The sequence below is a fragment of the Sinohyriopsis cumingii genome, chromosome 6 (genome assembly GCF_028554795.1).
Source record: "Sinohyriopsis cumingii isolate HCF-2022 chromosome 6, ASM2855479v2, whole genome shotgun sequence".
Taxonomy (NCBI): Eukaryota; Metazoa; Mollusca; class Bivalvia; order Unionida; family Unionidae; genus Sinohyriopsis; species Sinohyriopsis cumingii.
Genome location: NC_142966.1, coordinates 37,990,661 through 38,134,839, shown reverse-complemented (window position 1 = coordinate 38,134,839; position 144,179 = coordinate 37,990,661). Strand labels below are relative to the sequence as shown.

The 144,179-nt window shown below is 35.7% G+C and overlaps 1 protein-coding gene and 1 long non-coding RNA gene across 2 annotated transcripts; both read left to right on the top strand.

Annotated features, from left to right (window-relative positions):
• Positions 1-10,872: 10,872 nt before the first annotated feature.
• On the top strand, positions 10,873-16,897 carry LOC149796734 (uncharacterized). The gene is made up of 3 exons (XR_016421452.1): positions 10,873-10,936; positions 14,740-16,282; positions 16,785-16,897. It is a non-coding gene; the product is annotated as an uncharacterized LOC149796734 (long non-coding RNA).
• Positions 16,898-30,861: 13,964 nt separating this feature from the next.
• Positions 30,862-108,004, top strand: LOC149796733 (uncharacterized). Its single transcript, XM_089961382.1, has 9 exons — positions 30,862-30,926; positions 43,260-43,306; positions 48,915-48,974; positions 62,670-62,733; positions 67,453-67,499; positions 73,110-73,169; positions 86,877-86,940; positions 97,627-97,691; positions 106,468-108,004. Exons 1-9 carry the CDS (start codon positions 30,887-30,889, stop codon positions 107,077-107,079), a joined length of 1,059 nt encoding a protein of 352 aa, XP_089817508.1. The 5' UTR covers positions 30,862-30,886; the 3' UTR covers positions 107,080-108,004.
• Positions 108,005-144,179: the final 36,175 nt, after the last annotated feature.

The window sequence follows — 144,179 nt, the reverse complement described above, 5'->3', positions numbered from 1 at the left end:
TGCAGTAATAATAATAATAAAAATGAGGACTTTGTATAGCGCCTAATCTTTAGAAGCTCTAAGCGCTTTACAACATTAGACAACACCTATAAGATAAGAAACATAATAATATTATCACAAAAACAAACAACACGAAATTAGAAAAACATTAAAAAATAAAAAACATGCTGAGAATATTTCAGGTAGGAAACATTATTAGGTCTTTAAGTTTGTTCTTGCAGTCGAAATAAGTGAGGTTTAAGCGCCCTCTTGAATGTGATCACTGTGTCTTTGTGTTTAAGTTCAGTGGGCAATTTATTCCACGTTGCTGGGCCCTGGTATGCAAAAGAACGCTGTCCATAATGACTTTGTTTTCATAGTGGGAATAATGAGTATACGATTGTCAGAAGAGGAGCGTAAGTATCTTGCTGGTGTGTACACATGGGTGAGGTCAGATAGGTATGTTGGACTGGAGTCCGACAGTGAAATGTAGCACAGAGAACAAATTGTGTTTGATTCTGGATCGAATGGATAGCCAGTATAGGGTACAGAGCAGGGGGGAGGTGTGCTCTGATCGTGGTACTCTAAGTATGATCCGAGCAGCTGTGTTTTGAACTTTTTGAAGTTTCTGGAGTAGATATTGAGATGAACCAGACAGAATTGAGTTACAATAGTCCAGTCTTGAAAGTACTAATGAACACACAAGTGTTTTAGTGGCATCAACTGAAAGATATTTGCGAATTGAGCTGATGCGTCTCAGCTCAAGATATGCAGCCTTGCATATGTTCATGACATGTTGGTGCAATGTGAGAGTACTGTCCAGAGTAACACCTAGGTTTCGTACTGATTGTGTGAATTTAATGTTGGCGGTGCTGATATTTATTGTTTGAGGTAAAGGATGTGAATGAGAAAGTCTTTATGTTGTGATCAGAATAGCCTCAGTTTTATCGTCATTCATCTGCAGCTTGTTACAAGTCATCCATGATTTCACATCAGAAATGCACCTCTCTACACCTTGGATGGTAGCATCAACTTCAGTTGGGTGGCTAGATTTGCATATTTGGGTGTCATCAGCGTACAATTGGTGAGACACTGGATGATGATCTATGACACTTGAGAGCGACTGAGTGTACAGAATGAAGAGAACAGGTCCAAGAACAGACCCCTGTGGAACACCACAACATAGATCAACTGGGCTGGAGTGTATTCCATTTGCAGATAAAATCTGTGTCCTGTTGACCAAGTAGGACTTGAACCACAGTAAGGCTGTATCATGAATGCCAAATACATGCTGGAGACGGTGAAGTAATTTATCATGGTCTATTGTGTCAAATGCTGCAGACAAATCAAGGATGGTGAGGACTGTAATCTTTCCGCTAGCCAACGCAGAGAGAATGTCATTAACTACTTTTAGAAGAGTAGTTTCAGTACTGTGGTAAGGACGATATGCAGATTGTACATTGCTATAAAGACTGTTTGAATTTAGATGAGATACAAGCTGGGATAGAACAACCTTTTCTAAGATTTTTTAAATGAATGGGAGATTACAAACTGGGCGGTAGTTCTTTAAATCGTTATGGTCTAGTGTTGGTTTCTTCAGCAGAGGATTTGCAATGGCAGGTTTGAAAAATGATGGGAATTCCCCAGATGAGAGAGAGAGGTATTAATAACATCAGTTAGTGAATGCAATACTGGATCTAATCACTCAAGCAGCAGTGATGTTAGAATTGGATCAAGTTCACATGACTTTGGTGCACTCTTCATCACGATTGTACGTACGAAATCCATAGAGACAGGTTCAAATGCTGCTAATGGTTGCCGCCCAAATTCTGTATCCCAACTGCATAGTGACGACGAGTCAATTGAAATTGTGGTGTCAAGCTTATCTCTAATGGTTTGTACTTTGTCACGGAAGAAATTTGCAGACATGTCCGGAAGGTCGACTGGAGAGAAGGTAGTTGGAAGTGGTGTTGATTTGTTCTTTGACATTAGCTTGTTAGTAATCTCGAAGAGCTCTTTGTAGCTGGAACTTTCCATGATCTTAGTAGTGTAGTGGGCTGATTTCGCTGCATGGACTATATTTGTGACATTCTTCTTAGCGGCTTCATAGATTTGCTTATGAATAGTGAGACTGGTGGAAAGCCAGAATCTCTCAGCTTTACGGCGGTCTCTTTTAGCAGTGCGAAGCTGGTCCCTAACACTGCTATACCATGAACATTTTTGAATTCATACTCTGCACTTGGTAGCTGGGGCATGTTTGTCAAGTAATGAACGCAGACAGTTATCGAGTTGTTCTGCGGTAGGAGGTAAGCAGGTTGTTAGGTTAGCTTGGATGTCGTGCATTAGTTTGGTTCTAGTTATCATACGGAGGTTTCTCTTAGCAGCAGATAAAGGTGGAGGGTTAGGGACTGATACGTCAAGATGGCATATAATGCAGAGGTGATCTGATGAAAGGTCATGGGATACCAGGGAGGACCGTAGAATGTTATCATTAGGTCTATGAAGAATCCAGTCTAAAATGTGACCATGTTTATGGGTGGGTTGGTTAACTGACCGTTTGAGGTTGAAAACATTAATGTAATCTATGAGTTTTGATGTATTTGAGTTTCCGGGACAGTAAAAGTGAAATTTGAAATCTCCAAGAATAACCAGGTTGCCACCTATCGAATTTCCATAGTCCAGTAGATTCGGAAACTACTCCAAAAAGAGAGAGTCAGCCAGCCTGTTTTTTCTACTAGGAGGAGGGCGGTATAGGCAGAAAAAATGGACTGACCTTTGCTCCAGTGTGAGTGTGGTTTGGACTAGTTCAAACGATGTGTGGTCGAAATTGAATGTTGTGGTGTAGTTAAGACGTTTTATCATGGAGTTCTTTGTGATGACAGCAATTCCACCTCCGCGAGAATTACGGGGGAACGACTTGATGGAGTAACCAGTGGGTGTAAGATCCGCACACTTGGGCTCATCGCCTGATTTTTTAGCCATGTTTCTGTCAAGAAAAATATGTCAACATTTTGGTCGTTGATAAAATTAACTATTTCTGTGCGCTTTTCCGGTGGTCCTACTGACTGGGCATTGAATAATGCAATGCGCAGAGGTATTTCTTGGATAGTTGACACAAAGGTTGACGAATTTATTGGGATTTGAATTAAGTTATCTAAATTAACGGTCGAAATTATTTTAAATGGTTGTACCGAAATAAGGGAGATAACTGGAATTCTTCTTCCTGTTCTACGACGGCCAGCTTTGAAACAACGTTTCTTTTAAAATTAATAAAAACTATACCATCTATTAATATTTACGTGTTTTTCATACCCGGGACACATAATGCGCCATTTATTTCAGTGTTTTCTCTCGACGAAATTCGTCAAGATATCCTTCCATGGTGGACTCTATCCTCTACAGATAGAATATCAAAGGAGGAGCCATGTCAAAACAGTACAAAGAGGTGCGTAATGGCCCAATAGTAAACCGTAAGATATAATCTTAAGGTATGTGTTCTGCTTTACTTTCTTTATCAAACCGTTAATTTCTCGAAATCGGCTCGACGAATTTCTTCAAAACTTTCCAACTATTAGAACAGGTCGTTAATGTAATACTGTCCAAGAGACTTTGAAATTAAAATCCTCTAAGTTGGAGCACAATCAATACAAACTAGTGATACAGTCTATTAACTTTTGCGTGTATTTCATCTGCTGTACTTACCGTTCGCCCCTTATTTCGTTCCTATCTCCTGACGAATTCGTCAGAACTCCCTTCGTGAATGGACTCTATCCCCAGAGATAAAATATCAAATAAAGGTCCATGTAAAATCTCTTAAGAGGGGACGTAATAACCCAACAATATATGTATGATCTCATCTTCTGACGGCAAGCGTTGTACTCGACCTCCCCTATCTGGCCTAAAAATTCTCAAAATCGGTTTGACGAATTTTCTTCAAAAACTTTTCCTACTGTTGGAACCGGTCCCCGTTTAAATACCGACCAAGATACGTTGAAATCAAAATTATCTAAGTTGGATTACTCTTAGTACAAACTAGTAATACAATCAATTAACATTTGCAGGTATTACATACACGGGACATATAGGGCGCCCCGTATTGAGCTGTTTCCAGGACTTCCGTCGTTGGTGGGCGCTATCCCCTAGCAGTAAATATCAAAACTCTGTGAAAAGGGTACCTAATGGCCCATATGTAAGCGTAAGATATAAGCTTACAGCATGTGTTCTGCTCTACTTCCTTTATCTAGCCGCCAGTTTCTCGAAATTAGCTCTACGAATTTTCTTCAAACCTTGATTACTGTTAGAACCAGTCCCTAATAACATAATGTCTGAGAGACGTTGAAATAAAAATACTCTAAGTTGGAAAACAATCAGTACAAACTAGTGATACAATCTATTAGCATTTGCGTGGTTTTCAAACCCGATATCCATCGGACACACCTTATTTGGTTGTTTCCTCTTGACGAAATTGGTGAGGACCTCCGTCGTGGATGGATCTATCCCCTAGAGATAAAACATCAAAGACTGGTTCATGTCAAAACTCTTAAGATGGGAGGTAATGGCCCAACTGATTAGGTATGATGTCATCTTCTGACGGCATGTGTTGTACTCGACCATTTTTCTCCAATTGCGAAGTTTCTTTACACCTTTCCTACAGTAAGAAAGGGTCCCTATTTAGATACTGTCCAAAAGACGTTGAAATCAAAATCCTCTAAGTCGGAGTACAATCACTACAAACTAGTGATTCAGTCTATTAATATTTGCATGTTTTTCATAGCCTGTACCCATAGGGCGCCCCTTATTTCGTTGTTTCCTTTCGACGAAATTCATCAGGACATCCTTTGTGGGTGGTCTCTATCCACGAGATATAAAATATCAAAGACGTGTCTATGTCAAAGTTCAATGAAAATGTGACGTAGTGTCCCAAAGGTAACGTAAGATATAACCTTACGGCATGTGTTGTACTCTATCTCCACTAGTCGTGAATTTCTCAAATTTATCTCTACCAATATGTATGTATGTTCCTGCTGTTAGAACGGGTCCCTAGCTAGATAATATCCAAGAGGCTTTTAAATCAAAATCATCTAAGTGGAGGTTCCATTAGTACAAACTATTGATACACTCTGTGAATATGTGAGTGTTTTTCACACCCGGTACACATCGTATACCTCTTATTTCGCTCTTACCACACGAAGAAATTCGTCAGGACTTTATTTTTTGGATGCACTCTATTCTCTAGAGATAAAATATTAAAGAAGGGTCTATATCGAAACTCTAAAGAGGGACGTAATAGACCAACTGTACAACGGTAGATGTTGTACTCGACCTCCTTTCTTTATCAGCGAATTTCTCGAAATCGGCATGGCGAATTTTCTTCAAACTTATCCTGCTGTTATAATGGGGCCCTATTTAGATACTTTATGAGAGGCGTTGAAATCAGAATCCTCTAAGAAAGGGGTCAATTAGTACAAATTAGTGATACAATCTATTAACAACTTAGTGTTTTTCATACCCGGTACCCATCTGGCGTCTCTTATTTCCCTGCTTCCTCTAGACGAAATTCGTCATGACTTCTTTCGTGGATGGACTCAATCCTCCAATAGATAAAATGTCAACAAGGGTCTATGTCAAATTATATTTAAAAAAAGGGACTCAGTGGCCCAAATATATACGTAAAATACAATTTTCATACGAAATATGTGTTGTACCCGACCGCCTTTATGTGTTCGCGACTTTCTCGAAATCGACTCAACGTATTTTTAAAATTTTTTTTTTTTTTTAATTTTAGCACGGGTGCCTAACCAGGTACTGTCCAACAGGCGTTGAAATCAAAATCCTCTAATCAGAGGTTAAATTAGTACAAACTCTTGATTCAGTCTATTAATCTATGCGTGTTTTTCATACCTGGAATCCATCGGACGCCCTTTATATCGCGGTTTGCTTTCGACGAAATTCGTCAGGACTTCGTTCGAGAGTTGACTCTATCCCATCGATATGAAATGTCAAAGAAGGTTCCATGTCAAACTGTATAAAGATATAATGTTCTCACGGCATGTGTCTTACTCGACCTTCATCTAGCAATAGATTTCTCGAAATCGCCTCGACGAATTTTAAAAAAAAAACTTTTCTACTGTTAGAATATGTACCTAGTTAGATACTATGCTGGAGACGTTGAAATCAAAATCCTCTTAGCAGGTGTTCAATTAGTACAAACTATCGATACAGTATATTAATATTTGAGTGTTGTTGTTTTTGTTGGGTTTTTTCGGGGGGGGGGGGTAACACCAGGTATCCATAGGGCGTCCCTTATAATCTTGTTTCCTCTCGACGAAATTCGTCAGGACATTTTTTCGTGGCTGGACCTGTATCCCCTAGAGATAAAATGTCAAAGAAGGGTCTATGTTATAATCTTACCGTATGTGTCGTACGAGACCTCCGTCATCCAGCTGATTTCTCGAAATCGGCTCAACGAAATTTCTCAGGACTTCTTTCGCTACTACACTATCCTCTAGAGATAACATCTCAAGAAGGGTCCTTGTCAAATCTCTTTAAAGATGATACTTAACGACCAAACTGTATAAGTAAGATATAATCTTCTTGCGTCATGTGCTTTACCCGCCCTCCACTCCCCTTTATAACCCCAATTTTTGGAAATCGGTTACAAGTATGCTAAGTTCCCCAGCTCCAAGGACTTCAAGAAAATATTCAAGTCAACTGAAGGCTTCTTAAACTCGTAAATGCTCCACATAATAACCCTCTAAGGACATGACGACCACACGAGTGAATCTCCAATTTCACACTTGTGTGTTTTTTGTGATTTCCCTTTTACTTGAGTCATTATTAAGCTTTTCGAACCCGAATATTAATACTTAACGCCATGCATCACAAGACACGACCCAAATGCCTAACATAACCAATTAATCCTATATCAAATTACAAAACACGTATTCCTATCAATATCCTAAACCATTCCTACATATAGTCCGCGATCTGTCTATATTCAGCTTTATATAGCACTCGTATTTCTCCAATCAGGTTAGAATTACACCAATGCATGCCCTAAAAAGCTTTCATCGGCATTAACTAAGTGGTTACTAAGTGGTTACCAATTACACGCTGAATTGGGAATAACGAATAAATTTAAAAAAACTCGATGCGAATAAGGAATAAGTATTCCTATGTATGAGAATATATTTGAATCGGGAATAAGTAACTGGTTACTTATTCCTTATTGAATCGGGAATAAGGAATAAGTAACCAACTTGATTTCGCTGGCCCGAAATTACAATTATCTGCTAACACAGAGATAGCTGTAACAAAACAGTCTATTGTTTCTCCCTGTTCCTGTTTTCTTTGATTAAATTTTTGCCCTTTCAAAAATTACTTTCCTCTTTGGAATGAAATATCGCACGAATCTATTCGTCACGGGCTTCCACTTCTTTTGATCTTCCTCTGTCAGGTTGAACGAAGACAAAATGTCACCAGCCTCACTTCCCATGGAATAAATCAAGGTATTCACTTGAATTTCTTCCTCTTTTTCAGTAAGTCCAGACGCTTGACGAAAGCGATCAAAGCGCTGAAACCACTTATCACAAGTTTTGGGTCTCGAAAAGTCAAATGTGTCCAAATTTGTAAATTGAAATGAAGCCATTTTCAACTCTGATAATTTCAATCCTGTGTTTTTACCGCTGCCACCATGTAATGTTATTTGTTATTTAAGAATAACTGCAGAAGGCGTTCTATACTATTTTTTAGTTATGTTAAATACAAGATATCAATACAGCATGGAAGGTGAATAAAGACTGCCCTGAGAGTATATTTCACATGGAACTTAAACCCTAGTGAATGTATAACATAAACCAGCTGTTGGTGTGTATCAGTTCTAGTCCAGTGTGGAATATCTGATTACTTTTATAGTCCAGTGATATTTCAAAGCTAATTAGATTAAGGCTTACACCACAGATATTAATAATTGTGGTTATGTTTTTCTTCTTCGCGTGCGTGGATAGTAAATTTGTGGTTAGTTATGGCAACTTTCTATGTGTGGATAGTATATTTTGGGTTTGATTTTAGCTTCTTAGCGTGTGTGGATAGCAAATTTGTGTATATTTTTGCTTCTTCGCGTATATGGATAGTAAATCTGTGGTTATGTTTTTCTTCTTCGCGTGTGTGGATAATAGATTTGTGTTTGTTTCTTACCATATGTGGATACTGTATTTATGGTTATGTTTTTCTTCGCGTGTGTGGATAGTAAATTTGTGGTTAGTTATAGCAACGTTCCGTGTGTGGATAGTATATTTTGGGTTTGTTTTTGCTTCTTCGCATGTGTGGATAGTACATTTGTGTTTGTTTTTGCTTCTTCGCGTATGTGGATAGTATATTTGTGGTTATGTTTTTCTTCTTCGCGTGTGTGGATAGTAAATTTGTGGTTAATTATGACAACTTTCTATGTGTGGATAGTATATTTTGGGTTTGTTTTTCACTTCTTCGCGTGTGTAGATAGTATATTTGTGGTTAGCTTTTTGGCTCCTCACCTCTGTGTGGATAGTAGATAATATGTGTAGTGAATGTAACGGATGTTTTCCTTCACGTCCGTGCTTGACCCATATAATGTCAACGCATTCGTCGTTCGCGCCATTCTACGGAATAACCAAAAGAAGATGGCAGTGGTGTCAGATTTGTTCAATAATTTGAGACATAGCTATTTCTGGATGATGGATGGAGAATATGTGATAGAAAGGATAGAGAAGGAATGGAGGTATCAAGTCAAGTAGCAGGTCTAAAATTAGCCAGGGATCTGATACAAGGAATACTAGAAGAGGAAACAGAGAAACTAAGAGGACTGATTAATCCCCACTATGTCAGAGTGGGAACATTGAAAGTGGCACTAGATAATGTAATGAAAGTGAGGTGTTTTATGGAAAAAATAGTGTATTGGACAGAGTGGTCCTATGTGAAGTGGGGTATGGACCAACTAAAAAAAGGCCGAATAACTAAAGAGAAAGATGGTCGAAGTAGAAGTGAAGAAGATCAAAGATAAGTGGAGTAAAGAAAGAAAGGACAAGGAAAACATAACGAAGAAAGAGGCCTTTGACCAACTAAATCAGAATTGGATAAAGATAAAGAAGTTTCGGTCAATGGGTCATCCTGACTGGATGACGGAGGAGAAAAAGAAGAAGAAAGGACTGCTTGAGAAATTGAGGAAATGGCTGAAGATGTGAAGAAAATAAAAGAACCCAATGTCCCTTTTCAAGGTCACTCATATGCCTCGAAAAGAATTGCTTTCTTGCCTCAATTTTTTTAGTATGTTGTATAAGTGTATCTCTGTTGTCTATTGTCTGTGTTATATAAATCTAAGTCCCCTCCTTTGCTCAGTACTGACGTCACCTCACATGGCTGCAACATTATTACCAATCTCCCATACCGTGACGTCAGACGCTATACAGACTCCACTTTCCCTTGTCCATCAACAGTACCAATATTCTCCATGTTAAATTTCCCTTGTCCGTACACAGTCCCAATCCACTGACCCTGTATATTCCTATGTTCACTTTCCAATGTTAAATTCCCCTTGTCCGTAGACAGTCCCAATCCATTGTCCCTGTATAGTCCTATGTTCAATTTCCCATGTTAAATTCCTCTTGTCTGTAAACGTTCCGGGGTGGGTGGTTCCGTAATGTATCCCCCTTCACTACTAATGTTGATGCTAGAATTGTTATGCAGTTTACCTTTTAATTTTACAGTTATTAGTTCATTGGTAGAATCGATTGCATGCGATCTAAATGTTCAGTTGTGCAAGATTTCACAGGGTTATATGAAATAACTTCCTTTGTTAGGACGATACAGATTATAGTGAGTTAACGACACTTACCTGATTATATCTGATTTTGTAATGTTTGAATAATCTTGTAGGTTAAAGATTGCTGTGAGTTACAACTTTTGTGAATGTTATGCAATAGTAATCGAACATATAGTAGCATATGTAAAAGAATACGGTCATATTCGATAGACGCTCGCGTGGTAATTTAAGACCTGCCGCTGGAAGCAAGGTCAATGTCCTACCATACTAAGTCAGAATTTACCCAGTGTGTGGATAGCCAACATGCTCAGAGTAACGTGAGGGAATATTATGTATGTTTAGAGAGTGGGATATACAGAAATTTAAGGGTATTTTTGTCCTTTAAGGAACAGCTTTCTGGGAGAGAAACGGGACAATCTGAAGACAGAAGTCAGAGGAAAAAGAAGGACTAGGTCAGAATAAAAGGACCAGGAAGTCCATGAAGGGGCAAAGCATAGAGCTCGGGAAGTTGATGAACTAGGAGGACGTGGATATACTGTCAATGGAGGAAGATGATGCAAATCAATCGTGGACAATGCGCCTCTCGTTATGATGTAGCTACGATGTCGCAGCCTCAACTTGATTGTGTTGTGGTTGAGGCTACGAACTGATCCCATGTCATGTAATGGAGCAAAAAATTTTATCACTAAAGTCAGAAAAACAAACAGTGTAGAAATCAACTACAATAGTATAATCATGTTGTGAAAGAAGTTTGGCTTATTTTGAATTTATTAAGCCCTTACACGATAAAATAAATTGGCATGGTTACTCTAACCTTATACTGTCCGCCATGACAGATAACGCGAGACTCTCGCCGTGACCCCTTTTCTACTTTAGGCTTGCCAAACCATATTTTGGATATTCAACGCTATATTATTATCAATCAAGTGCGAATAATCGCTTGTTGGTGGGTTTCAAAGTTGCCGATAAACCGTATTTACTTTTAATGCGCAGAATTTCTGACCCAAACGGCGCCAAATTTTTACTACGATTTGTTTACATTTCCAAATAAGGCGTCAATGTCCTTATATGGCACACAAACAAACGAGGCTGAGAACGGAAGTAATCGTTATTTGAAATAATATGGCGGACGATCTAAACGAAAATATCGGCTAAAAAAAGGTAAACGAGACTTTACAACTATTATCTACAATGATTTTCGATACTTCCGGTGTTAGATAAGAGGACTACTCAGTTTATTGGATTATATGCAAGGAATATGTTTAAAGTGTTATTATTAGGCTAAAAGAGCGCCGGATGTGAATCACACCGGCTTGCTCCATTAACACGTATGTGCCCATGTTAGTACCCTGTTCACGAGGTACGAGTAAGGATACTAATATCAGTACTAGTTATGATGATGAAATAAAACCAAATTGGACACTCCTGTTAAATTCTATTGATTTAATCTAAATTGAATTGGAACTGCCGTTATTAATTTGTTCTGATTAAATTTGTTATTTTCTTGTCAAAGGGGGCTCGTATTGCTTTATTTCTTCCCAGTATTCTCGCTCAGTTCTCTGTTGAAATTATATTCTTCTTTCACTCCCGCCGAGCTACAATATCGAGGGAGGTCATCCTCTAGATAACGCCAGCCAAATCCAATTAGCCACCCCTCTTACTAAGATATATATATATATATATATATATATATATATATATATATATATATATATATATATATATACAGTAGTCCCTCTCTTGAAGCTCCCCCCCCCCCTTCCCGACCAGCGGCCACCCGCTTCTTACGTCCAGAATCCCTTGGTACCGACGAGCAGGGCCGGAGCTACCATATAGGCAAACTAGGCAGCCGTCTATGGCGCTGATTTCAGGGGGCGCATCTTTAATTTTTTTTTATTGTTTTTAAATTTTGAAATTGATATTTTCACGGGGGAGGGGGGCAAAATCTAACCTTGCCTAGGGCGCCAGATAGCCTGGCTGGGTCTGGCGCCGGCCCTGCCGACGAGTATGTATTCAAAAGTACCCCTCAAGAACGGCCACCCCTCTAACGCGACCAGCGGCGATCATATTAGTACAAAAATGTAAAATGTTTCCCTCACGAGCTGCCACTTTTTTTTTTCTCCAAATGTATCCTGAACCAATAATTAATTCATATCGTGACAGAAGTTAAGTAGTCCAATTATGTCTATCTTCGATACATGTCTCTCAATGTCAAGTTTCCGTTACTGAGAAAAGTTTTGACTAAAGTACATGTAACACTAAGATTAATATTATATCATTATCTATAAAAGCCGACGTTTACTGGAAATGGGTTCAACAATGTTATGATAATGTTTTGCGCTTCACACATCTGTCGAGTTCTTCTTTTTGATGATTACAACCGGACGTAATTGTCAAAATCATAACAGGGTCAGCATAGGCTGAAAATTGATTTTGTGCATTCACACACACACATGCACACACAGAGAAATTAACCTTGACCTTGAACAAAACAGGGTACCAGACAAAGAAAAATCACTTGACAATACACTTATCGCTTCCTATAAGAATGCATTTCGTCCACTCGACAAAAGTTCGTCTGCACAATTAAATCGCATACAGTTAGCAACATCCGAATAAATCATTACCAAACATTAACATGTCTCCACGTCAACGGAGACGTATTATTTTGGAAGAAAGTCGGTTATTCTACTTGACGACATCAAGCGAGGTGGGGAGAGGGAACTTTCCGAGCAATTTTATGTTGAAAAGACGAATAAACAACGTCGTAACCTACAAGGAGGTTATTCAACAGCAGTGGGAAAATGGAGCAAATGGAAAGTGAATTATATATGTACCAATAATTAAATGACTTTTTTGAATGGTTTTGCAATGTTCATGCCAACAATAATGTTACTTTTAAACGAAGATATCAAATGAAGATCTTAAGTGCTTTGAAGTATGTAGCTTTCTAACTACATACATTACATATACTTCTTAAAACATTTAGTCCCCCTCTGGAACGGCCACCCGTCTTATAAGACCACTTTCCCGGTGCAGAAGGGGTGGCCGTATGAAAGGGGGATAACTCTGTGTGTGTGTGTGTGTGTGTATATATATTGTGTATATATATATATATATTAAATCAATCACAAAATAATCTCACCATTCTCATTAATTGTTCAACACCTTATATTTTTTATCTACTTTCTAATTTGATTTGTACTGCCATCTGTAACTTCCGTGGACTGCCACTTTGTCACATGTACGCAAATAGTTTTTTCGTGCTAAAAAAAAATTGTTGTTTTGAGGACAGTTTTTTGCCTTACAATTATATGTATGTATTTATAGATCTTCCCATCTGCCTTGCACAATTGATTCCCATGCACAGAAGACTGCTTTATCATCATTAAATTTCGAGCAACGACAGTATTATTATTAAATGCAGTGACATGAAGTATAAAGAAAATAATGAATCAGCACTTATTTTCACTTCAATTTAAAAATAAAGAATCAGCACCTTTACATGATTTCCAAATTTTTCAAACTTTAAAACGTCAAGAAAAAATATAATATATTGCTACAGCCCTTAGGGACAACAAATTGTTAATAAAGACAATAACAAGTGGAGGTAAAAATATTTATAATATCGTGCATATGTTATTGTTGTCATCCTTGTTGATATGTATGGCACACTGATGGTCCGTTATTTACTTCACAATGAGTCAGTTTATACTTATTGACCGGGTCTGCCTTTGACTTTATAACTTTTTGGGGATGAATCCAGTAATATTTGTCTCCCATTTGTCATTTCCTTCCAATATAAATACTAAATGCGGAATAATTTGCCATCTGTTTCAACAAGCTAGTACTGTTTGCAATGTTTTCTTGTGGTTTTGGGTATGTTTCATTTGATTTACATAATGTTTGTGGTGGATTTGGTGAATCGTGTGGCCCATGTCTACCGTATTACATCCTAAAAGTAAGATCCATGCGATGTACTGGACATGCACTATTACATAATTATAATTGCGGTTACTTTTCAACTGGGACAATAAAACTTAATCTACCCACATTTAGTAACAACGAAGACAATAATGGGCAGTATATGGACATTAATGGATTAATTTCCACTGTGGAAATGTGGGTTTGTTTTTAAAATCTGCAATGTGTGCACTGTATGAAGATTAACATGTTTCAGAAGAGATACAATTCCATTCATATTTTACCTTTTTATTAGGAAAATATTCCAGTTACATGTTCACAAAATTATGTGTACCACTTCTCGGAGGTGTTCATTTAACAATATAATACATTGTTTTATGTGTAGTCTTTTAAAATGAAGGAAATATAGGTTGAAAATACACAAATGTTATATCATGCAGTGACATCACAGATTTTTAAAAAATGATAAAAACTTGATTTAAAAAAAGTACGAAGATCAAAATTGCAGTACTGAAAAGGTCAGTGATAGCAGCAATGTGTTTGCTGAATTTAGTTGAAAATATAGACAATGCTGTGGAAAATTGACGTTCGTGGCAGTTGGAATCACTGTCTTTACTTCATCTAAATAAACAAAGTTGATGATGATTATTTGAAAATTTGATTTCAGACAAGAATTTTAACATGCAGAAATCAAATGGGTGGACCGCACTGATGCAGCAAGTGATGGCAATGGGGAAAATTGACATTTTAGGCAGTTCAGAATGTGATCTTAATTTCAAAGAAATGAACAGAGATGATGATAACTGGTTAATAGAAAATCTGATTTAAAAATTGAATTTTAAAGTGGAGATCACATTTGTTGATAATACTGAAGAGGCAAGTGATGGCAGTAATGGTGATGAGAATTTTAGTGAAAATATAGATAATTTGAGGAGCGACACACTTGGGTGTTTTGCCTTCCTTGGGAGGGGCCACCTAGGGATGTTATCTTCACAGCAATGATAACATCATAATGAACGTTTGTGATACTTTGACTTTAGGTGATGGCCAAACCAGAGAGGTCAGCAACAAGATCCAGACCCCACCTGGGAATCAAGAGGATTGTCAAATAAAGATTAGGAGGAAGAAGGAAATTCCATCTGCTCATTATATATACTGCAGCTTTGAGCAAAGTCCCACACATCTTCTGTTTTCTGGTGAACTCTTGCCCCAGGGAAATCTTTTATGGTAGCTCCTGGACTATTGTAGATTGATACTCCCTAACCACAGACATGGCTCACTCTCTGGTGTTTTTCGTCCCAAGAAGGGGCTTGGAATATATCCCTCATTGGCTCTGACAACATTGGATTGAGTGTCATGGACCCTCGGCATTGTAAGATCTCCAAACCAAGGTGGCATCAAAACATTCTTGACCTACTAGGGCATTATTCTTCCCAAAATGGGGAATGCAAAGATGGCATTTATTTTTTTACTAGTGATATAACACATGCAACACAAACACTGTCAAGGAAAAAAAGGATGACAGTATTCGGTACTTGGACTGTGACTCAGGAGTGAGATAGGGATCTGGTTCATTCGATTTCTAAAACCTTCCAATGCTATAGTACTTAAATGTATATTTAATTTGCGATGTTTGTTTGTTAGTGTTTTTTTTAAAAAAATTATGCTTCGTTATATGCTGTTGATAATGTAACATTGTATGTTGGGACTTAACCTCATGTCCAAAATCAAGATCATTTTCTACTTGATCTGAATTGTTGATTTTTCTTATAAATTCTGTAAACAACTAATACATAGCTAAATATTTTCTCTATGTGTATGGGTTAACTATTAGAATTATTATCTTTGCTGGAGTCAAGGACATTGTGTTTATCGTATTTTATATTCTAATTATAACCGAGATTTTGTCTAGTAAACATTAGTAATCTTTTAGAAGGTTATTTTTCATTGGTAATAGTTTTTTTTATTATTATAGAAAATGCTGATTGTGATCTGATGTCAAGAAGTGGACTATATAATCTTTTTTTTTCTCGAAATTATTCATCCATGCTTTAAGATCTTAGCAGAATCAATTGTATTATTGTTATGCCCAGAAATTTCATTTGACAGAAATTTCCCAGGAAAGACAGAGTGCTCATCAAAAATAACATTCTTGGAAATAGGGACTTGAATTTATAGTGAAATTTCAAATAATGATTTAATTCTTGGATTGTATAATTGTGATCCAACAAAAGATTGTTGGGGTACATCACCACAACTTGGGCCACCACAGATACATTAACAATTCCAGTAATAGATTTAATTTATATTTCGACTAAAGTTTCATCATAACTTTAATCATTAGGACTTGTGTCTGTAATTCCAGGATTATCTAGAATTTAATTGGCAATAGTTTAAGTTCATTTTTTTAAATTTTCACGTTGTATTCTAGGGAAATAAATTATTTGTTGAATTTTACAAAGTTTGTTGCTTCTCCCTCTTTTCTATTACTTATTTTAAGACCATGAAGTTGTAATAGTACAAAGTGGAGGAGTGAATAATGTATTTTGGACAGAGCTATGCATTCCAGAATTGGAAAGAGTGGTAAGTTATGTCTTACTGTTATTAAAACTGCAACATGATTTTGGAAGAAAAGATGTAGATATATGGCATCAGCCACTTCAGTTTTGAAATGTTTTGACAAACAATGATGATTTGAATTGTATGAAAGATTTCACTCTATTTAAATATAAACATGATGCAGAAAATTAACTACTGAAACCAGAAATGTTCTCATGTTATAATCAGACCAAATATATAGCTGTATAACTGATCTAGGAATTTTGCTCCTCAAAATCACAATATAAAAGAACTGTAATTGGAATTAATTTTGTGAAGAATCAATTAAACCTAACACTACTGACTGCCAGTCTCGAAGAAAACCAGATACTCATTTGGACAGTGAACCATTCTAAACCTGTCATTTATGCTATTGTTGTTGAGGTATGATAATTGAAACAAAATTATTAGTTTCATGTGCATTCGTAACTGCTCTCTCCGTGTAAGTGAAAAAGATTCAGTGGTTTTGAATTTAATTTTTTTGTAGTCTCAGAGCAAATGACGTCAGCAGATATGCCATGTCAAGAGAAGCACGACCCTGAACCATTTATGTGCATTCATCGTGAATTGATTTGAAAAGATTTTATCTACCATCCCAAGGTAAGCGAACATATTTAGTATTGTAAAATTTAATTCATAGTCTCAAAACAGCTCATTCATGAACTGCCTAAGCAATTTATGTAGCACAAAGAAGCATCAGAATACACATAAGTAATTATTACCTCATAAGCATAATTCCAGGAATAAGACTGGTCAATTATAAAGATATATTTCTGATAAAATTTTTATTCTACTGGGGTTCAACACTGTAACAAGATCATAACTAGATCATGTAACTTAAAAGTGAGATGAAAATCGCATGATGACTGACAATATGCAGTTCAGTAAAAAGGAAATGACAAAACAACCTCTACTGTCAGCGCTCAGAATGTTTCTCTGGGGCTCCTGAGTGGCCAAGTGGTCTTAAAGCGCTCACCATTAAGGATCACTGCCATCTCAACCCTGTCTGCATGTGTTCTAGTCTCAGGCTCGGCCAATGTGGGTATGTGAGAAAGTTTGCCAGTAGCTTCTCGTGGATCGGTAGGTCTTTCCAGGTTTTCCCAGGTTGTTCCTCCACCATTAATACTGGCCACCATGTATAGCCTATCTTGTGCTGAAAAATGGCATTAAACCATATAACAACAACAACAACCTATGTTTCTCTAAATTACAGTGAACCTAGGGAAAAGTCAAAACTGGCCTATGTACCCAGCTGACCTCTGTACACATGTTTACCTTTAAAAATTGGTTTTTGAACAAATACAATGCACTTAAATTTATTTTATAATAATAATAATAATAATAATAATGCTTTATTTATAGAGGATGACTCATTAGTCAAGGACTATGCTCCCTTGAGGCCCTCTTAAGGAGAATATAACAATGTGCATTATGTGAAGATAACAATAATTAGTTTATTTTAAAATGTTTATTATTAAAATACTAAATTCCATTATTTATTAGAAACACATGTTTATGATATCTCTTTTTAAATATTCTAATATATTTTCAGCAAATTTTAAATGTAGTGGAAGCTTGTTCCACAGAACTGTTCCAGAGTATTGGAAGCTCTTTTTAAATTGCTCTGTGCTTGGTTTTGGTGCTAGAATGTTTCCATGTGATATTGATCTCAACTGGTATTGTCTTGAAAAAAGCCTAAATAAGTCCTGAAGATACTCTGGTGCAGTTCCATGTAGACATTTATATAAAAGAACTGCCTTGTGAAAATCTATCCTTTAATATACTGTGAACCATTTGAGTTCTGTAAACAATGCTTTTGAGGGATGATCAATAGATGCATCTAAAATTATGCATGCTGCTCGTTTCTGAAGTTTATAAATCCTGTCAAGCTCAGATTTAGCACAGTTCCCCCATGCATTTTAACAATATACTATTGTTGGAAGAATATATGACTTGCAATATAGATTGCAAGTTTCCCTAGGGAAATATTTCTTGATCCTGCTGAATAGGGCAGTTTTGGATGACACTGTATTACTAAGCTCATCAATATGGTCACTGCATAATACATTATTATCTATGGTCACACCTACAAGCTTTTCGTGTTTGACATTTTCTAATGGGTGATCATTTGTTGCAAGAGATAGTTCTGAGTTCCCTGACCTGTGTAGCTTTTGTAATGTCCCCAACATCATACATTTTGTTTAACTTCATTAATGTGAGCTATCTCTTATTTTGGGTTGAAATGATAACACTCGCTTGTCGATTGTGGGATTTATTATGAGATGAAATGGTATGAAATAAACCTAAAACAATACCAAGCAAATACTTAGAAGACAAATACAAAATAGAATATAACCAACACAAATACAATACATAGTACACAACACACACACTGTCATTTATAATTTTATCACAGAAAAATATAAAAGATACCTTACCAGACTCAAAGGGTATAATTTTTCCAAATTATATTCAATCCCTGGTCTTTCACTTGCGCAAAAGACAAGTGCTCTTCATCTTCACAACTCGTACTGCTCAAGGTGCTGTCTGTCTCAAGTAGGAATGCCAGAAGCTTTTGTTAGTTTGGCGGGGAATTGGTTTTAATAGTTGTGAAGCACAGGAATCATGCACCACGATCGATCACTCACTCGCTCACTCACTCATGACAAACACACACATTGGTACACAAGTCCTGGATCAATATATGACTTGTAGTATAGATTGCGAGTTTCCATAGGTAAATATTTCTTGATTCTGCTGAGTATAGGGCAACTTTGGATGACTGGTTTACTAAGCTCATCAATATGGTCATTCCATAATACATTATCAATGTACACACCTACAAGCTTTTCATGTTTGATATTTTCTAACGGATGATCATTTATTGCAAGAGATAGTTCTGGGTTCAACCGCTCCGGTAGCCTAGTGGTTAAAGCGTCTGCCTCAGATGCGGGAGGTCGTGGGTTTGATCCCCGGTCGAGTCGTACCAAAGACTTACAAAAATGGTACTAACAGCTGCCTTGATTGTCTCTCAACATTAAGAGGTTAGTGTTAGGACTGGTCGGTCTGGTGTCAGGATAATGTGACTGGGTGGGACATTATGCTACATGTCTGCGACATGATGCCCCAGTGCTAGGCATCACTATAAACTGCAACACTGCAGACATCGTAGCGATATGACTGAAAATATTGTTAAAGCTACGTTAAAAATCCAAATCACATACACACAGTTCTGGATTCCCTGACTTGTGTAGCTTTTGTGATGTCCCCAAAATCATACATTTTGTGTTACCTTCATTAATTACCATCCTCTTTTGTTGTGCCCAGTTTTGGACTCTAATTAGATCTGAGTTCAATCTCATTTGGATAACTTAAGTATCAGATCTAGATGTATACAAGGTTGCATCATCTGCAAACAAATCTGTATTTGTGGATTCATTATTTAATGGTAGATCATTGATATAGTTAAGGAAGAGGAGAGGGCCTAAAACTGAACCTTGAGGGACCCCTGAATGAATAGTGTGAGTTTGAGAGCTAATATTGCCAGTGCTTACTTGTTGAGACCTTTGGTTTAGGTATGATCTAAACCAGTTTAAAGATGGATTGTTGAACCTGTAACAGTTCAACATTTGCAGCAGAATTTCATGATCAACAAGATCAAAGGCTTTTCTTGAAGTCAAGGAAAACAATCCCAGTCATATGTCCATTATCCATTACCTTTAGCCAATTAAGTTCAAATAATTTGGTAAGTTCTGTTTGGCATGAGTGGTACTTTCTAAATCCTTACTGAGCTTTATGAAATAGAGAGTATGTTTCAAAAAATTTATAGACCTGAATGGCTACATGCTTTTCAAATAATTTTGACAGTACAGGTAGAATTGATATTGGTCAATAATTCCCTGGATCCTCCTTTTCTCCTTTCTTAAAGATAGGTGTAACCGTTGCACATTTCAGTGTTTCTGGAAAATTACCACTCATTATACTTAAGTTTATGATATGCATTAATGACTTTGTAATTACTGGTGCAGCAATTTTAAGAATTAGTGGATCAATACCATCAAATCCAGAGGATTTATTAATATTACATTAATTAGCATGTCAAAAACATCAGTTTCGCTAAACATTAACTACTGAAAAATAATTATCATCAGGAATTTTAGCTCTATACATAATAGAAGAGCATCAAGTTCAGTTGGGTTGTTTGTTTGGCTCTGAATACTGTTACTGGAGATGCTTATGAAGAAACTGTTGAACATTTCCACAATGTTTTGTACAGATGTTGCTATATCCTCATTTTTCATAAGTCCAATCATGAAAATCATGAAAAATGCTGTCACGTGTCTTCTACAGTATTACTTCTAATATTGGAGAAGGTGGACAATTAAAATTTAAATAGCTCTGAGCCCCCAGTCAGCAATGCTAACAATCTGGGTTTATAAATAACTCAAGGTGAAAGGTATAACAATTTAATAAAATATATCAAATGTATTCAGTGATTTCATTGACAAATTTCTCAATCGCAATTTCTCTAAAAAAATACAATCAATGACCTGTTCACCGTTGCCAGTTACTATTTCTCTATATGAAATGAAAGGTTTTAAGTGAGCGTGTTTCCTTTCAGTGTTATATCTACTCATCTGTCAACTACTGTCTGCCTCTTGTTTCTCTTTGGTACTTCCGGTACCCATGACTAAGTGCTCTATTGGCACTTCTGGATCTGTCCTTCCGATACTCTCTATCACGTGCTCCTTCTGGCACTGTGCCTCCACACTAACTACTGACAGCACCATAACGCCTACCATGTGCTCTCCATGTCTCATTCCTCAGCTCTGATCCTTGGCTATTGACTAGCAACCACCCATCTATAACAATAACATTTATAACAACAAGTTATATTACATGTATACACATCCGTAACTGTTAACTCCTCGATATTTTGACTATCATCATCAATAGCAATCATTACACATTTCATACCCTATGAATTATAAAAGACACATACAAATACCAAATTATGTGTGCAGTCCAACAATGACTAACTCTGCATAATTCACAATCTATATATGCATAAACTGTTAGAGCAAGTGCAATTTCTAACACAATTCTCTAATAAATTCATTTATGCATTATGATGCAACATTGTAGCCAATTACACTATCCACTTCGATTCCAGTCAAACAATCTACATAAGCTACTCTTGCATGTTAATAATTCACTATATGCTACGTTACGATATGTTTGTAATTCAGCTGTACATGGAAGAATCAATTTCTAATAAATTAGCTTCCATTTCTATTAAATTAAATGTACATAATAATGTATCGATATTCCTACACCTAGTTATGAAAGTAAGACAAATTCAGGTGAAGATATGTTACCTCAAGAAGGCTTTGTTCGCAAATCCAAACCTAGAATTTCACTAGAATTCCTTCCCATCTTTTAACGAGTGCACAACTCGGAGTACAGTCTAATGCCTCTCAACTTCTCGATCATCCACCCCTGGTGAGATTCACACATGTACTGAGTAAAAAATGGATTTGGTCCAAATAAAAGCGGCTGCTTATTGAGACTCTATCCTAGATTTGAATCTCTCAGTTTTGATTGGTCATGTCTCTTTGAATATTCTCTGGTTTCCAGTCCCCAAAAGCCCATGATGCTTCCAAGGTAGTCATGACATCACTGACTGATTGCAAAACAAACATAACAGTCTTTACGTGGTTGGCCTGGTGAATTTACTGTGGATGGGTTGTTGCAAAATGGTTAACCCTTTACCATATAGAGCATAGTGGCAAAGTGCAGCACGCTATAAACAGAACACCTGTTACCTAGCCGACTGCATACGCATAGGCCTGCCTGTGAACTATTAAGCATTGTAGGGTATGTTAGGTTTAATAGCAATTTTAACCATTTTACATTTTTGGTACACATCTATTATATGTAGAAAAATTGAAGAGTAAAGTCTGATTGTGTAATTATTTTTCACTGAAGAGTTTTTTATGTATTTTAAAATCATGAGAGAACTTGTTCACCGTCATGTCAGTGAGGCCGCGTGACCAACTGTAGCTGCCATTTCCTATACTTGAAATTTACATGTTTTTCATCTGCGTCTACACCACTAAGTCATCTAATTTTATAATTTATAAAAACGAATTGCTGCCTCCATCAATATCAGAGCCTTTTCCTAAGTTACTGAATCTTTCACAGTTGTGATTTTGATCGTGAAAACTTCGTGGAGTGGTGATTACGACCCAGTTACTTTAAATAGCAGATATCGACCAGTGCATAAACAGTGACCACGTGATCTGATATAATTGTCATTCTCAGAAATGAATGTAGTACCTAATGGTGGGGGGTGTCCCCGAAGGTGGTGCTACAAAAACCAGCTAAAAATGGCTGATGTCTACAGCAGGCGTCAGAAGGCGCTTCCATGCAAATGGAGTAGAGACATCAAAAGACGCTTGCATGAGGTAAAGGGTTAAACAACAGACAGGCAGTTTCTTTGTGTCCAGAATTGGGTCTGTAGTCGTAATCTTACATAATATGTATTGACATTGTCCCAGGTGCTCTTAACTATGAATTAGCTATAAGAAGATATGTGTATACATGAAGCATAAAGCATCAGGAAATTTTCCCCACAATGTGACACTCTTCTGTGGAAACATTAGGACCCCTTCCGTGCAAACATTAGGAACCTTCCACAAATCCATGAATTTGAGATCTAATAAAAACATACATTTTTGCAAAACCATTGAAATTGATGCCCACAAAATTAAATGAATTTACATTATGCTGAATGTACAAGAGTGGTGAAAACAGTCTTTTTTTGCAGGATTAAAAAGGTCTAATTCAGTCTTATTTTTTGGGAGTTATAGGGTCTAATTCAGTGTGGTTAAAATTGACTGTCTTTTTTTTACAGGAGTTAGAGGGTTTGATTCAGTTTGCTGTAAACTGACTGTCTTAATTTTCAGAAGTTAGAGTTTTCCCCCACAATGTGACAAATGCATATTATGTTAATCTCTTTCAAATTTAAGTTTTACACAAGATTACTCACATAAATCCTATAAATTAAATCATCACAGGCTTTAAAAATCACTTATCTTGGTTTGATCTTTGCACGACAAAAGAATAATTGCACTACTGATTGACTTTTTAATGCTATTTAAGGCTGCTCCATTTGATTCAATGCAGGACTCACTTTGGCCACCATGCACCTTTGTTAACACTGCATGAATGCTTTAAAAACATCTTACATCAATTTCATGTCTAACTTAAACTTAGAAGACATTATGATGTCATCTTCAAAACAGAAGAAACATTGCAATTTCCTCATACAAGGAAAATTTGATCTAGAACAAATCTGGGTGTGGGAGTGGGGATGACTACCAATAAAATCTCACATTTTACATTCTGTAGATGCAAAACAATTGCTGTGGCCACAGGCGCTTGTTCTTGTTAGTAAAGAAGGAAACCTATTGAAAACATCCACTCCCTTTCTGTGAACAAAATTAAAATTTTTAGCAAAGTGATGAAATCATGCAGTTGGAATCTGCATCGCTCACTGATTCTGTGCTAATTTTATTATCCCATCTGCACAATCAGTAACTGATTAAATACAGTATCTCTAACAGAAAAAGAGACCTTCCAAATTTGTTCCCCATGTATGATTCAAGCACTTTACAGATCATTCAATGAATACTTTTTGTGTGGAGTTTCTCTTGCTTTGCCAATACTTCCTGTGGCCTGTGTGTCATGCAAGGAATGAGCTACAGTAAGTTCTGATTAGTGGTTATTGTTTACTCTGGACTGGAACAAACTATAACCACCAATGAGAATTTTAAGTAACATATTCTACTATGTGACAAAGCACAAGTGTAGCTTTCAAATTCAACCCAAGTAGACAAGGTAGGAATCAACAAATTGGGGTAATTCTGTGTCACTTTTGTTTTGAGCATTGATTCTGCTTGTCCAATAGCTGAGAAGCTGTATCTGCATTTGTACTGGGCTTCTCTTTCGATTCTGTCCTCTGATCAATAACAGCCATCTGTTCAGTGATGAATAACATTCACTTGCACCTGTCCAGTGATGAATAACATTCACTTCCATCTGTCCAGTGATGAATAATATTCACTTCCATCTGTCCAGTGATCAATAACATTCACTTCCATCTGTCCTCAGATGAATAATATTCACTTCATCTGTCCAGTGATCAATAACATTCACTTCCATCTGCCCTCTGATGAATAACATTCACTTCTGTCTGTCCAGTGATGAATAACATTCACTTGCACCTGTCCAGTGATCAATAACATTCACTTCCATCTGTCCAGTGATGAATAATATTCATTTCCATCTGTCCAGTGATCAATAACATTCACTTCCATCTGTCCTCTGATGAATAACATTCACTTCCATTTGTCCATTCACTTTCATCTGTGCAGTGATGAATAACATTCACTTTCATCTGTGCAATGATGAATAATATTCATTTCCATCTGTTCATTCACTTTCATCTGTGCAATGATGAATAAAATTCACTTTCATCTGTCCTCTGATGAATAACATTCACTTTCATCTGTCCAGTGATGAATAATATTCACTTCCATCTGTCCATTCACTTTCATCTGTGCAGTGATGAATAACATTGACTTTCATCTGTGCAATGATGAATAACATTCACTTTAATCTGTGCAATGATGAATACTATTCACTTCCATCTGTTCATTGATGAATAATATTCAATTCCATTTGTTCATTGATGAATAACATTCACTTTCATGTGTCCAGTTATGAATAAAATTTGCTCCCATCACCTCCATCTGTCCAGTTTAGTGTTTGATAATATCTACTCCCATCACTTCCATCTTCCAGTGATTAATCATATTCACTTACATCTGTCTAGTGATGAATAAACATTCACTTCCAACTGTCCAATGATGAATAACATTCACATTCATCTGTCCACTGGTGAACAACATTCACTTTAACACCACTGTCCCTAAGATGTTGCATGGCAGCCTTTGCAAATTCTAATACTGCATTTGAATCATGTGACAAATTGTCCACCATAACAATAAAACCATTTTTTTTTAAAGCTCTTTTTTCTTGTAATGGTCTCCTGGTAAGCCAAGTGGTATAAGGCACTTGCCTATACAGATCACTGACATCTTACATCTGTGTCTGTTTGAGTCTCAGCCTGTTCAACATGGGCATGAGGGAGAGTTTACTAGTAGCTTCCCGTGGGTCCCAGGTTCTTCCTCCAATAAATGTACTGACTACCATGTACAGACAAAAATGGCATTACATCAACAAAACAAAACCATTTTTCTTCCAGCATAATATGATAGGATGAATTGTGATCTGCTTTTGATTCCAGTACAGTTACCGAATTTTATGACTGTATCCACATGTATCGTTTGCTCTGACTTGTCTTATCTCTAGTGAATTTGTTTTTTTGTGGGTACTGCTTTTATTGTTTACACTTCGTTTTTGTCTGGACTTTCAGACACAAGTGGTTCTCTTTTCTTTGCCTGTTTTGATTGTGTGTCCATTGTTGCCCAGTTGGATATGGATGTAAATGGTCTTGTGCATGTATGATTTTTATTTCATGGGCATTATGTCACCTGTGACCTTGATTAGCAATGTGCATAATCTACCTGCCTATAACCAGATATTGACAATATGTTCTTTTTAAAGCATTGATTACCTGGGTTATTGTCACACCTTAATTGGGTTAGTTGGGAATTTGTCCTTTTCAATTTGGTGCATATCTTATGCATGGTGCTTATGGTTGGATGCTGCTTTAACATTCTGAAAAGACCAAGGTACCTGGTACACTATGGAGTTTGAAAATATGTAGATTACAGTTGCCCCCATTTTATAGTAGAGTGGCATTTACATAGGTTATCACAGTTTTATGGCCCTTTGTGTTTTTTAAAAAGACTAATTACAGGAAGTTCGAACTAAAGAAGTCACTCTTGTGATCTGGTAAAAATGGCTATTTCACAGTTTTAGTGATCCAGGAGCCATTAAGAAGGTGCAGGTTGAAAGTTTAAAAGTCTGTAAATAATAATAATAATAATAATAATAATAAAGAATTTATTTTCAGAGGGTGACTCAGTTAGTTATAAACATGATTTGAATTTTTAATGTAGATTTAACAATTTTTCAGTCATGTCACTATGATGTCTGCAGGGCATCATGTCCCACCTAGTTATATTAGCCTGACACTAGGCCAACAAATCCTAACACTCACCTCTTAATGCTGAATGTGAAGCAAGGCAGCTGCTTGTACCTTTTTTATATTAGTCTTTGGTATGACTCGTTTTGAACCCGTGACCTCCCACATCCAATGCAGATGCTCTAACCACTTGGGCCACTAGAACTAATCTACCTTATGGACAGTTATTATGTACATATATAAAATAGACTGCTCTGGTGGCCTAGTGGTTAGAGCATCCACCTCAGAAGCGGGAGGTCGTGGGTTTAATCCCTGGCCGAGTCATACCTAAGACTTATAAAAATGGAACTTACAGCTTCTTCGCTTGGTGCTCAACATTAAGAGGTTAGTGTTAGGACTGGTTGGCCTGGTGTCAGGATAATGTAACTGGGTGGGACATCATGCTACATGTCTGCAGCATGATGCTCCAGTGCTAGACATCACTATAAACTGTCACACTGCAGACATCATAGCGATATGACTGAAGAATTGTTGTTGTTGGGTTTAACCCCATTTTTTCAGCACACGATAGGCTATACGTGGCAGCCAGTATTAGTGGTGGAGGAAGAACCCTGGAAAACCCCGGGATAAAACCACCGACCCATGAAAAGCTACTGGGAAGCTTTCTCACATACCCACATTGGCCGAATCTGAGACTCGAACCCATGCAGAAAGGGGTGAGATGGCAGTGATCGGTAATGGTGAGCACTTTTGACCACTCAGCCACAAGGGGCCCTATGATTTTTTTTTAAAGCTACGTTAAAAATCTAAAATCACACACACTCACACTATTGCAAAACACTAAGAGCAAAATATTTTTTTTCTCATAATTTCTGATATTTATAATACAAATAGAAAATGATGTTCCACAAACCAAACTTGTTTATAAGACTTTTTTCAAGTAAACAAGTTATAGAAAATCAATGCAGGAATGTAACTTGAAAAATCTTCAACCATCCAAAAGAATAATAAAATTCTTATGATAAAAGAGAAAGGCAAACAGAGTATAATATAATTAAATACTTGCAAAGTGTTATTGATTTAATGCTAAAATTATTTCATCATATTGGGATTACTCTAAATCAAAATTTGTTTCATATGGCACATAAAAAAAGCACACTTAACTTCGCAAAATGAAACACTGTCATAAAAGAATATTAATTACTAAAGAGTAAGCATCTTCTATTTCTTAGAAATATGCATGTACATGTACATATAATTTTCAGCAAGTTGCTTATTTAGTGTGCAACATGCAGTATCCACGTTTTTCAAGACAATGCACATTTTTTGAAAAGACAGGTAACTAGGTTATAATTGACTAAATATATGTTTGCATGATTGATTTGGGATTTTCGCACCACATAATCACACTATAAAGGAACTGAAATTGGACTTAATTTTGTGGAGCATCAATTCAACCTAACACTTGACTGGCACTTCGTCTCTAGTAAAACTAGATGCTAAATAGACCAGACACCAGTGAACCATTCTAAGCATTATTTGCGCAGTAACTTTAGAGGTGTGATTATTTATTTGTGCATTTATACGTCTTTTGACCAAATAAATTTGAACTGCCCATCCTAGGTAAGTGAAGATTATTCAGTATATAATAGAAGTGAATGATTTGTCAACAGGAAGCAAAGTAAATACACATAGGATTATATTACACTGTGCATTCATAATGTGAACTGATCCAAAAAGCTTTTTTCTTTCAAAGATAAGTAAAATTATTTAGCATTGTTAAATTCAATCTATTTATAGTCTCAAACCAAAATTAATACTGTATGACAAAAGTGAATGACACGTGGACAGAAAACATATCAAATACCTCATGCCTAAAACTGCACATTGATCAACTGCCAATGTAGCTAATTATGTTGTACAAATAATACAAATAATGCAAGTCTTTATTACCTAATTGACACAGTTCTAGGAATATTACTGGTCAGTATAAAACCCAACATTTCTCCTATGAATGAATTATTCTAGTAGGGTGCAACAATACAACTAGGTCATAACTAGATCATGTGACTTTCAAGTGGGGCATATGTAACACAATGAAAGTGGCCACTCATGTAATCAGATAGCTGCTAGTGCATTTGTCTAAATAAATTTGTTATCACTACTGTTGGTAAAACACTCAGAGGATTATCATTAAACATGACAGTTACAAAAATGATGGTGGTGTCCACTGAACATTAAAAATGTCCACAAGGACAGCTTTCTTTAAAGCTAATTATTTCTAGCTTTTCAAACAAATGACAGAATTGTCACAAGGTTTTGCACATACATTTATCATCAGGTCAAAATATTTATTCTAAGAAAAAATACTTCCTGTCAGACACTGACTCTGCATGAGAAGTCATATCTTAAAAGTCTTATTATTGCCATTACAAAGTATGCACTATCTTAAAAGTTTTTTTTATTGCCATTACAAATACTCCTTTTCAACACTAACAGAATGTTCATTGAACTTGATGCTCACTTTCATTCAGAGTCATATTTTTCTCACTTAGTAATAGTTTTCCTCTCTGGTTTTACTGCTGTGTTATTGCAGAAGAAGGTATCTTATGAAAAGTTACTGGGTTTAATAGACTTGGCATGACTTCATCCTAGATGCTTTCTACCACTCGAAAACAAATTATTAATCAAAAAAGGATAATAGTCTGTCACATGCGAGAACTAGTTCAGTGGCATTGCATTGTCAATGATTATCACCTGGTATAAATTATTTACATTCACTGACTAATAATAGTAGCGGGTTACTTAAGGAATATGGAGATCTTTGCCATTAATCATAACTTACAGGCAGACAGCTTGAAAGTCATATTTTTACTACTCCAAACCATCAGGAGAATATTAATTAAACTTTACAGGGATATGCTCAATTTTAAGATTAGGTGATATCAGAACCCTCAGAACATACAACACATAAATACAGGTTTTGGGGCTAATTTATTCGACAATATGAGTGATGCAGTCAGTAGGATAATGTTATAATGTGTTTGGTTCTATTTCTGATTTGCATTTGTAAGGGAGATTGAAATAGTCAAGTGAACTTGAACATGGAGCAATGTCCCCATTGTCGAAAATCTTTCAAAACAGAACGTGGCAAAAACATCCATATCACAAAGATGCACAAACAGAACTCGACTGGATGCAAAAATCTTAAACAGGAAGTAAGTAACTTCAGAGGTGATGAAAATGATGAATTGACAAATGTTTCACAGGTATGTGTGTGTATATATATATATATATATATATATATATATATATATATATATATATATATATATATCCTTAACCTTTTCACTCAGCCTTAGGTATATGTATGACTGTAGTCACTGGAAAATCTATCATAGAGATAATTTTCATTGATTGAAGAGAATGTGAAAACTATCGATACAGAATTATGCTGTACAGATTGCTGAAAGGATCCTTCAACCAAGAAGAAAATGCCTCTAAAATATCAATCAATTTTGTTTTGCTCTACTGATGCTGACAAAATGTTTTTTCTTTAAATCTGTGTGTAGGGCAATGAACCAATAATATTTAGTTATAAATTAATAAAGTCAACATGACATATTATATTTCTCAGTATGGTTTCAAACCATTGTGCAAGTTAGTTACTCCCACATACAATGCATATAATGATTTATGCAGTGACAATCAGGTACCTATTAAAATTTTGGAGTGCACACATTTACTACAAAAAGTATATATATATATATATATATATATATATATATATATATATATATATATATATATATATATATATACACACACACACACACACACACATATATCACACATATATATAGAAAGCAAGGAACTAGAGATCACGCCTCAAATCGAATAAATTATACAGGTTAGTCATAGTCATTTTGTACAATTTGTAAAATAATTACATGTTTTTCTTGAATCTAAGTGAATGAAACAACAACAGCCTGGACATTCAAGGCAAATCTCAGTAAGGTCAAAACTTTAGTCAATTTAAAATTTAACATGTACATTTACATTTGCCAGTATCATCAGATACTATCTAGGGATATGATTTATCACTTGCACACTCTCAAAGTATGTAATAATTGTGGGAAATGTGAGTTGAATGTTTTGCAAGTGTTGGAAATCAATGTGTTATTTTTTGTGAAATAAATGTGTAATGAATACGTTATAAAGTCATCTGCTGATGATTTTATAACATATTTACTTGTAGATAAATGGAACACATACACATTTTTGTTTGTTTTGATGTTTAAATTTTATCATATAGAAGGGCGAATAAAGAAAAGTACATTTTATGTTTGCCTTTAATACCTGTACCAATCTTTACATTTCAGTCTTCACACGGATCTGCTGATAAAGAAAGGATGGAGAGGAAGGAAAATAGAAGTGACAAAGTTACCTATGGTAAGATGAGGATTTGTTCTTGTGGTGGGAAAGTTTTTGTGATTTTTATGGAAACGTGTAATCATATATCTTTTCTGAATACCCCAGTTCATTTAATTTTCTTTAAAAAGATCGAGAGAAGCAAATAAGTGGAGAAAAGGAAATAAGACAAATGTTCTACTAATTTTTTTTATTTAGGAGGAAGTACCATAGCTGAATTATTTTTATACTGAGGTATGAGTATATAACAAGGAATGAGTCGTGTACCGTATAAAAGTTTTTACATGTCTAGATCGGTTGTTCATGCACAAAGTACGCATGGGCTCTGCATCCTTAGCATAATCTTTATTGAAACTATAAGTGTTTTGATGGTGATGATAATAGCTTGGCTAAAGGTGGCATGATTGAACATCAGAGTTGTAGTCTCGAAAGTGAATAATTAAATTTTTTTATTTTTTCAATCTTTACAATAAATTAAGATCTTAGGCAAGGTTTGGACTATTGATGTTTAGATCAGTAATGTAGTTTCCATGGTCCACACATTCAATGTTAGCCTTAATATTATAGTGAGCTGCATGAAAACTGTGCACTTGGCATGTACAAATGTATACCAGAAGTTAAAAGATCTTTAATGGCTTATTTACACTAACCACGCTTGGATGCTTTAAAAATAAACTAATTATTTTTTCATCACTTGAGAAACAAGATATATAGAAGCATCAGGTTAGTTTAAAAGTGGAATATATCACATTAGGTGTTTCTCTGATGCTTATTTATAAAAAAATATTGATGAACATACTTGAACAAAAATGAAAAAAACCCAAAACCAAAACAAAACAACTACACCCACTCAGTTTCTAAACAACAGGTAGAAGTACTCACACATGCACAAATATACTATCACATACAAGACAGAAGAGTGGAGATGGTATTAGTTGTAAAAGACATAAACAAACATGGAACAGACAATGACCAAATAGTACCTCATTTCTAAGAGAAATTGGTGGCCCTGAAAATGGTCTTTTAGGAGTGTTAAACCGAAGAGGTTTAACACATACTAAACTGCTTTTTGCCTTCACAAGCAGCTCGTTTCTGCCGGTCCATAGACCAATACTCTATTTTCAGTCACCCTTGCATTTCCATATACACTTTTCTCTTCCACAAAGCAATGGATTTGATCTTCATGATGTTCCATTTTGTCTTGAAATACACAAGGTAATTGGGATTGAAGAGTATACAGGAAATGATAGTCCACGTTTTCCCACATCTTGACTTTGTCTTGAGAACAGATAACACAAATGATCAACAATTCTCTATACATATGTTGTGGGTTGGTTAAAACTGATTATAAGGTTCCATCAATCAGAAAGCGACCATAATTCACTCAGGGCGTGATTTTTTTCATTCATCAGAATAAAGTAGACAGGTAAAGTCATTTTCTGTATATATGTCTATAAGTGTTTGTACGATTTGTCAGTGTGGGAATAGTACACCTTCATAATGACTTGTGTTTGAATGAGAATGGCAAGCTGTGTGATCTGTTGTTACTCATCCTTATTCACAGACTGAAACTGAAAGAGTGTATTCTCTTAGGTATAAGGGGTGCTTTATGTCAAGGGAGAGGGTGTGTACTTAGTCAAATCAAATCTGAATCATCTACTGTCATGAAACAATCAAACCATTCCATGGAGAAACTAGAATCAAAGCGACGAGGACTTTCGTATAGCCATACTCTCTCCAAGAAGTGTTAGCAGAAGTTTACCAGAGCAATTTAGAAGAGGACATAATCGATTCTGATCCATCACTATCTGCTTCTTCCTCAAGACCAAACGACTCAAGATCAGGCAAGAAAGAAAGTCTTTCAGTTGTCCCAAAATACTATTTTCACATTTGAGCTACACACAAAGTGACCTCAGAAAATTTAAGCTAACACTTACATGGAGAAAACAACATTATGCACGCATCTTCACTACAGACATTTTTTTTAGAGGATTTTAGACGACACTGCCAAGGTAAAGATCAAGATCATTTGAGACTATTGATCATTCAAGACAAGTTTGAAATGTCCTGTTTGGACCAAATTAGTACACCTGAAGAATTAACTTCTTCCAAAATCTATGACAAAAATCAATGTGTCAAACAATCAAATGATGAGTTTGACATGATCGATGAAAATGCACTCTTCATATGACTCATGCTTGTCCTCCTTAAGGTATTGGCATATGATGAATTTTGATTTGTCAATCGTTTTCTAAGTACCAAACCAAGTATGAACAAGATTGACAACCGTCAAGATAAAATGTGTTTAGGCCTTATCCATATGGTAGCTCAAACTTACGCGATGAAGAACGATGCACTAGAATAAAAATATCAGTAGTAGCATATTCATTGTGGAAAGAGATGTCGAGTCATCCTTGCATTCCTGAAGGACAATAAAGGGTTTAATGCTTTACTTACAAGTGAACATTCGTCAGCCAAGTGTGTTACAAATAACGTTGCATGGAACAATTCCAATAATAGAAAAGTGCTTGCGAATGATTGACACCGCTCCACTTATAGACACCATTTTCATACCAGTTCCAAAACGTCACACGGTTGTGGGAATGAAATGATCTCATTTTTGTGACCAAGTCGTCGAGTTTGATCGTCATTGGTATATTCAAAGATATGACTTTTTTTTTAACGTGAGGAATTTCGTGCTTGCAGTAAATGTACTCAGGAACCTTTATTTTATCGCTATCAGAATTGTAGTATGATACGTAAAATGATATTTCCTAGTTCTTGACTTTTTTTGATTTTACTAAGTGTGTTTTAGACCTGATGGACAGCATACGAAGTAAAGATGAGGTGCATCACTACGGCAACTGTCATAAAATGCCACAGTCATTGCTCACAATTTCTCAGGATATGAAGGATAATTTATTTTCATATTTTTTATATTATTGAGAGCAAAGAATGGAATTTTCACAAGGCACCATGAACGGAGCCAAAATCATTTACATGCAATGAGACAGTATACGATTCTGTGAGTTATTTGGCTATGTCTTTGAGTACAATGCCCACACCTTGAGAAGACAAAAATGACTAAAGGCTATTTTCCACACTTTTCCAGTACCGAAGCAAATAAATACTTGATGCATGAAGTCTATGTTTATGACCTCAATGTTACAGGAAGAGCACAACGACACTTGGCACCAAGTTCACTCATCAGACTCCCTTGATTTACAAGAATAAATGTTGAAATTTTGTAGATCCGATATGGACTTTTAGGAAGTTATGGAGGAAACTTTCGACAGTCATTTGTGGATCACGGAGGTATCGATTCCTTGAAGAAAGCTGCTACCATTGCTAAAGCATGAAGAACAAACTAGCCATCATACTTTCTCACTGCTACCAACTGTCAATATGCAGCAAAGCTTTCCATTTTTCACATTACTTTTGTGAAGCTCAAGACAAGTGGATACAACATGCTAGAAACAGTGGAGAAAAGATTGGATTTTAGTCTGTGGATGGTTGGATTCAGAAAAATCAAAGATCGTGTAAGAATTTTATGGATGTTTATCTCGTGGTTGTCTCACTTGCTTCCCTCAACAATTCCTGAAAATTCATTGACAGAGTTGACCATGGAAGAGTACTTGTACAATAAAACTTAAAAATGGATGCCAGAATCAAGGGTACCAAGTGGTAGAAGCATGGGATGGGATCAACTAACAGATCTAGAATTTCGATGCACCATTGAATGTGGCATATAGTAAACATTTGAATCCATGAGGCAGTTTGTTTGGAAGATGGATCAGTGCTACACTCTTGCCGTACAAATTTGACATATCTTAAGGAGAACAAATAAAATAAAGCGCATTTCTTGTATTCTTGTGTGATAATATACTCAATTTTTAACCCCAGTCACCCTTAAATTTTGACAGAACACATTGACCTGGAGCATATTCATCAGCACCTTATAGCCGGGTTTGTTCATGGCAGAAGACACCGAAAAAGAAATGACGGGACAAACAATGCGGCCAAGACTGGAGAAATAGCCCCTCGGCTCTTCCAAAGACCACGTCATGGACGACAAATGCAGGGACAACATAGGGAGCAAGCTACGCAGACCGACAGTCACTTAGCACCTCTGCCGTAGAAACCTAGTCCTCAACAACTCCACCTCCAAGTGCATGTAATACCAAACTCATCTTCAATTTCCAAAGCTTTGAAACGACCCTCCGTGCTACTATCAACATCAAGTGAGTTAAACACAACTGAGGTATAGGCAAGGGGTTGAGAAGGAGAAAAAGAAATAACAGTCACATTGATTCCATTGTACCGGTATGTGCCACTTTTTACTGATAAAATTTGCCTCTGTACCAGAAAAAGATGTTGCTGTTGGTATTCATGTACCAACAAATTGTAAAATGTTAACGGTCTCTACATGAAAGTCTGTAAAAAGCCGACTTATTCTTTTCATACAGTTGTAGTCTCATACCCTTGCCGACTTTGATCAGTGATTGTCGGCAACAGCTCCTCCGCACCAAAATAAATATCTGCTTGTCTTTTTGATGTATTGCAAGGGTACTCAAGACATCAGCACTGGCCCTCTGTTATTTGACAGCTGAGTATTGCACTCCTGTCTGGGGTCGATCATCCCACACTAAGTTAATTGATGTCCAGCTGAACACAACAATGCGCATAATCTCTGGAACACTATGTCCTACTCCTTTACCATGGCTGCCAGTACTCAGCAATATTCCTCTTCCACATCTGCGTTGCCAGGAAGCAAAACAAAAGTGTTCGCTAAGGTCTATGCCAGTGAGAAGCTTCCACTGTACATGGACATCACCTCACATCCACCAGTCCACTTGATGTTGAGATGCCCAATCTGTTTAGGTCCGTTGCCTGAGGATATGACAGCTATTTCAGCATGGAGTGTTGAGTGGTCTTCAACAGATGTTGTAAACCAATCCCTTGTAGCTGAGCCATCTGTCTGCCATTAAGTCATTAAAACGAAACATTTTATGCGGTGCATGGAAACACTTTATTTACTCTATAAGTGAACTTTGAACCAAAGTTGATAATTGTTTATCGACAGATTGTGACCTGATTGGAGAGGGATTACATTTTAGTTTGTTCCACAGCATGGCAAATTTTATTCCACCTGTAACTCGGTAAATTTTCAGATCATCTTCATTAAATGTGGCTAATAGTACCTAATTCATTTGAAATACTTCATCTGAAACAACTTGGGTACTTTAGTTACATTTAATGAAGCTGGCTGGATAATTTCTTAATGCAAAGAAGGAAGAATTGGACCAAGATAAGATCCACAAGGATTCAAGAGATCAGCTTCTTGCAAATTGCAGATCACAAGGGTTGACATTTCATGGGCAAATTGAAGGAGATGGCAACTGCTTTTTCCGAGCAGTGGAAGATCAGCAGATCTTGCTGGACGGCACAAGTGATAATTTTTCGAACTTACGCTGTCAACTTGCGGATTATCTTGAACAAATACAACCACAAGAGGTAATCTCATAAATTTAATACATATTTAAAAATGTATAGAACTTATGAAAGAGGTTGGGGACAAGTGGAATTTCATTCTTATGCAATTCTGTCTCAAACTTTCAACCTAGTAACTGAAACTTTGAACTTGTTATCTCATAAGTTGACAGGGCCCTGAGTGGCCTAGTGGTCTAGAGCACTCACCGTTCTGGATCACTGCCATCTCACCTCTATCTGCATGGGTTCGAGTCCAAGGCTCGGCTAGCGTGGGTATGTGGGAAAGCCTGCCATTAGCTTCTCGTGGGTCAGTGGTTCTTCCCTGGGTTTTCCAGGGTTCTTCCTCCACCAGTTATACTAGCCGCCATGTATGGCCTATCTTGCACTCAAAAATGGCGTTAAACCTTAGAACAACAACAACAACAACAACAACAACAAAAGTCGACTTAGTATCCAGAAATTTTGACTTAATTTCTCGAAAGTAGAATCTAGAAAATTCAAGATGGTTGAATCTGGTATCTCTGAGGTAAATATATTTTATTCCAGTATATGCATTAAACCAAGTCCCATTAATTATGCATTATTGTTGCTATTCAGTATTTCTTCATATTAAAAGTAGATAGTCATATTTTAGTCAAACGTATACATATTTTGTTGCGACAGTGTGTCATGGATCTACTTTCCTTTATACAGTGTGACCCCGCTATAGTGCGCTCCATTATAATCCGAATTCGGATATAACGCGGTCATGGCATGGTTCCCGAAATTTCATATACATGTATTTTTCTTGTGCACAAAAAAAAAAAAAAATCTTAAAAAGTACCAAAAAAAGTAAAAAGTTGCTATCATTTTGGGGAAGAGATCGAACATGAATAATACAAGACGATTGTGGCTTGGCTCATGAAATTTTATATGCATTTTTCTCGTACACGAAAAAGTATTTTCTTCTTCTTAAAAGTAAGAAGAAAAAGTAAACGCATAAAAAGTTTATTCTGGGATTGCTTAGGTCTTCGCCAATGTCGCAAACTTGGATTGTTTTTCCTTATTGGCTGCAAAACATACCATGTGGCTTTTTATTTATTGGCAACATTATTGGCTGTTTAAACTTTTATATTTGACCATTGGTTTGGAGTGCAGCAATTCAGAGGCCTCATGAAAGGAATTCGCAAACTGGATATAAAATGCACTGAAATTTATATATTGTTACATAAACAAATTCTTTGTCCATACTGACAAACCATCTAAACAGTGCATTATGATATCATAATCCGCTTATCTTGACATCTAGCATGAGTTTTGTATGTTGTGAAATATCTGCTTTTTTGTTGTTGACATTTCTGGTAACGGAGATCAACCGGATGAGGCATTGTCTCATAAATCTATCTTTCATCAGATATTCGGCCGCTCACTAGTAATTAATATATTTACAAAGACGTGTATGTGGATGGTAAGTAAAATTCCTTTTCTTTTCACTCAGAATTAAATCCTTCAGAACACTCATGTGTTCTATAATAATCCATGTCATCAGAACACCTGCATCTCTATCATCCGTTGACCTTTTGTTAATTTTCAGACGCATGCATTGAAGGCAGCATCACGCTGCTACCACAAATGTAAAAAAAATACATCTTACTTATTGGTTTATTTAGTGGGCATGGAGGGACAGTAACTAGAATAGTCTAAACAACAGCCAATTCCTTTTTAAAAATGTACCCAGATAAAATAGTTTCCTGAAATTTCAAAGGAAACAGATTACCTTTGAAGCATTGACTGTTATGAAAACGTACTCAGCAAATGGAAAAAATACCAGTCTCAATCATGCAATACAATTATTTGATGTTGCAGCCACAGTAAGAAATGGGCATTCGTTTGGTTCTCCAAAGTTGTCCTTTAGCGGTGACTTCAATAGTGCATGCACCCTTCATCAAAGAAAGCCGACTACAGTCTTTCAATAAATGCAAAGAACTTTTCTTCAAAGGAGGTCAGTACCAAACTTAAATAAAAGTGATGGAATCTGATGGATTTTGGCATTTTCCAATGTGACTGGAACACATTAACTGTGCTGTGAAAGTTCCTTTTTGTAGGGAAAAAGTTTATCTTTATGAACGCTACCAACGGCGGCTTAAAACGCAAACTATCTTTTACTGACTTGGAATGTACTTTAAAGTAAATGTGTTTCGTTATTCGTCATGTGATTGTGCTATGTTTTACCACTGAATTCAGACCAATATGACCTGTTACAATATTATTGAATATTTTAAATGTGTGTGTGCACATATTTTCGACGGAATCACTTGTATTGTGGATTCAATGTATATGATGAGGTTCGCAGGTGAGTACACAGTGTTGATACTCTATTCATGCTATACATTAGACATTTATATATAAACAAGATTCACGTATATGTACCAATTCATGGTTCTCTAAATAAAGTAAACTATTATATTATGTCTTCTCTGTTTTCACTACAGGTGTATTTCTCATTTAATATGCATCAATTTAAGATGGTAACTGTGCTGACAAAACACGTATTTTACCACCTGCTTTTATTACCCACACACACCCCACAATTTGGGGGGTGGTAAATTTTCTTCAGCTAACTGCCTTGGTTGCATATAACATGGTTTGGTATATAATGCGGTTGGGCTTTATGGCTCCTAACTACCGGGGTCACACTGTATATAATATATCATCCTTAGACGATTATGTCAGAGCAATGACGATTGTGGAAGCCACAGATTTTTGAAGATACCAAAATCCAGTGTCAGCGGTATAGTGGCATTTGCAAACATTAAAGAAGATCATGGTTTTTACAGGAGTCACCATGTCGATTTCAACTTTGCTGAAACAAAAACAAATTGAAAAATGGGTAAAACTACCACCTGAAAGGATCAAAACATCAAAACATATTTTTACAACACAGACTTTTGAAGGAAAAAAAGGCTGCTCTGTATAAAATCAAGTAACTTATCAAAAAGTAAAAGAAAAAAATAAATTTACTTTTTGTCGCATTGTGAACTTTCTAAGCACTCAATGTGGCAGTTACATTTATGTCACTGTTACAATGTGACATCATAGAGCAGAAAGTATAAATGGGATACATTATTTGAAAATTTACACTGGGTGAGGTTTTTAAATTCTTTTCGCGTAAACATGCAAAATTGTTTAAGTTATAACACTATTATTTCTGTTTTATTTGATTGTTGTATACCAACGCTTTAAAAGCCGTCTTATTTTTAACATTTATCTATATATATATATATATATGAACATGGTTGGGTATTTATTAATGTGTAAATTTAACCTAATCACGCGCAAAGAAAATAACGTCCATTTTTACTGAGATCCCTTGCTCATCATATGACTCTGACCTTCAATAACAGCTGGTGTAACATATTGTTGAAGCAAAATGCAATAATTTCTTAAGATTGGCTTGTAAAGCCTGCCGTAAGTTTTTTGGCAAAAGGGCTGAGTATCAGAGTGTAGGAATGACTGTTTGATTACATTGTTTCAACTTCTAATGGGTGATTTTAAAGTGAGGATGTAAATTTTGATTGCAAATCCCGGGGTGGGTTCAAGTGGCTTGTTATTATATATGTATGTATGTATGTACGTATGTATGTAGTTGTTAAATTTGAACTGTAAAATATTACTGTGGAGTCGTTGTTTTGGCGGGTTGTTCTAGCAAGCTCCTCGACAAGTGCTAGCACAATTCATCTACACTAATATCTTTCCGTATAGTTCTGTCGATCTATCTATCTATCTATCTGTCTGTCTGTCTGTCTATTGGGACTGGAAGTTTTTAAGCGTTATTGACATATTCATTTTTTTAATACCAACATGCTTATTTTTTATCCATGTCAGTGATGTTGGACATACATTTTGTAAAAATTTATACTTGTATGCTTACCATAAAAACTCGTATCTAATGGTAAAAGATATTCAACAATATATGTTTGTAGAAATGCATTTTATCATGAAGAACAAGTAAACTGGTACATTTTACCTCCCAATGAAAGTGTCAACATAAACAAGAAAATGAATCATAAAAATAACTTTTATTTGAAATGATCTATAACTTGGTTGCTTCCTGGTATCAGTAATTTCACAAACGATATCTTCATGGTACAACATATTTACATTTCAATTGTTGATATCACAAGTGTGACTGTATCACCATTATAATTAACACAATCCATAAAATCAACATTTTAGTTACCAGACCAAAGTAGGTGTCATACACCATAGCAAGGAAAACATCATTATCAACATTGCTATAACTGGTAATGCCATCAGTTAGCTCACTAAACCCTCCCTCAACAAAACTTATGGAAACATATGTGAAGAGACATAGTGATTGCGGATAGTAAATATATTTCATGTTCTATTATTATTATTATTATTGTCAAAGCTTGCAAGGAATCATGAGATTAGCCCATGCTGGTATTTTGACTTTTGAGTCATATATATAGATATATATTGAATTACATTGATTAAACTAGTCTTATTTTACCAAAGGGAATGAAATTCGTTTAGGGTATATACAGGATCTTCACTATGAAAGCCTACAAGCTGCTGGTTTGTATTGTGCTTTAATATTTCTAAATGCTTATTTGAATACCACAATTTGAAATAGCATTTAAACAAATTGTGGACATATATATAGTGCATGTGTGTCTGTCTGTATAATTGTTCTTAATTAATTTTCTAATCAGAACACCTGACTTGGATGATTTTGACTCTACAATACAGATTCTTTTACAGCTGTTGAATATCTTTGTATATCTGAGATATACAGTATTGAGGTAGCTGCTAGTCATGTTATTATTGCTTTACCTGATATAGATTTGTTGGGATAACCTGATTTCGTAAACAACTAATAATTATTAGATGTGCAACTATGAGTGAAGTATAAAGGACAGTGAAGTAACAACCACATTGAAAGATAACCCATCTATGGCGGATACAAGTTTGAACCTGACCCACCGACAGCACGAGAAAATCATCGCTATGTTGGGTTAAATTTCAGAATGAAGGCTGTTTCGTTCACATTCATTTATTTGATAAGAGGAAAAAATCTAATATAGAAATAAATAGTCTCCTCGTTTAGACAAATAGGTATTACTGTTAACCTCCAGCAATTCTTTAAACCATGTTTATACTAATGAAATACATGATTAAGTTAGCTTATCAGAGTAATATTTTAAAATTTATTGAAATTAATTTGATTTGCAAATGTTGTGAATACTACTGGGCAGTAGTGCAGAGAGAAAATGGTAATACAAAACTACAGAAATTGAATTCAGTTTCTAATACAGAGAATTACACTAGTCAGTATATGCAGTGAAACCATTAAGAAAAGTTATCCCATATGTCCTGGTGTAAACAAGGAGGGGGCCCCGAGTGGCCGAGTGGTCTAAAGCACTCTCCGTTACAGATCACTGCCATCTCACCTCTGTCTGCGTTTGTTCGAGTCTTGGATTCGGCCAATGTGGGTATTTGAGAAAGCTTGCCAGTAGCTTCTCGAGGGTCTTTCTGGGCATTTCCTGGGTTCTTCCTCCACCATTAATACTGGCTGCCATGTATAGCCTATTGTGTGCTGAAAAATGGAGTTAAACTCTACTACAACAACAACTAAACAAGGAATAGTGAGTAACAAGGTGAAGGAAAGTTGTTATTTAATCCTGCTACAGTTAAATCCTTTAATCTTCCATGATGTATTGTGGCTTGTACAGAGCTTTTATTTCTCTATTTATTAAAGGACAAAGTAGTGTTTTTTCTCTGTGTTTGTTATATCTTATCATTAAAGTGAAAGAAAGTTACTGTAAAACTGTACATTTTACTGTTGTCAGGAAATTTGTTTTTAAGCTAACATTTTCAAGTTGCAAAATGTACTTTATCTCCGACAGGATTTGTGGTGCAGACATTGACAGAGAGAGAGAGGTTTCAGCAATCAAACCCAACTGTTCATAAAGTTACTTAAGCTAGAAACATATTTTTATCCTCAGTATTTTCAGATGATGTATATTATGTCTCCACCCAACAATGAAACACATAAACCCTTTACATTAACGTTCTCTTTAAAGTAACCTCTGATCAACTCATTAGTTCTAATAGACTATATAATAGTGTACAGAAAGGACAAATAAAACAATCGAGGGTTAAAAAGAAAACCATAGATTTGGAAGGGATCCAAGGTCATGGTCACTGTGAATGATAAAAGCCACCCCCTTTCAGCCAGTAGCATAAAATTAAGTGTTCCTTCACTTTACCTTCACTAAACTTTAGATGTTGGTATGATAAAAGATATATAACTTTCGATCTGTGCTTGAAGGTCCAAAACCAAATTACAGACCAACACTATTAAAATTGTTTCAGTTATGTTTTCTGGTTTTTCATATTGATTTGAGGGAACGGCTGGCAAAATGTCAAGGTCACCATCATCTGAAAAATCAAACATCGTTGCGTGCAATATTCTGATCTACTGTAAAAATTGTTTTACGAATATTAACATATTTTACCATTGATAATACCAAGAAATGTAAGATCACGCCATCGTTCTTTTTCCGATCTTGCCTTGTTGAACTCAAGATACCAATCACTTTGGCACCTGTGTGTAAGTGTCAGTTCCTCTGCCCACAACCTATGTTCAAGTCAGTTTTAAAACATTTTTAGACTAAACTCAATATTAAAGTTTTTTTGTTTACAGTCAAGCTAAATGAAAGGATATTGTTATATTTTGCTCACAGTTATTTATATTGCTGCTTGTCATCCTTTTAATCCTATTGACTGATTATAACACATTGACTGCTGTGTTACCATTTAATCCTTTTCATTTCTCATGTTTGCCTTTAAATTCTTTAGACAAAACGATCCCCGTGGGTGGAATAGAAGAACACAAAGTCATGCAGGTAATACAAATTTCAGTATTATTCTTGATAAGATACAAGAACAAACTGTTAGGTTTGATGTAGTTCATATGCCGCATGCAAGTATCATGTGAGAAAAAAAATTGAATCAGTTGAATTGGAAGCAAGTTTATTATGTATACAGAAAATGCGTATATTCGTTATTTGGGAACAAGAAGTGAGAAAAATTGATCATCCATCCATATTGATATTCCTAATTTTGGAGGGTTTTCAATTGGTCAGACTGAGTCTACATTAGAAAGCGAGATACCCTGCAAAATCATACTGGAGAACAATAAATATATAATCTTTGACATAATATACTATTTTGTTCCATTAATGAGGATAAATACATGTAACGTTAATTGGACAGCAGGTTTCTGTTGTGCCACACTGATCACTGTGAGCGAAGCTGCTTCCGCACATACAGAGTCAAATACATTTGAAACTGTTTGTGTATAATAAAAGGATACCTAACTGACTGATAACAAGATCAGCACAAATAAATGGAAAAACAAAGAGACATAAACCTCATGCAATATCACTCTTACTGTTGTATACGCAATTTTTTTTCATTATAATTTTCACGAAATCTTAATGGTATTATCAGTGTAGAAATATTTCTCATTGAAAGCAATTTATAAAAAATTTACTCAGCATTTGGTCTAAAGAGAAATACGATTTAGAAAATTTGGCTCTTTCACTTGATGTCGAAATAGTGGCATTCATCACTAATGTTGTTTCTTTTACAAATACAACATCACATTCTGTCGTGATTGGGTATATTTTTGCAGTGCCATTCTTCTGCAGGGAATCTATAATTACTCGTTTTAACTTTGAGCACAGACAGATATATGTTCTGATGTAGTGATAACAAGTTTCAAGTTTTATTTAAAAGGATAAATGCGTATCTTTGTATGAGGTTATGACGCTTTCATCTCGTTCTTGAATATACAAGTCATTCATGGCTTGGAGAATTCTAGCTTTCATATGACTGAGGCTATTGACAGAGTCTTGATAAAAGGGTCCCATTCTTCCAACATAAATAAAAAATGTTGTACACATTCAATCCATTTTCAACTCATTATACATTATGTTATATATTTTTTACTGAATTTTGTAATTAGTTTTTTGACCTGTGATTGAAATCCGGTACTCAATTGCACAAGCTTTAGATTAAACATTGATTGGCTTTCTACTCTGCTGGAGGTCGTGGGTTCGAACCCTGGCCGAGTCATACCAAAGACTTTAAAAAAATGGTACTAACAATTGCCTTGCTAGGCACTCAGCATTAAGAAATTAGTGTTAGGACTGGTTGGCCTGGTGTCAGGATAATGTGACTGGGTGCGACATCATGCTACATGTTCTACGGCATGATACCCCAGTGCTAGACATCACTATAAACTTACCCAGTGCAGACATCATAGTGATATGACTGCAAAACTGTTAAAGTTATATTAAAAATCCAGAAACATCCTTTTTAAGTTTCTTCTAATAAAAATGATTTATGATTGTGTGATAAGTCTTACTGACTCCCAGGTGACCAGCCAAAGGGAGTTTCATGGTCTAGATTAAGAATTTTCTGTCGATATGACCTCGGAACCACAACTTCATAGCTCACTGACCACTCACCACCAGCAGGTACCTCAGTTGGTATGTCTCAGTTTTCTCCTAAGGACCCAATTTTTCACATGTGAGAAATTGGAACTTGCACTGCTTCAGTTACACTAATAGGCTTATGAAACAAACAGGATATCACGAGATCTTTTTCCTGTTTGAAAACCAGTGATTGTCTTTTGTCATCCTGATTAGAATAGAGAAAATGAGTAGAATAATGTGATTAATACAGAGTGACTGATCACTACCAGAAACAAAAGTGACTTCAATAATAGACAGAATAATAAATGTGTCAGGTAAAGGAATATTTTCCTCATCAATATCATTCTCAAGAGCTCTCTTTGCCATAGCTCTAGTAAGTGTACTAGCTGTGTATAAACCATGGATTTCAATTTCAGGGTGATTAACTTTTTGATCCAAAGAAGGCTTGTCAGTTACAAGTGGATTAACCGCAAACCTATCTCCAACTAGATCATTACCTAATAATAAATGAATACCCTCAATAGGCAAATAAATCATATTGTCATGGATCCTGAGATTAGGACTGATGACAGATTAACACAATGGAGAGAAACATTAACAAAACCGCATCTATTCCCTGAATAAGAACACTTTCACTTGAAGAAGACTTCTCGGAAAAAGGCAAAGTACTTGCTAATAAAAGAGTCTGAGAAGCTCCTTTGTCTCTTAATATTTCAAAAGGCAGGGGCTTGGCTGAATGACCAATAAGTGATATAGAACCTTCTGACATGAATGGTTCATAAATCTCCAAAATAGAATTAGATTTGGGTTTGTTCCACCGAACAAATGTATTGCTTTCAATACAAGACTGTGACATGGCCCTCTTTGAGACAGTATCAATTGGGATAGCTTTGTCTTTATTCTTTTGCTTATATTTCAATCTGTGGCAATCCAAAATGACATGTACTTCTTACAATAAGTGCACATAGGAAGAGATAAGCATTTCTGATCAGCTTTATCAAATGTTTGGTTTCTAACAGTTGTGCTGGATTGAAATTTGGAAGTACTCATATAAGACTGTCATGCATTTTTACCAAAGATTGGCTGAGAGGTAGACTTACTGAAAAAAGAAACTTTGTGTGTCAAGGAATGATCAATAGCTGTCCGAGCAGCATCTTTCAATGTTTCCACTTTTTCGCTCATTAAGATAAGTCTTATCGTCACTATGGATGCAATTCTTGAACTCTTCAATTAACATGAGCTATCTGAGGTTATTGTAATCTTTATCAACCTTCTTGGCTGAGCACCATTTATGAAATAGTTGTTCTTTTTCCATTGCAGTTTCAACATACGTTTGTTCAGTTTCTTTTCTACAATTTCTAAACCTTTGTCGATAGGCCTCAGGTACCAACTCATAACCCTTTAAGATATATTCCTTAACAACATCATAATCAGCACTCTGTTGTAAGGACACTGAAGTGTAGACTTCACAAGCATTGCCAGTAAGTACACTTTGCATTGATGAAGCCCTATGCTCTCTTGGCCATTTCAAGTTTTCAGCATATTTTTCAAAGTGTAGAAAGTAATTATCTACATCATTTTCCTTAGAATGAAGAAATGCTAAATCAATACTTTTTAAATGTCTTTTAAAATTCACCCACAACATCATGAACATTCCAGTTGAACTCTGCCAGACAAACACATAGCTACAAAACAGACTTCTTCTTTCTTGGTAGAACTGTCTTCACTTGTGTAAAACATTTTAATAATTAGAATTTTCTCTATGGTTGACTAGGGAGATACATACTACAGGAAATTGATAAATAGACATGTTAAATATTTTGAATAGAATATTGGTAAATATACAGAGATCTCGGAAATGCTTAATTACGCATATTTGGACGCACATTTTTGATCTGGGATGCAGAAAATCACCTATGCAGGAGTCCTCCATACATACTTTTTTGTTGCTAACAGAATAGTTTCGTGGCACAATAAATATGTTCTAATCACTATGAAAAATGAAAGAATAATTTTATTTAAGTTCGTTGCTGACTTCCTTTGATCAAAGGTCGTTGGCTTGCTTTGATGAAGGTGCATGTGTTTTTGAAGGCACCGCTAAAGGCCCTCTTTGAAGGACCAAACAAATACCCGTTTGTTATTGCTGTGGCAACATCAAATAATTGTAGAACATTGAAACAGATTTTTTTATTTGCTTGGTATACATCAGCGCTTCAAAGGTAATCAGTTTTCTTTGAGGTAATCAGCTTTCTTTGAAGTTGCAGGAAAACTATTTTTTTCTGTTTTTAAAAAAAATTGCTGTCCTCTGGTCGACTGTAGTCATTTTCCGTTCTCGCGTTCACAGGTGGTCCATTGTAGCTAGTCAGTTGAATGGCTATTTTGGTTATATTACAGCATACAGTACCAAGGCCAGACACTAGCGTAAGCGGATTATGATATAACAATGCACAGTTGGGGTGGTTTGTCAATAAGGAACAAGGATTTGTTTATTTAACAATAGATTCCAGTGCTTTTTTATATCCAAGTTTGCGGGGACCTGTCATGGTGCCTTTGAATTTCTTCACTCCAAAGCTGGTATATACAGTTTTTATCAGCCAAAAATGTTGCCACCAAAAATATCTCCTGATGGTATATTTTCTCGCTAATTATGAAATAAAATCGTATTTTGTGACATTGGCAAAGCCCAGCACAATCCTGTTATTGTGTTCTTATTGTAGCCATATCAATATTGCATGCGACCTCGAAATCAAGACACGTTGAGACTTGGACAAAATGCTGTGTGCAAATTTGGATAAGTATTTTGGGGTTAAACGGAAAACTGATGAAGATTTTAATGAGATTCAGAACTCTAAAGTTGCTAGAACTGATAGCTCGGATGGGACAGTAGTCAGGTGTAAGAAAGTACGTGATGCCTGGCTTAGTGTTTAGAATAGAAACTTTCCTTGGATTGACAAAATTCATACTGATTGACAAACAAGAGCTATATGCCAGTGGTGTAAAGAATGTGGAAAATTAAACTTAATGGCAACTACTGGTTCCTCTAACCTGCAAAGTTCCACATTTTCTAGGCATGAGACATGTTGAGACCACCTACTTGCTAGGTATAGTCATAAAATCATTGAACTGCACACTGACAGAAGCCTGTAAAACTCTACTTCAAGAGTACATAGATTTCCAGACTTTGCAGTCCAGGCTGTGATTGTGTTGGTGTCACCAGTGACATCCATGGCATGCAAGAGAGGCTTCAGTGTGCAGAAAAAAAATCAAGACTAAGGGAAGGTCCAGAATAAAACATGAGACCTTAACACAAATGATGTGAGTCAAAGAAGAGGGATCTAGTGTGGAGGAATACAATCCAAAGCCAAGCATCAGAAAAGTTTATGAAATGTGACATAGACAAAAGTAAACTATTTTGTAGTTAAAGAATATGATATTTGTACATAATATCACTTTTAATACTTAGCTTTTTATTATAGAATAATAAATGATTACAAATAAATAAAACTGACAAAGTTTTGTGTCTGTTTATTCCTGGCATTTTAATGGACATTTAGCCACTTCAACATGTTTCTGGGAGGGGACTGCAACTTTCGCTGATGGGACTCTAATTTTTGCCAAGTTAGGAGTCCTGGACTCCTAGTTTTAAAATCTAGTGAGACCTCCGAATATACACAGTTTGATGATTAGAACTTGTAGTTTGCTAAACGGCGATGTGGATAATTGTAGCATTGATTATTATACAAGCAGGTCACTATGAGTACTGAGGAAGGAGAGGCTTTGTCGTAGGTATAATTTAACAGCTGTCGAAAACGTACATGTCTTTGCTTGCTTGTTCGTTTTTAAAGGGAAATGAGAGGAACATATTAGCACGATATTGTTCATAATGGCCAAAATAAGAAAATGTCAAGCCTTTATGTATGAAAACTAAAAAGGAATGTTAAGCGCATTTTCAATTTTTTTTACTGTACATTATTGGAATTTAGCCATTCATATATCAATACTGACTTTTCAGACAAGTTCATCCAAAGTAGAGGAAGATTTTGATGTTTGGGATGTTCTGTTTGGCTTGCAGGTAAGATGATGTTTTGAGTTACAAAGCCATGTTTTGGTGGAAGATGTTTAAGTACTTTATGGTAATGGATAATATTAACAAATATTTAATAAACAATGCCATTTGATTGTTTCATGAAAGACTGAGTGACGATGACTGACAAATTCCTTATTAAACTTGGGTTGCAATTCGCAACATATGAGGTCAAATACTAGTAACTCATTTTGCATGCGTGTCCATCAGCCATGGACTATATTGTGTTTTTCACAGTAATTTAACTCTAACAGCAATATCATAATGCTGTAATGGAATACGAACAAATTCAAACTGAAACACATATATGTTGACATTATAGGATAGACAGGATATACATTACAATAGATCCATAGTAAGCTCATTTGTTTACAAGAAATAAAATTATGGTTATTTTATTTTCCTGAAAAAATGATGAACAACCTGCACATCAGGTAAAATTGATTACAAAATAATGAAGTTTGGTCAAAATAATATTAATCATTTTATAGAATTTTCTTTAAAAGCCAACTTAATGAGAACTAAACAATTCTTTAAATGTTGGTAGATTTGGTTGTATATGGAAATGTTTGAGTAGTAGTTACTTTCCCTACTCTCTTGTTGTTGTGGGGTTTAACGCCATTTTTCAGCACGATAGGCTATACATGGTGGCCAGTATTAATGGTGGAGGAAGAACCCGGAAAACCCCGGAAAGAACCACTGACCCACGAGAAGCTATTGGCAAGCTTTCTCACATGCCCACATTGGCTGAATCTTAGACTCGAACCGCTGCAGACAGAGGTGAGATGGCAGTGATCCGTAACGAAGAGCACTTTAGACCACTCGGCCACTCGGGGCCCCTCCTTACTCTCTAAAATAGCTATAAAATAATTGCATTCATGGAGATAATAAAATTCATCACCCACGCAGTTTTGTTCGCAATGGTTGCATAATGTTTCAGATCTATGAAAATTATCTCATCTCCCCTTCTTAATAAATAATCAATGATTACAGGTTGGAAATTTTATTAAATTTAAGTCTTTTAATAAATAATGTTGTAATTTTAATTCCGTTTTAAATGTTCTCTATGTATCAGCTTTTTTCGAAATGAATGATTCCCATGTCTGTTTAACCTGACATAGAAGTCTTTCTTTAAAGAACATGTCTAATGAAGATTTATCGGGAATATTTAGATTAACCCAAATAACTTAAACCCACTTTTTGATAAGATGTTTTGAATGCTCTCTATTCATTTCCTTTTGCCTAGATCATTATTATATTCCCACAATAACATCAGATACAAGATGTAAGATAGTTTCCTTTACGATTAATGAGATTTACCCAATAGCCAACCATTCTCCTATTTGTTTGTAAGTCTAGAGGGTATTTTCCAAGCACACAATACAGTATATAGGTTTGTGTATACTTTTATTACAAAACTCTATGCACATGGTTTGAAAGTCTAATTGAACCCGTTCTGTCATATCTAATTTTTAAAAACCCCAAATCTCAGCTGCCTTTATAACAATTGGAATTATTGTCATTTGTTATGACTCAATTGTAACACAAAAAGGAAAACCAAATCTTCTCGTAAAAGTCAAGAAAACATTTTAATTTTCTAATTTATAAATGATAATTTAAGAGGAACTTACAGTGTTGTCAATTAGATCCCAGATAAAAACTATATGAGCCAAAAAATATAGAATATTCTAAATAAAGTCATGAATGTGCTGATGTACAAATGGTCTTTGAATGTGCCAACATATCAGTAGTCTTGTTGAAACACAGTGATATAATCCATGTCTTTGAATGATTTCACAATAATCCGCAAATTGTGTTTTACGCTGAAAGTCTATGAGCACTTTGTAATTCCAATGAATAATGTAAAGAAATAATTTCTAGCAACTTATAACTGAACACAATTAGAACTGAGTCCACAAATACTGATGTTAATTTTGGTGATCACAACGTTTATATCAAAACTTCAGACACTATAAGATAACCAGGATGTAGGTCATTTTCTGGGGAAAAAACCCCAACTAATCAGCTTAATGGAAATTACCAAAAGTATTAACAAGTTCAGGAACTAGAATGACAAATATCAGGTAGACAAAGTTTTCACAAAGGTAAACGACAAAATCCTGAAATCAAATCCAAGTAAAGCTATTTAAAAAAATATGTTGGTCAGGTATGCCCAAACATTTACCCTCAGTTACAGACAAGGGTCAAAAGAAAGGTGTCAGCTGACAGTCAATAGGCAAATTGAGATTTAGTATTCTTTTCTTGCCTCAGATAGCAATTTGTTTTGTGAAGAAAAAGTGAAATTTTATCTTTTAAGAAGAGCAGCAAAGACCTTAAAAAAGACAACTCATTAGATTAATCGGCATGTATTAGTAAGATCAGATTGATTATCTTTCTTTACATATCTATATAGGGTTAATTGATCATGCAGTCCATGTTTCTGGAACGACACTTCTATTTAAAATCAGTTTGAAAACATTTGCAAAAATAGGAAGAACAGCTTCTGTGCATTTAAAATATTCATTCAAGATATAAGGTGACTTATTAGGTTTCAAAATTCTCAGTACTTTTGAGTATTTCCTCCAAAAGGATTGATTCATTTAGTATTGTGTAATGTTCAATATTTGAGGATTCACCATTTTTATGTCTCGTCATTATTCTCATGGGATGGGTATATGTTCCTAAATTAATTATAAAAGGTGTTCATTTCCATCATAATTCGGTTTAATGTCAAAATGTTTATTAGCGAACAGTATTGTTTTGGATTTGTTCTAGTAATGTCGCTTTCTTCTTAAGCAAGTTTACAAATTTTCTCATTATTTTCTTGTATTTCTACTAGCAGAAATCACATCATTCTGACCTTGGGGTTGTTAATGATTTTTGTCATTAGTATGATATTCATTTACAGCTATCTTACATTCTCTCCCAAATATAGCTTAAACTGTACTTTATTATGATATACTTTTACTTGTTCCTATTTGCAAATGTTTTATTAGCACTGTGTAAAATAAGTTTGGCAAATTCATTAGGAATTTCATTTACCTTCTGTGTATTGATATTCGTAGCTTCTTTATTAATGCTTGCTATGAATATAATTTTTTTAAAATCAGATCCCAACAATCATTTTTTTGGCATATTTTGGTTGAGGTAAGTACGTATTGACCTCAGTATGTGCCATGAAAGTTACTACATTATGGGTGTTAGAGAGCACTGGACAAAAATCATGAATACAAAATTGTTTGATAGAATTAATCCTTCTGTAGTGGTACCTATATAGTGTGTTACACTGCACCATTACTTGCACATTTAGAACTATAGTGAAATCAATGTGGTCAGTATTAAATTTGGTGACAAATAAAGATGTCCATTGACATTATCTTAAGTAGAATAGATACAGTGACTACAATTGGTGTAGTTACATAATTTTCGGATATATTTGTTCTGATCTACAAAGGGGAACCTCTATTAATATTAATGTTGGTGGATTTATTAACTGAGTCTGGGTAGTTACGATGAACTTTCTAACATTCTGTGGAAATTGGAGCCACTTATAAGCGAAACCAATGTGACCACTGGTTCCATTATCTTGTACAATCAGTTTCATTATTGCTCAAGAGAAGTGCTGACAGTGTGGCCTTTGATCAAGTATGGTGTAGATATTGTATGTTGTCACTTTAGAAACATATTTGTGTAGTCATTATTGTCATTGGTCAAACTAGTGTAATCGATGAAGCTACTGGTGAAAATGTCCTTTGCAAATCAGTCTTGGGCCAGCAAGTTACAACTGAGATTGCTTAACTTTGGTTTGTGCAGTTATTGAAGTTGTTACTTGCATTGTACCTGATAAGAAAACTGCTTTGAGCCAAAAGTTGTCATCTTGACCTATAATAATAATAATAATAATAGTAATAATAATGACCTTATTTAAAGAGGGTAACACAATTAGCTAAGAACTAATATACCTTGAGGCCCTCATGCAAACAAATTTATTTATTTTAACTGCATCTCTGAAGCTACTGGATATATTGGGTTTGGAAGAAGGAAATAGAGTGGGTATTTCTAATCTCAACTGGAATACTATTCCAGAGCAGAGTTCCGGAGTATTGGAAACTTTTTTAAAATAACTCCTTATTTGGTTTGTGAATCTTACACTGTTTGGTAGACATGGATCGCAGGTGGGGAGTATTACCAGGTAGCCTATATTGGAATAGTGATTGTAAATATTCAGGAGCACTATTATGGGATATCCTGTACATTAATTTGGCTTTTCTCAAACAGATTCTGTCTTTAATAGGTAATATTTTTAACTTACCAGCTAAATTTTCCTTGTTTTCTTTCTGGATTGATATTAGCCCTAATGCTCTTTTTTGAAGATGTGCCAGCTTTGCTATGTTTTTATCATTTGAATTACCCCATACTGTATTACAATAGTCTATATAGGGTTGTATGTAACTGTTATAAAATAGTTTTTTGTGCCTTTCAGGAAGAAAATGTCTTATCCTACTGAAAAGCCATAAACTTGAATTTACTTTTTTACTGATATGTTTGATATGTTCAGTCCATGATAGGTTATTATCTACCAGAACACCAAGTAGCCTATCATGACAGACTATTTGCAGATTTGTATCCTTCCATGTCAGACATAGTTCATCACTATCAAGATTTGTCCTCTTTTGCTGTGTTGAGATAAGTAATATTTTAGTTTTACCAGTATTTACCACCATGCCATTGCATGTGCACTAGTTTTCCAGTTTGTTTAGGGCATTCTGTAAAGAAATTTCGAGTTCATGTTTTGTGTTTTGGATGTCTGATAATGTGTCATCTGCACAGAGATCTGTAGATGATATTGAGTCTCTTAGTAAAAGTGGTAGGTCATTAATAAATAAAATAAATAGTAATGGACCTAGAATTGAGCCTTGTGGTAGTCCATATCTGATTGTTCCAGGTTCAGACAGAACATTATTTATGTAAACATGTTGTGTTCTCTCACTTAAGTATGAAGTAAACCATCTAATTGTTCTTTCATCACACTGGTAGATTTTCAGTTTCTTCAAAAGGATTTCATGATCCACCATGTCAAAAGCTTTCCTGAAATCTACAAATACAGTTCCTATTATTCTACCTTGGTCAAGTGCTTGAAGCCATTTATCAGTTAGGGACATCAAGGCAGTCTCACAGGAATGTTTCAGTCTAAAGCCTGATTGATTAGGGTGTAACAGGAAGTGTTTGGTTAAATATGACATGTTTTTCAATCAATGTTGACAAGTTTGGTAGTATTGAGATTGGTCGGTAGTTATCAGCGTCATCCTTAGAACCAGATTTGTGAATAGGAGTTACTTTTGCAGTTTTCCATATTTTGGGGACAAATGAGGTTGCAATACTTAAATTGATTATGAATGTTAGGCTATCTACAATAGCAGAGGCAGAAGATTTAATGAGTCTTGGACCAATCTGATCAAGTCCTGTAGCTTTCTTGGTATCAAGTTCACTGAACATTTTTTAACAAAGTTTTTTGATGCTGGTGGGATAGAGAAATTTTACTGCTGCAGAACTTTCAGTTCATTAAAGTTGTTTTCTATCACTGGTTCTTTTAACTTTGTGGTAATGTTGGTGAAAAAATCATTGAAAACATTTGCAATGTCAGTGTCATCAGTGACTATGGTGTCTGATTTACCAGAAGTGAGTGAATTTTATTTGATCTTTGTGTGTTCTACCAGTGAGTTCATTGAAGACTTTCCAAATGGAGTTTGTGTTGCTCATTTTGTTTTCAAGCACTGATTGATAATAAGTTTTTTTAGCTTTTTTAATCATACTTGTTATTTTATTTCTCCATACTTTATATTGTGCATGGTTTCCTATAGTCTTGAATTGGTCTCGTGTTTTCATAGCATCTAGGATTTCAGTAGCAACCCAATTAGGTTGAATTTCAGTCTTTAATTGATGTACTTTCAGTGATGCATGCTTAGAGACTACATCCATAAATAAGTCAGTCCACACCCTTAGAGCTTCATCTATGTCATTCAAATTTTAGATCATATTCCATGAAACTTTATATAGGTCATTGAGAAAATGTTCTTCATTAAAATTTTTGAAAGATCTGTAAGTGATCATTTTGTGTGTATTTTTCTTATTTTTCTTGCATTTAACCTTTTTGTCAAAAAAGTAGGATAGTGGTCACTAAGACCAACATTTGGTACATTAACACAAGCCACATTGTCTGGTAGGTTGGTATAAATGTGATCAGTAAGAGTGCTTGATTTTTCTGTTACCCATGTGGGCTCATTTACCAGCTGGTCTAGGCCTAATGATTCAATAAATTCCATCCAGTTGTTCCTTATTTGAATATTGAGAAGGTCCTTATTTATATCGCCAAGTATATATGTTTCTTTCTCTTGTGCAGGAACATTTTTCATTTGTTTCAAAAAGTTATCATTCCAAATTGCTTTGGAGGAAGGTGGCCTACAAATGAAACCAACTAGGAATGATTTTGCATTATTTGAAAAATTTCCACCCAGATACTCTCAGTTTCATGTGACTCCAAGTCAAGTCGCCTTTCTGCACCTACATTTTCCCTAATGTATACAGCAAGACCTCCCCCTACTGTCTCTCTGTCCCTGTGTAATGGTTTATTGTAGCCTTGACAGTGAAATAGATTATCATTGTGGTTAGCATTTAATTTGGTTTCAGTGAGTCCTAAAACATGTATATTATTTTCCGTGGAAGACAACATTAACTTAATCTGGTCTTTTTTTCCCACTATACCTTGTATGTTTAAGTGACCTGTATTAAAACCTTTTGTATTTAGTTTCATATTAATCATGCTATTATTTGGGACACTGCCCAGTTCTCACTTAATGCTTTTCAATCACTGCAGTGAAGTCTGATGAGCACATTCATCCTTCTAATATGGTGAAAAGGGAATACTGTAATCTATGTTTATACATTCCATCTATATTAGTTCTTTGAGATTGAAACCGAATATCAGATACCTGTTTGATGATCAGACTGTACAAGCAATCTGGCAAGGGGTGTTCTATATGCATTACATTTAACCTTTATTATCAAGGATGTCTATGAAGAGTTACTGTCTTAGGTTCGCCTTTGTAACACATATTTCAATGATACATTTTCATGTTTAATGTTATCATTAAAACTAAGACTCACTTTAATGTTCTGTAGACTTTACTTTTATGTAAAATACCTCTATAGTGTGAGAAGAACATAACAGACATTATAATTTGTTCTCAAAAACGTGCATCAATATTACGCGACGCAAATACACCAAATAAGATATATGACTGAAATCTTTCTAGATTGTAGGGAGAGCTTATTACATTCCAGCCTGAAAAGTTTACTTAATAGGTCTTAAATATTCAAGCTCTAACTAATCTAAGTCAGATATGCATTATTTTAATATATTAATGACATCCCACTTATGTTTGATGGTTTGCAAATTATATCAACTATATCAAAAGTTTATAATCTATTTAGGAATAGGTGGTTTCGTATCTCAAAGATCTAATTAGATGTGTAGTAATACTTTGTCACTTTTCTGATAAATTAGTACATGTAAATGGAATATAAACAAATAAGTTGCTACCTTCTAATATCATTACCTTAACAGCCAGACAGCTGTGTGCCAGGCAAAACTTTGAAAGATATATCTTAAGTTTGTACATTTTACAATGCGAATTCTATAAAGCATCTTATCAGTGTCAGTGTGGGAGGATCCTGTTGATTTGCTTCATACCTTTTCCATCTGATACCCACTATCAACTACGTATGAGGCATCACTCGAATGACTCACTCATTTACTACTTAACAGGCTCATGTCTGCATCCTCTGAAAGTTCAGAACTTCCAAAACTGGAATTTTATAATTTGGGCTTGGATCATCTTGACTTCTATATGTTCTGCTTTACAAAAATTTACATTTAATTGAGAAATTAATTAGGTTTTTAGGGACAAAATAGACAAGTTTGAGTAAACTCAAAGATACCTTCATCTAAATAGAAGCTTGTGCCCAAGTTAACAACAGTAGCAATTAATCCTATCTACCACTCTCTCAGTGTTGTGAATAAATAAATGAACTGATTCTAAGAGAGAGAGGGAGCATTACTTAACTGTTGCTGTATAATGTACTGGGCATGTGATCGTGTTTTATAAATAAATGGTGTGGATTAGGGCCCTAACCTTACTTATATATTTATCATTTTCGTGCACGAGCCAATATATAACATATTTGACATTTTTTATAATTCTTACCTATCTACCTTCATAATACGAACCAACCTACCTGTCTACAGAATTTACACATACAAACACTGTACCAGAACCAAGTAGAGGACCTATAGACAAACAAAACTGGTTGTAATGGGAAGGGGTTTAGAATGTGCAGTTAAAAAGTGTAGAGATTTGTGTGGTCTAGTTTCTGTCATCAAGGTTTTTAAACAAAACCTTTTGATGTTACGGTGAATTTGAAAAACCCGTCAAAGCAACTGGATAATTGTTTTATTATAATCTGGTCTGTTTACTACAATAATGGTTAACATAACAAGAACACATGTTAGACTACTACTTAGTATGCCCCTGTTGTGACAAAGTCTATTCTAGGCACCCAAGGCATTCACTTTGATTGAAATACATTAGTTGAGGGAAACCTCTTTCTGGTGTGTTTATTATCCACATCCATGCACATGTTTGATTCAGTCTACACAAATTATATCCAGAGTGGTCTAGAATCGTAGAGAAAAATGTATGCCTTGAACGAATAGTTACATGTTAGACCAAAATTGGAGCAATCCAAATGGTAACTGGTAATGCAAAGTGTCAGAGCGTCTATGCACACATGAATGAAGATGAGAATAAAGTCAGTGACAATGATACTGAAGACAGAAAATTTGAAGATGAACCAATAAGTACCCATACTAGAAAGATAAATAATTAATTTTGTTTAGCTCTATTGATGCTGAAATCATTTTAAATGTTACTTATTTGTTCGTGTAGTTCCATCATATCTATTAAGTGCTTCCATGGGTTTATTCCCAAATGTTCTTTCTTAATTATTATGCAAAGAAGCTACACATAACTTAAATAAAGTTCAGTATGTAAATAGTCATAACGAAGTTTATAATAAGGAACGTTGAGAAATAATCATGGCCAGTGTGTTCTTATGGTTTTCATGTATAGTATTCTCAAAGCTCTCAGTATTCAGTTTAAACATTCTTCAAGTTGTATGCACAGTATGTATTAGGAATAATGGACCCTTGATATAGATTAGCAAAATCCATGTGGTTGACGAAGTCAGTCTTGCGTATGATGACAATTTACCAAGTTCATTGAAATTAGGTAATGTAAAATGTACAAAATCAGTGATGTCATTGTTCAACATTATTTAATTAATGTTGTCATTAGTTAAGATCAATGTAGGCAATTTAGTACAAGCTTTTGGTCCAATACCATTTTGTCGAAACATTTGGTGGTTCATTGTGCATGGTAATTTATATTTATTTCAGCATGTTAAATGTAATGCACATTCTTGGAATTTTATATTTCGAGATTTTAGGTCATTATGATGTCCTTTTTACCATATCAATTATATAATTTTTGTCATAATGATTTGGTCAGTTAGTTTTTGCCCTCAATTAGACCATTTGAAAAAAGATGAATTGATTCAACTTGCCTGAAAATATGATTTTTCTCAGGTGAAAGATTCCTTAACAAAGCAAGAAATAAAAAATATTTTGGTCCAGTATTTGGTGGAAAAGAATCTTTTGGATAAAAGTGCTTTGGTTTCAATCAGTATGTCTGTATCAGACTCTAACATAATGTTTTGTATATCTGATTTAATTCATATTTATTTTAATTTAATTGTTTGTCAGTTTTAAAAAAAATTCTATTATATGCTATTATAATGTAAATTTATTCACAGGAGATATTTTTCCAGAAAACTGGTTGATGTTAATCATTCTTTCATAAACACCAGGTATTGGCCTGGAAGCTGACCTTGATTCAAAATTAGTAAACACAGTTCTATTTTATTTTAAAATGATTGGTTGTTGTCACGGTCATGATGGGGCTTTGGGTTTAAGATGTAAACAACTTTTTTATATTTTTTATTTCTTAGAGAAGATTATTGGTCTAATCAAGGCCATATTCTGTGTATGTGATATAAACATGATCACGGGACCCCCCATCTGATTTTGCAACTTGGAGGAATTTAAAAAACTGCGTCTTATGATACAATATAACCTTTGTTTTAGAGAGATCTCTCTCAGTTTTCAGGCTTTTATACTTGGTTTCATGTTGTTTTCTTTGTTGTTGCCAGATTTTTTAAGTTAATTATCTTCAGATCATTTGGATTTCAAAAGGATTAATTCTTTATTCTCTGGAAATATTTGAAGAGTGCTCATATAGAATTTTTGGAAAGACATTGCTTACAAATTTTATTCTGATTTCCAACACAGGAGTGTTATTTACAAGGAACTGTAAACAACAACATTGTATAGGATACTGCTTACGTCATCGCCTTCCATCTTGGATTCTTTGTCGGGTCTCAAACTTTAATTCATTAGAACATTTTATTATTAGGACTTTTGCAATTTAATTCGTGGATTATTCTTGGATTATTTTTTTATTTAATTCTTGAAATCGTAAGTTCTTATATTTTCATTTTTACAGAATTTTTCCAGGGAAATAAATTATTTGTTAAATTTTATAAAGCTTGTTGTTTTCACTCTTTCTGTGTTACTGTTTATTCGAGCCTAAACACGTAACAATAAAAGTAAAGGAATTAAAATTAAAATACAAGATGGAATTGGAGTTAAGGAAGCTTTCAGAAAGATAAAGAAGAAAAACAAATGCAGTTACAAAAAGAACAAATGCAGTTACAGATAGAAGAGAAACAAATGAAGTTGCAATTGGAGAAAGAGGAGAGAGAGAGAGAGAGAGAGAGAGATGGATGCAAATGCAAAGAAAGTGTGTGTGATTTAGATCCTTAATGTATCTTTAACAATTTTCCAGTCATATTGCTTTGATGTCTGTAGTGTGGCAGTTTAAAGTGATGTCTAGCACTGGGGCATCATGCCACAGACATGTAGCATGATGTCACACCCAGTCACATTATCTTGACACCAGGCCAACCATTCCTAACACTAACCTATTAATGCTGAGCACCTAGCAAGGCAGCTGTTAGTACCATTTTTAGAAGTGTTTGGTATGATGCGGCCGGGGTTCGAAACCACATCCTCCTGCTTCTGAGCAGGCAAATGCAAAGACAGAAGGCAGATAGGGAATATCAGTTTAGAATAAAAGAATGGAGCTGGCAAGTGAAAAACGCATTTCCACTTTGGATACAAAGTCAAGTTTTGATATTATTAAGAATATTAGGTTAGTGCCCCCTTTTAGAGAAAAAGAACAATTTCTGAACTCTAGTTTAAAATAGAAAAATTTATTTACCTCATTGACATAAGAGCTGAACTTGATGTGACAATGTTATAATCTATTCTCCTCTATTTATGAAATTTAGTGGCATGAGAATTTGTGATAGTGTACAGTGTATGGTTAAAGCCATTTAAAAAATCCATTAGAAAGGTTCAAACAGACAATCCAAGTGTTTTGTTAGTATTATCTCAAAGTATTGTGCTAAAACGTTACAGCATATTACCTAAAACCAATTCATATAACTCCCCATAAACATACTGGTGTGTACATACATTCTGTTACAAAAAATAAATATATACAAGGGGAACCATTTTTACCAATAGCCTTTGCATTGATTATAAATGATATTGTTATTAGTATTCATTATAATGTAAATTAGATGAATTTTTCCATTTAGTTGTCTTTATTTTTTGTTAGGGTGTGCAGACAATTAAAAAACTGAACGGCTGTTACAAACAGTACTGAACAATTTGGAATCGCACACCTGTTTTTGGAATAGTAAGGTAGATTCCTGTGAACATAAATCCAAAAAGACAAAGTAATCACTGTTTTATAATGATGAATTATTAGAAAACGTAGATTCATTTAAGTATTTAAGTTTGCATTTATTCACAAAGGAAGAGTCCTAGATACGAAACCAAAAGTCTTAAATAATTTCATATAAATTATTGGAATATAATGAAAAATGTAAGCCTTTTTTTTGGAGAAAGAGGAGAGAGAGAAACAAATGCAGTTACAGTTGGAGAAAGAGAAGAGAGAGAGAGAGAGATGGATGCAAATGTAAAGAGCGTGTGTGTGATTTAGGTCCTTAATGTATCTTTAACAATTTTTTCAGTCATATTGCTACGATGTCTGTAGTGTGGCAGTTTAAAGTGATGTCTACCACTGGGGCACAACATTAGGCATTAGACTAAGGAAAAACGTAAACTTTTTTTTTGTAATCTTGTAGGATCGCTGCTTAATTATGGAATAGAAATATGTGATTTCCACCCATACTTAAATGCTAAAACATTTCATAATAAAATACTAGGGGTGAAAATATTTACTAAGTTTTGGTAAACTCAGGAATACTGGCCGCTATAGGAAAATCAGAAAATAGCCCTGCTAAACATTTGGACCATGATATTGATAAATAAAAGACAGTTTAATTGTTATAACGTATAATGTGTTAAAAGTTGGTGAGAAATGATAGCATTTATAATATAATACATTTGTCAAGTTAGGATTTCTTACATATAAAAGCATCATTTAAATATTGTCATTCCAGCCAATGACATAAGAGATAGGAGTTTTCGAGTAGTACATGCAAAATTGATATCTTTTGCAATGTCCAGAAACAGGCTAGAGTATTATTTCTTGCATAAGAATGTTTAGCATTTGAAAAGTACCTGGCTGTGATATATGGAGCTCATTTTACAAAATGCACTAACTAGATTTGGGGCACTGTCACTTGTCTTGAACATAGAAATGTCTGGTTATGAGATAATAGCAAGATACAAGCATTAATTTCTAAGGTGCAATTTTAGTCTACTGAAACGTGAATGACAGGTTTTGTTTGTTCATTTTAAAGGGAAATGAAACAGAAATAGTCGTCACAGTATTTATTGTTCCTTTGTATATATCGAAAAATGTAAATCCAGTATGCTTGAAAATTCAACAAAAAACTGCAATGCATTGTCGAAATTGTTTTACTTACGAAAAAGGAAGAAATACTTGTAAATTTTAAGTTGCATTCTAAGACTAATACAATTTTTCAGAGTTTGGTCTCTTCTTCTATATAAATTGAATTGTAATTTGACATTTTATTAAATATTTAATACTTATTACTTATCCTCTGCAGCATGACATTTGTTTCCACGTTTGAAGTTATCAATGGCTTTTGCAATTTAATCCTAAGTAAGGTTTGTATTATGTTGTTTTCATATAAAATTAAAAATATGAAAACTAAATCACTCCTAAAATCGATTTAGTTACAGTAATCACAGTTATCTTAACAATTTTAAGATAAAGCACATTTTGTCTTTCCTGGATAAAGCAAAAAGAACAAGTTGACTCTGTCAAAACCAAATCTTTAATCACCAGCAGCATGTAATGGTTTGACATATGTGAATATTCCCAAGTGTAATGTCACATTTGTTTGATTCTACGTTTAATTTATAGTTGTTTAGAAGGACAGACTTAATATAAAAAAGTATATTTTATTAAGATGCAAGTCATAAATTTCTTCATGTTTATTTTTAAGCCTGCTTCCACGTCTAAAGAGGCATCCACTGAGGAGGAAGTGGAAAGGACAGCAAAGGGCATTGGTAAGATGATAATTCAAGCTAGAATGGTAAAGGAGTTTAAGTCATTTATGGAAGGGTACTCTTAACCTTTGCTTAACAAAGAAGTCTATATAATGTTCACATAAAAGGTTGAGAAAAGAAAATAAACTATTCTTCCTGCCTGTGTCAAATATACCAATATGTAAAACCTAATTTTGGGGTTTTGTCATTTGATTTCAAACTGCTGATAGATCAAGAAATATTTCTTGGGACAAGCTGCAGCGTCAAATTGGGACTACTCATACACAAAGCAAAGATATCTGACATGCACAAGCATAATCCATGTGCCAAAATAAGACTAAGATCTAGTAACAACTGGAAACAGGTCGAAGAGTTAAAGTGCTAAAAGGTATCGGAAAAAGGTACAAATTAAAAACCTGATATCACTTAGTCACATGAAACTATGGTTCCTTGCTTCTTGTGCTCCCTGCTTTGCTCTCTGCTATACGAAGTCAGGTGAACGCTGATGCCATATAACTGGCTATTGTTACAACTGCATACCTTTTCCTGATGCCTTTTAGCACTTTAACTCTTCGACCCGTTTCCAATTGTCACTAGATCTTATTCAGGAGCAATCTTCACATGATGTGACCTCATTCTATGACAAGGTATATTATAGTTCCATTAAAGAGGTTTATAAGCAATATAGTCGGTCCCTCCCACCATCTCCCTCCTGCATCTCACACCTTTTATAATAGAAGTTTATATGGGTGCTGGATAGTAACGGATACCCGGAATACAATCGGAAATGACGTCATTTCCGCTTTAGTATCAACACCCAGTGTTGTTTCCAATCTCATGGTCTTCGATAACATATAACTTGTGATGGGATAATATCCCCTGAGAAAGAGAAATTTTTCCTTTCGGTTGTGTTGTAGAGCACTGAAGAAAAACACTCTTAGGGACATAGCGGTTGGTCGGCTGATCATGTCGAAGAGATAAGTGCTAAATGTATTGGAAAAAGGTATTCAATTGGAACAATAACAGGCCATTAGCAGGCAAGAGAAGGTACAAGTTAACAAATTGTCAAGACTTACGTGGTGGGAAGTGTTATAGTTCTTGATAGATAGTACGATAATAAAGGGAAATAATTAAAGTTTTTTTTGTAATGTATGATTTGTTTACATTATATACATGTTATTATTTAGCCTGCCATTTGGTCTAATGGTTCAATGATATACACTGTCTAAGACTAAATAGAAAAAATACAAAGTTATAGAGATATACACAGCACTATGGCTTTTCTAATAAACCTTGTATGCACAGTTTTCACATCTAAGTAGTTAGCTATGATGTCGTAGCCTCAACTTGATTTTGTTGTGGTTGAGGCTACGAACTGATCCCATATCAGGTAATGGAGCAGACAATATCATCACTAAAGTCAGAAAAACAAACTATAGAAATCAACTACACAAGTATAATCATGCTGTGATAGAAGTTTGGCTTATTTTGAATTTATTAAGCCCTTATACGATAAAATAAATTGGCATGGTTACTCTAACCTTATACTGTACGCCATGACAGATAACGCGAGACTCTCGCTGTGACCCCTTTTCTACGTAAGGCTTGCCAGACCATATTTTGGATATTCTATGCTATATTATTATCAATCAAGTGCGAATAATCGCTTCTTGGTGAATTTCAAAGTTGCCGATAAACCGTATTTACTTTTAATGCGCAGAATTTCTGACCCAAACGACGCCAAATTTTTACTAAGATTTGTTTACATTTCCAAATAAGGCGTCCATGTCCTTATATGGCAGACAAACAAACGAGGCTGAGAATGGAAGTAATCATTATTTGAAATAATATGGAGGACGATCTAAACGAAAATATCGGCTAAAAAAGATAAACGAGATTTTTCAACTATTTCTGCAATGATTTTCGATATTTCTGGTATTAAATAAGAGGACTACTCAATTTATTGGATTGTATGCAAGGAATATGTTTAAAGTGTTATTATTAGGCTAAGAGAACGCCGGGTGTGAATCACACCCGGCTTCAGCTCCATTAACACGTATATGCTCATGTTAGTACCCTGTCCACGAGGTACGAGTAAGGGTACTAATATTAGTACTACTAAGTAGTAAGCAATGATTCGACTTTATTTACAGTGTAATAGAATATTTTAGTATGCATGACTTAGTCTTCTCCTTCTGGAAACAATTCATGTCTAGCACTCATGACAGTAAAACTACTGATTGTTTCCTTCTACAATTTCGATATATAAACATTTCCAGAAATTTAAACTGTTAATTTTATCAAGAGTAATGCCTTTGTATGTAAAAGACAGAACTGAAACGTCGTAACTTCATCTTCAGTTTCATGCATCAAGACTCTCAAGTTAGATTTTTGCTCTGGGTCGATCATTAAAGTCTTTTATAGTTTCTTCATAGAGATGGCAAGTACTTCCCCTCCTACTGGAAAGACGAGTTCTTCCCTGTCCGCAAATGTCATAGCTTTAATTTCATCTTGGGACTCTTCTTGTCATGATTGTTAATGATTTGTTAGGAATCAGACTGGTCTTAGATCATTGTATACTTGTGCTTACGTAGTTCAGGTTTCTTTTCTTCGTAATCAGACAGCAGTTCGTCTCCTCATTCTGATGAAATCTACTTTTTCTTTCTCAGGAAAAGGTTGTTTAAAGTCCTCATGGATCTTTGATATGAAAACTCTATCTGTGTGATTATAGTACATGTGCAGTTCAATGTTTTGCTTGCAAACAAGATATCTTGCTGTCTTTCCACAATCCTCTGTTAGAGTCTCATGAGTACATTTTTGGGAATTAACCTTTTCTTTAGTCTCATAATTCTGCCAAGCGATGATCATGTGGTCTTTCTTGTCCAAGTGTTTTCAGATGTTTTACATGTGAATGGGTTTCTAATGGTAGTCATGTTACTGCTATTCATCAGATCATCATTCCTTCCAGTTGCTAAAGATCTGAAGAGTTTCTTTATCTTTAGGAGCTATCCGATTCACTCCACTAGCATCGTTACTCACACTCATTGATCGTGGGTTCAGATCTCCCGATAGACTTCTTCCACTACTACTTTTACTCCAGAAACATGTAGATTATCTGTAGTTTTCCTCTGATGGGAATAAGGCAAATTCTGGCTAATTCTCATGAGATCTGTCTGCTGGTCCAGATTTAATCATCGAGTCATAGGATGTCACAAAGCAGGATTTTTTAATCTTGCAAGGAATAGTGAGTAACAAGGTGAAGGAAAGTTGTTATTTAATCCTGCTACAGTTAAATCCTTTAATCTTCCATGATGTATTGTGGCTTGTACAGAGCTTTTATTTGCCTATTTATTAAAGAACAAAGTAGTGTTTTTTCTCTGTGTTTGTTATATCTTATCATTAAAATGAAAGAAAGTTACTGTAAAACTGCACATTTTACTGTTGTCAGGAAATTTGTTTTTAAGCTAACATTTTCAAGTTGCAAAATGTACTTTATCTCCGATGGGATTTGTGGTGCAGACATTGACAGAGAGAGAGAGGTTTCAGCAATCAAACCCAACTGTTCATAAAGTTACTTAAGCTAGAAACATATTTTTATCCTCAGTATTTTCAGATGATGTATATTATGTCTCCACCCAACAATGAAACACATAAACCCCTTATATTAACGTTCTCTTTAAAGTAACCTCTGATCAACTCATTAGTTCTAATAGACTATATAATAGTGTACAGAAAGGACAAATAAAACAATCGAGGGTTAAAAATTTAATTAAGCCTTTTCTATACCTGCCAAAGATGAAACGTATAATCTTAGGCTGGGTCTGTTCATGTGTCCGTTCGCTCATTCATCTCTTCATCAGTCCGTATCAATTATGTTTTGTATGATAATGTGTCTTCTGCTTCACAAATTTCCCAGGCAAAGAACTCAAGTGAATTTAGCATATTTCAAGATCAATGTGATGAAGTAAAGCAAACTGGTCCCGTGCAATAAATAGTTCCACACTGCACGCCTTCATTATTTTGCAGCTGAGTTATGATATAGGAAACAAAGAAAACCATAGATTTGGAAGGGATCCAAGGTCATGGTCACTGTGAATGATAAAAGCCACCCCGTTTCAGCCAGCAGCATAAGTGTTCCTTCACTTTACCTTCACTAAACTTTAGATGTTGGTCTGATAAAAGATATATAACTTTCGATCTGTGCTTGAAGGTCCAAAACCAAATTACAGACCAACACTATTAAAATTGTTTCAGTTATGTTTTCTGGTTTTTCATATTGATTTGAGGGAACGGCTGGCAAAATGTCAAGGTCACCATCATCTGAAAAATCAAACATCGTTGCGTGCAATGTTCTGATCTACTGTAAAAATTGTTTTACGAATATTAACATATTTTACCATTGATAATACCAAGAAATGTAAGATCACGCCATCGTTCTTTTTCCGATCTTGCCTTGTCGAACTCAAGATACCAATCACTTTGGCACCTGTGTGTAAGTGTCAGTTCCTCTGCCCACAACCTATGTTCAAGTCAGTTTTAAAATGTTTTTAGACTAAACTCAATATTAAAGTTTTTTTGTTTACAGTCAAGCTAAATGAAAGGATATTGTTATATTTTGCTCACTGTTATTTATATTGCTGCTTGTCATCCTTTTAATCCTATTGACTGATTATAACACATTGACTGCTGTGTTACCATTTAATCCTTTTCATTTCTCATGTTTGTCTTTAAATTCTTTAGACAAAACGATCCCCGTGGGTGGAATAGAAGAACACAAAGTCATGCAGGTAATAAAAATTTCAGTATTATTCTTGATAAGATACAAGAACAAACTGTTAGGTTTGATGTAGTTCATATGCCGCATGCAAGTATCATGTGAGAAAAAAAATTGAATCAGTTGAATTGGAAGCAAGTTTATTATGTATACAGAAAATGCGTATATTCGTTATTTGGGAACAAGAAGTGAGAAAAATTGATCATCCATCCATATTGATATTCCTAATTTTGGAGGGTTTTCAATTGGTCAGACTGAGTCTACATTAGAAAGCGAGATACCCTGCAAAATCATACTGGAGAACAATAAATATATAATCTTTGACATAATATACTATTTTGTTCCATTAATGAGGATAAATACATGTAACGTTAATTGGACAGCAGGTTTCTGTTGTGCCACACTGATCACTGTGAGCGAAGCTGCTTCCGCACATACAGAGTCAAATACATTTGAAACTGTTTGTGTATAATAAAAGGATACCTAACTGACTGATAACAAGATCAGCACAAATAAATGGAAAAACAAAGAGACATAAACCTCATGCAATATCACTCTTACTGTTGTATACGCAATTTTTTTTTTCATTATAATTTTCATGAAATCTTAATGGTATTATCAGTGTAGAAATATTTCTCATTGAAAGCAATTTATAAAAAATTTACTCAGCATTTGGTCTAAAGAGAAATACGATTTAGAAAATTTGGCTCTTTCACTTGATGTCGAAATAGTGGCATTCATCACTAATGTTGTTTCTTTTACAAATACAACATCACATTCTGTCGTGATTGGGTATATTTTTGCAGTGCCATTCTTCTGCAGGGAATCTATAATTACTCGTTTTAACTTTGAGCACAGACAGATATATGTTCTGATGTAGTGATAACAAGTTTCAAGTTTTATTTAAAAGGATAAATGCGTATCTTTGTATGAGGTTATGACGCTTTCATCTCGTTCTTGAATATACAAGTCATTCATGGCTTGGAGAATTCTAGCTTTCATATGACTGAGGCTATTGACAGAGTCTTGATAAAAGGGTCCCATTCTTCCAACATAAATAAAAAATGTTGTACACATTCAATCCATTTTCAACTCATTATACATTATGTTATATATTTTTTACTGAATTTTGTAATTAGTTTTTTGACTTGTGATTGAAATCCGGTACTCAATTGCACAAGCTTTAGATTAAACATTGATTGGCTTTCTACTCTGCTGGAGGTCGTGGGTTCGAACCCTGGCCGAGTCATACCAAAGACTTTAAAAAAATGGTACTAACAATTGCCTTGCTAGGCACTCAGCATTAAGAAATTAGTGTTAGGACTGGTTGGCCTGGTGTCAGGATAATGTGACTGGGTGCGACATCATGCTACATGTTCTACGGCATGATACCCCAGTGCTAGACATCACTATAAACTTACCCAGTGCAGACATCATAGTGATATGACTGCAAAACTGTTAAAGTTATATTAAAAATCCAGAAACATCCTTTTTAAGTTTCTTCTAATAAAAATGATTTATGATTGTGTGATAAGTCTTACTGACTCCCAGGTGACCAGCCAAAGGGAGTTTCATGGTCTAGATTAAGAATTTTCTGTCGATATGACCTCGGAACCACAACTTCATAGCTCACTGACCACTCACCACCAGCAGGTACCTCAGTTGGTATGTCTCAGTTTTCTCCTAAGGACCCAATTTTTCACATGTGAGAAATTGGAACTTGCACTGCTTCAGTTACACTAATAGGCTTATGAAACAAACAGGATATCACGAGATCTTTTTCCTGTTTGAAAACCAGTGATTGTCTTTTGTCATCCTGATTAGAATAGAGAAAATGAGTAGAATAATGTGATTAATACAGAGTGACTGATCACTACCAGAAACAAAAGTGACTTCATTAATAGACAGAATAATAAATGTGTCAGGTAAAGGAATATTTTCCTCATCAATATCATTCTCAAGAGCTCTCTTTGCCATAGCTCTAGTAAGTGTACTAGCTGTGTATAAACCATGGATTTCAATTTCAGGGCGATTAACTTTTTGATCCAAAGAAGGCTTGTCAGTTACAAGTGGATTAACCGCAAACCTATCTCCAACTAGATCATTACCTAATAATAAATGAATACCCTCAATAGGCAAATAAATCATATTGTCATGGATCCTGAGATTAGGACTGATGACAGATTAACACAATGGAGAGAAACATTAACAAAACCGCATCTATTCCCTGAATAAGAACACTTTCACTTGAAGAAGACTTCTCGGAAAAAGGCAAAGTACTTGCTAATAAAAGAGTCTGAGAAGCTCCTTTGTCTCTTAATATTTCAAAAGGCAGGGGCTTGGCTGAATGACCAATAAGTGATATAGAACCTTCTGACATGAATGGTTCATAAATCTCCAAAATAGAATTAGATTTGGGTTTGTTCCACCGAACAAATGTATTGCTTTCAATACAAGACTGTGACATGGCCCTCTTTGAGACAATATCAATTGGGATAGCTTTGTCTTTATTCTTTTGCTTATATTTCAATCTGTGGCAATCCAAAATGACATGTACTTCTTACAATAAGTGCACATAGGAAGAGATAAGCATTTCTGATCAGCTTTATCAAATGTTTGGTTTCTAACAGTTGTGCTGGATTGAAATTTGGAAGTACTCGTATGAGACTGTCATGCATTTTTACCAAAGATTGGCTGAGAGGTAGACTTACTGAAAAAAGAAACTTTGTGAGTCAAGGAATGATCATTAGTTGTCCAAGCAGCATCTTTCAATGTTTCCACTTTTTCGCTCATTAAGATAAGTCTTATTGTCACTATGGATGCAATTCTTGAACTCTTCAATTAACATGAGCTATCTGAGGTTATTGTAATCTTTATCAACCTTCTTGGCTGAGCACCATTTATGAAATAGTTGTTCTTTTTCCATTGCAGTTTCAACATACGTTTGTTCAGTTTCTTTTCTACAATTTCTAAACCTTTGTCGATAGGCCTCAGGTACCAACTCATAACCCTTTAAGATATATTCCTTAACAACATCATAATCAGCACTCTGTTGTAAGGACACTGAAGTGTAGACTTCACAAGCATTGCCAGTAAGTACACTTTGCATTGATGAAGCCCTATGCTCTCTTGCCCATTTCAAGTTTTCAGCATATTTTTCAAAGTGTAGAAAGTAATTATCTACATCATTTTCCTTAGAATGAAGAAATGCTAAATCAATACTTTTTAAATGTCTTTTAAAATTCACCCACAACATCATGAACATTCCAGTTGAACTCTGCCAGACCAACACATAGCTACAAAACAGACTTCTTCTTTCTTGGTAGAACTGTCTTCACTTGTGTAAAACATTTTAATAATTAGAATTTTCTCTATGGTTGACTAGGGAGATACATACTACAGGAAATTTATAAATAGACATGTTAAATATTTTGAATAGAATATTGGTAAATATACAGAGATCTCGGAAATGCTTAATTACGCATATTTGGACGCACATTTTTGATCTGGGATGCAGAAAATCACCTATGCAGGAGTCCTCCATACATACTTTTTTGTTGCTAACAGAATAGTTTCGTGGCACAATAAATATGTTCTAATCACTATGAAAAATGAAAGAATAATTTTATTTAAGTTCGTTGCTGACTTCCTTTGATCAAAGGTCTTCGGCTTGCTTTGATGAAGGTGCATGTGTTATTGAAGGCACTGCTAAAGGCTCTCTTTGAAGGACCAAACAAATACCCGTTTGTTATTGCTGTGGCAACATCAAATAATTGTAGAACATTGAAACAGATTTTTTTATTTGCTTGGTATACATCAGCGCTTCAAAGGTAATCAGTTTTCTTTGAGGTAATCAGCTTTCTTTGAAGTTGCAGGAAAACTATTTTTTTCTGTTTTTAAAAAAAATTGCTGTCCTCTGGTCGACTGTAGTCATTTTCCGTTCTCGCGTTCACAGGTGGTCCATTGTAGCTAGTCAGTTGAATGGCTATTTTGGTTATATTACAGCATACAGTACCAAGGCCAGACACTAGCGTAAGCGGATTATGATATAACAATGCACAGTTGGGGTGGTTTGTCAATAAGGAACAAGGATTTGTTTATTTAACAATAGATTCCAGTGCTTTTTTATATCCAAGTTTGCGGGGACCTGTCATGGTGCCTTTGAATTTCTTCACTCCAAAGCTGGTATATACAGTTTTTATCAGCCAAAAATGTTGCCACCAAAAATATCTCCTGATGGTATATTTTCTCGCTAATTATGAAATAAAATCGTATTTTGTGACATTGGCAAAGCCCAGCACAATCCTGTTATTGTGTTCTTATTGTAGCCATATCAATATTGCATGCGACCTTGAAATCAAGACACGTTGAGACTTGGACAAAATGCTGTGTGCAAATTTGGATAAGTATTTTGGGGTTAAACGGAAAACTGATGAAGATTTTAATGAGATTGAGAACTCTAAAGTTGCTAGAACTGATAGCTCGGATGGGACAGTAGTCAGGTGTAAGAAAGTACGTGATGCCTGGCTTAGTGTTTAGAATAGAAACTTTCCTTGGATTTACAAAATTCATACTGATTGACAAACAAGAGCTATATGCCAGTGGTGTAAAGAATGTGGAAAATTAAACTTAATGGCAACTACTGGTTCCTCTAACCTGCAAAGTTCCACATTTTCTAGGCATGAGACATGTTGAGACCACCTACTTGCTAGGTATAGTCATAAAATCATTGAACTGCACACTGACAGAAGCCTGTAAAACTCTACTTCAAGAGTACATAGATTTCCAGACTTTGCAGTCCAGGCTGTGATTGTGTTGGTGTCACCAGTGACATCCATGGCATGCAAGAGAGGCTTCAGTGTGCAGAAAAAAAATCAAGACTAAGGGAAGGTCCAGAATAAAACATGAGACCTTAACACAAATGATGTGAGTCAAAGAAGAGGGATCTAGTGTGGAGGAATACAATCCAAAGCCAAGCATCAGAAAAGTTTATGAAATGTGACATAGACAAAAGTAAACTATTTTGTAGTTAAAGAATATGATATTTGTACATAATATCACTTTTAATACTTAGCTTTTTATTATAGAATAATAAATGATTACAAATAAATAAAACTGACAAAGTTTTGTGTCTGTTTATTCCTGGCATTTTAATGGACATTTAGCCACTTCAACATGTTTCTGGGAGGGGACTGCAACTTTCGCTGATGGGACTCTAATTTTTGCCAAGTTAGGAGTCCTGGACTCCTAGTTTTAAAATCTAGTGAGACCTCCGAATATACACAGTTTGATGATTAGAACTTGTAGTTTGCTAAACGGCGATGTGGATAATTGTAGCATTGATTATTATACAAGCAGGTCACTATGAGTACTGAGGAAGGAGAGGCTTTGTCGTAGGTATAATTTAACAGCTGTCGAAAACGTACATGTCTTTGCTTGTTTGTTCGTTTTTAAAGGGAAATGAGAGGAACATATTAGCACGATATTGTTCATAATGGCCAAAATAAGAAAATGTCAAGCCTTTATGTATGAAAACTAAAAAGGAATGTTAAGCGCATTTTCAATTTTTTTTACTGTACATTATTGGAATTTAGCCATTCATATATCAATACTGACTTTTCAGACAAGTTCATCCAAAGTAGAGGAAGATTTTGATGTTTTGGATGTTCTGTTTGGCTTGCATGTAAGATGATGTTTTGAGTTACAAAGCCATGTTTTGGTGGAAGATGTTTAAGTACTTTATGGTAATGGATAATATTAACAAATATTTAATAAACAATGCCATTTGATTGTTTCATGAAAGACTGAGTGACGATGACTGACAAATTCCTTATTAAACTTGGGTTGCAATTCGCAACATATGAGGTCAAATACTAGTAACTCATTTTGCATGCGTGTCCATCAGCCATGGACTATATTGTGTTTTTCACAGTAATTTAACTCTAACAGCAATATCATAATGCTGTAATGGAATACGAACAAATTCAAACTGAAACACATATATGTTGACATTATAGGATAGACAGGATATACATTACAATAGATCCATAGTAAGCTCATTTGTTTACAAGAAATAAAATTATGGTTATTTTATTTTCCTGAAAAAATGATGAACAACCTGCACATCAGGTAAAATTGATTACAAAATAATGAAGTTTGGTCAAAATAATATTAATCATTTTATAGAATTTTCTTTAAAAGCCAACTTATTGAGAACTAAACAATTCTTTAAATGTTGGTAGATTTGGTTGTATATGGAAATGTTTGGGTAGTAGTTACTTTCCTTACTCTCTTGTTGTTGTGGGGTTTAACGCCATTTTTCAGCACGATAGGCTATACATGGTGGCCAGTATTAATGGTGGAGGAAGAACCCGGAAAACCCCGGAAAGAACCACCGACCCACGAGAAGCTACTGGCAAGCTTTCTCACATGCCCACATTGGCTGAATCTTAGACTCGAACCGCCGCAGACAGAGGTGAGATGGCAGTGATCCGTAACGAAGAGCGCTTTAGACCACTCGGCCACTCGGGGCCCCTCCTTACTCTCTAAAATAGCTATAAAATAATTGCATTCATGGAGATAATAAAATTCATCACCCACGCAGTTTTGTTCGCAATGGTTGCATAATGTTTCAGATCTATGAAAATTATCTCATCTCCCCTTCTTAATAAATAATCAATGATTACAGGTTGGAAATTTTATTAAATTTAAGTCTTTTAATAAATAATGTTCTAATTTTAATTCCGTTTTAAATGTTCTCTATGTATCAGCTTTTTTCGAAATGAATGATTCCCATGTCTGTTTAACCTGACATAGAAGTCTTTCTTTAAAGAACATGTCTAATGAGGATTTATCGGGAATATTTTGATTAACCCAAATAACTTAAACCCACTTTTTGATAAGATGTTTTGAATGCTCTCTATTCATTTCCTTTTGCCTAGATCATTATTATATTCCCACAATAACATCAGATACAAGATGTAAGATAGTTTCCTTTACGATTAATGAGATTTACCCAATAGCCAACCATTCTCCTATTTGTTTGTAAGTCTAGAGGGTATTTTCCAAGCACACAATACAGTATATAGGTTTGTGTATACTTTTATTACAAAACTCTATGCACATGTTTTGAAAGTCTAATTGAACCCGTTCTGTCATATCTAATTTTTAAAAACCCCAAATCTCAGCTGCTTTTATAACAATTGGAATTATTGTCATTTGTTATGACTCAATTGTAGCACAAAAAGGAAAACCAAATCTTCTCGTAAAAGTCAAGAAAACATTTTAATTTTCTAATTTATAAATGATAATTTAAGAGGAACTTACAGTGTTGTCAATTAGATCCCAGATAAAAACTATATGAGCCAAAAAATATAGAATATTCTAAATAAAGTCATGAATGTGCTGATGTACAAATGGTCTTTGAATGTGCCAACATATCAGTAGTCTTGTTGAAACACAGTGATATAATCCATGTCTTTGAATGATTTCACAATAATCCGCAAATTGTGTTTTACTCTGAAAGTCTATGAGCACTTTGTAATTCCAATGAATAATGTAAAGAAATAATTTCTAGCAACTTATAACTGAACACAATTAGAACTGAGTCCACAAATACTGATGTTAATTTTGGTGATCACAACGTTTATATCAAAACTTCAGACACTATAAGATAACCAGGATGTAGGTCATTTTCTGGGGAAAAAACCCCAACTAATCAGCTTAATGGAAATTACCAAAAAGTATTAACAAGTTCAGGAACTAGAATGACAAATATCAGGTAGACAAAGTTTTCACAAAGGTAAACGACAAAATCCTGAAATCAAATCCAAGTAAAGCTATTTAAAAAAATATGTTGGTCAGGTATGCCCAAACATTTACCCTCAGTTACAGACAAGGGTCAAAAGAAAGGTGTCAGCTGACAGTCAATAGGCAAATTGAGATTTAGTATTCTTTTCTTGCCTCAGACAGCAATTTGTTTTGTGAAGAAAAAGTGAAATTTTATCTTTTAAGAAGAGCAGCAAAGACCTTAAAAAAGACAACTCATTAGATTAATCGGCATGTATTAGTAGGATCAGATTGATTATCTTTCTTTAAATATCTATATAGGGTTAATTGATCATGCAGTCCATGTTTCTGGAACGACACTTCTATTTAAAATCAGTTTGAAAACATTTGCAAAAATAGGAAGAACAGCTTCTGTGCATTTAAAATATTCATTCAAGATATAAGGTGACTTATTAGGTTTCAAAATTCTCAGTACTTTTGAGTATTTCCTCCAAAAGGATTGATTCATTTAGTATTGTGTAATGTTCAATATTTGAGGATTCACCATTTTTATGTCTCGTCATTATTCTCATGGGATGGGTATATGTTCCTAAATTAATTATAAAAGGTGTTCATTTCCATCATAATTCAGTTTAATGTCAAAATGTTTATTAGCGAACAGTATTGTTTTGGATTTGTTCTTGTAATGTCGCTTTCTTCTTAAGCAAGTTTACAAATTTTCTCATTATTTTCTTGTATTTCTACTAGCAGAAATCACATCATTCTGACCTTGGGGTTGTTAATGATTTTTGTCATTAGTATGATATTCATTTATAGCTATCTTACATTCTCTCCCAAATATAGCTTAAACTGTACTTTATTATGATATACTTTTACTTGTTCCTATTTGCAAATGTTTTATTAGCACTGTGTAAAATAAGTTTGGCAAATTCATTAGGAATTTCATTTACCTTCTGTGTATTGATATTCGTAGCTTCTTTATTAATGCTTGCTATGAATATAATTTTTTTAAAATCAGATCCCAGCAATCATTTTTTTGGCATATTTTGGTTGAGGTAAGTACGTATTGACCTCAGTATGTGCCATGAAAATTACTACATTATGGGTGTTAGAGAGCACTGGACAAAAATCATGAATACAAAATTGTTTGATAGAATTAATCCTTCTGTAGTGGTACCTATATAGTGTGTTACACTGCACCATTACTTGCACATTTAGAACTATAGTGAAATCAATGTGGTCAGTATTAAATTTGGTGACAAATAAAGATGTCCATTGACATTATCTTAAGTAGAATAGATATAGTGACTACAATTGGTGTAGTTACATAATTTTTGGATATATTTGTTCTGATCTACAAAGGGGAACCTCTATTAATATTAATGTTGGTGGATTTATTAACTGAGTCTGGGTAGTTACGATGAACTTTCTAACATTCTGTGGAAATTGGAGCCACTTGTAAGCGAAACCAATGTGACCACTGGTTCCATTATCTTGTACAATCAGTTTCATTATTGCTCAAGAGAAGTGCTGACAGTGTGGCCTTTGATCAAGTATGGTGTAGATATTGTATGTTGTCACTTTAGAAACATATTTGTGTAGTCATTATTGTCATTGGTCAAACTAGTGTAATCGATGAAGCTACTGGTGAAAATGTCCTTTGCAAATCAGTCTTGGGCCAGCAAGTTACAACTGAGATTGCTTAACTTTGGTTTGTGCAGTTATTGAAGTTGTTACTTGCATTGTACCTGATAAGAAAACTGCTTTGAGCCAAAAGTTGTCATCTTGACCTATATTGTTTTAATAATAATAATAATAATAGTAATAATAATGACCTTATTTAAAGAGGGTAATACAATTAGCTAAGAACTAATATACCTTGAGGCCCTCATGCAAACAAATTTATTTATTTTAACTGCATCTCTGAAGCTACTGGATATATTGGGTTTGGAAGAAGGAAATAGAGTGGGTATTTCTAATCTCAACTGGAATACTATTCCAGAGCAGAGTTCCGGAGTATTGGAAACTTTTTTAAAATAACTCCTTATTTGGTTTGTGAATCTTACACTGTTTGGTAGACATGGATCGCAGGTGGGGAGTATTACCAGGTAGCCTATATTGGAATAGTGATTGTAAATATTCAGGAGCACTATTATGGGATATCCTGTACATTAATTTGGCTTTTCTCAAACAGATTCTGTCTTTAATAGGTAATATTTTTAACTTACCAGCTAAATTTTCCTTGTTTTCTTTCTGGATTGATATTAGCCCTAATGCTCTTTTTTGAAGATGTGCCAGCTTTGCTATGTTTTTATCATTTGAATTACCCCATACTGTATTACAATAGTCTATATAGGGTTGTATGTAACTGTTATAAAATAGTTTTTTGTGCCTTTCAGGAAGAAAATGTCTTATCCTACTGAAAAGCCATAAACTTGAATTTACTTTTTTACTGATATGTTTGATATGTTCAGTCCATGATAGGTTATTATCTACCAGAACACCAAGTAGCCTATCATGACAGACTATTTGCAGATTTGTATCCTTCCATGTCAGACATAGTTCATCACTATCAAGATTTGTCCTCTTTTGCCGTGTTGAGATAAGTAATATTTTAGTTTTACCAGTATTTACCACCATGCCATTGCATGTGCACTAGTTTTCCAGTTTGTTTAGGGCATTCTGTAAAGAAATTTCGAGTTCATGTTTTGTGTTTTGGATGTCTGATAATGTGTCATCTGCACAGAGATCTGTAGATGATATTGAGTCTCTTAGTAAAAGTGGTAGGTCATTAATAAATAAAATAAATAGTAATGGACCTAGAATTGAGCCTTGTGGTAGTCCATATCTGATTGTTCCAGGTTCAGACAGAACATTATTTATGTAAACATGTTGTGTTCTCTCACTTAAGTATGAAGTAAATCATCTAATTGTTCTTTCATCACACTGGTAGATTTTCAGTTTCTTCAAAAGGATTTCATGATCCACCATGTCAAAAGCTTTCCTGAAATCTACAAATACAGTTCCTATTATTCTACCTTGGTCAAGTGCTTGAAGCCATTTATCAGTTAGGGACATCAAGGCAGTCTCACAGGAATGTTTCAGTCTAAAGCCTGATTGATTAGGGTGTAACAGGAAGTGTTTGGTTAAATATGACATGTTTTTCAATCAATGTTGACAAGTTTGGTAGTATTGAGATTGGTCGGTAGTTATCAGCGTCATCCTTAGAACCAGATTTGTGAATAGGAGTTACTTTTGCAGTTTTCCATATTTTGGGGACAAATGAGGTTGCAATACTTAAATTGATTATGAATGTTAGGCTATCTACAATAGCAGAGGCAGAAGATTTAATGAGTCTTGGACCAATCTGATCAAGTCCTGTAGCTTTCTTGGTATCAAGTTCACTGAACATTTTTTAACAAAGTTTTTTGATGCTGGTGGGATAGAGAAATTTTACTGCTGCAGAACTTTCAGTTCATTAAAGTTGTTTTCTATCACTGGTTCTTTTAACTTTGTGGTAATGTTGGTGAAAAAATCATTGAAAACATTTGCAATGTCAGTGTCATCAGTGACTATGGTGTCTGATTTACCAGAAGTGAGTGAATTTTATTTGATCTTTGTGTGTTCTACCAGTGAGTTCATTGAAGACTTTCCAAATGGAGTTTGTGTTGCTCATTTTGTTTTCAAGCAATGATTGATAATAAGTTTTTTTTAGCTTTTTTAATCATACTTGTTATTTTATTTCTCCATACTTTATATTGTGCATGGTTTCCTATAGTCTTGAATTGGTCTCGTGTTTTTATAGCATCTAGGATTTCAGTAGCAACCCAATTAGGTTGAATTTCAGTCTTTAATCGATGTACTTTCAGTGATGCATGCTTAGAGACTACATCCATAAATAAGTCAGTTCGCACCCTTAGAGCTTCATCTATGTCATTCAAATTTTAGATCATATTCCATGAAACTTTATATAGGTCATTGAGAAAATGTTCTTCATTAAAATTTTTGAAAGATCTGTAAGTGATCATTTTGTGTGTATTTTTCTTATTTTTCTTGCATTTAACCTTTTTGTCAAAAAAGTAGGATAGTGGTCACTAAGACCAACATTCGGTACATTAACACAAGCCACATTGTCTGGTAGGTTGGTATAAATGTGATCAGTAAGAGTGCTTGATTTTTCTGTTACCCATGTGGGCTCATTTACCAGCTGGTCTAGGCCTAATGATTCAATAAATTCCATCCAGTTGTTCCTTATTTGAATATTGAGAAGGTCCTTATTTATATCGCCAAGTATATATGTTTCTTTCTCTTGTGCAGGAACATTTTTCATTTGTTTCAAAAAGTTATCATTCCAAATTGCTTTGGAGGAAGGTGGCCTACAGATGAAACCAACTAGGAATGATTTTGCATTATTTGAAAAATTTCCACCCAGATACTCTCAGTTTCATGTGACTCCAAGTCAAGTCGCCTTTCTGCACCTACATTTTCCCTAATGTATACAGCAAGAGCTCCCCCTACTGTCTCTCTGTCCCTGTGTAATGGTTTATTGTAGCCTTGACAGTGAAATAGATTATCATTGTGGTTAGCATTTAATTTGGTTTCAGTGAGTCCTAAAACATGTATATTATTTTCCGTGGAAGACAACATTAACTTAATCTGGTCTTTTTTTCCCACTATACCTTGTATGTTTAAGTGACCTGTATTAAAACCTTTTGTATTTAGTTTCATATTAATCATGCTATTATTTGGGACACTGCCCAGTTCTCACTTAATGCTTTTCAATCACTGCAGTGAAGTCTGATGAGCACATTCATCCTTCTAATATGGTGAAAAGGGAATACTGTAATCTATGTTTATACATTCCATCTATATTAGTTCTTTGAGATTGAAACCGAATATCAGATACCTGTTTGATGATCAGACTGTACAAGCAATCTGGCAAGGGGTGTTCTATATGCATTACATTTAACCTTTATTATCAAGGATGTCTATGAAGAGTTACTGTCTTAGGTTCGCCTTTGTAACACATATTTCAATGATACATTTTCATGTTTAATGTTATCATTAAAACTAAGACTCACTTTAATGTTCTGTAGACTTTACTTTTATGTAAAATACCTCTATAGTGTGAGAAGAACATAACAGACATTATAATTTGTTCTCAAAAACATGCATCAATATTACGCGACGCAAATACACCAAATAAGATATATGACTGAAATCTTTCTAGATTGTAGGGAGAGCTTATTACATTCCAGCCTGAAAAGTTTACTTAATAGGTCTTAAATATTCAAGCTCTAACTAATCTAAGTCAGATATGCATTATTTTAATATATTAATGACATCCCACTTATGTTTGATGGTTTGCAAATTATATCAACTATATCAAAAGTTTATAATCTATTTAGGAATAGGTGGTTTCGTATCTCAAAGATCTAATTAGATGTGTAGTAATACTTTGTCACTTTTCTGATAAATTAGTACATGTAAATGGAATATAAACAAATAAGTTGCTACCTTCTAATATCATTACCTTAACAGCCAGACAGCTGTGTGCCTGGCAAAACTTTGAAAGATATATCTTAAGTTTGTACATTTTACAATGCGAATTCTATAAAGCATCTTATCAGTGTCAGTGTGGGAGGATCCTGTTGATTTGCTTCATACCTTTTCCATCTGATACCCACTATCAACTACGTATGAGGCATCACTCGAATGACTCACTCATTTACTACTTAACAGGCTCATGTCTGCATCCTCTGAAAGTTCAGAACTTCCAAAACTGGAATTTTATAATTTGGGCTTGGATCATCTTGACTTCTATATGTTCTGCTTTACAAAAATTTACATTTAATTGAGAAATTAATTAGGTTTTTAGGGACAAAATAGACAAGTTTGAGTAAACTCAAAGATACCTTCATCTAAATAGAAGCTTGTGCCCAAGTTAACAACAGTAGCAATTAATCCTATCTACCACTCTCTCAGTGTTGTGAATAAATAAATGAACTGATTCTAAGAGAGAGAGGGAGCATTACTTAACTGTTGCTGTATAATGTACTGGGCATGTGATCGTGTTTTATAAATAAATGGTGTGGATTAGGGCCCTAACCTTACTTATATATTTATCATTTTCGTGCACGAGCCAATATATAACATATTTGACATTTTTTATAATTCTTACCTATCTACCTTCATAATACGAACCAACCTACCTGTCTACAGAATTTACACATACAAACACTGTACCAGAACCAAGTAGAGGACCTATAGACAAACAAAACTGGTTGTAATGGGAAGGGGTTTAGAATGTGCAGTTAAAAAGTGTAGAGATTTGTGTGGTCTAGTTTCTGTCATCAAGGTTTTTAAACAAAACCTTTTGATGTTACGGTGAATTTGAAAAACCCGTCAAAACAACTGGATAATTGTTTTATTATAATCTGGTCTGTTTACTACAATAATGGTTAACATAACAAGAACACATGTTAGACTACTACTTAGTATGCCCCTGTTGTGACAAAGTCTATTCTAGGCACCCAAGGCATTCACTTTGATTGAAATACATTAGTTGAGGGAAACCTCTTTCTGGTGTGTTTATTATCCACATCCATGCACATGTTTGATTCAGTCTACACAAATTATATCCCGAGTGGTCTAGAATCGTAGAGAAAAATGTATGCCTTGAACAAATAGTTACATGTTAGACCGAAATTGGAGCAATCCAAATGGTAACTGGTAATGCAAAGTGTCAGAGCGTCTATGCACACATGAATGAAGATGAGAATAAAGTCTGTGACAATGATACTGAAGACAGAAAATTTGAAGATGAACCAATAAGTACGCATACTAGAAAGATAAATAATTAATTTTGTTTAACTCTATTGATGCTGAAATCATTTTAAATGTTACTTATTTGTTCATGTAGTTCCATCATATCTATTAAGTGCTTCCATGGGTTTATTCCCAAATGTTCTTTCTTAATTATTATGCAAAGAAGCTACACATAACTTAAATAAAGTTCAGTATGTAAATAGTCATAACGAAGTTTATAATAAGGAACGTTGAGAAATAATCATGGCCAGTGTGTTCTTATGGTTTTCATGTATAGTATTCTCAAAGCTCTCAGTATTCAGTTTAAACATTCTTCAAGTTGTATGCACAGTATGTATTAGGAATAATGGACCCTTGATATAGATTAGCAAAATCCATGTGGTTGATGAAGTCAGTCTTGCTTATGATGACAATTTACCAAGTTCATTGAAATTAGGTAATGTAAAATGTACAAAATCAGTGATGTCATTGTTCAACATTATTTAATTAATGTTGTCATTAGTTAAGATCAATGTAGGCAATTTAGTACAAGCTTTTGGTCCAATACCATTTTGTCGAAACATTTGGTGGTTCATTGTGCATGGTAATTTATATTTATTTCAGCATGTTAAATGTAATGCACATTCTTGGAATTTTATATTTCGAGATTTTAGGTCATTATGATGTCCTTTTTACCATATCAATTATATAATTTTTGTCATAATGATTTGGTCAGTTAGTTTTTGCCCTCAATTAGACCATTTGAAAAAAGATGAATTGATTCAACTTGCCTGAAAATATGATTTTTCTCAGGTGAAAGATTCCTTAACAAAGCAAGAAATAAAAAATATTTTGGTCCAGTATTTGGTGGAAAAGAATCTTTTGGATAAAAGTGCTTTGGTTTCAATCAGTATGTCTGTATCAGACTCTAACATAATGTTTTGTATATCTGATTTAATTCATATTTATTTTAATTTAATTGTTTGTCAGTTTTAAAAAAAATTTCTATTATATGCTATTATAATGTAAATTTATTCACAGGAGATATTTTTCCAGAAAATTGGTTGATGTTAATCATTCTTTCATAAACACCAGGTATTGGCCTGGAAGCTGACCTTGATTCAAAATTAGTAAACACAGTTCTATTTTATTTTAAAATGATTGGTTGTTGTCACGGTCATGATGGGGCTTTGGGTTTAAGATGTAAACAACTTTTTTATATTTTTTATTTCTTAGAGAAGATTATTGGTCTAATCAAGGCCATATTCTGTGTATGTGATATAAACATGATCACGGGACCCCCCATCTGATTTTGCAACTTGGAGGAATTTAAAAAACTGCGTCTTATGATACAATATAACCTTTGTTTTAGAGAGATCTCTCTCAGTTTTCAGGCTTTTATACTTGGTTTCAAGTTGTTTTCTTTGTTGTTGCCAGATTTTTTAAGTTAATTATCTTCAGATCATTTGGATTTCAAAAGGATTAATTCTTTATTCTCTGGAAATATTTGAAGAGTGCTCATATAGAATTTTTGGAAAGACATTGCTTACAAATTTTATTCTGATTTCCAACACAGGAGTGTTATTTACAAGGAACTGTAAACAACAACATTGTATAGGATACTGCTTACGTCATCGCCTTCCATCTTGGATTCTTTGTCGGGTCTCAAACTTTAATTCATTAGAACATTTTATTATTAGGACTTTTGCAATTTAATTCGTGGATTATTCTTGGATTATTTTTTTATTTAATTCTTGAAATCGTAAGTTCTTATATTTTCATTTTTACAGAATTTTTCGAGGGAAATAAATTATTTGTTAAATTTTATAAAGCTTGTTGTTTTCACTCTTTCTGTGTTACTGTTTATTCGAGCCTAAACACGTAACAATAAAAGTAAAGGAATTAAAATTAAAATACAAGCTGGAATTGGAGTTAAGGAAGCTTTCAGAAAGATAAAGAAGAAAAACAAATGCAGTTACAAAAAGAACAAATGCAGTTACAGATAGAAGAGAAACAAATGAAGTTGCAATTGGAGAAAGAGGAGAGAGAGAGAGAGAGAGATGGATGCAAATGCAAAGAAAGTGTGTGTGATTTAGATCCTTAATGTATCTTTAACAATTTTCCAGTCATATTGCTTTGATGTCTGTAGTGTGGCAGTTTAAAGTGATGTCTAGCACTGGGGCATCATGCCACAGACATGTAGCATGATGTCACACCCAGTCACATTATCTTGACACCAGGCCAACCATTCCTAACACTAACCTATTAATGCTGAGCACCTAGCAAGGCAGCTGTTAGTACCATTTTTAGAAGTGTTTGGTATGATGCGGCCGGGGTTCGAAACCACATCCTCCTGCTTCTGAGCAGGCAAATGCAAAGACAGAAGGCAGATAGGGAATATCAGTTTAGAATAAAAGAATGGAGCTGGCAAGTGAAAAACGCATTTCCACTTTGGATACAAAGTCAAGTTTTGATATTATTAAGAATATTAGGTTAGTGCCCCCTTTTAGAGAAAAAGAACAATTTCTGAACTCTAGTTTAAAATAGAAAAATTTATTTACCTCATTGACATAAGAGCTGAACTTGATGTGACAATGTTATAATCTATTCTCCTCTATTTATGAAATTTAGTGGCATGAGAATTTGTGATAGTGTACAGTGTATGGTTAAAGCCATTTAAAAAATCCATTAGAAAGGTTCAAACAGACAATCCAAGTGTTTTGTTAGTATTATCTCAAAGTATTGTGCTAAAACGTTACAGCATATTACCTAAAACCAATTCATATAACTCCCCATAAACATACTGGTGTGTACATACATTCTGTTACAAAAAATAAATATATACAAGGGGAACCATTTTTACCAATAGCCTTTGCATTGATTATAAATGATATTGTTATTAGTATTCATTATAATGTAAATTAGATGAATTTTTCCATTTAGTTGTCTTTATTTTTTGTTAGGGTGTGCAGACAATTAAAAAACTGAACGGCTGTTACAAACAGTACTGAACAATTTGGAATCGCACACCTGTTTTTGGAATAGTAAGGTAGATTCCTGTGAACATAAATCCAAAAAGACAAAGTAATCACTGTTTTATAATGATGAATTATTAGAAAACGTAGATTCATTTAAGTATTTAAGTTTGCATTTATTCACAAAGGAAGAGTCCTAGATACGAAACCAAAAGTCTTAAATAATTTCATATAAATTATTGGAATACATGTATAATGAAAAATGTAAGCCTTTTTTTTGGAGAAAGAGGAGAGAGAGAAACAAATGCAGTTACAGTTGGAGAAAGAGAAGAGAGAGAGAGAGAGATGGATGCAAATGCGAAGAGCGTGTGTGTGATTTAGGTCCTTAATGTATCTTTAACAATTTTTTCAGTCATATTGCTACGATGTCTGTAGTGTGGCAGTTTAAAGTGATGTCTACCACTGGGGCACAACATTAGGCATTAGACTAAGGAAAAACGTAAACTTTTTTTTTTGTAATCTTGTAGGATCGCTGCTTAATTATGGAATAGAAATATGTGATTTCCACCCATACTTAAATGCTAAAACATTTCATAATAAAATACTAGGGGTGAAAATATTTACTAAGTTTTGGTAAACTCAGGAATACCGGCCGCTATAGGAAAATCAGAAAATACCCCTGCTAAACATTTGGACCATGATATTGATAAATAAAAGACAGTTTAATTGTTATAACGTATAATGTGTTAAAAGTTGGTGATAAATGATAGCATTTATAATATAATACATTTGTCAAGTTAGGATTTCTTACATATAAAAGCATCATTTAAATATTGTCATTCCAGCCAATGACATAAGAGATAGGAGTTTTCGAGTAGTACATGCAAAATTGATATCTTCTGCAATGTCCAGAAACAGGCTAGAGTATTATTTCTTGCATAAGAATGTTTAGCATTTGAAAAGTACCTGGCTGTGATATATGGAGCTCATTTTACAAAATGCACTAACTAGATTTGGGGCACTGTCACTTGTCTTGAACATAGAAATGTCTGGTTATGAGATAGTAGCAAGATACAAGCATTAATTTCTAAGGTGCAATTTTAGTCTACTGAAACGTGAATGACAGGTTTTGTTTGTTCATTTTAAAGGGAAATGAAACAGAAATAGTCGTCACAGTATTTATTGTTCCTTTGTATATATCGAAAAATGTAAATCCAGTATGCTTGAAAATTCAACAAAAAACTGCAATGCATTGTCGAAATTGTTTTACTTACGAAAAAGGAAGAAATACTTGTAAATTTTAAGTTGCATTCTAAGACTAATACAATTTTTCAGAGTTTGGTCTCTTCTTCTATATAAATTGAATTGTAATTTGACATTTTATTAAATATTTAATACTTATTACTTATCCTCTGCAGCATGACATTTGTTTCCACGTTTGAAGTTATCAATGGCTTTTGCAATTTAATCCTAAGTAAGGTTTGTATTATGTTGTTTTCATATAAAATTAAAAATATGAAAACTAAATCACTCCTAAAATCGATTTAGTTACAGTAATCACAGTTATCTTAACAATTTTAAGATAAAGCACATTTTGTCTTTCCTGGATATAGCAAAAAGAACAAGTTGACTCTGTCAAAACCAAATCTTTAATCATCAGCAGCATGTAATGGTTTGACATATGTGAATATTCCCAAGTGTAATGTCACATTTGTTAGATTCTACGTTTAATTTATAGTTGTTTAGAAGGACAGACTTAATATAAAAAAGTATATTTTATTAAGATGCAAGTCATAAATTTCTTCATGTTTATTTTTAAGCCTGCTTCCACGTCTAAAGAGGCATCCACTGAGGAGGAAGTGGAAAGGACAGCAAAGGGCATTGGTAAGATGATAATTCAAGCTAGAATGGTAAAGGAGTTTAAGTCATTTATGGAAGGGTACTCTTAACCTTTGCTTAACAAAGAAGTCTATATAATGTTCATATAAAAGATTGAGAAAAGAAAATAAACTATTCTTCCTGCCTGTGTCAAATATACCAATATGTAAAACCTAATTTTGGGGTTTTGTCATTTGATTTCAAACTGCTGATAGATCAAGAAATATTTCTTGGGACAAGCTGCAGCGTCAAATTGGGACTACTCATACACAAAGCAAAGATATCTGACATGCACAAGCATAATCCATGTGCCAAAATAAGACTAAGATCTAGTAACAACTGGAAACAGGTCGAAGAGTTAAAGTGCTAAAAGGTATTGGAAAAAGGTACAAATTAAAAACCTGATATCACCTAGTCACATGAAACTATGGTTCCTTGCTTCTTGTGCTCCCTGCTTTGCTCTCTGCTATACGAAGTGAGGTGAACGCTGATGCCATATAACTGGCTATTGTTACAACTGCATACCTTTTCCTGATACCTTTTAGCACTTTAACTCTTCGACCCATTTCCAATTGTCACTAGATCTTATTCAGGAGCAATCTTCACATGATGTGACCTCGTTCTATGACAAGGTATATTATAGTTCCATTAAAGAGGTTTATAAGCAACATAGTCGGTCCCTCCCACCATCTCCCTCCTGCATCTCACACCTTTTATAATAGAAGTTTATATGGGTGCTGGATAGTAACGGATACCCGGAATACAATCGGAAATGACGTCATTTCCGCTTTAGTATCAGCACCCAGTGTTGTTTCCAATCTCATGGTCTTCGATAACATATAACTTGTGATGGGATAATATCCCCTGAGAAAGAGAAATTTTTCCTTTCGGTTGTGTTGTGTAGGGCACTGAAGAAAAACACTCTTAGGGACATAGCGGTTGGTCGGCTGATCATGTCGAAGAGATAAGTGCCAAATGTATTGGAAAAAGGTATTCAGTTGGAACAATAACAGGCCATTAGCAGGCAAGAGAAGGTACAAGTTAACAAATTGTCAAGACTTACGTGGTGGGAAGTGTTATAGTTCTTGATAGATAGTACGATAATAAATGGAGATAATTAAAGTTTTTTTGTAATGTATGATTTATTTACATTATATACATGTTATTATTTAGCCTGCCATTTGGTCTAATGGTTCAATGATATACACTGTCTAAGACTAAATAGAAAAACTACAAAGTTATAGAGATATACACAGCACTATGGCTTTTCTAATAAACCTTGTATGCACAGTTTTCACATCTAAGTAGTAAGCAATGATTCGACTTTATTTACAGTGTAATAGAATATTTTAGTATGCATGACTTTGTCTTCTTCTTCTGGAAACATTTCATGTCTAGCACTCATGACAGTAAAACTACTGATTGTTTCCTTCTACAATTTTGATATATAAACCTTTTCCAGAAATTTAAACTGTTAATTTTATCAAGAGTAATGCCTTTGTATGTAAAAGACAGAACTGAAATGTCGTAACTTCATCTTCAGTTTCATGCATCAAGACTCTCAAGTTAGATTTTTGCACTGGGTCGATCATTAAAGTCTTTTGTAGTTTCTTCATAGAGATGGCAAGTACTTCCCCTCCTACTGGAAAGACGAGTTCTTCCCTGTCCGCAAATGTCATAGCTTTAATTTCATCTTGGGACTCTTCTTGTCATGATTGTTAATGATTTGTTAGGAATCAGACTGGTCTTAGATCATTGTATACTTGTGCTTACGTAGTTCAGGTTTCTTTTCTTCGTAATCAGACAGCAGTTCGTCTCCTCATTCTGATGGAATCTACTTTTTCTTTCTCAGGAAAAGGCTGTTTAAAGTCCTCATGGATCTTTGATATGAAAACTCTATCTATGTGATTATAGTACATGTGCAGTTCAGTGGTTTGCTTGCAAACAAGATATCTTGCTGTCTTTCCACAATCCTCTGTTAGAGTCTCATGAGTACATTTTTGGGAATTAACCTTTTCTTTAGTCTCATAATTCTGCCAAGCGATGGTCATGTGGTCTTTCTTGTCCAAGTGTTTTCAGATGTTTTACATGTGAATGGGTTTTTAATGGTAGTCATGTTACTGCTATTCATCAGATCATCGTTCCTTCCAGTTGCTAAAGATCTGGAGAGTTTCTTTATCTTTAGGAGCTATCCGATTCACTCCACTAGCATCGTTACTCACACTCATTGATCGTGGGTTCAGATCTCCCGATAGACTTCTTCCACTACTACTTTTACTCCAGAAACATGTAGATTATCTGTAGTTTTCCTCTGATGGGAATAAGGCAAATTCTGGCTAATTCTCATGAGATCTGTCTGCTGGTCCAGATTTAATCATCGAGTCATAGGATGTCACAAAGCAGGATTTTTTAATCTTGCTATTTTTTTGCTTGTAGATTCTGATTTCATGTTTGATTGCTTCCTCCAATAAATTCACATGCATTTTGTTCTTGAGATCGATGATGAACTGTGCAGTGTAACTTGCGTGTATATCTCACCATGTTATATTCATTCACTGGAAGACTCTCTTGTTTCAACAAACAAACGCACTGTTACATCCATTGGTTAGTTTTAGTCTTCTTATACAGACGAGTCTTTCTTTGAAACAATAATCTATAGTTATGGCTTTGGTTCTCCATCTTGACTTGCAGTATATTCTTTCCGTATCATCTTGTTTAATCTTTAAAGTACACACAACCATTCTTCTCACTGTTGCCCTTCTGACTTTTTCACCAGATTTTCCTTTGGTGGTTACTGACTCTAAAACATCATGACGATGAGGGTATTGGCTCTCTTGAAATAATTTCTGTACTCTAGAATGCTAAGTCAAAATGTTTATGAGCAGTAGTTACATAGGGTATATCGGTGTCTCTAAACTCAAAAGGGCAATCTAATGTTAATTTATCCTTGTCCTATAGTGCATCAAACTAATACAACAAAAGCGACGTACCACTTTTCTGTCCTTAACCATCCCTATTTCTCTCTCTCGCTCATGCATTCACAATGTTATTTTTCTGTCTTTCTCTACAGCATAATGTTATAACTATCTCTCTAGAACAATATTTACTACTTTCATCATGAAATCATAATAATGACATATAATAATGATAATAATAATAATAATAATGTTTTTATGGTCTGTAGCGACTTTGTCTTAAGAAACTCATGTAAAGGATCACTTCTCTCTTTGAACGAGACCATTGGTTGTGGACACTTTTTCAGTGTTCATTTTTGATAATATTCTATTGTGTACACTTTGCTAACAGTAACTATTCATGTAGCCAGTTTAATAACAACTGTATGAGTAACAGTAATCTTTAACCATTGCTCGCTTTTATTAAATAAATCTTTTTCTCGATTCTTTTTAATGCTCAGTGACTTAAAAATGCACTCACACATGCACACCATTCAGTTATGAGAAAAGCATTTTGGATAATGTGTATGTGGTGTTGGATGGTATATGTTTTGTGTTGGATATATAGGTTTGTGAGATTTCATCTCCTTCATTTAAACACCACTCCATTTAGTCTTATAGTGGGGGCACTGGACAAGGCGTTTTTGATATTGTTGCACAGTATAGTTAGTGTGTTGGATAGTACGTTTGTGCAATTTCATCTTCATTTACATCTCACCCAGTTGCATCTGATGGTAGGTGTGGTTTTCTCGACCAAGGTGTTTTAGATAGTGTGCCTGGGGTTGTGGATGGCATAATTGGTGTGGTGGATAGTATGTTTGCACAATTTCATCTTATTCATCTAAAATCTACCCAGTTTTGTCTGACAGTTGGTGTGGGACTTTATACCATACACTAAGTGCTATGGATATTGTGTTTATGGGGTATTGGAGTGTATAGTTAGTGTGCCCATATATGTTTATGATTTTCTCTTCTTCATTGAAACCCTACTCCATTTCGCCTAATAGTAGGTGTGGGTATTTTAGACCCAACACAAGGCATTTTGAATAGTGTGTATGTGGTGTTGGATGGTAGAGGTAATGTGATGGATAGTATGTTTGTTAGCTTCCATCTCCTTCTTTTAAACTCTGTGCTAAAACAAGGCATTATAGATAGTGTGTATGGGGTGTTGGATGGTAGAGGCATTGTGCTGGATAGTATGTGCATAAAATTCCGTCTCCTTTGTTTTAACACTTCACATTTTGTCTGTTAGTAGATGTTGGGGCGCTACACAATAAGTTGATTTTGGATTGCATATATATCGTGTTGGATTGTAATAAAGGAGGTGCTGGATAGTATATATGTGTTTGCATTGTATCTAAAAATTGTAATGTTACATTTTACATACATTCCCATAGAATATAGAAATGGCCTATAACAATAATGAGGTTGCCATTATGTTTTCCTTTGTCTCTATAAACACCTTTTACTGCATAAATACTTTTGACCCTATAAATCCTTTTGAGGCTATAAACCCTTTTGAGGCTATAAACCCTTTTGAGGCTAAAATCACTTTTGTCCATATGAACACTTTTGTCCCTGTAAACCTATTCCCATATTAAACCTATTGGCCCGTTTAACATAGGATTTCCCATGCTTACCTATAGTGACAACTCTTGAGGTCAACTGCAACACTTACTAAATCACCCCATTGAGGTCAGCCACTTGTAACACTTACCTTTGGCCAGTATACACACTTTTGTCCATATAAACCCATTCCCCTATTAAACCTAAATAGAAATTTAAAACAGGAATTCTGGTTTGTCCCAAAGAAGCTCCTTCGTTTCCGAGTTCTCTCTACAGGTGGCCGCCATGAACTTAATGTTGAAAACAAATCATACCCAGTTTCAAAATTACATCCATGCATCTGGTTTCGGCTAGCGTGGGTACGTGGGAAAGCCTGCCAGTAGCTTCTCGTGGGTCGGTGGTTCTTCTCTGGGTTTTCCAGGGTTCTTCCTCCACCAGTTATACTGGCCGCCATGTATAGCCTATCTTGTGCTGAAAAATGGCATTAAACCCTACAACAACAACAACAACAACCATGCATCTGGTTATGATGTTACCTTTTGAACCATTCATATTGTGCTGTTGAAGTGTGAGCCGTACATTACAAATGTTTTGAAAATCAGTGTATCTTGTATTCAAACTTAATGGACTTAAGAAGATAAAAGATAAATGTATAATTTTTCCATGGAACTGGATTCTGAAATCTGAATGGAATTAATGGTAAGTAGGAACTTACTTTTGTTTCTACCACTATTCTCATTATTAATGAAGGAATGCAACGTAGAGTCGCAAATACTGTATCTGTCAGTAAATAAAGCAGGTTGAACATGAGCTTAACTTTGTCCCAGAAGGCAAAATTAGCAAAATTCGTACATTTTGGAGCCCATAAGTTCACTTTGGTGCAATGCATATAAGTCAATGATGGCTTGATGAATCAAAAAATATCTCAGGAGTGAAACAAGCCATATATGGTGGCAGTGTGCCATCGAAGATGGAAATAGCAACAGAAGATAAAGGATCAGGTGTGGAACGAAGCTTTTGGAAGTTACTTACCTTGTTTCTTTTATAGTACGATAGAAAGTTCTATGTCAGAATGAATTTATGGGGGTAATCAGACATAATTTTGTCACTGGGTATGATTTTTGTCAACATTTAGTTCACGTCAGTCACCTGTGGTTTGCTTGTATTACTACTTATACATACATACCCACACATTCATGCATGCATGCACACATACCTACCTACCTACAAACATTCCTACCTACCTACCTACCTACAAACATTCCTACCTACCTACCTACCTACCTAATTACATATATACATACAGACAGACAGATAATAATGGCTGATCAATCAACTATCCAGACTATATAAACTCCTCTGTTTTTTCTAATCCTCATTTAAACCAGAGGTCCAGAGGTTTCTGCAATCATATGTTGCTTCATGTTGCATAAGAAAGTTTGACATTTTATTGAATAAAGTTACATCTGATGTTGAGCTAAGCTAGCATAGTAGAAACCCATGGCCCATGTGCCCTAGGGTAGATTGCCAGATGGGAAATGTCTTATTAAAATCTGCTAGGTTATATATTAATGGATGCACCGATGGGTTTTAGAGATAAGATTGTTTAGATACAAGTCTTTGATACAGGTAGCTACCCTTGCTGGTTGTAGGATTTATCTGCAATGAATTCAATCAAGACAACTTTGCCTGTTGAAGACCAGAGCAGATCTAGGTACTGAAATCAACATGTGGCTTGCGCATAATTATTTAAATTGCAGAGGATAGTTTTGTCTATGGGACAGATCAATTAAGTTAAAGGATAAGGTCATGCTGGGCATGTTTAGGCAACAGTGTTCTCAGTTCTGATTTCATTGACTTCAAAATTACAAAAGGGTGGACATTATAGTGGAAGTCATGTGGGCAAAAGTTTGCTACAGTTTCGCTTAGTGCAACTTGTCAAGGTATTAAGCAGTTCCAGAATGCGCTCACTTACTATAGTTACCTAGATGGCTAGCTTGAATGAGCAATTAATTATGATTAATATATGCGTGTATATGATCCAAATATTGGATCAATTAACATAAAATGCTTGGACTTAATAATGAAAATACAAATAAATGACCTTACACAGTACAAGGACAAGGGGTGAATGATTCATGGTGATTTCACAATGAAAAGATTGATGTGTTTTACTCACATAGTAAAACGAATGTAGTGTTTTACTCATATAGTAAAATGTATTCACTCAAATAGTGAAATTATGTAAACAAAAGGGACAGATATACAAATTATATTTACAATCCCACTGGGTTTTTAAAAAAACCCAAATTAGCCCACAGCTAAAAGATTAAATATATGGAGTTACACACTCCATCACCAGCACACTCAGCTACCAGTGACACTGGCCAATCCACGTTAGTATTCCAGGTTGGTCAATCAAGCAGTCAGAACCCTTCAATCTCAGTCAGCAACACCCGATCACCTGCTACTAGTTGACCAGCAACACTGTTTATTCTACGTCTGCTATGGTTCAGCTTCACAGCTGCTATGGTTGACCTCTGTGGTTAGCTCTGCAGCTGGTACCACGTTAACTCCGATAACTCGGATCACTCCAGTCAGTTGGGTCAGCTGAAAATACATCTAACACCATGTACTATGTATGACATGATATACGATAAAAATGTAATGACGTTATATACATTAAGTTATACAGATTACGTTATTGGCACAATTACAAAACAACAAAAGGTTCAGAAGTAAACCTAATGGTGCCTGACAAGAATCCTACAGTACTAAACATTTCTTAAAAATGCAGCTTTATATTGCTATATTGCTAATATAAATCTCTTGCTAAGTCCCAGACAAGAATAGAAAATATTTGCATTATACTATGTAAACCGAAGCTACATAGCAAACATACAAAAAAATGTGGTAGTACAATAGTTATAACTTATACGCAAGAAATTAATAATTCACATACCTCTACAGCTGAAGATGTGCAAGTCCTTAAAGCAGACTGTTCACTGACAAGATGTTCTGTAATGTGAAGATTTAATCTTACGGTGAGGCATTTATACACAGACGAAGTCGTCATACATTGTCTGTGCGCTGGAAGCATTCGGTTTTTCCCATTGAAAGCACATCGCACATACGGCATAGGATGAACCAAACTCACTCTTTCGAAATATTGTACAATATACATAAATCACCCTCGAGTATCGTTGTACACAAAAAATGAAACCCTAGTACATGTATTTAATAAATAAAAGGATTTATACAATTCCGTGACACAAACACACACAGACACTCATGCTAACTTATAGTCATACATATATACATGGTTAGATGTATGGCTTCATGGGTGGATGGAAGTCTGATACCCAAACATGCAGACAGTTAATATCACGACTGTTATCATGCAGTAAGCAGTGTCTGTTCATGAAGATGCTGTTTAGTTATCATGGTAATGAGAGATTATGGATGTGAGTATGCAGAGCAAACTGACATGGTTTTTCAACAAATAGTTTTGTGTGATAGTGCCAGGTTTATTTGTGGCAGTTTGGGGGAAGTTTGGTCAGCAGTGGGAAACTAACACTGTGAAGAAAAAAACATTTCTTTAAAAAAACTGATGGATGGGCAATACGGAATAAATTCCTAAATTGAAGGAGGAGGTGCCCCGCGTGTCTGATTAGTTTTTGGTGATCTGCCCGTTGTATTGGAGATATCCTATGTATCAGAAATATGACAAGATGGAGGAGCTGTCATTTTGCTTCAGTTTATTTAGGCAAACTGTTGGACAACAAGTAAGAAAGCTGTGTTACGTTCGCATGGCTAGCATCTTGTTTCAAATTACGGCTGGAAACCTGATATTCATTGGAAGTTTACAGCCTTAAGAGCTCAGTCAGTACAGTGTGATGGTAATTTTAATTTCATGCAGTTTCTGATCGTTCTTTTTTGTATCTGCTGTGTTATGTAATGGGAGATGATTGGTTTTACTTTAGCATTAGTTTGATGGAGAGTGGTGTGTCTAGGGGTCAGATATACATGCTTGTGAGTGTTATGAATATATAATTGGCATTGTTTTTGTTAGTTTTTAAAAAAATTCATTATATGTTATGGATAATTGTATTTTGTACTTGACATTACCCAAATTCAAGTTCTTTATGTTTCTGATATACATAGCTAATATTTTCTCTATAAGTGTGAGTTAAATATTAGGATCATTATCAATAGAAGTCTTGGTCATGGTTACATAAACATGAACATACCTAGCCTAACTAATGTTTAGCACATTCTGTATTGCAAGTTTAAGTAACAAATTGTTCAAGAACGGAAAATTCCCTTAAGTCATAGTATTTCCAGAAAATGCTAGTTGAACTTAGGTCAAGTAGAGGACTTTATAATCTTGTTTATCTAAAGATTATTCATTCTTGTTTTAACATCTTTAGGCAGAATCTTATTGCTGTGTTCAGTATCTAATTTGGACTAGAATTATTTTTTTCAAAATTTTATTCTCTGGAATTTCAAACAGCTCAAAAATATTCTTGGATGAGAGAGTTAAATTGGAATTATAGTGAATTCAGATAAGGACATCTTTTATTATATTATTATAATTCATTAAAAGACAATTGTCAGATCATCAAGTCACATGCCACTACAGGCACATCAACACCTTCAGGTCTGGATCTTATTTTGAACACCTCTGGAATTTAATTAGAACTTTATTCATTATGACTGCTGATAGAACCTTTTGGACAATTTTGGGATTTATTGTGAATTCTTTTAAAATTTGTACTTGGTATTATAGGAAAATAAATTATTTGTTCAATTTGACAAAATTTGTTGGTTTTTGCTCTTTCATTAATTTTAAGACCGTATAGTTGTAATAGTGAGTCACAAACTGAGAGCGTAGTTCATGCAGTTATAACTGCCTTGAGGATGTCATAAGCAAATACATCCGATATGTTGGAAGTATTTGCAGCAAGTAGTTGAATTTTGATGTATTGCTCTAACTTTCATTACAAGTTTATAATATTTTATTTAGTTTTGATCAGCTTTGTTCTACAAATCAAGCCAAGATTTTGAATATATGAAGTCATTAATTAGGTCATTTTCTCCAACGGTATGGTTTGATTTCAATGCTAGTTTTGTTCAGAACTTAATGCTTGTTGTAAGCACAGTTTCTCAGGCAGCACAGTAGTAGAATTTAGTGATGGCATGTAAGTTACATATTACATACTACTCATTATGGGACTAAGACAAGACACTCAAACTTAAGAGTGGAGATAAAAGGGGGATGTGCGTAATATATATTTTGCAAGAACTTAAGTTAAATTTTGTGTTCCAATTGGTATTCTATGAAAAGCAGAATTGTTCTTAATTTTTCTATTTCATTTGGCTTCTTTGCACTGTTCTAAATGGTAAAGTGCTGCAACTGCTTGAAATAAATGTATGTCTTTGCATGATACTACTGTATACAAGCTACAATGTTGTTGTTCTAACATACACACAGAAAAGAACAGTCATTATTTAAGCTCATCATTTCTTAGCTTTTGACAAATTCAAGGAAAATTAATTAAATATGTCACAAGTGGTGAGCATTTTTGGGTAATGTTCAGATAGGTATAAAGGGGGCCCCGAGTGGCCGAGTGGTCTAACGCGCTTTCCGTTACAGATCACTGCCATCTCACCTCTGTCTGCATGGGTTTGAGTCTCGGATTCGGTTAATGTGGGTATGTGAGAAAGCTTGCCAGTAGCTTCTCATGGGTTGGTGGTTCTTTCCGGGGTTTTCCCGGGTTCTTCCTTCACCATTAATACTGGCCACCATGTATAGCCTATCGTGTGCTGAAAAATGGCATTAAACCCTACAACAACAACAACAACAGACAGGTATAAAAATAATTTCCATCTTACCCATTTCACAGATGTCTGAGTTATATGTCTGAATAATAATAATTTGTTGTAAATTGTATTTACTTTTAGCTTTTTATATGTTGAAGTAGACAATATTCTTAGGACAAAAAGTATTGGTAGCTGTACTCTTCAGAGACAATGAAATGATGATCATTGTTCATATCTTGTTTTTCCAATGTTCGAACATTTCTGTCCCATTATAGTTTTCTTTTTTAGAAGTTCCATAAGTGTATCAAAATTCACATAGCTGTAATAGACCAATCTCTTTATTTTGCAGAAAAGATGACAATAAGAAAGAAAGATCAGCTTATAACTGATCAAAAAATCAAGATTGACAATGTTGTAAGTACATTTCTTGTCACGAGACAAAATATTGCAAGCGGCTGTTAACAAGCTTATGTACTAAATTAATTTTTCTAGGTGGTACTGAAATTCCATGCGAAATTTAAGCATTGTTTTAAAACCATTCCAGACTTTTTAGATTCAGTGCCAAATTTGCTAGCCAATGATCGGTAATAAAATTTGTTATACCCGTTGACAGTGTGCATATGCAACGACAAGAGACAGTGTTTTGAGCAAATGTCCTCTTGAGGATGAAAGAGTTACTGCTCGTAGCAAGTCCAAATTAATTTAGTAATGATAAAACTCTTCATGTAACCTGTTCGATGTTCAATATGCCTATGTCCATGATGTCTACATGCCATGACTATGAAGAAAAACTTGTGTGTTGAATATGATTTCATTCTGGCTTAAAAATAAAGGACAAAAAATGATTTGATGTGATATTTTCAGACACAGTGTATGCCATGATCAGATGTATTTTCTTTGTTTCTTGTTCTTCTGCTATGCTAATGTAAATGACTTTTGGTATGTGGCCATGAATTTACAGTGGGATATAAACACCATCATTTTTTAGGCTTGTAAATACTTATTTTCAAATAATTTTGAAAGTAAATGTACTAATTATCAACTGAAAAAGTGTCTATACGCTAAGGATCTTTCAAAGAATGTGAAAAGTTTACAGTTTTTTGTCTGATAAGCCTAAATGTAATAATTTCAGAGTAGCTATCACTAAATCGTGTTTCTGATATTATGGAAAGTTCTTCTTAAGTAACAGAGCCTTGGAGTTGGTCAGTTTCTCACAATTTGTGATAATCTCAGGAAATTAAAAATGTATTTTACAAAATAAAACAGAATCACGAGAAATATGCATCGAGATAACCAAAGCTAGCAATGTTAGGGAGTGGTTTTTCCTTTAAGTCCTTTGAGTGAGAGGATAGTAGTAACATTTGCTACCCTGTGGCACAAGGGAATTGACATTGGCTTTAGGTTTAGATTGGGGTTCAGTCTTGGACATTTGGGGAATTTAACATTGCAGCTACGTTGTTACATTGCTAGAAGTTTCTTGACCTCATTGTGATCCAGTATTCAGCACACGGCGATCTATCCGGCACTTAGCTATCTATCATCTTGTACATAGATACATACTATTAAGCACCTAGTGATCTACTGTCCAACACTTAGTGTGCAGTGACCAATACTCAGTCAACTTCTATCCACCATCCCACATGATACCATCAATATGCCATGTGTAGTGACCAATCTCAGTCATATTCAAGCCAGCTCCCAAAATTATACTATTAGCAATCATATACATATATCTGATTTTTATATATAGACATTACCTATAACTTTGGTCAAGTTGGATGTGTGAGTAAATTTGTTTTTATTTTACAGATGTTATGAATAGATTTATTTAAAGGAATCCACCCATATTAACACTAAAATGGACGTAATTAAATGAAGGACTAACATTCCAAAACAGAATTTAAAGGAGACTGAAAATTACTGGAATATTAATATTAGAATGACTGTGATGAAGTATTAAATTTCCAAAACTTTCACAGGCATTAGCGGAAATCAAAACCATCCAGGAAAGATGTTAAAGCTTTGTTCAGACCAAAACTAATATTAAAATTCCAAAACTCATATTGATTGTAGCCGAGACGAAAAAGGTGTCTGAAATAGTGTTAAAATATGGTCAAGACTAAAATTAATGCTGAATTAAGCAAAAAATAATGAAACATTTTCCCAAAATGCAAAAGTTGTAAAAAGAATTTTCGCAAATTGTAAAAAATAAAAAGTAAAAATGTACAAATTTATATTTATTTCTACAAACAAAAATAACCAATTCTACAAATTTATTAATTATTGACAAATATGCAGAGAACGTTTTAAGATTGCAGCTATTTGTACAAATTGCAAATATAAAATTAAAACTTTTATTGACTTCTTTCGTGAAAGATATCTAAAAGAAAAATAAACATTTTACGCTGGTTAAAGTGACCAACATTCCACATTTACTAACCAGCAAAAAGAATAGAGTTTCCAAAACCCCATGTTTACTATCCAACACCATACCCTATAATCCTACATACCGTAATTTGTCCTTAAAAGTATGGTTGGGATTCTTCTTGCTAAAAGAATCAAGACAAAGATATAAGTTCTTTACAGGAATGGATTTCTCTTTTGTTTTTACTTCTGAATGTTTCTTCAACTTGTTTCTATTCAATGTAGACATTTATTGTAGGTATCTTTATTTTTGTCTCTGCTTTACTGTCCTAGAGGTTCCTTTTCTTTAACATTATGGATATTATGAAGTCCTTTCTTATGATATACAAACCAGGCATCTTGTCTTTGATCTCCGGAGAAGTTGTCATAAGTCTTTTATTGCAGTTGTATTTTCAAATGACTCTCTGTAATTTTCTGGATGATTATTTTCTCCTAGATGCAATATATAGATTGTATATCACAGCAGTATTAAATTTGAATCATGTACTGTCATGTAATGATCACACAGTTCCAAGGAGAAAAAAGGAGCTACATGGCGATTATGACATTCTGTGTATCACAGCAGTCACCAAGAAGTGCTGGCAGAAGTTCATGCTTATGATTAAGTGATTCTAAGCCAGTACTCTCTATTGCTACATCTAGACCCAGATAGTTAAGATCAATCAAGAAAGAAAGTCGGTATCACCATAAAATTTATTTGAGTCATTGTGAGAGAAGCGATAATGATAAAGTCAAAATGAAGATCGTTGGACGCTATCCATCACTCACTGCAGTTTAAAATCTGTTTGGATTGATTTAGAATGCCTGCAGAATTAACTTCTTCCAAATATTGGAAGAAATTGCAGCACGTCCAAGAAGCCAGCGATGAGTTTGACATGACATCTGGAAAGGTACTTTTTACATGGTGATACTCATTTCATCTCTAAAAGGCAGAGGAAAAGGAAAATTTTATTGGTGGAAGCATCATCCTGAATAAGATTTGACAAGTTTGGTAATGTCATCATGTATGATAATGTAATATCCAATACCCGCTTAAATGTATGTTCTGTCTTGGAACCTTTAGGAGATCGAATCCTTTGCTATCACACCGATAGTGGCATGTACAATGGCTATTTTGACTTTGAGAGTTGATTGAACATGTTAAAAAATGGCCCACATAAATATTATCTAAATGGATTACCCATTGCCAAAACTTTAGCCAGAGAAGAACGTGTTACTTGGGACGAGGAAACCATGTACAGAGTTTCGATTCTGGTGTGGAGATCAGATTCTTGTGGCAAATTTACAAACAGTATATGCAAGGATCTGACAATCAAAATTTTATCTGTGCATGAAACATATAGTAATGAATAAGACTTGTATTCCCTGTGTGAAAAAGACATTCGTCATTTGTTATTAACTCTTCAGTTTTACCAAGAAATATGCATAGTAAGTTGGATACATCAACATATTTATGACTGAAATAATGTAAGTAACTGGAAAAATCTTGGATTCGACACTTGGAAAAAGAGGTTCCAGGTAGTGAAGTATGTCATAGACATCATTTGTGATGGATAACAGAAAGAAAAACATAAACTTTCTTTTCCTGAAATGTCAGTATTTTTTTTTTTTTTGTTACCAATCTATTGCTATTAACAATAAACCTATAAAATGTATAAAATATTTTGTGTCATTGATGTCAGAATTTCAAACAGCTGAAAATTATGTTTGGATAGCATTGTATCTTTGCAATCTCTTTAACATATTGATTGCTGGACCTAGTGGTTTTGTGAAAAGTTTGATCGAGCACAAACTAAAATTATTTGATCGATGTCTAGAACTTATCGCGCAATGTTACAAAGACTGTCAAACGGTGCACAGGTTATTGAAAGAAAGTCAAGGAGAATCCAAGTCATTTGTTAAAGTAATTCTGTAAGAAAAGATGTGATAGAGTTGACTTTAGTCAAACACATTTTATTATCTTCGATGACATGCTAGGAGAAGACGAAGATGAGATTAAACTTTTGTTTACACAAAAAAGTCATAAAATAGTATTATTTACATTACTCACAATTTACTTTAACATGTAATGCATGTTAAAGAGTCCAAAAGATAAATCTCGAGCTCAAGTGTTAGCTAAAAAGTTAAAAAAATCTTTGCGAAATTATGCTAATGATGATGCCACTCAATCATCACATGCGTATTTTACTAGCTGTTTAAAATCTACCACTCCTGATTATTTGAGATAAAAATGTTTTTTCCTACCAATTTGTTTAGCAATTTGTGTCACGAAGGAGGTCCACTCATTTATTAGCAACCTACTTTGGTTTAGTCGGTCTAAAACATGATAAAGCTTCCTTCACATCTTTTTTCTAACAGTATTCAACAATTTCCTTCCTTTCAGTCTCATCCTCCTGCAAATTGATTCATGCAGTATATGTGATCAGTTGTGAAAATAGTGCACAAGTACTGTCACATTTGTTAGAAGCTAGTCTAAAAGTGTATGATTGTAGAATGTGACAGCATGTCAGTTACTACAAGGCATCATTCACATTCCACGAGAAACAAAAACATTCTTTTTGAAAAACATAAAATAACACTCTCGCAACTGACTGATTAAAGAAACGATGCTCAAGCCATAAAACCAAAATATTTGGCAAACCAGGTGATCTGTAGTAGGTGTCATTATTCTTTCCCTTTTGAGATGGATGTAAATGTTGAAGTGAAGAAAGTGAAAAAACCTAACAAAAATGGACCCCACAAAAAAGAGTTGCAGCATATTGCCACTCTAGAAAGAAGAATGAAGCACAACACAAAACATCTTGGCATCAGGTAAAAATGGCACTGATGTTAGAACGCATAAGTACTCAAGAAAAAATTGCTCAGAGGTGGCCTATCAAAAATGGAAAGACATCTCCAAATAAACCTTTGTTTTCTACTGGTCATTCAATGGGAGGATTTCTACCACTGCTGTTAATTCAGTTACTTATAGTGGCTGCTCCTTTGCAAGGCTCGATTGCTGGACCTCTTTTAAATGGAGTGATAACATAAAAAATAAGAGGATAAAAGGGACACACTTTCTGAATAAAACATCACACCTGTATTCTTGGATCTTATGGAAGAACAAAAATTAACTTCAGTTTCTTACAGATGAAACTCCATTGTTGGCATGAACAACGATTCTGAGTGTTACCTTCTAATCCCAGTCTCTCCGAGATGTTACACTTATGATAAGAATCACAAATATGTCCAAAACTGAAAACATTGCTACGCCACCAGCAGTCACTGCAGCTTCTTCAATCAGTTCATCCTAAATCTTTAGACAAAACAACTAAACCTACTCTGAGAGATTTCAAGAACACAATGAAGAGTGAAGAAAAACAAACAGCAGCAAAGAAGAGTATAAACAGCCAGTACGGACAGAAGAAGAGAAAGAAACATGTATGACAACCTTGTTCACACCTTCAGCTACTCTCAGATGAGAAGAAATGAAAGGTCAGGCTAAAATAAATATATTGAAAGTCTATTCGGCAGAAGAGAAAAAGATAATAGAGAAAACGGAAATAAAAAAAGAACAAGAAATCAAGAAAAATTGACCCAATCAAGTAGTACTTCTACTCCTTTTACTTACTGGACATGTCAAGTATTGTTAGAGCAGTATCAAACAGCAAGTGATGTATTGAGGAGCAGCAACCACATGGATACACATTTAGCCAGCATTTGCTACAATTCTGCCCATGCAGAGGAATTCAAAAGTTGTATCATGTAGCTAAAATCAAACTTAAACGTTTGCATCAGCAGGATGGATTACAATGGTTACAAGGACAACCACCATATATGTTAAACTCATTAGAAGGAAACCTCAATGAAATCGTTAGCGAGCAGGAATCAATCATCAATGACAAGCCATTTGAGCATAGCTCTGAGTTAGTTTAAACACTTGTCTTGAATCAAATGGTCCACATCTTCTGTGGTGAAAAAGATACAAGGTCGCTGAATTTTTTTAGCGAAGCTTTTAAAAGGAACTGAATAAAGAAACACCCAGTTATTACCACTGAAAATCCTGAAACAAATGCTTCCAAAAAATTAAAAGCAACGTATGTGGAAATATTTTACACATCAGAATACTCTTTGATATATCTACATCTTGCCACATCTAGCCAAAACTTACAATCAGTCAAATAGAATGTGCTCTAGAAGAAGTGATACCTCAGAACGATGTGACTGTGCTTAATTGATTGTTTGAAATGGCACTGGTCAGAAAATATAAAGAAGTGTTAAACACAACGAAATTAGGTTCACACTGGGAAACAACCCTCACTTTTAACAAAGGTTATTTACCTACCTGGGGTGTATAATTATTTTCTGTCAGAGGGAAAATGTGTGATGTGAATCACCTGTCTATAAATTGGAAGATATGAACAGAGAAGACTTAAAATGAAATTTTAGATTGCCTGAGTTATGCAAGAAAGAAGACAACGTCTGTGACATCAAAAACATTCTCGACTGAAAAAAACTTAAAATGGGAAAATCACAACTCCACGCTGTAAGTGCCCTTTGGAAAGGATATCCACCCAGTGTCAAATATTCAATTTTCGCTTCACAAGTCAATGACTATAAAGGAAGTAGAAGTTATCAACATACCATTAAACACAGATGCACGTACTTGGTAGAATTCATTTATTAACGTCAACAACCACTTTAAGTGTTGTGTCAAATATAATTTTTATCAGAAACAGGACACATAATGTTAGATGATGAGACAAGAGAAGTTGGAAGAGTGTTTTGAAGATGAATGGACCCTCATATTAATAGAAAAGATATCGAATGAATAAGGACATTAGTGACCACTCCTTGAAAATGAAATGCACTGACAATCTCTTGCAAAAGAGTTCATGTTCATCGACTTACATGACAGATTTTCAAGGAAAACATTAAATGTGAACTCATTACCTATGAGAACAATGAATACCTTCATTGCCTTCTGGCTCCCACTTATACACAGCTTCTTAGAATCAAGGAGTGTATGCTAAAGTTGAACTATCACATTGAAAACCTACAGACATGATGTCAACACAGACGCTAGTCATTGCCAATGAACCCATGGGGTAGCTGTGTACTTTCCCCAAAACCAGAACATGAAATATTTAGATTTTTATAGATTACCTCATCTGGAAGATGATATCATTGATTTTATAATAAGACATGTTGTATCCACCCAATTCAATAATGCGAGCTTACAAGGATCAGATTCAGTTGTGCGTGGACAATATTTTGAGTATATTTTTTATCAACACAGCTATGGATTCTCATTGGAGTATTTAGTGATTTTTTTATTTTAACATGATTTCTCTTGAACCAATAAAAAAGAAATTAGAAAAGTAGCTTGTGAACATTATGGCTATCTATTTGCTTTAGCTCTGAAATTTAATATGTATACTAGATCACTGGAAGTCAAGTCCTCCCTCTTCGTTGGTTTCATTTATTTAGAAAAGATGCCATTGGCTTGTTTTTCAGAAACAAAAAATATATCTTTTCGATATGATCTGTCTTTTTCTCTCTGTTTCTCATTGAATCTGTTCTAAGAGATATGTTTTCCTTCAACTCCATGTCTTCATTGAGGTCTTGTTGATTAGTTGGTCACTCAAAACGGAGTGAAATTTGTAATGATTTATATATATCTTTCATAATTTGTAAAACGCGATTTTAGTTTTATTCTGAACGATTTCCACTCATTAAAGGTATTTATAACATCAGTACAAGATGTGCAGTTATATTGACACCTCCAGAACGAGATGAAATATAAGTATTTTGATATATGTAAATCCTGGACACATGCATATAGCCACTTGGCACCAGGCCACTAAAGACTGCTTGTTGATAGTATAATGTAGAGTGCTTTATAGGAGCTGACTGGTTGATGGTCACAACACATGGCATAATGGATAGTAAGTATGGGATATTGGATACTACACAGGAGCGCTGATGGTATATGATGGGGATTTCAATGATGATAACTGGGTGTTGGTCACTACACCCGACATGTTGAGGGCATAAACTTCAGATGTTCGATAGTAGATGACTGGGTGTTGGTCATTACACATGGCATCCTGATGATATAGTGTGGTGTGTTATATAGTAGATTTACTGTTTATTTGTCAATAGACATGTCGTAATGAACAGTAAATGTCAGGTATTTGTCACCACACAGGACATGTTGGATAGTACATGTAAGGTATTAGATGGTATTGTGCAGACTGTTGAATAGATGACCGAATATTGGTCACTACACACAGTGTTTTGGTTAGTAAGTTTGGGGTATTGCTCACTACACCTGAAATGTTGATTGTATAGTGAGAGGTGCTGGATAGTAGATGACTAAATATTGGTTACTACACATGACGTGTTGATAGTATAATGCTGCGTTTTGGTCACTACACACAGTGTGTTGTTTAGTAGATAACAAATTATTGAATAGTATATAACTAAGTGCTGTATGGTAGATAACTAAGTGCTGTATGGTAGATAACTAAGTGCTGAATAGTAGATCATTGAGTTTTGAATACAGGGCTGCAATTTGGTAACAATTTCTAACACTGTAGCAGTGTAGCCTCAGTGTTAAATTTGTATTGAATGACATTTGGTCTCATTTGATGCCAACAACTTCAATCAATATCACCTCAATTCCTGTAATGTAAGCCTACATCTTAATATTAAATCTCCTTGTACACCAGTGTAGAACATTATGAAGTTTAGTGTAATGATGGTATTTTTGTTTCTTTTTCAGTTTGTAAAAGGCTGGGTAAAAGAACATCTGCAAAAGGTGGAAAAACTACATTCAATGATGGGAAATACCAGTCTATATCCACTGGTTAAGTCAGTGCTTAATCACTTTTTCAGCAAAGGCTGCACTGTGGTCATAATGACCCCATTTATTGATGAAAACAAACTTTTTGACATACTTGCACTCTTCATTAACAATGCAGACAATGGCGGTTGCCTTTGGATACTTACGAGAGACAAGTTAGATGTCTATGATAAATTTGGTATAAAAAAAACCATTTCAATTTTTGATTTAATGGAGAAAGCTAAACAGCGTATACCAGGTAACTTCTATAATTTCCTCGATCGTGTAAAAATCCCAATTATGACTGGAATCTTTCATTTGAAGTTGATAGCCAGAATTCGTAAGAACTTGGTTAGTGTGCTATCAACAACGGCAAATATGACTGGACACCATTTTGATAAGTTTTATAATGGGAGCGAAAACAGAGATTCCGTACAGTTCAGTACCATGCAGGTACATGAATTTGAAAAGAACGTAATGCAAAATATATGGCCACTACTAAAACCAAGTGACAAGGCTGAAATGTGCCAATCCTTTCAAAATCAAATTTAAATGTACTAATTCTTAAAGCATAGAAATTTATTAATGATACCCAGAGGCATTAGCTGTTGCATTTGCTTGGTTCACTGTTGCTCGTTTTACAGCCACTAGGAAAAACTGTTGGCTATATGTCTAAGGGATGACACTAGAATGGTGGAGGGAGGTCTTGAAGGACATCATGGGCAGAGAGAGAAATTTGGGTTGGGAGGGAAGGCTGATCTATTTATATCCACTTGAAGCACTGGCATGTAGCCAGAAAGCATAAACATAGCAAAGTTAATAAATCGATACCCAGAGGCATTAGCCCTTGCATTTGGTTGGCTCACTGTCAATTTACAACCAAAGAGAATACCAGTATGTCATAAAGTTTGTCAACGTCAATAATTTTTATTAATGCTTGCAGCTACTACAACTCTTTTTGGCCTTCTGTACCCTTGAAAATGTTAACATGTCTTTAAAGATGATACTAGATTTTACAAATAATTAATTTTATGCTTTGAATTTATGTCTAATCAGGTTTATATTCCTTATGTGAATATGGTATTTGCTTGAAATTTATATAGTGTTCACTTGAAAGATAAGTTGTTTTCTGTGCAGTTTTGGACATGTCAGAGCTTCTATCGCATTCTCTTTGACTGTGATAATTTCCTTTTTAACGTTACGAGTTTTTAGCATATCCCATGTGTTGTAATTTGTTGTCTATAACCTCACAAAACATTATTTATTTAGGTACATTTTGTATTTGTTTACGTTACATTTAAAAACAACTTTGAGTAAGTTAAGGATATATAAAGACTTGCAGATGACCATCTCGATGGATATTTTCGAATTTAGCAATATATTCCAATACCTGTAGTTTTAAAGAAATAGTTATTCTCCTTTTAATTCTTGAATATTTGTAGTCTCTACTGTTATAAATAAAAATGTCTCTGCATGACCAGTTATGTCTCCCCGTACAAAATTTTCCACATGGATTGGATGTGGAATCCATAGGTACCTTTACAGATATATCCATATGGACAATTTTATTCTATAGCTGAACCACTCTTTTGGATTTCATTGTATCCATATGGAAATGTTATGGATTCCGTACTTACTCCATATGGAAAATCTCACGAAATATGCAAGTTAGTCCATGAGATCTGTAGGTTGTCCATATGGAATAAAATTAAAATTCCATATGGAATTTGGCAATAAATCCATGTGGAATTTGGCAATAGTCCATATGGAATATGTGAATAGTTCATATGGAATTTGGTAATAGTCCATCCTGTACAAAATTTTCCAGGCGTATTTAAAGTGGATTTCAGATGGGTTTTTTAAGCGCTTTCTGCCTAAACCATAAAAAATCTGCTTCAGATTTCTATTAAACTGCCTAATGATTCTTAGGCATTATTTGGAATCAATGATAAATATTCACAATAATTTGCAAAATGGGTTATTTTGACAGACATTATCAAATATGACTTAGGTTTTTCTTGTCCTCATTTTCTTTTATTGCATACAAAGCCTAATCCATGATGGCGTCACTTAAGTCTTTTTCATTTTACTGAAAAGTTTGGTGAGATTTCATAAATATTTCGACCAAAACTTTCATTGAAAATGTGGTGAGATCTCTCTAAAATTTCACTGAAATATTTGAGAGGTTTTACAACAAAAGCAGCAGAGAGGGTGAACAGACCATAGAATTCCGACAAAACAAATAAAACAAACAAATAAATCATCTCGTAGAAAGGTCAAGATTTTACAAATGAACTTTCCTTGAGATGTTTTATTTCTGTAATGACCGATTGTACTAATAAAACCTCAGTTTGAAATAGTAGCTGAAAAAATAAAGTACTCTACGTGTTTATTTATTTCTTGTTTATTTTTTGACGACCAACGTTGGTAGGTACCCTCTCTGCTGCTCCTCTTCTGCTGATATTAATTAAATTATTATGTTATAATAAAATGATACATCCAGAATCTCATACTGCAAGAACAGCTCGAGAACGATTAGAAGCAATTAAAAAATTTATTCCTGTCAAAGACTCATTTAGAAAAAATCTACAAGCGCGGCAAGAAGCAAAATTTGAGTTTGAAGAAGGAACTAAAAAACTATTTAAACCCGTCACCGCAGCTACTGAACAAGTTACAACTGTCATCAAAGAAGATCTTCTTCCGGTATCAGAAAAAATAGCAAGAAGAACTAAACAGGCAAAGAAGATTTTACGAGACCTTCCAACTGACATAGCTGCAGCTCAACCTCCACCTGTTGGTGAGGAAATACTTGAAGGTATTGGAGAACTTCGTGCTGAAGTCGCCGATGTGAGAAAAAAACTTGCATCTGAACCCAAAACAGCAGAAGAAAGCTTAAGATTAATTGCAAGATTTAACGAAGGAGTTGTTGAGGAAATTAGAAATATTGAAAGAGAGAGATTACCTGAGATGATATCAAAAAATATATCTAATAAATCTAGTATTTTAAAACCCGGTCATGAAAAAACAAATGATGATAATTTCATTAAATGGATATATCGCGTATATTACAATAAAAAACAACTAGAGGTCAAGAATTTAAAAGACTTAAAGAAGAAGTAAAAAGACTTTATAGAGAGAGACGGGAACAACCAGAACAAGGAGAGTCCTCCCAGTATCAGCTTCCTCCACCTCTGCAACAAATAGAACAACAACAATCTTCTTCGCCACAGCAAAGGTTGATGTCGGAAATTAAAAAGGCTAAAGAGTCACTTAAATCACCCTCCTCGAAGAAAATTCCTTCACCTTTACGTAAAATTTCTGCACCGAAAATGACATTTACACCGACAGATTCACCATCTGGATCACCCCCGGACACCACTGAAGTACCTACTCCGGTAATGCAACCACCACCTCAAGATGAACCTAAAACAGGACGTGGTTTATGTCCTGATAATATCATCAATGACGTGTCACGGTTAGAAGTTATCATAGGAGGAAAACGAGCTGGAAATAATTCACCAGAAATAACCAATGAAGCAGCTGATATTTGTCGGCGACTATTTCAAGGTGGTATCATGGATATTGGCGTACCGAGAACTTATTGATGAGCTCGTTGATGACTAGTTGTTAGATAAATGGTAAATAAAATAAGATGATTGTGCATGATAATCATCGTAAACCCACACAGGTCAGAGCGGTAAACTCACGATTACCAATCTATAGTGTTATTTACGGAAATGGACTTGGTGATGTCATTCGGGGATTATTCACGAGGATAGCTCCAAAAGTAGCACCTGTTGCAAAACAATTATCGATGAAGGCTATTGATATTGTTCGTGATAAAGCTCCTGGTGCAATTGTCAATGTTGCTGGTAAGGCGTTCTCGGCGATCAAGGAAAGACTAGCACGATTATTGCGACGAAAACAACAACCACCGGTGAAACTGGCAAGTACTGAGGTGATGCCCGCAGACGTAAGTAAAATAATAAATCAGGCTGCAAATCAAAAACTAGCGGCGATATCTGAAGAAGCAGAAAAAAATATAACAGCAAATTTAATAGCAGGAAGTGGTCTTCGTCGACGATGATCATCATTTGGAAAAATGGTAACTATAATAAAAATGTTCAGGCGCGAATCAGACCCAGCATTTGATATGGAGGCACCTGTCCTTAAGTACGAGTCGGTACGTGATTATCAATTTTATTCTTATGACGCAAGACTACCAAATCAGCGGGGGAGAATCGAATTACAGGTTCATGATACAAGTAGATATTTCTTGCCCGCTGAAGCGTTTATTGAAGTAGAAGGTAGACTTGTAACGAATGTTGTAGCTAATACGGCATATGCTGCTAATTTGCGTGTTGGTTTTGTCAACAACGGGATCATGGCATTATTTAGTGGTGCCACATACATCATTGATGGAAAAAATATTGAATCAGTTCAGAATGATGTCGACGTTGCTACAACAATAATTGGTCTGGCGAGATATTCTGACGACTTTACAAGATCAGCCGGTCCAACAATGATGTTTGCTAAGGATATTACTGACAACGCTGATCATGTTCAGTATACCAAAGTACTGGTAACACGAGCTACTTCATTTGATCCACAAACGGCTGATTTTGAGCACGCAGACAGACCAGGTGCTGATTATGATATTATAAAAAGCGTTAATGCGACTTACAACCTGGGATTTGCAGCACGTAGAAATATGTTGCTGGGAAATGATAGAAATTTTTCGTGTGCAATTCCATTATCTCACATCTTTGGATTTTGCAGAAATGTTAGAAAAGTCATCTTTGGAGCTAAACACACAATTGTGCTCGTAAGAAAAGGTGATGATAATGATGCAATCTGGCGAGGTGCTGGTGTTGCTGAGGGTAAAGTAAATATATCAAAACTTTCACTATGGATGCCAGTAATGACTCCATCTATTACTGAGGAACAAAAATTACTATCTTTTATGGATCAAGGCGGTAAATCATTGCTATCATGGTTAACAGTAACCACAGATGCTGCTCAAAGCAATATTAATGGTTTATTTACATGGCATATAGCATCACAACAGGGTGTTTCTGCACCACGACATATTTTTATTGCATTGCAAAATATTAACCGGATAAATGATCAAGAACAATCACATATGATATTTGATAACCTTGGAGTTAGTGAAGTATCCTTACGGATAAATGGACATCAAGAACCATCCGAGGATATACAACTAAATTATGCACAAAATCATGTAGCGCGCATATCATCGTTTAATGTCATTCATGGGACGTGATCAAAATATAGATACCGGGTTGCAAATATCACAACTAGATTTTACAGGTCTATATCCGATTTATTATTTTTCACTAGAACATCTTGATTTATCCAAACAATCTGTTGTTGATATACACTTTCGAGCTCATGTTACTGCCCCACCAGGTGCTGGTGCCTTTTACAGAGCGATCGCGGTCATACTTAGCGACAAAGCCATGTTACTTGAAGGTGGCAGTGGTCGAATGAGGGTCGTTGATGCACCGGTGGAAAATCTTTAATCGTGTTATTTAGAAAAATATATTTTATATAAAAATGTCGTATAGTCATGTTAATGTTACTCTGACCCCGGGTCAGGTAAAAAAGCTTCAATCAAAAACCGCCAACAAATGCGGAACTAAAATATCACTAAAACGAGATCATATTAGTGGTGGTCCAAACAAATTATCGTTGACAAATAATCAGATTAAACATTTCAATAAAGCCCTAGAATCAAAAACTGGAGTTCAATTCCATCTCTCCCCGAGCGCCATCAAAGACATGGTTAAAACGGGTGGTATATTTCCACTACTTGCGGCCATTCCGGCATTAATAGCTGCGGCTGCTCCAGCCGTAGCAAAAGCGGCCGCGTTAGGTGCTGTTGGAACAGCCGCTGGAATGGCACTAAAGAAGGCAACAGGGCGAGGATACAAAAAAAAGGGACGCGGTCTAAGATTACCGGGATCTCGTTGGGGGAGAGGCCTAAGGCTTCCAGGATCATTTCGTTAGACGTTCCAGCATCAAATTTTGATTTACTTGATGCTGCTAAAAAATTAAAAATATCTGCCTTTAGAGGTGTTTTTATGCGAGATCAATTACCGAAACAACCAAACAAACTAGAAACAGGTATTATTAATCTTGACAAACGTTCCGGACCCGGTACTCATTGGGTATCATACGCGATTGATCCGCGTGGAATTGTTTATTTTGATTCGTACGGGTTAGCTCCACCTGTTGAATTTATCAAGTATGTCGCACCACTCCACGCAACAACTAGAGGTTCCAAAGTTTGGTATTCAACGCTACCCACACAAACAATGACAGATCCGCCAATATGCGGCCGTGAAGTAATTAATGTACTCGACGCTATATCAAAATCATCCAGGCCGCCACATAAAGTCGTGCACGATTATACAAGCAACCGATTTGTTGCGCGTAAGGCGTTTTAAACAACGGATCTTATTATAATGGTTGACATTTACGGAAGATCTTCTACTAGTAAGAAAATAAAATCCGACGTTGATCTGTCGAAGTATGCGACTAAAGATGACCTCGCTGATATTATGAACCTGGCTGGAGTTGACCCAGATGAAGTTGTTATTTTTCAGGATCGATATGGTAAACTAAAAACCAGCAATATCAAATGGAATGATATAGTCCGGCGAGTACTTGGTGCAGTTGCAGATAATATTCCCGTGTTTACTGACGGTGGTAGAATCAGAGATTCAAGTATGTCACTTAAAACCATCAGAGATGAAATTGCAAAAAGTGTTGCTAATCGTGTAAGAAACACCGGTGACACAATGACAGGTGAACTCAGCATGAACGGGAACAAAATAGTAGCTGTAACAGCTCCAAAATCTGACAACGACGTCGCAAACAAACTATACGTCGACGACGTGGATGGAAAACTATCCACGCTACGGGCCGAATATGATGTTCACGTAACCGGTTTTATAAGGCTTCGAAGAAATTTTCAGAAAATCGATGATGCCATAAATAAGTTCTTTGGAACTCCTTCCGTCATTGACATGAAACTCGTTGATATCAAAACTGACCTAGACACGATCAAACAAAGACAGCAAAACATCGTAGCGGGAATTCCTGAGATTGTCAACAAAACAAATTTGATTAAAATTCCAGCTGCAATAACTCCCGGGCATATCACAAACATCGTATGCACGGTATCATCGGGATTTGCAACATGGTCGCAGCAAAATAATACTATCAAATATACCGCAACAGTCACTGGCGTGTACAGGTTGTCTGTGTTTAGTGCTGAAAAATTTGAAATATTTACAACGTTTCCATGGCGTCATTCCACCGACAGGTTTTCCGGGGTTGTATCTGTTGTATTAAATAGCGGAACCGAAGAAATATTTATTCTGGAAGCAGCTGATAAGAAATTAACCGCAACATCCTTCTGGTGGTGTTTGGAATTTGTAGCTGAAACACCTCAATTGGTTACTGCATAAAAATATATATGGACGGTGCACAATACAGATACAATCAAGCGCGTGAATGGCAGGCTGCGCTAAAAGATCAAGTCGATCAATATACAGTAAAAGTAAAAAAATATCGACGACGATTGGTTATCGTTGATGTGATTGTTTATTCAGTATCCGCTGTTGTTGCTGGAACCGGTGTAATATTATCAGCGTTAACAACGATGGCACCAGTAGCTGTAACTATCTGTATTTCAGCAGCAACAACTATTGCAGGTGTGCTTGGTATCATCACAAAAAAAATATGTACTTGTACGAACGAAAAATTATCCGATTACAAAATAAAATTACATACAGCGACGGTAGCATACTCGAAATTATCCTCGTTGTTATCAGCGAGTCTCAGTGATGGAATTATATCTGATTTCGAATTTTCAATGATAACCAAAATATACGCGAAGGTATTAAAGATACAAGTATCAATAATGACAGAATTACTCCAGCAGATCGTGACCAACACAACTCCGCCAAAGATAACGATGATCTCGGTAAGTTCAATTAATCCTGAATTTAGTGTTAATTTTCCCACTGCAATTCCAGTAAAAGAAATAGCACTAGCACAATTACGAGTATATTACAGCTGGCCAAATATCAGATCAAAATCATTTAACGGTACACCAGCAAATAATTCGCTCGTATTTACTAACAACAACAAACCCGATGGAACACCTGACTGGGTTGTTGTTGGTATACCAACCGGCAGTTACGAGATTGAAGAGATCAGTGAGGAATTTGCGCGTAGAATAAAATCAATAACGGGAAAAGAATCAAAAATATCAATTAATGTTCATGAACCCACCCTGTCCTCGACGATTGAAATAAACTCGCCTGATTATGCCGTTGATATTTATCAATCCACGATAAGATCCGTACTAGGTTGGCCTGAAATATCACCACCGATAACACCGATACCACCAGAACCGAAAAAGTCTGATTATGTCACGGATAGACAATCATATCATGAAATTAATCCATCATACGGGGAAACACTACGTATTATAAAAAATAAATCAATGCTTCACAATTTTTCCTTCTTCGGTGAAATTGAGGCATGGTTTTTTAAAAATCCGGGAGAAACAGGACATTTTAGGGGTTTTTATCGAGATACGATTATTAAATATTTTCAGGAAATCAATCAAGAATGTAAAAAACAACTAGATCAACTAAATCAATATTTTAACGAACATATTTTTGACATATCAGCGTCATCGCGTGAAAAAATCATCACGCGTGTGGAAATATTAAATCAGCTTATATCAGATATGGAATATATTAATAACCGAATAGTTCAGGCGATGGTTAGTCTTTTAGAATCACCTGAAAATCCTGATGTATATAAATGGTTAGAAAAATATAAATTAACAGAAGCCGATGTACCAGATTATAAATTTCCCGGGTATAGTGTAACCGGGTTAAGAAAATCTATCAATGATGTCATTGATGAGTTTTTTCCTAAACTACTCGATGCATGGAGAAAATTAATTCCGCCTCCAACCGTTCTTAGACATGATAATGATCCACACGGCGGCGGAAGACACGTATCTCCGCGGATCGTTAATATAACACCGACGGTCGCGGTCAATCTGGTTTGTGACGTAATCGATGGCAGCTATCAAATAGATCTCGGAAGATCAAATCAAGCTCAACAAGGATACATCCTGTACACGTTCACACCACAAGTTCCCCCTGGAAATTTAATCGTGCAAGAACCAACTAATCCTGTGTATTTGCGGTGTCACAATAATATGTTAACGCGAATCAATTTTAAACTCACAGACCACCTTAATCGCTTAATTGACATACGTGAAGAAGAGCTTGTAATAAATCTGTATGTAAAGTCCTAAGACTTTTGTCTTAAGGATTTCTGTCTAAGGACTTCCGTCGTAAGACTTCCGTCGTAAGGACTTTTGTCGTAGATCTTCATGTAATGGAGGGTTTTTACACGCGAGGATTTCTTAACAGTTAGAAGAACATTTGTAACAGAGATCAGACTCAAATTCGATCAACTTAAAAAAATATTTTATTATTACTGGCACAAATTTGTGTTTGGTACAAATTAATCGGCCTAGGCATCTAAAAAAGCTAGTCGATGAAAGTAAAATTAAAATTTCTATCACAAAAAAAATAATATTTATTAATTTTCCTGATTTTTACTGAAATTGTACAAATTACTTGATTTTGACTACCAACTACCCCCTCAGAAACATAAAAATGCACGAACTACTTGATTTTGACTACCAACTACCCCCTCAGAAACATAAAAATGTACGAACTACTTGATTTTGACTACCAACTACCCCGTCAAAATCAAGAAAGTTCTAACCTTGTCAAATTGTTCCTAATACATTTTATTTATTATAAATTAATTTTATTTATTAATAATATTATTTTTACTGAGATTTTTATTTTTTTTTACTAAAATACAACGAAATTGCTCAATTTTCCTGATTTTGACTACCAACTACCCCGTCAGAAATCAAGTAATTCGTGCATTTTTCTTTGATTTTGACTACCAACTACCCCATCAGAATCAAGTAATTCGTGCATTTTTCTTGATTTTAGTAAAAAAAAAATAAATCCTCAGTAAAAATAATATTATTAATAAATAAAATTTATAATAAATAAAATTTATAATAAATAAAATTTATTAGGAACAATTTGACAAGGTTAGAACTTTCTTGATTTTGACTACCAATACACGTGGTCAGCGTTGACATGGACCCCAGTTACCAAAACTTTCATTTTCATTATCACCAGTAACGAGGTTACTCTGGATCGTTTCACCAGTAACGAGGTTACTCTGGATCGTTTCACCAGTAACGAGGTTACTCTGGATCGTTTCACCAGTAACGAAGTTACTCTGGATCGTTTCACCAGTAACGAGGTTACTCTGGATCGTTTCACCAGTAACGAAGTTACCTTCTGACATTATTTTTCTTAATAGTCTTATGCGAGTACTAATCGTTTTCTTTGCCTCATACTCGTGGGATAATAACGATTTAATTCTTTCTACGGCGGTAGAAAGAGGAACGAACTCCTTCACATGATCATCTTCTACGGTAGCTAGCGACTGAAACATTGCCGATTGAATCCGTTTCATGAGCCTGTATTCAGATGATAGTGTGTGTGTCCCCATGGTTTTACGTTCTTGTAAAATCTCAAAGTCAGAAACTATTTTTTCAGGATTAAGTTCATCAGATATATTAATTCCATCTTTTTTCAATTTTTTAATAGCAACAATTACATCATTGATATTTTCATGGTTCATTATATAATATATAAATCTTTAAAATAAAAAAAATATCCCTAGAACACCTATCGAGTGTATTAGCGAGTTCGTCGGGATGTTTCAGGGACAGCACAACCAAGAACTCGTAGCTTGCCACCGCAATCTACCAAGTTCATTAGGCAAATATTCCCTCTACGAGAGCCCCTAACCCGCCAAACAACGGTCTAGAGGCCCAAGAGGGAGGACAGCACAATCCTCATTAAACTCGTAGCTTGCCACCGCAATCTACCAAGTTTAGAGGATATACATATAACATATAACTAAGGACAGCACAAGGACAGCACAGTCCTCATTAAACTCGTAGCTTGCCACCGCAATCTACCAAGTTTAGAGGATATACACATAACATATAACTAACTAAGGACAGCACAGTCCTCATTAAACTCGTAGCTTGCCACCGCAATCTACCAAGTTTAGAGGATATACATATAACTAACTAAGGACAGCATAAACTCGTAGCTTGCCACCGCAATCTACCAAGTTTATCGGATATACATATAACTAACTAAGGACGGCACAAGGACAGCACAATCCTCATTAAACTCGTAGCTTGCCACCGCAATCTATCAAGTTTAGAGGATATACACATAACATATAACTAACTAAGGACGGCACAAGGACAGCACAATCCTCATTAAACTCGTAGCTTGCCACCGCAATCTACCAAGTTTAGAGAATATACATATAACATATATACAATGAATGGATATATACAATGAATGAAGAGCCCCTATCGAGTGTATTAGCGAGCTCAGATTATGAATGAACGGCACTAACTAAGGACAGTACAAACATGTACGCTCAGCAAAAACCCACCCACAATAATTAATCCAGCGGGTGATACGAAAATATGTATCAACCACAAGTCAATATTGTGGTTGGGAATTTGCTGAGCGGGGGGGTTTTTGCGGTTCCCCCCACTATTATAAAAATCGCAATTATGCGTACACCACCGACAAATTGTCAGCCATGGGGATTCGATCCTGGACCGCGAGCGTCACAGTCCAATACCATACTGATCGAGCTATCAAACATTGTTACGAACATATGTTTCGGAAGTTAATATATAGCTAGCTATATAGCTAAGGAACCAATATTTACACTAAACAGCGGTTTCTGAATAATAACAGTTTCTGTATTTAACAGTTTCTGTATTTGTAGCGGTTTCTGAATAGTAACAGTTTCTGTATTTGTAGCGGTTTCTGAATAATAACAGTTTCTGTATTTGTAGCGGTTTCTGAATAATAACAGTTTCTGTATTTATAACAGTTTCTGAATAATAACAGTTTCTGTATTTGTAGCGGTTTCTGAATAATAACAGTTTCTGTATTTATAACAGTTTCTGAATAATAGTTTCTGTATTTGTAGCGGGTTTCCCAAGTAGACTGAGAATCAATAACAACAGTTTCTGTATTTGTAGCGGGTTTCCTAAGCAGACTGAGAATCAATAATAACAGTGGCATGAACACACAACTGCAGGTCGATTACAATGACAAACGGTTTCTGTTTCACACACAGCTTCCTACGGATCAATAACATTATCATGATCTCTCGTAATGTTGTATGATGGGGAAATATTTAAAAAACATAAATAATACTTCTACGAGTAATTAATTACGATGTAATTAGTTAAACTGACTAATTACGATCATTGTAAACCAACCATCTACGAAGAAAACTATATATTACAAAGTAATCTCCCCTTATATAATCAAAAATTCAGTAGTGTATGGAGGACCTACTGTGACATAAATTAAAAAAATTAATTCAATGTGGTGATGATAGTTAATAATGTGGTGATGATAGTTATTGATACTTAAAGATAATTTTCTGCTTATATTTTTTCGAGAAAGTGGTTTTATACATATTTTCTGCTACTTTTTGTACTGAATGCGGGTGAATATCAAAATATTTCGCAGCAGAAGATATTGAACGAAACATAATTTCTTTGCCAGTTTCTATGTTTGAGGAAATTACCGCCCTCTTTCCGATTGTCATACATCTTCCTGTATTACCGCGTGTATTATTCTCGCTGTGAGAGATAGCTTGTAAATTGGATAAATTATTGTTTTGAGTGTCCCCGTCGATATGATCAATAACAAGACCATCATTGATCACTCCGAAGAAACATTCATACGTAAATCTATGACACAGATAATGTTTCTTTTCCCCCCCGCATGTGAACATTAGATAACCAACATTAGTAATATAACCAACTTGTTTCTTCAACTTGCAGTGTCTGATGATACCATTAATATTTGATTCATAGTTTGTTATGACAGGATGTGGGACAAATATATTTTGCTCCATTATAATAATATTATACGTTTAAATCATTGTTTGTCTGAAATCTTGATATATAATCCCTCACGGATTTTATAGCGTTTTCACCGCTATTATTTTTTTTGTCATAATATCTTTTGAGTTCTCTGAACCGTTTTCTGCCTCACTTCCCACATAATTCTGTCTTTCCTCGCACTCCAATACCACACCGTAGACATGGTATTGGTCCTAGACTTCCTCGTCGTATGTTTTGTGAGTGCATCCAACAAAATTCCTTTCTACAGGATTTGTTGCATCGATTTACTGAGCCGATCATCAACCATCTACATTGAGACATTGTATATATATATATAATTTTCTTTATTTAAATATTTGTTTTAATTATATGAACGAGTTTGAGAGATTATCCCAAACTAGGCCTGTTAAGTATAAATTCAACCTTGACAGATTATCTTCTGACTTGCCAGTACGAGATCTGGTTGATCCGAAAAATAAAAGTTTGATCTCGAAAATTCACTACGCCAAGAAAGAATTTTACACGGATGGTGCATCTCATACATGGTCAACGTTCAAGATATACGCAACACTGTCAAGGACGCTACAATGAATGACAAACGAGCGGCAACTATCATTAACTACATCGCTGAATACGAGGGCAATCAAAAATATTTCTTCAGAGTAAAATTTATTGTATTAACAGAAACAGATAGTTGGATTATCCGTGACAAATATGATCCTGTCCTTGGTAATAATAAAACTATCATATTAAGTAAAAATTCCAGACCGGGTCTATTGACTGGTATTGACAAACCGTATTATGAACGAGCGTATCCTGTAACAGCAGTTATTTATGGAATCTATGAGATAAATAAAAAACCTAACGTTGATAAACTTGCGCCGATGAAATTTTCAAGGTTAAATTGTGTGGCCGAACGAGTAATAGAACACTTTACAAACGCGATGCGTGGAAATGGATTAACTGATTTAAGGCGTGAAAAAATAAACTCGTGGGCTGATTCAGTTAAGGATACCGGTGCTACAATAAAAGATGTTGCTGAGTTAGGAAAAATATTAAAATTTCCAATAGCCGTAGCGACAATAACGGGAGAAGTACTGTACCAGTCGAAATATAAATCGAAAGGAGCTCCAATAAATATTATCGATCATAACGCGCACGCATGGACTAACGCGGTAACAATATTTCCACGTGATCGAACTGTTCGATTTTATCACACAGATAGTATGTTTGATTTTATCAACGAAATAAGTAAAACCGATCCTGTATCGGTATGGTTATTTAAAAGTAATGAGGAGGATGAATTTGATCAGTTTGTCAAACCGAACGGTGAAATATATCGCACAGAATCCCTCCATGACGAGATGAAAAATCTTGCGACGTTTTTACAGTGCAAGCACGCGGAAAATACTGACAAATTACTAACTAATTGTTTTACCGTTCCATCTGTTGCGGCTCATTTCGCCAGAGAACGAAATTCATGGAAACCAACACGATTTGATTTACTCGAGGACGTACGCGCAAGTTGCGTCGAATATGGACATGGCGGATTATGGAATACCAAATACAATTACAATGATGTTATTTCGGTTGATATGGTTGCATGTTATCCAGGAAGTTTTCTGGGATACGGAGATTGTTCTACATACTTTGAAAGATTTGGTCACCCTACAAACGAGATGACGCGAGTGGCAATTAATGGACCATTACCTGATTTTGATCTGACTGGATTCGCCTGTATTGAGTCGTTCGAGTTTAACGAAAATCTTCACAAGATTTGTTATGTTTGGTTTGGCAGACATTTTTGTGAAAAACGTTGGGCACCTATAGTTTTGTTGCGATATATGCTAGATTGTGCGATACTGACATCGTTGGTGGTCAGTGAGGCAATTATATCATATCATGCACAGACCAAAGTTTGGTTGCCCATGTCAGATTCTGAAGTTATCAGCGAGTTTAAGGATGATATTCCTAATAAACTCAAAACCGCAAAAGATCTCGGTAGAAAAATTATAGGAAAATTTACTCAAGGTGGTGCATATGATTATAAAAGACATCACGCACGATTAATTTTAGATAATGCCGAGTACGATTTTATAATCGCTGATACAACGGCGAAAAATACGTTTGTAAATCGAGAGAGTGTTTATTTATCCGACGGAACAAAATTAGGTACGATCGTTAGTTACATAAATGACGCATCCCCGCAATATACTCATCTAAGATCTTCCATGTTGGCTTATGTTTCTATAAATTTATTATCGATGATTAATAGATTTCCTGAGACCGCAGTCAGAGTCGCAACAGACTCATTTTATATTTCAAGTAAATATTTAGAACCTGTTATGAAATTTACAAGTAATGATGAACGATGGGGTTCGTGGAGAATAAAAAAGGAACTATTACACAATTATGTAGAATCAGCAGATGTTCCAGTGAGAGATTTTTATCGTGAGGGTAATAAAATATCAGAAATGTCGAAGGCACCATCGTTGAGTGATCCAATAACCAGATATAAGACAGTATATCTCAATGGACCTGGTGGATGCGGCAAAACAACTCGAACGATTAATGTTTTTAGAAATTCAGATATAATCGTGCTGACACCCACACATAGACTTACATGTGAGATGAAACAGCGGCAAGTACAATCGTGTACGTATCATAGTTTCTTCCGATGGCGCGGAGATACATGGACTCCTGAGCGAATGGGAGAAAAATATATACCTAAAATAATTATTTGGGAGGAGATATGCACGGTGTCATTGGATACATTAAAAATGTTTCTTGATTGGTTGTTGACAAAAAATACCGCCATAATAATGTGTGGCGATCATGGTCAACCGCCGCCTTTTGTTGGACCATCTCCACATGATTGGTTAAAAAATTTCGTTGATTATTACGAAGAAATAGATGATGATCATAGAGCTCTTGATGCAAATTTGAGGGAGTTTAAAAAATTAATCAGATTACAATCAAACAAAATTCAGTGTGAAATAATACGTGGAGTGATCTCAGAGACATCAATGAGTGATTTTTTGAATTTATGGAGACCCACCGATTTGATCGTAGCAAGTAGAAAAATAATCAGAGACGCTTTACAACAACAGTTATTTCAACTACATAAAGAACAATATTCAGAACTACCCGTACCGTTGTATTATAGACCATCAGATACACGAAAACAGAATATTAATGTTGATATTCCAGGACCCTTGACAGAGTCAAGGAAACAGATTCTCGTATTAAATGATATTGTCGCCGTTGATATCAGTGTAGTCGAAGATGCATTACGCGCTGACAAATCTCCATGGGTGTTGGGATACGCTATGACAATCCACTCGTCTCAGGGATTAACTATTTCTGACACACGAGTCTGGATTGTAGACGATCGCATCGAGTGGTCAAATTTAGTTTATTTGGCGGTATCGAGGGTCAGAAATATATCTCAATTACGTAGAATCATAATTCCTGAAATCGTTGATAAATTTAACATCATCGATGATGATATAATAAGAAAAAAATTAATCGGATACAAACAATCTGACAAAAAAAATAAACGTGACTTTGATCTTGATGTTGAATTTATTATTGAGTTAAAACAGCAGCAGAACAATCATTGCATCAGTTGTAATTGTATAATGTTATGGCGATATTCGAGTAATGATTCAAGACAATTTACCGTAGATAGAAAAGATAATAGTCGCGGTCATACACGAGAAAATACCATGTTAACCTGTCTTGAGTGTAATCGACGTCGGGGTGCAGGCACCCTTGGCGGTAGCGCCTTGAGTGCAGGCACTAGTGCTAGTTAAGTGATCGAAATCACCGGAGTGATCGCGGTGGTAGTTGTGTATCCGCGGGAATTATTTGTAGTTGTTCACGTGTAAATCCACGTTGAGGAGCGGCCGAATCTAATCTGTAGATTGCAGGTCTGGAAACGCCTACGTTTCTTCCAGTGGATCTTGTCACGGTAGATATTTTGTGTGTGGTAACACTCCAAATAGGATCAGTTGCTCTCGCTTTACCACCTTCAAGTTCACCAGGCTCATATAAATATCTGACTGTGACATCACCTAATATTTTTTGTTTCCAGCATCTTTCCGTTGTGTTGGTATATTTTTTTTTGTGACCGCGCTAATGGGTTTCATGTTGGTTGTTCGTGTGATCTCATTATTTAATGCAGCTATCACGCCTGGTAATCTTGCCACCCATTCGCGAGATCTTTTATCCTGAATAAATTCCCTCGCGTATTGATATCCAAATAACCGTTCAGCAAGTGTTCGATTAAATCGCTCAACAATTGCTTGATCACGATGAATTGCAGTATGTCCTCGTCGTATTTTGGTATTATGTTGTTTCATCAGCGATGATACTGGACCAAGAAATTCCTTACCAGGATCAACCTGTAGTAGCTGTGGCCATCGTAGACCACCTTGTGGTCCGAGTCCTCGTTGATAAATTCGTTCAAACGCATCGGCTACTTCAGATGATGTTTTCGCTGATAGCGGCTCTGCTTCTTTATATCTACTTGCAACATCAACTACGGTTAGCGCGTATTTGTACGTTTTTCCACGCACAGTATCATGCGGTAAAAACAGAATATCAGCTTGATGAACTTCATTAGGAACACTGACATCGAAATACGAGTACTGAATTTGTTTAGGACGTGGTAGATAAATTTGCCATATTGCTTGTTTAGATAACCACGTTTTAGCAGTATAATGTTTAACCGCCGCTGCATCAGCGAGTTTACCAATTGCTGCTTTGCCTCTCCAGTATCCTCTCGGTGAATAATAAATTGATTCCATTATTAATTACCAGCCCCAATCGCTAATTTACCTTTCATCGAGGATCTTACTAACCAATTAGCTATTGATTCTCTAATATTTTTATTTTTTATAGAATTTAATGAATGAATTAATTTTACATCTGCAATATGCCTATCTTGTAGATTTTGACTTTTATAAGCTACATCATGAGCATGACAAGCTCGATCAATAGCATTTATTGGTTCCTCGCCTGGTTTTGGTTGATCTTGATTGTCGAGCCTGATATCAAGTCTGGTACCAGGACCGCAATAATTATATCCTGGTAGATGTTTTTCTCCACTATATTTAGCCCATGGAGCACCTGGAAACTTTGACATCAAATTAGCAATATCACCACCGCGCTTATTAGGTAAAAATGAAAATTTCTTTCTACCGCATATAGAACATTTTCCACCGTATGCTATTTTTTTATTTTTTGTTATAACCGTGGCTAAATCAGTAGTTGGAGTTTTAACTCTACAGCGTAAACAATATAAATTCATGTTATAATATATATGGATATAATTGATTTCTCAGCAACTCGGCAACGAGAGCCAGTTAAGCATCATCCTGCGCTACCGAACTCCATCAGAATGATTATCATAGGACCATCTGGATCGGGTAAGACGCAATTATTACTTAATCTGATAATGAGATGGTTGAAATGGGATAAATTATATTTAGTAGCACCATCCGTTGATGATCAGCGATGTTATGATGTACTTAAAGATTTCAATGAAAACGCGCGATTACTGGATGAGGATAATGATATTATAGAGTTTATAACCGATATTGATGAAGCACCATCCGTAGATTCCATAGACGGATTTATTAATAATTTAGTTGTATACGACGATGTGATGCTAGATAAACAATCAAATCCAGCCAGAATATTTTCCCGAGGTAGACACAAAAATACAGACGTGATCTATGTTACTCAACGATATACACAAATACCAAAAGTGATCAGGGACAACTGCAACATTTTAGTTGTGTTTAATGGCGTAGACACACACACGTTGCGAAATATTCATCAAACTTGGTGTGGTGGTGACATGGATATAATTAAATTCAAAAATTTCTTCTCACGAGCGCAAGCTACTCCGCATGGATTTATAACAATAAATTTACATGATCCAAGAACAAGATATCGTGTGGGTATTGATAAAATATTTGGGTAACAGGGGGAGCAGCAGAGAGGGTACCTACCAACGTTGGTCGTCAAAAAAATAAACAGGAAATAAATAAACACGTAGAGTACTTTATTTTTTCAGCTACTATTTCAAACTGAGGTTTTATTAGTACAATCGATCATTACAGAAATAAAACATCTCAAGGAAAGTTCATTTGTAAAATCTTGACCTTTCTACGAGATGATTTATTTGTTTGTTTTATTTGTTTTGTCGGAATTCTATGGTCTGTTCACCCTCTCTGCTGCTACAAATTTGACTAAAACGTTTGAGACTTCACTAAAATTTTGATCATTATATAGTATTTTGCAGAAGTTTCAGTAGTTGTTCAGACATTTTAGGTTTCAAATTAATAATAGATATGAATTAAACAGGACTTTATTAACCAAGTTGATATTAAGTGTGCATGAAAACAAATATACAGATGTTGTAAATATATGACATCCAATGCAAGTGATAAGGGAGTTAATAATAATAATAATAATAATAATAATGACTTTATTTAGAGAAGGTAACTCAGTTAGTTACAGAACTAATCTACCTTGAGGCCTTCTATCTGTTATGTACAATATTTACAGTATATACAACATGATGTGAAGAATCTGGCTTGACACTAAATTGATTTTACAAATCAGAGAATCAAGCCTGGAACATAGGCATATATATAAAATCTCAAATATTAATCTGCATTAAAAAATTCAACTGTGAAGATAATGCAAAATTACAGAAAAGCATCCATTTGAGACATTGATTATAAAAGACAAAATGCTAGGAACCTGCCTGATGTCACTTGTACTGCAGACTTGATTTTTTGTTAATGTACAAACTATGATGCTGTTGTGGTCTCTTGAATTAGTCCTTGTTCCATAAGCAGCCATGACAAACGTTTATCATGATATAATTACTTTTATTTTACACTGAATTCTAACACACCTAGAATATTTTGATAATACACACAATAATGCCTCACGATATTCAAAGATGATTATACATATGGGCCAAGAACATTCTGCAAAGATATGAATATCTTTGATATACATGGGTATTTGGCAACAATTCTCACCATTGATCTATACGATGTCCCTCCTTAAATTCATTCTGGAAGTTAATCAGTTTTGAGTTACATAGCTTCGAAATGATCCTGATTCAATTCCTTGTCCTATTTAGCACGTTAGCTGCTACTGCAAAGCTCTTTATGGCACAAAAAGCAAAATGCTAGTCCCGGCGTTCAGTTTTCATACAGATTGACCAATTACGTTCCCATCAACTTTACTTTCAAGCTATTCTCATTGCTGCACACTTTTCAAATGGTTATTCAATCTCCTATCCCGCTTGATAATTCGAATCGCCATGTTTAGCAAGCCTGCTCGATCCCATCAGTTTCTGTTAAGCAACGATTCATTGGGCAAGTACAAACTTTTGACCAATCAGAAAGCTCTTTACAGCGATCATGCTTTAAATAATAAACAGAACAAATACTTATTAGAAAGCTCGTTGTGGAATGGGACTGGATAGAGCATTATTAAAAAAAAGTTTTGGAGACAATATTTTTAAAAAAGGGTCTGTAGCGAGGAAAATCAGATTCAGGTCAAGGGAAAAGCAAAATTCTGATTTAAAACGGAAAACAAGAAAACTTGTTTAAGGGCAGTTAAATCAAGTTTAAGTTAAATGAAAATACAACAACAACAACAACAAAATTTGAAAATGAAATATAACAAGGAAAGATGTGGAAAGAAGTTATTGTGCCCAAAAGTAACAATAAAATTACAGCTATCAGAAACAGGAAAATAAATGCTGCTGAAAATCATTCAAATTGTACAAGAAACAAAAAACAAATTTTGTTATATCTTATTGATATTTTTTATTGAAATGTCACTGATAATACAATAAAAAAATATCACTATATTTTCAGAATTTTTGACAAACTCTTAGTGAAATTTCAATCACAAATTCCCACTGATATTTTCAAAAATGTTGGCAGAGTCAGTGAAATTTCAATGACAAACTTTCAATGATATTTTCAGAAAATTTGGTAAAATCTTCTAAAATACCAAAATTGTAGAGAAAAAGGACATTTGAGTGAATGTAAAAAAATGTTCACTGTGATTTCGCTGAAATTTCAGTCACATTTTCACTAGGTATGATTTTTGTAGAGCATATTTTAATAGAAGCCAAAAAAATTACTTTTCAGAGTAAACATCCAATCAAGCCCAAAATCCACCTTGCACAAAATTTTGTAAGTCCAAAGATTTATCTCTGTTTGTACTACCAGATTTTAATTTTCTGATCATGTTTACATTTTCTCTACTTTTTGGGTCATGTCTTTGTCTGTTTCTAAACATCTGTGGAAATAAAGAAAACTGACATGCATGTGTTTTCTTCAAATTTATATGAGTATATATTCATCCTTCCACATCAGCTACATGGACATGTACATGTACTCTAACTCCCACCATTATTTGAATCAGATAGTTTAGGTTATTAATTCTTCAGAGGGTATTTTCCATGATGCTATAATACATGAGTCTGCTTTCCATATGGAAAAATGTGCTTATGGATTAAAGTTGCAACTTTATTCCATATGGAATTTTCACTTGCTGTGAAGTACTTATGGAACTGATATGGAATAAATTGTCTGATTCCATAAGTTTTTCAGTCCATATCTCTTCCATACGGAATCCATGAGAAATTTCTGTACGGGTCTTGTGTGAATCTGAGGGTGAGGGAGCATGTGTGTGTAGTATGTATGAGAAAGTATGTGTGTGAACAAAATTAATCTATCTCAAAAGCTATGATCTTGCATTTCAAGCTGTCTGTACATGACTTTTTCATTCTAACCATATTTATTTTACTATCTGTTGCTAACTTACCTAGTTTGTATACTAATCATTTGAACAATGGATGTTAATAAATTCCATCCCGTTTAACTTATGGTGTCTTATTCAAACAATAAATCAACTTTTATGTTATTTCATGGTGTTAATAACAATACTTCTTCATAAAGAAATTTAGAGGAAAATTTCTGAAGATGATTTAAACATGAAAACCACATTTGATGTGTTGGAAGGAATAATGTCCCAAAGCATCAAAATATAGGAACACTTCGCAACACTGAGATACTATGTTACACAGTCTCAGAGAGAGAGAGAGAGAGAGAGAGAGGGTATGCATTATGCTTTGTAGGAATCTTAAGACAGCTCGCCTTTGTTGTACAGTAAATGTAGCAGTAAACCTTGCTGTTATGGTCTGTTTGATGAAAGTTGGTTAAAACAAGGTCTCAGATACACTTCATATAAATTTATAACTTTGTACCAACATCATAATTTTCTTCAGGCCACTTTACTTTGTTTTTGTCAAACTAGAACCTATTACAAATTGGAGAAAGATTTGACTGCAGGCGGGATATTAAAAGAGAGGATAGATATGAAGCAAGCAAAACATGGGGATGACATTTAAGATTCCGTTCTGAACAATATAATATCCAAACAACACCAGAAAAAAAATAGTATGGACTTGTTTCTTTCTTGAAGATAACAACAAATCAGCTAATGAAGGAATATCTCATCTATACAGAGCATAAGATAATACGTTCTTTCTATTTTAGATGGCTGTGAGTAGTGATGTATGGCACTACAGAGACAATGGGACTTAACATTGGAAATGGCTGGAAAGGAAAAATAGGGATAGTGGGAATTTAACATGGGAATGGCTCTTGGGAGACGATGGGAATTTAACATGCTATCCATCAAAACCATCTATACCATCCAGTATCCCATACACACGCTATCCAAAACTCACCTGCCTATCATTCTATCATGTGCATGTGTGCGAGTGTGAGTATTTATTCAAAGTTTAAAAAATCAAGAGAAAACAATGAGGGATAAACAAACTGACAAATTTTCCTACTTGCATGGCTATAGTGCATACATGAAGGAAAATATCCCTTCTATTTATATTCTAGATACAACATGACCCATAGGGTTAGAGAGGTGAAAGAGCATATATTCATACAGTGTTATTAAAAACAACATACACCTTCCCTTTAAAAATCAAGACCAAGAGACACGTTTTCTTTCGTGTCTATTCTTTCTTTTTTGCTAATCACAATGAAATTTTACAACACATCACCAAAGTCAATTTTCCTCTTCTTTCACTCTCTTTTTCCATTTTTTAAAAAATTTCTGCATTGATACAGCTTTTTCCTCTTCGCTTTCTTCTCTTCTTTTTTTCTAGCCTTCCTGGCCGGGCATGGGTTCATCTTACATTTTGTAGGGATCTTCTTTAATTTTGGAAGACCTCTTCTCTTCCTCCTCTTTTTTCTTTGATTGGTTCTCTTTTACTTAAGGGATTCTGACGACCAGTGTCTTTTCTTCTGACAATGATAACAGGTATCTTCACATATGTCTTCATCCTGTCTTGCTTTGATGGTATGGGCATTCTGGAGCCCAATCTCCTTTCTCCTGATGGATATAGCAAGTATCTTGCCTTTTGTCTCGTAAGGAGGAGTAGTTCCTCGTCTTCTCTGAAGTAAATGTCTGAATGAGTCTCTCTAAATTTCTGATCGCAACAACGGTGCCAAATCTCTGACCAGACTGGTAAGTTCTGTTTATTCTTCGACCTTGACTGATTGAAAGCTGAAAGAATACTCTGACTCTAAGATGCTCACCCTATATATAGGAGGACCCTCTGCAAATACATTATAGTCAAATGAAATTTTGTAATCAAGGTGAAACAATCGGACGATTTAAATGAGAGAGATGAATATAGTATGAGGCCACCACGTGACATATCACATTAACACGAGCTGAAGAACTCTGCTCCATGCTACACGTAGAAGTGAACCATCAAGTGGACTTCTGGTGTTTTGTGGCTATGATCTCCCAGACCGAATGTACATTCACGTTTATCATCACAAATAATATTTAGATGCAGTTCCAGTATCACTGGATTCCTTGGGTAAGGTTATTGTGAGAAATGCAACAATCGGACGCAACACATTCATTGCGGACAGAAATGTCGGGCTTGCTTAGTCTCTAAACTCTGACTTTCTGAAAGACAAGAACAAATTAATTGCGGGGCTTGTCAGCACACTTTTGTCAGCCCTACGTGTTACCAACAAATCTCATGACACATGGCTCACAGCAGAAAAAAACTTGCCAACTCGAAAGATTGTGCTCTACTTGCGGAGATCTCATTCGCACTACTAATTTCTAGGCGCACTTTTGTCCATGAAAGAAATGTCATATTTTGTCACCAAATCGTGGACTTGGAACATGAATGCTACATTCAGAAACAAAAATCAAAACAGAAGGCGGATGAAAAGCAGAAAGGGAATATCATCGTTTTGATTTCGAATGCATATAAGAGACCAGTGTTCACATTACTAATTTCTGCGGACTCATCCAGCGTGTGAGTAGTACATCCAGAATCTTTTTTTTTTATTGCTCACACTGTAGCAAGATTCATGGAGAACGTGAAAAAATCTTTCGAGGACAGCAGCAGAGGGGGCGAATCGGACAATTGGCTCAATCGTCATTTGGTTTAATTAATACCTTCTGCACTCAGCGGATCCAGCGTCGTCAGCGCCTGGTAAAAAAAAACGACGTCGTCGTCGGGGGGGGGGGGGTGGGCAAATCGAACGTCATTTAGTTTAATATACTTTCTGCGCGCCGATCCCAGCGTTGTCAGCGTCCGGTAAAAAAACGCGACGACCGCGTTGATGTCATCGCCCCCTCTGCTGCTAAGGGGCTATTTACAACTAACCGAATATTTGGTCAAGTCCGATACGATATCGTGTCCGAGGATCATGTAAATTTATCGTTACAAATCCATGTGGGGTCGACTGAGCATGACTAAAAAAGTTTCGAAAAACATTAAAGTCCATGTCACCGCCGCACCATGTCTGCCAAATATTTCGTAGAGTGTGTGTATCAACGCCGTTGAACACAGCAAGAATATTACAGTTGTCTCTGATTACTTTTGGAATCTGAGTGTATCGTTGAGTGACATATATCACGTCAGTGTTTTTATGCCTGCCTCTGGAAAATATCCTAGCTGGTTTTTTTTGATTGTCTAACATAACATCATCGTACACGACTAGATTGTTAACGTCGCCATCAATATCATCAATACCTGGTGCATCATTGATATCTGTAATAAACTCAATAACATTTTTTTCAGTGATCGCTGATGCATTCTCGTTAAAATCTTTCAACACCTCGTAGCATCGTTGATCATCTACGCTAGGGGCGATTAAATACAACTTGTCCCACTTCATCCATTTCATTATTAAATTAAGTAACAATTGCGTCTTGCCGGATCCAGATGGTCCGATGATAATCATCCGGATCGAGTTTGGTAACGCTGCAACATGCTTAACTGGTTCTCTTGTTTTAGTCGCCGAAAAATCAATTATATTCATATCTCTATACATAAATTATGGATCTATATTGTGTGAAGTGTAGAGTGCGTACTGGCACAAATGATATGACAACCGTTACAACAAGAAATAACAGATCGGCACTTACTGGTAAGTGTGTACAATGCGGTACAAAGAAATTTAGATTTATTTCTATTAGACCCGGGGATGTTTTAAAAAAAAGCGAGGAGGTGATATTGCAGCCAAGTTATCAAAACTCCCCGGAACACCGTGGGCAAAGTATCCAGGAGAAAAGCACCTCCCAGGATATAGCTACTGTGGCCCGGGAACACGATTAGATATCAGGCTCGATGATCAAAATCAACCCCGGCCCGGTGAGTATCCAATAAACGCTATCGATAAGGCGTGTCATGCTCATGATGTTGCTTACTACAAAAGTAGCGATCTGCAACAGCGTCATATCGCGGATGTAAAATTAATTCACGCGTTAAATGCTATTCCTGATAAATCCTTCAAAGAAAAATTGGCCTCATGGTTGGTAAAATCGGCTATGAAAGGTAAATTAATGATGGGCGCTGGTAATTAATAACAACATGGAATCCATCTATTATTCTCCAAGAGGATACTGGAAGGGGAAGGCCGCAATTGGTAAGCTTGCAAGCGCTGCAAAAGTAACGAGGGCCACTGCGGCTAACTGGTTATCCAAACAGGCTATATGGCAAATTTATCTACCACCGCCTAAACAAATCAACTTCTCGCGCTTTGATGTCAGCGTACCTAATGAAGTTCATCAGGCTGATATACTATTTCTGCCGCATGACAACGGTTACAAATACCGCTAACCGTAGTTGATGTTGCGAGTCGATACAAACAAGCGGAACCGTTAAAAACAAAGTCAGCAACTGAAGTAGCCGGTGCGTTTGAGCGGATTTATCGAAGAGGTCCTCTGCGCTGGCCAAATCTATTACGAGTTGATCCTGGTAGTGAATTTCGCGGCGCTGTTTTATCAGCGTTGAAACATCATAGCGTCGCGATACGACGAGGTCATACTGCGCTACATCGTGATCAGGCAATTGTTGAACGATTCAATCGGACTCTTGCTGAACGGTTATTTGGATATCAGTACGCAAAAGAATTCATCCAAGAAAAACGATCTCGTGAATGGGTCAAAAGGTTGCCAGGCGTAATTGCAGCGTTAAATAACGAGATTACCCGAGCAATCAACATGAAGCCCAGCGACGCGATTAAAAAAAAGTATATACCCAAAAGATCAAAAATAGATAGCGTTTCCAAGCCGATTCTCGGCGATGTCACTGTTAGATATCTATATGAACCAGGAGAGCTTGAAGGCGGTAAAAAAAGAGCTACTGATCCTATCTGGAGTGTTACCACACATAACATATCAACGATAACACGATCAACTGATAGACCACTGATCTATAGACTAGATTCAACTGCCCCACAGCGGGGGTTTACACGCGAGCAACTACAAGTGATACCTGACGATACTCAATTGCCCCCGCGTGGTCTTAACTAGCGCCGTTGCGTCTATTACACTCAAGACAGGTCAACCTCACATTGTTTTTGACATGACTGAGACTGTTATCGATCCTGTCCACGGTAAATTTGCGAGCGTCTTTATCCGAATAACGCCAGCGCATCATGCAATTACAACTCGCGCAGTGATTATTCTGTTGTTGTCGTAACGCAATTATTAATTCGGCATCAATATCAAAACGCCGCTGTTTTTTTTTTATCCTGTTGGCGGTAACCCGAGAGTTTTCTATCAATGACGCTTGCATCGATGATGTCGTTGGTGACTTTGTCGGTGACTTTGTCGCCGGTTTCGTCAATAACAATTCTTCGAAGCTGATTTATCCTCCGTACTCGGGACACTGCAAGATAGACTAGATTTGGCCATTCGATGCGATTATCAATTATCCAAACAATTGTGTCCGTGATAGTCAGTCCCTGCGAGGAATGTATTGTCGTTGCATATCCTAGCGTCCACGGGGATTTATCAGCACGTAGCGCGTCCTCGACGACGCTGATATCAACGAGCACGATATCATTCAGCACAAGAATTTGTTTTTTTTGTCCCTGACGCTGTCAGGCCTGGAATTTCAACTTCAATGTTCTGCCGCCGTGTGTCCGCGGGTCTATAACATAACGGCACTGGGCGCGTTGGAAACTTTTCCTTATGCAACGTAAACAACTTTTGCTGAAGTGTGTCTCTGACTATCTTTCTACTCGCTACAATCAAATCGTTTGGTCTCCATGTTTCCCAGAATTCATTTAACGGCGTTTCCGGAATCACCTCGCAGACTATTTCACACTGAATTCTATCCGGCTGTAATCTGATTAATTTTTTAACCTCGCGCAGTTGTTCATCAAGTGCTCGGTAATCAGTATCGGTTTCTTCATAATAGTCCACAAAACCCTTTAACCAATCATGTGGACCCTCGCCGACAAATGGTGGTGGTTGGCCATGATCCCCGCACATTATCACCGCTGTATTCGCGCGCAGCAACCACTCAAGAAACATTTGTAAAACATCTTACGAAACAGTACATATCTTATCCCAGATGATAACCTCAGGAATAAATTTTTCACCCATTCGATCAGGAGTCCACTCACCGCCGCTGTATCGAAAAAAGCTGTGATAAGTAACGGCGTCAACATTTCGTTGTTTTATCTCTCGCGCTAGTCTATGGGTCGGTGTAAGCACGATTATACTTTCCCGCGTTCGAAATAATTCAATTGCCCGAGTCGTCTTTCCTGACCCGCCACAGCCGCTTAAATAAGCTGTTTTGTATCTACAAATTGGATTAGAACACGGTGGTGCATTAGACCATTCTGACAATTTATCACCGCGTAAGTAATCATTTTCAACGGTGACATCTGCTGACGGGGAATAATCGCGTCGTATTTCATTTTTAATTCTCCATGTACCCCAACTCTCGTCCGAACTAGTAAACTCGGCTATGTTTCCCTTATACTTTACGTCAATATAAAATGAATCAATCGCAACTCTAACCGCGGTGTCGGGAAATCTATTTAACATTGAAAATAAATTTATGCAAGCATAACCCAGCATAGACGCCCTCAAATGTGGATATGCCGGGCTGTCTCCATCATTGTAAGTAACAACTGTACCCAACCTTGTTCCATTGGACAAGAAAGCTGTTTTGCAGTTCACGTATCTATTTTTCGCCACTGCGTCCTTGATTACGAAATCATATTCTGTGTCATCTATAATCAGCCGTGAGCAATATCGTTTGTAGTCGCAGTTTTTTCCACCTTGTGTGAACTTACCAATTATTCTTCTACCGAGATCTTTTGCCTCTCTGTTTCGTTGGTTGAATATCTTTTTGGACCATTCGATGATATATTCCTCGTCGGCATCAATGTGTTTTCTGGACTCGTCAATTATGCTATCTAGACGCTCCGGTTCTGGTAACCAGACTTCAGTCTGCGCCCGGTATGATATAATCGCGTCACTGACAATCAACGATACAAGCATGCTACAATCAATCATATACCGTAGCAGCGCTATTGGCAACCACTTCTTTTCAGCCATGTGTCTACCGATCCAAATATAACAACAGCGATGAAGTCCTGCCGCGAACTCAAATGATACTACGCGAGCGAATCCGGTTAAATCAAAATCAGGCAGTGGTCCATTAATAGCAACACGAGTCATTTCATGTCTGGGGTGTCCAAATCGTTTGAAATACTCAGCTGCGGATCCATACCCGAGAAAACTCGCTGGATAACAGGCAACCATATCAACCGAGATCATAGCGTCGCGGCTGTATTCAGTGTTCCATAGTCCACCGTGATAGTATTCCAAACAACTGGATTGTACATCCGGTAGAAATTCCTTGCGTGTTGGTCTCCACGCATTTTTCCTTGCTGCAACATGAGCTACAACCGATGGAATCGTAAAACAATTTGTTAGCAGTTGTTCATCATGGTCTTCAAATTCTATGGCGGTTTTTTTCATCTTGTTGTGAAACGCTTCAGTGCGATATAATTCGCCGTTTGGTCTTACAAACTGATCAAAGGTATCCGCATCGTTTTCAGCGCTGCGAAGTAACCACACTGATACAGGGTCGTTTTTACACAAGTAGGCAATAGCATCAAATAGTTTCCTCTCCGCGAGAAAACCGTCCTTGGAGAATTGTTCTCCCAGGAATTCCCCCGGGATATACTTTATTGTTCTATCCCGTGGAAATATTGTGATCGCGGACGTCCATGCGTGTTCGTTATGATCAATAATTTTGATTGGGGCTCCCTTTGATTTATACTTCGATTCGTATAATACTTCACCGGTTATCGTTGTAACGGTTATTGGAAATCTCAACGACGTTTCTAATCTCGCTATGTCGCTGATGGTTGCTCCTCGCTCGCGCACTGTCTCCTCCCATTGGTTTATTTTACTACGTCGTAAATCGGTCAGTTTATTTCCTCGACACGCATTTGTAAAATGCTCTATTACTCGTTCTGCTACACAATTTATCCCCGTTGACTGTTTCATCGGCGCTAGTTTTCCGATATCAGGTTTCTTATTTAACGGGTATATTCCATAAACAACTGCCGTTTCAGGATACGCTCGTTCATAGTATGGTCTGTCAATTCCGGTTAACAACCCCGGCTTGGAGTCGCGGCTAACAATGACTGTTTTCTTGTCGCTGAGAACTGGTTCAAATTTATCACGTATAATCCAATTACCTGATTCCACCCGGACAATGAATTTTGCTCTGAAAAAATACTTTTTACCGTCAAGTTGTGATATTATCGTTGCTGCGCGTTTGTCGTTCATGGTAGCATCAACAACGCCATCAATTCGAAATGTTGACCAACTATGAGATGCACCATCACGCTTGAATTCATTGATACAATCGCGTATTTTATTCAACAGGGTTTTATCGTTTATTAACGCTTTTGGTGTGTCCTTGAGGGCCCTATCGAGATTGAACTTAATATTTTTCCAGGGCTTAATTGCTGCTAGTTTCTTAAACTCCTCCTCCATATAATTAAAACAAGTATTTACATAAAAGAATATAGTATAATGAATCACTGCAAATGGTTGATGATTGGGTCGACAACCCCGTGCAATAAATCATGTAGAGGTGAATTCTGCGGGTATCATTTACAAAGCGTTCGTAATGGTTCTCTTGGTCCCCTCCCGTGCTTGGTTTGCCATGTTGGTGTAAGAGGAAAATCGCAGTTGTGTATCAATTGTGGCAGAAAGCGATACAGAGAACTAAAACGTTATTACGACAAGCGAATTAAAAACGCCGTCATTGACCCCACCGCTGACTCCGTCAAGGACAAAATCATCAAAACTCCTCAAGACTACATTGAAAGGTTTATAATTAAACCAAATAATGAATTAGACAAGAAGTATTATTATACAAATGAACCAAGAATTTCAGCCGCACCCTGTGCTTGTTAATTACGAGGCATCTCGCGACGGCGTTGTTAGAAACCGTAGACTAAAAAAACCAGTTGGATGGAAAAATAATCACGGATATTTGCGATTTGGTGCTGGGAAAAAATTTATCTTGTTCACAGGGTGGTATATGAAGCGTTTAACGGACCAATCGAGGACGGTCTCGTTATTGATCACATTGATGGATGCCCTCAAAATAACAGACTGTGTAATCTAAGAGCTGTTACACCGAGTCAAAATTCCAAATTTGGAAAAACAGGGAAACACGCAAAAAAAGCAAAGAGCGTCAAATCGTTTGATACAATAACGCACGAAGAAAAAATATTTCAGTCAGTGAATGAAGCCGGTAGGTACTTCGATATTTGTAGTAAATCAGTTCGAGATGTTGCAGAGGATATAACTAAAACAGCGATCTCAAAAAAGACCGGACACAGAATTCGATTTTCATATGTAACATCAAGGGGAATAACTCGTGATGGTATATCACCGAGTGACGACGTTACCGACAGTGTGAACGCTACAGTCTATTACAATTAATAAATTGTCTGTTTTGAAGAAAACTGATGGAATAAATTGTCTTTACAAACAACTGTAATATTCTGTTTTATGTTTCATCGAAGTATTTAGTGTTGTTTAAACGCTATTGTTAGCGTTTTTTAAGTAATTTAACGAAATACATTAACACACCTTGTGACTGACGCGGTTGTACTAGTCACCTTATATATAAGCCGACTCGTTATAAGCCTGGGGCTTTCGAAAGCCAATTCAACCAATCAAAACTAATCCATGCTCTTGACCCGGGCGTGTGGTTGTCTTTTGTTCACAATCATGCAACCGGGTTAATTTAATTGGGTTGCTTTTGATTGGTTGAATTGACCGTAGAGTTCCGCCCCGCCGTTTTATGTTTGTGCCGTCTTGTGCCGTCCCATCATTAATTAAGTACATGTAGTGATGTCCCCCCAAGCATATGTTCTGGGCGGTCTACGATGACGTTTGTCACCCTAGGCCTCCCTCCCGGAGATGTATGTTTCGGGGTCCCCTTGGGCTCAGATGGATGCGAAGGCACCCAAGGGGTTCCAAGATGTGTTGTTGATGGCTTGTCCTTAATTAAGTTAATTAAGTAACCTCTGGGTCTCTCTGACGTCATAGGGCGCCAGCGAGATTGCCAAATGGGTTATAATTCTCTAGGCAGTAAAGACGTTAACAGCACCTTTATGTGCCTAGAGATCATTTTGTAAAAATATTTTTTTTTATATTAGAAATAAGATGTTTATAAGAATATGAATATCGAAGACATCAATAATATATTAACCGAGATTTCAAAATTAAAAAATCAAGGAATTGAATTATCTGATAGTCTCAACAGCGAAAGAATATTATCCGATTATGAAATTATTAACGAACAATCGAAACGGGGGCGTTTTACCCTGGCCCGCGAGTACGCTTTTATAAAACGATTACAACATACGATTAATGAAAACCTGTACCTCAATGACGTAAATGCATTCATTGGGCTATTTACTGCCGTTGAAACAGTACGAAAAAAACTTGGACGTGCCTATGAACGACGGCGGGAAATTTCTAGTAAGATTAAAAACATTAGAAAGATTATAGACGAAACCCCCGTGGAGCCCCCAATTTAATGGTAGCGTAACGGAAGTGAATTTTTACGTTGTATACATTCCCCCCCCCCCCGATAGGTCATACTACTGAAATAGTAAGACGATTGCATTTCATGGCATTCGGGTATATTCCTGCCACACTCGGCGGGAAATTAGAAAATTTTTATTTATAATAATGGTAGGTGAATCACTTACTACTCGGCTAGCCAGAGAGCGGCTAGCAGCGCTTAAAAAGTTCAAACCGTTACGAGACAGGGTCCGAAAACAACTTCAAACGCGGCAGCAACTACAAACTGATTTTACTGTTGGAAGTGAACAGCTCTTTGCTCCGATAACGAGTGCAACCAAAGATGTGAAAACAGCGATATACGGGGATATCCCCGACGAAGAAAGAAAGAAAAAGGCGCCACTGCTTGGCGTACTTGAAAAGATAGCAGCTCAGACCGAACAAACAAAAAGGTCTTTAGAAACACTTCCTGCGGAAATAGCGGTTGCTACAATACACCAGCGGCGAAGACCACCACTACTCGCTATAACGGACCCACAAGAACCTTATGTTACAATGGCCGATGAAGAAGAACTAGGCGCTACTGCAAGAGAACCAGAAGAAGAAATACCGGAAGAAATACCGGAAGAAATACCGGAAGAAATACCAGAACAAGAAAAGATAAGGGCGGGGAATATACCCCGTAATGTACTTACAAAGTCCGCAATAGATAAAATTAGAGCCTTCGACAGCGATGAAAAATTAGTTAATTTTACTGTTGTAAACCTTGATAAGGACTTTCGAGAGGGGTATATCAAAAAAGGTTACGAAAAGTATATAAGGTCGACGGATAGTTGGGCAAGAATAGTGTATTTAGCAAGTAGATATAAAGATACAATATCACGTGGTGATACCGATTACAAAGCATTCCTCGAGAATGTTAAAAGTAGGAAACCAAAAAAAGGAAAAGGATACTCTGTTGGAAACTTTTCTGGTAAAAAATCCTACGGTTTTGTTACTTGTCCTGGTAATATTCTCAGTGATATATCACGGCTGGAAGTACTAATCGGAGGAAAACGAGCCGGAAATAACTCTCCGGAAATAATCAATGAGGCCGCTGATATTTGCAGGCGGTTATTTGCCGGTGGTATCATGGACATTAATGTATATCGAACGCTCATAGACGAACTCGTGGATGATTGACCAATCAATCACTGGTGATCAATCACAAATTGGAAAACACCGGTGTTTTTATAATAAAGATGATTATACACTACAACCATGATAAACCAGTCAGCGTCTACGTGGTAAACTCACGATTGCCTGTATACCGCGCGTGGTACGGAGATGGTCTCGGTAGCACCATTGCGGGGTTATTTACAAGAATGGCTCCAAAAGTGGCGCCGTTAGCTAAACAATTATCTATGAAAGCCATTGATGTTATTCGTGATAAGGGAGTTAGCGCTATTGGAGATGTTGCCAGAAAGGCGTTTTCTGCAGCAAAGGACAAACTAATGTCGTTGGTGAGAAGAAAAAAACAAACGCCGTTGCGTTCTACAACAGTGATGCCTGCAAATGTCAGCAGGGTAATAAATAACGCGGTGAAAAAAAAACTAGCGTCGATGGCTTCGCCGCTGGCGACTCCGTCGATGGCTTCGCCATTGATGGCAACGACGGAGTCGTCGTTGATGGCGGAGCCATCCACCGATGCAACAACCAACGCGATCATGAACGCGATAGCGGGAAGTGGTCTTAAACCGAAACGAAGACGACGCTGAAAATCGTAGATTAGTTTGCAATTGAAAACATCAACATGATAAATAATAAAATGTTTGTGCGAACCGCTGATCCCGCGTTTGATATGGACGCCCCAGTGCGCAAGGATGATTCTGTCCTTGATTATCAATTTTATTCCTATCAACCACCACAAGCCGACCTACGATCGCGAATTGAACTTCAAGTCCATGATACCAGTAAATACTTTTTGCCGTGTGAAGCGTTTATCGAAATCGAGGGAGAACTCGTGACAAATGTTGCCGCTAATACACCATACGCAGATGACTCTCGTGTTCGAGTTGGCTTCGTCAACAACGGTATCATGGCGTTATTTGAGAGTGCCAGATATCTTATTGACGGGCGAGAAATTGAATCAATAGAACGCGAGGTTGATGTTGCAACGACGATAATTGGGCTATCAAGATACTCAGATGATTATACAAGATCGGCGGGCCCATCTATGATGTTCGCAAAGGACGTTACTGATAAGGCTGACCACCTTCAGTACATTAACGTGCTGACGGGAAGAGATAACGCAGTTGACCCACAGGCTGAAGCAGCGAATCCAGACCGCAGGGCAAGACCAGGCGCTGATTTCACTATTATAAAAAGTATTAACGGTAATTACAATCTAGGATTTGCAACACGAGTAGGGATGTTGCAAGGACCACGCCGACATTTTTCATGCGCGATTCCACTCCATCACATATTTGGATTTTGCAGAAATGTCAGAAAAGTTATCTATGGGGCTAAACATACAATAGCACTTGTGCGAAGGGGCGATGATAACAATGCAATATGGCGTGCTGCTGGCGTCGATAACGGTAAAGTCGTTTTAACTAAAATAGCATTGTGGATGACGGTGTTGACTCCATCAGTTACCACGGAAGCACGATTGTTATCATTTATGGAACAGGGGGGAAAATCATTATTGAGTTGGCTAGCGGTAACAACTGATGCTAAAGAGGATAATGTCGCTGATACATTTACATGGCACTTGGCATCAAAACAAAGCGTTTCAGCTCCACGTCACATATTTATAGCGCTACAGAATAGGGATCGATTGGGTAATCAAGAACGCAGCCATATGATATTTGATCGATTAGGAGTCAGGGAGGTTTCGCTGAGAATAAACGGACAACAGGAACCATCCGAGGATATACAGCTTAATTACGACAACAACCATATCGCACGTGTGTACCATCGATTGCTGTCATATATGGGTCGTGATCAAAACGTCGACACGTTTGCAAATATCACAAATGGTTTGCAAATATCACAACTTGATTTTAAAAACCTGTATCCGATTTATTACTTTTCGTTGGAACATCTTGATTTAACGAGACAATCCGTCGTTGATATACACTTCCGAGCTCGTATAGCCCCGGGTGGTGTTAATTATAGAGCGGTTGCTGTCATTCTCAGCGATAAATCAATGCTGTTGGAAGGTGTTGGTGGACGAATGAGAATCGTTGATGCGCCAGTGGAAAACATGTAAATGTTTTTCGCAATTGGATCAATTAAAAACATAAACGCGTTTACAATAAAATGTCGTATAGTGTTGTCGGTGTTACACTAACTGATGGTCAAGTCAAGAAATTACGATCAAAGTCGGCTAAACAATGCGGGACCACAATAACGCTGAAGCCGTCGCAGATGGCAGATGGTAATCATAAGATATCTTTGACGGCGCGTCAAATAAAACATTTCAATGATGCAATGAGGAATAAAAAGGGTGTTCAAATAACTTTCTCAGCCGCAGCGATTAAAAACATGGAAAAGACCGGTGGGATATTTCCGCTGTTAGCTGCGATTTCAGCGTTGATTGCCGCGGCGGCCCCAGCAGTGGCGAAGGCGGCAGCGTTAGGAGCCGTTGGTACCGCGGCGGGAATGGCATTGAAGAAGGCAACCGGGAGAGGCTATAAAAAAAAGAAACGAGGACGATCCGTAGCCGGAAAGGGTCTAAGACTACCGGGAACCCCGTATTCATGGTACTCGGGGAAGGGTCTAAGACTACCGGGAACCGTTTATTAACGCAAGAGTCTATGGTTCCGTTATCCAATTTTGATTTAACAGATGCCGCCGACGCGTTAGCGATAAAAAACTTCAGAGGTGTTTTTATGAGGGATCAATTACCAACAAAACCAAGGAATATTGAAACCGGTATAATTAACCTCGATAAATCCTCCGGAGCGGGAACTCATTGGGTTGCATACGCAATTGATCCGCGTGCGATCGTCTATTTTGATTCATACGGGTTAGCCCCGCCGAACGAGTTCATGCGGTATATCCGGGCGTGTTCAGCCCCGGTTTTTTATTCCACGCTGCCAACACAGCAATTAAGTGACCCACCGATATGTGGCCGTGAGGTATTGAACGTACTTGCGGCGATTTCATCATCGCGGAAACCACCTCATGTGGTTGTAAACGAATACACTAGTGGGAAATTTAGAGACAATTACATTAGATAACAATGATTGATATCTGGGGACGACCGGTTTCGGCGCTGAAAGACCCCACGGAAACGCCCGCCACCGATGACATAAAAAAACTAATCGAGGATGAAATCGCTGATACGTTAAATCTAACCAGTGTTGACCCGGGCGAAATAGTTGTATTTCAAGACCGCCAGGGTAAATTGAAATCCAGTAATGTGTCGCTGGATGACGTTTTAATACGACAGCGTGATGCCGCCGAGAACACTATCGCGTTGTATACCAGCGACGGACGACTCAAACCGGGTGAATCCATCCTGACGATAACGAATAGGGTAACATTAATCCAAGACGGTTTTATAAGGTTAGATAGATTGGTGACCGAACTTGACACGCAGGTGAATAAATTCGCCGAGGTGGAAAAATCTGTCACAGGTATGCAACTCACTACATCTAGTTTTTTTGGGACCCCGACGGTGACCGAACCGAATATTGCAACAATAAAAAATACTATTTCGGAGTTTACAACGCTGTCGGGCCAATTTTACACGTTACGAAAAAATGTTAACAGGATCGATGACAACTTTGATAAATTCTTTGGTAAAAAAAATACCAAGCTGGATGAAATTACAACAACTATAAATGATATCACTGCGTACGGACAAGAAATAAAAACAATCAAAACTGATGTTGCAGCGAACAAGAATAATGTAGACGCGCATACACAGGAAATAAAAACAATCAAAACTGATGTTGCAACGAACAAAAAAAATGTAGACACGTATGAAGAGGAAATAAGAACGATCAAAACTGATGTTGCAACGAACAAAGGGAATATAGACGCGCATACAGGGGAAATAAGAACGATCAAAACTGATGTT

Coding starts and splice junctions, on each gene's coding strand:
- LOC149796733 (XM_089961382.1), top strand. CDS start 30,887: ATGGAGAGGAAGGAAAATAGAAGTGACAAAGTTACCTATG. Junction 43,307..48,914: donor AAGAACACAAAGTCATGCAG/GTAATACAAATT, acceptor CTGACTTTTCAG/ACAAGTTCATCCAAAGTAGA. Junction 97,692..106,467: donor AAATCAAGATTGACAATGTT/GTAAGTACATTT, acceptor TTTCTTTTTCAG/TTTGTAAAAGGCTGGGTAAA.